At 49.8% G+C, this 142,965-nt stretch overlaps 4 protein-coding genes across 4 annotated transcripts; all 4 read right to left on the reverse strand.

Annotated features, from left to right (window-relative positions):
* Positions 1–5,879: 5,879 nt before the first annotated feature.
* On the reverse strand, positions 5,880–8,960 carry SUPT4H1 (SPT4 homolog, DSIF elongation factor subunit). The gene is made up of 5 exons (XM_082493122.1): positions 8,882–8,960; positions 8,614–8,720; positions 8,034–8,089; positions 7,791–7,844; positions 5,880–6,291 (listed from the first exon to the last, which is right to left on the reverse strand). The coding sequence occupies exons 1-5, from the start codon at positions 8,948–8,950 to the stop codon at positions 6,224–6,226; spliced, it is 354 nt and encodes a 117-aa protein (XP_082349248.1). The 5' UTR covers positions 8,951–8,960; the 3' UTR covers positions 5,880–6,223.
* Positions 8,961–12,602: 3,642 nt separating this feature from the next.
* Positions 12,603–71,694, reverse strand: RNF43 (ring finger protein 43; the record flags this gene model as incomplete). Its single annotated transcript, XM_082493230.1, has 9 exons — positions 12,603–12,646; positions 18,753–20,282; positions 20,752–20,854; positions 21,430–21,585; positions 22,197–22,298; positions 22,822–22,953; positions 24,288–24,362; positions 29,293–29,415; positions 71,458–71,694. 9 exons carry the CDS (start codon positions 71,692–71,694, stop codon positions 12,603–12,605), a joined length of 2,502 nt encoding a protein of 833 aa, XP_082349356.1.
* Positions 71,695–77,446: 5,752 nt separating this feature from the next.
* On the reverse strand, positions 77,447–103,635 carry HSF5 (heat shock transcription factor 5; the record flags this gene model as incomplete). The annotated part of the gene is made up of 6 exons (XM_082492902.1): positions 77,447–77,617; positions 86,496–86,807; positions 91,736–91,833; positions 99,902–100,078; positions 100,172–100,261; positions 103,062–103,635. 6 exons carry the CDS (start codon positions 103,633–103,635, stop codon positions 77,447–77,449), a joined length of 1,422 nt encoding a protein of 473 aa, XP_082349028.1.
* A 6,924-nt stretch (positions 103,636–110,559) lies between these two features.
* Positions 110,560–140,207, reverse strand: MTMR4 (myotubularin related protein 4). Its single transcript, XM_082493072.1, has 18 exons — positions 140,148–140,207; positions 137,702–137,791; positions 135,075–135,191; positions 134,315–134,397; positions 133,930–134,096; positions 132,419–132,515; positions 125,822–125,935; positions 119,585–119,781; positions 119,185–119,313; positions 118,764–118,875; positions 118,126–118,321; positions 117,498–117,683; positions 116,536–116,706; positions 116,259–116,413; positions 114,076–115,321; positions 113,606–113,716; positions 113,246–113,334; positions 110,560–112,834 (listed from the first exon to the last, which is right to left on the reverse strand). Exons 1-18 carry the CDS (start codon positions 140,196–140,198, stop codon positions 112,657–112,659), a joined length of 3,489 nt encoding a protein of 1,162 aa, XP_082349198.1. The 5' UTR covers positions 140,199–140,207; the 3' UTR covers positions 110,560–112,656.
* Between the last annotated feature and the right edge of the window lie 2,758 nt (positions 140,208–142,965).

Here is a 142,965-nt window from a genome sequence, read left to right on the forward strand (position 1 = left end):
CGGCGCCGGGCGGGATGCTGGGGTGGGCTCCCGGTGTGCACCCTGCCTGACCCCGCTGCCCGCACCCTGCCTGTTCCCCTGGGAAGCGCTGCTGCCGGCGGGGCCGGGGTTGGAGCGAGGCCGTTAAAAGTGAGTCAACTAGAAACTGCCGGGTGAAACAGGCGGCGAGCGGGAGGCAAATGAGAGCGCGAAGGGAAACCTCAAAAAGCCGAAGTGACGCGCCAGGGCGGGCGCAGGGGGGACACACGGGTTAACGCGGGCGCCGCGCTTTGCCCATATATAGACAAATCGTGGCCCGTCTGCGCCAATGACGGGCGCGGGACCGTTGGGCTGGCGCCGGCGGGGCACAAAGTGCGCCGTCATTTTCCATGTCACCTGCTGCAACCGGTCTCGCAGGTGGGGGAAGGGGAGGCTACGGGTCAGGGGGCCCCCGGCGCCCCCAGAGAGGCCCCCCCCATGGCATCCTGCGCTGCGCTGCACTGCGGCAGCACAGATGTGCGGCTCCTGTTTTCCCCCTTTCCTGCCTTAATCCAAGGGTTGTGTGACTTCCCGGGGTGCTCGGCACCAGGGTGGGCCCATTTGGGATGGAGGATGCTCCGGGATGGGGCCCAGCAGTGATCCAGGGAAGGAGGCTGTGGACCCCGCAGTGGAGGACAGGCTCAGGAGATGCGGGACTGAGCTCTGTGGTGACAGTCCCTCCTTCACCAGTGGTCTCTGCCCCGCCAGGACAAGGCATGGGAAGAGTTGAGCCCCTCCAAGGTCCAGAGAGCCCAAGGATGGGGGACAGGCACCCAGGGCTGCCAGGAAGCATCTCCCCAAACCTGGCAGTGATGGCACCTTTCCAGAGCGGGCCGGGCCAGGCAATGATGCTGGGGAAGCAGTGTCAGAGCCCCCAGCCTGGCTGAGGGGGCAGATTCTGAGGCCACCAGGGCGTGCTGGCACCTGGCCCTGCACCACACGCCTGGGCTCTTTGGGGACCCGCCAGAGGAGGTGTGATGTCCTCATCCGGTGCATGCCCCAGGGCTCTGCCTGGGTGCTCAGCAGCTCTGCCGTGACTGCCCGTGCGGGAGGACCACTCCCATGGAGGGGAAAAAGCCCCTTCCAGCCCAGCACGTGCTTTGGGCAGAGCCTGGGTGATGCACATCTGTCCAGGAGGAGGAAGTGCCACCTGGGATGCAGCAGGAGGTCCAGGAGAGCTGGGGGTGGGGTAGATACTGTCAGGTTCCCAAATCCATCCTGTGACTTCAGCTGTGGTCTCACTTTGCCATTTGTCCTATGGAAAGGTGCCCTCAGCACCCCCAGAGCCCTCCGCCATTGGGGTGAAACCCCACTCTGCCCCACCAACCTTTGGTATCTCCCCTTCCCGTGATGCAGAGCTGCAGGAGCAGACCGGGGAGGTGAGACATCTCAGCCCAGAGGATGGGACCCTCCACCAGCTTCTTGTGTGCTCCCCCCCCCAGCCACTAAAACCCCAACACTGTAGGCAGACCAGTAAGTTTAGAGGGGTCCACCATGAAACGGCTGATGGCCTCTTTGCAGACAGCATCTGGCGTGCAAGGGGTGGCAATACCTTCTTTTGCAGGCCCTTCTTCAGGAGCCGGTAGCCCACCAGCCCTGCCCTCCTACACAAAGCACAGCCTCCCCCTTCCACTGCAATTCCCGAGGGGCAAATACCCGGGGGACCCATAATATGTCAGAGCTCCCACTTTTTCCTGCAGATCCCCTCAGCAGGGAACGCGTTCCGGTTCCTTGCCCACCCACCTCCATCACCAGCGCACCAAGCACCCCTTGGGATGGCGCACGTGGCAGCCGTGACTCCTTTCTGCCACGCTCTGAAAGCTTCCGCAGCTGCCTGCGCCTCCGAAACCTGCACCCATCCCCTCCGCAGCCCGTCCAAGCAGCTGCTGCTGAAAGCTGGCCATGGGCCACCTCCTCTCCCCGCCACATCAGACGCGCTTGGGCACCTCGGTGGCTTCTGCCCACAGGCCCTGACGCAGAGGTGATGGGCAGGGTGGGCTGCCCGTTAACGGCGTGCACAGGGGGCTTTGCCATCCTCGCCCCAGCGGTGCCTCACCCCCGCCCAGGGCAGGCAGCACGGGAACCAGGAGGACAACGCAGGTCTGCCCCTGCACCTCCACCTTGCCGAGGTCTCCTCGGCCAGTTGCCAAGGAAAACTATTTTAATCTGGGGTTTGTTTTTATCCACTCCCCGACCCCCGCACCAGCACCTACCACCAAGGGTCCCCGAGCCCCCGCTGCAGACCCCGCACCGGCCCCGCCAGGCACGGCCGAGGGGCAGCTGGGGATGTCCAGGTCCACACGTTGGAAGGCAGCGAGTGAAAGCGGATTTGGGGCGAAGCAGGCCTGATGCCGCTGCGGCTGGCACCTCTGCCTGCTGCCCTTCGCACCAGCACAGAGGTGACAATGGGGAAAGATGCCACAGCCGTGCACAGAGCATCCATGGGAGGATGCTCCATCTCTGGGGGGGACACACAACTCACCCCGCCTCACCCATGGCCCCCCTTGGCCGGAGCCCGACACACTCTAACGCCCGTCTCCCTTCAGCTGAAGCCCAGATTGCCCACGCTACAAGACAAAGGCCAACGTGAACCGCTTTCCTCCCCGGGCGGTGGGGAGCGGTGTGCCTGGGCAGGGTCCCCGTCCCCGGGGGTGGCACGCGTTGGGGCCCCCGCGCAGGTGGGGACAGCTCGGCCGGGCATTTCCCAGCGCCGCCGGCAGCTGCTTCACGTAAAGACACCGTGTGCTCTGCGGTTTTGGAAAGTCACTTTTCTCGCCCGGAGGGAGAGCTGAGGTATCGGTTCTCAAAACCCGCACGAAGAAATCCACTGGCTCGTGGTTCCTGCCCCGTTCCCCCCCCACCCCCCGCTGCCCCGGCGCTGCCAGGCTGCTTCGGGTGCCAAACCTGCAGGATTTTCAGGCCTGGCTGAAATATTTTAGCGTCATTTGGTGCAGGGGGAGGAGCCATATTAAATTGACTCAGATCTACAGCTCCCTGCCCGGTTGACGCTTTCTCTCCCGATTACAGCCCGGGCCGCCGCCGCACATTTTTCCTCCAATTTTTTCAACGTGAGAGCTCCCTGACCTACTTTTCTCAGCAAATAAAGCTCCGCATCCGTTTGCTTTTTGCCGCTACAAAACCCGGGCAGCTGCGGGGCCGGAGCCTAACCGAAACGCTCATTTCGGGTGCTTTGCAGAGGTCCGACGCTCGGCTCCGGCAGCCTGGGAGCGATGAATCACCGGGGCGGCGTGGGCTGGGAGATGCGGTGTGTGTGTGTGGGGGCGAGCTCGCTCGCAGGGAAGCGGCTCGCCGAGCCAGCCCGATGAGAGGCACCACGTTCTTGGAAGAGCTGCGAGCTGCGGCAGGCAGAGGAGGCTCAGCTCGCTCTGAAAGACCCCCGGCGTTCAGCCCCTCGGCCTCGCCGGTCTGCCTCTGTTGCGCTTGCACCGCAGCTGCCGCCGGTCTTAACTCTGTATAATCAAGAGGGGCTGCACTTCTTAGCATGGGGTGAGGTCCCTGGGGGGGGTTACAAGTCCCCTCGCTTTCCCCGAGAGGCACAGTGACAACGCACACCGCTCCCCAGGGACAATTTCCTAAGCAAAGCCCCCAGTGCTGGGCAGCGACTGTGTCACCGCAGGACTGCAGCGTCCCGGGGGGGTGACGGGAACCACCGTGCCTGCTGACCCGCACCCAGAGCCCACCCTGCCCTGGGCCCCGCGCAGAGCCCTCTTGTCACCTCCTCTGCGCCGTGGGGCCAGGGGACAAGGTGGCCTGGGACTGGGGAAGGGGTCCTGACGCGCCTCCAGCTTCAGAGCAGCTCTATCGTGGCCATCCCCATCCCTGGAGCCAGAGAAGGGGGGCACAGCCTGGGAAACTGGTAGGGAGCGAAAGGCACTGTGAAATGCAGCGGAAAATGGAGATGTGCCTCAGGTCTCTCTTGCTCAGGTCCCTCTCCAGCAGCTTCACCCCAGCTTGTCACCAGGCTCAGCCCCGCTCCACAAAGCCGTGCTGCCACCCCGCGGCACTCAGAGGGTGAGGCTGCGAGGGCTGGGCATGGCCAGGGTGGTTGTCCTCCATCATCCCCACCATCCTTCCAACCTGGCTGGAGCTAAAACCTCGCTCCCCAGACCCGTCTCCCTCCAGCTGGAGGAAGAGCTGCCCGGCGCCTCCTCCCTGATCCCTTTCAACCTGAACCTCATCAGCTCTTCTCAACCTCACACCACTGCCCAGCCTGCAGCTTTCCGGGACTGTTCCCCAGGGGACAAAGGCACCCCAGGGCGATCCCAGCTCACCCCCGTGCCTCTCGCAGCACAGCCAGGATGAAACCGCCCTCCAGGGCCAGAAGGTCCATGACCGAGATGTCCAAACCTGAGCGCACCCTGCAGAGTCACGTCCCCAGCTGCCGGGACAGTCACACCTCTTGCCTACAGACCTGACCTACCGGGCATTGCCAAGGTACATCTCCTGCCCGGTCTCTGCAACCAAGCGAGCCTGGAGGATAATTATCAGGTAACTCAAGTGCTTTGGATGTGCACCAGGGATGTGTGAAAGCCACGGCCAACTCCTTTCTCGGCCTGAGGACATGAACCTGCTGCTCCATCTTCCTAAGAGGCTCTAACCCCCAGGCCAGGGGCCAAAGCACTCTCAGCTCTTCCCACAAAAGCTGATCTGCACCTGGAGGCATCTGCTGAAGCCCAGAGCCCACCACCAACTTGACATGGTCTGGTCCGCACCCAGCAAATCCTCTGGACTTCAGCATCATGTCTGCATGTCCCCAAGAGAACCGTGGTTGAAAACACCTTTCTCTGCAGTGTTTTGTCTCGACTAACACCGCAGTCCCCATGCAGCCCCCCTGTGCTCACAGCAATCTTCTCCAGCCACACATCTGCTCCCAAACCCCACGGGAAGCTGTGCTCTGGCTGACCCGCAGTGCCTGGGACTCTTTCAGGGCCAGGTCTACAAAGCAGAGCAGGACAGAGAGCAGGTTCCCTCCACGCTCCTGACAGTGTCACTCCCCTACAGCGATGCATTCCCTTCGCCGCAGCCACGTTCGCCCCAGATCAAATGCAGTTTTTAGGCTGTATTGGTTTTCCACCATTTGCCTAAAGAAATCAAAAATTGGGCTTTCCAGCTGCAGGGTTATCTCAGAAAAAAAAAAATAATGCTTATTTCACAGGGCTACTGATCTAGGACTCTGCCCTTGGGCAAGGCATCTTTGTGATTGGTGGCTGCTGCTGAACTAGAACAAAAGAAATTAAGCAGCAGCCATCAGGTAAGGAGACCAAATCTCTCAGGAGCCCATGCAACGCAGACACTACCCAAGCTGACACTCACGACGTGCACAGTGACAGCCAGACCCTTACACGCACGAAGGTGGATGAGTGTTCCCACCCCTGCTTGCCCATCCCTCCCCTCCGCAAGGCCCAGTGCTGCCTCCCAGCCACACCAGCGACGGGCTCGTCTCGCTCTGCACGCTCCAGAGGCCAGCAACAGCCAGCTGAAGGTCCTTCAAGCCTGCTTCCATGTCCCTCGTACAGGACTCTGCAGGCCCAGACCGTGACCTCCAGGTTAATTACCTCCCCATGAAATACTTAACATCATCTTACCCGTTCCATCCAGCCATGAGCTGCAAGGCACAAATTGCTAGTCTGCTTGTTCCCTACAACAAAGGACACCCCAATTCAGCCAGGGCAGGATCCCCTTTCGAGACAGGAACGTGGTTCATGGCGTAAGAATTGATGACAATCGTAGGCTCCAAACAGTTTGGCAGGCAGGGGGCTGAGCGTGAAACCCCTCACCACACCATCCGCTCCCCGCAGCGGGTGAAACTGCTGACCGAGCGTACGAGTTGGACTCAACTCTGACCAAGGAGCACATTTTATTGAAATATTTACACAGCTATCCCTTATCCCAGCTCTCCTCTTCTCTGCATCAACTGTAAAAAAGCTTGTGCAGCACCATTAAGCACCAATCTCCCAGACCTACTCCCGCCCTCACCCTTGTCAAGGCTCAAAAAGGTTTCCCCGGTCTGTGTGGGCAGACCGTGGTACGGCAGAGTCCAGAGGAGCCGAGCCAGCAGGCTCCCTCCACGTCCAGGCTCGCTGTCCCACATGCTAAAGCTAAAAGGTTTTGGAGCAGCGTCCCGCGTGCCCGCTGCCTTTCCCAACGCGGCCCCGGGGAATCCTCCAGGCAGCACAAGAGCCCCTTAGGTTTTTATAGCTGTGTCTCGGGACTTGTAAGCCACGCCACGGCTCTTCAGCTCTCGGACAATGCCTGCAGAAAGGAGACAAACACATTTCAGTATTCTGTAGGGGTGGGGAGCCCTGAAAAAATCTGGTTGCTCTGTCACGTAGCCTTCATTGCAGAGATCACAAACTGGACAATCATCTTCATTTCTTCTGACAGAACCGTTAAGAGTGCTCCCTCTTCCAGTTCAAACGCCTGGAGAGAGCTCCCAAACATCAACTCTTGTTTTGCTTCAGGAAAGACACAGGTAGAGATGTTATTTACATTATTTTCCTACCTGAAAACGCTTGAGTATTATGACTGTACTGAACAGGTCAAGCTCTTAAGGCTAATTCTTAAAACTTTCGGTCACTTCTGTGACCTGCCTGCATGTCCCACCTTCTCAGTAACCCCTTAAGAACAGGGATAGTAAAAGAGCACCATGGGGTTCTGCACAGCTCTCACCAGCACCAGGCACCAAGGGACAGCCAGGTGACAACTAGCGGGGCCTAGGAGCGCATCCTGCGGGTTACCACGCTCCCTAACCCTCGCACTCCTCCCCGTGATGAGAGGATGGGCTGAGCGAGGCTGAAGACAGCATCTCCCACCTGCACTCCCTGTGTCTCCTGCCCTGTGCTCCCTGCCAGCACCTGCATCCAGCTCACACCATCATCTGCTGCACTCCGGTTATTTTGGATGTGCCCAAAGCTGTGCTGGCAGCCCTCATCTTCAAGCCTCATGATGTTCCAGCTCCTTCCCAATGCAGATGGCGGAGCTCCGGTCAGAAATAAGGTGCCTGGGATTCCAGACACAAGCAGAGCTTTCACTCCAGGGATATGTGATTGCAGTGCTCCTGGGAAGGGGCACAGGGCTGGAGTCTGCTCTGGTGCTATGACAGGGCAGGGGCTCTCGGCTAGACGGATGATGCGGTTCCTGCATTACAGAGATAAAGCCAACCCTTTTCACCCTCCACTCCATTTATAAAGGCACAAAACCCACTTTAACGTAAGCCCTCAGTGCAGCACAATGATGGAAAGAGGTATCTGCTCACCAAGATTGCCTTAACAGCACCCTGTCCTGCAAAACTCTTTTCTATGGACAAACCTTCATGTTTCCCTGCAGCTGAATGGTTGGTTTGAAACACACGCAGTTTCTGGAGTCACCCTTTAAGCACAATTTATCCCGCTGATGGCCTGCCTGGTATGACAGGTTTTAGTCAGCAGCAGCTTCAATATCAACTTCTGGCCAGCAGAGCCCTGAATGACTGCAGGTAGAAAACCTGTCTGCCAAACCCCCAAACCACCCTCCTATTCAGCACCTCCTTCTTGCAGTCACCTTGCTAAATCCCTCCTGTTTGGTATGGTGTGTGCTCTGTTCACAACACACAGTGTTCACTGAGCCCCCAAATCCTGATTGATCACACAGGTACAGCGCAATGCTGTACCAGTTTGTCACCTTGGAAAGATAGCTACAGCCCCAACACCCAGAATAATCCCTCGGCTGCCATCCACACAGGAATCTCCCCTCACATAAGTTGGCAGCATTACCTTGGGGCAGGCGGCCAGTCACAGACACTGCGTAGACACCCGGCTTGAAGTTACCTGGGGGAAAGAAAACACCTAATTACCCTGCACGGGTGGGCGAGCATCCCTGCCCCCCTCTGCAGATGCCCCCATTGGGAGCAGAAACCCCCTTGGCAGCCCGAACAGCAACTCCTGCTGCCCCAGAGAAGGGTTTGCTGGAGAAAAGCGATCTCCAGCTCCCAAACTGGCTGGGAAAAACCCACTCACTGATTCGCTGCCACTTGGAGACCCAGCTGTCCTCAGGGCTCATCATGGCAATGATCCTGTGGTGGAAAGAAAAGGGTTGTCACAAAACCTCTAGGTTTCGAAACCAGGTGGGGCTTGTACAGTTGATGAATGGGGGACAGGTGAGATGGCCCCAGGAGAGGGAGCTTGTCCCCAGGTCAGCAGACCTCGATAGCACCAAACTGCTCTCAAACAAGGACAACAGGAGTCTTGAAATAAGAGAATGATAAATTTCTGCTTTCATATGTAAAGTTAGGAGGAAAGAATGACTGATTCATCATTCACTGTGGTTTCTTCTTTGTTATTAATTTGGTATATACGACCAGGCTTACTCCTCCAAATGCGTGCCAGGTTTGCGGAGCTACCACCCAGCACGCATCTCTGCACACACTCAAAATAAACAAGTATCTCGACTCTGTACGTGCAGACCGGGTGAAGAACCCCGATGTGGGACCACAACCCTGGGGGAGGGATGGCGGCCTGGGGACGTTTCCCGGCCAGCTGCCACCAGGGCCCGCCCAGGCACCCCGGGGACGGGCGGCCAGGCCCGGGCCCCACTCACCCGTCGAAGGAGGAGCTGGTGCAGTCATAAACCATCTCCCGGTTGCCCTTCATCTGCAGGTAGGCATCGCAGTTGTCGCAGCCATCGTACTCGAACTGATCGATGGTCTGAGGGGGGAGGGGTCGGACAGAGGAGTCAGCGCAGCGACGGAGGAGGAGGAAGACCGGGCCGGGCCGGGCCTGCGGGGAACCGGGGAGGGAACCCCGGGGAGGCCCCGAGGGAGGCCCTAGGAAGGGAGAAGAAGCTCGGGGAGCAGTACGACTCGTACCTTGACGAGGGAACAAAGCAAACAAGCGCGGAGGTGCCGCAGATCCTTAGGGACGGTCTCCAGCGCCATCTTGGGGCGGCCGCGCAGGCGCAGTAGACCGGGGGGGGGGGGGGGGCGGGGCGGGCCTTGGCAATGATGGCGGCGGTTCGGCCTTCTCAGGGCCCACTCTGTGGCCGGGGGAGGGCGGCAGAGAGCCGAGGAGGACCGGCCCAAAGGCTCCAGTCACGGCTACAACCGGCCCCGGCCCCGGACACCGGCTCCGGCCCGGGCCCCGGGCCGGAGCCGGTGTCCGGGGCCGGGGCCGGGGCCTAGGCCCGGTACTAAAATCTAAACGATTTATTTCCATGGGATTTAAAGGGAGGGAAGAGCCCCGATAGGGGCTGGGTACGACGAACAAGAACAAAAAACAAACAAACAAGCAAACAAGCAAACAAACAAACAAACAAAAAAAAGCAGGCAAGCAGACCGGGGTTAGGTGGATAAATATATTAGTAAATAAATATATTTCTGAGCACATCAGCAATATTCACACATCTTTGTTTCTATCGGACATAAATACACAGTTTTTGCATATATATAAAATGTATTCTTCCTCTTTTTTTTTTTTTTGTTGTTTTTTATGTTTAAGGGGGAGGGAGGTGTCATAATTTATTTCGAAGCCCCGAGAGCCAGGACAGACTTGGCAAAAACAAAACAAAAAACCGACGACAACAAAAAAACCAAACCTATATTCACATTTCAAAAGGATCTGAACATTATAAAAAGGGAGAGCAGAAGCTCTGTGCCAGAAGAAGAGGTCCAGCCAGCCCGGCCCAGGTCCCCATCCCGGTTTGGTCCTGGGAAGACGACGTTCCCTGGGGAAAGGCTTCGGTTTCGGAGACAGGGAGTTCGGGATGCTCTGGCTTCCATCAGTTTTCAGCTGGACTTTGGACGCAACGAAGGAAAATGAGCTCCGCTTCACTGCAGTGATGCTGAAGAAACGTGGTGACGGGTACCGAGCGCTCAAAAGCATCGCCCAGAAGCGAGAGGTGCAGGAACTCAGAGGAGCCGTTCCCCATTTTCTCAGATATTGCTTCTTCCCTTCCAGGCAGCCAAGGATGGTAGTCCATCTACTGAAGAGGATCTTACAAACCACCTTCCCGGAGAGTTCCTCCCTCTCCTCCCACCTGAGAACCCACCGAGACAGACCCGCACACTCTCATTCAGCTCAGCAAGCCCCGGGGAGGGAGCCCAGCATCTAGGATGGCCATTTTTGAGATGAAAAGGAGCAGCAGCATGACATCAGGAAAGGAAAACACTCTAAAGCAGGCATTGCCCTGCGCAGCCTGATAATACTGCAGTAGGGAGTGGAAAGGGTGCGTTAGTGCTGACTGCTTTCTCCAAGAAGCTTGGGGCTTGCCACAGATTCAGAGCCCTCCTGGTTTTCTAAGGATAAGGAAGGAAAGCGAGGAGGACTTTTAGACTGCAAACGAGACGCTCGTTCCTTTGAGGCAGTGAAATGCATCCTTGGAGGCTCTCAGCCTTCTTGACTCCTAAAGAAAGAAGTGGGAGCATCCTGGACTTCATGACCCTCTCCTCTCTAAAGTCACCTGAGCCCTCCAGGATGGTCAAGGACACAGGGAGCTGGTTGAGACCAGCCACGGACCACATGCACAAGAAGTTGAACAGGAGGACTCTAGACCCAGTCCTGGTTTTTTTTTTTCCTCTAGTTTAAGACTGACTTCCCTGCAAGGGGGGGAAACGTCTGAGCTTGTGTCTTCTGCTTGCTCTGTAGGACAAGCAAGAAGAGACTGGAAAGGTTAAAATATAATTCTGCTGGGTTCTTAGATGAAAGAAATTCAGCTTTTCTCTAGACTGAAAGGTCCTGCAGTGGCTCGGTCACAGGAGACAAGAAATGAACGCTACTAGCAAGGGAATAACATTTTGCTTTAAAACAGTGCTATTGGCTGACTTGTAATACCATCACTTGAATGTCAGTGACTGATTAGCAGCTGGGACAAAGATGCGTTTTTCAAAGACGAAGGGCAGCAAACCCTGTAAAAAGCCCATAAAACCCCCATAAAACCTCCCCAACAAAGGAAGCCAGAGGCAGGATTATCCTGAACTGGGACTACATAACCAGTGCGCTGTCTTGAGCTGGAGCTGCTGCTTCAAAGGAAGACACAGAAAGCTTATTGAGCACTGAGCAGATGGGGGAGGTCTGTCCCTACAGTGGGTTTCAAATTGTCAGGAGTTACCTTCAGCTCCAGTGTTGCAGCCTCACCAATGCTTCGTTGGCATTAACTCTGGAAATGCTTGGTGCCACCTAAACATGCACTTCACATGGGAATCTGGCTAATTCTTTGGCCTGAATGATCATTTAGGGCAATGAACTCGACAGTCTAATCCCTGCTCTATGAAAACTGTTTGGGTGCTATATGTTTTGAATTTGGCAGGTTTTATTTTACTTTAATGTCCCCAAATTATGAGATGTAGGAAATAAGAACTAAGTGATGTTCAAAAAAAAAAAAAAAAACAAAACAAAAAACAACCCACAAATGGGAGGGGAAAAAATAAACCGAGAGCCTAGGAATTTCTTAAGTTTTCTCTCTCCATCATCAAAATGTTAGAAAAGGCAGAAGGGTATTTTGAAAAATTCCTTCACAGGATCATTTCGGGAGTCTCAGAAACACAAAGATAAGGCTGGGCGATGGGTGGGGGCTCTGCCCTGCATTTATTAGGGATGCTTTTTCTGGGAATTTTTGTTGTGTCTTGGGGCAGTGAGAGAGGAAGGAGAGAAGCAGGAGCCATGTGAACTCAAGGGTTTTCCATGACTCTTGTGACGGGGGCATCTCAGGTCTGAAATAGGCTCACAAATGAGTTGCTCTTAACAGCGCTGGCCATCACACCTATGGGTAGGTGGAGGAGTTAGAGGATGAGTGAGAGACTTGTGCACATTGCCAGATGGATTCTTTGCAATGGAAAGAGTCTGACCCAGCTCCTTCCCAGAAATGTTGACATTGTCCCCGTGTCTTCACCTCTCCTGCTGCTGGCAAAACGCCACCCATGGCTGAGATGGCATCAGCTGAGGGACAATGAAGTGATCAAAAGTGGTGAGAGCTGTTGGTTTCCAATGAAGTCAGAAGCAGCACCTTGCAGGGCAGACCTGTGAGTGGTGAGATGGAGAATAGCTTGTTCCTGTGTCTGAAATAAGAGCGGAAAAGTTAAAATGAAGAAGTCTGGCTTTTGACCTAAGCGAGGAAATGAAGTCAGGAGCTACCAGGCCACAGAAAGTCATTTCTGCAGCTTTTGGTCTTGAAGGCTTGTTTATTTTTGAAGCGTTTAGCAAAACCTTCTGTGGCATGAACATGCCAAAATAGCAGCTTGCACTCACTCCGCGAGCTCTCCAGCTGGTGACTCCCAAGACCGGTCTCCGAGCGAGCCAGCCCACGCAGACAGATGCCACAGGATGAAGATGGGCTGCCTGTGCCTTCAAAGGAGAAGGGGACCTGGAGAACACAGCTCTGTGTTTGCGTGACCATCGCAATGTGGGAACATGTGAGGAGACCACAAGTGTCACGTTGCTTATTTGCAGTCTGCATCTTGGCGTGGGCTGTGCAGGTCAGGGCTGGTTATTCGCCGTTGCCTGTGCAGGGAGCAAGACCTGAGCTCCTCTATGGCTGGTACAGTGAACATCTTTGTCCACTCCAGCTCTCCAGTAAGCAAACAGGCCAGTGTTTTATTAAACTGAGTGTTCATGGACATCCTGGACCTCCTCTTCAGACCCTGCATTCAAAGAAAAGGAAAAAGAAAGGTGTCAGCTACAACTAGCTGAACATTCCCCGACTCTGCAGCTGCTGGGGCCTTGACCCTGCGATACAGAGAACAGATGCTACAGTGAAAGCCACTAAGTTGCTCCCAATATTTTAGAGGGACTTTTCTGGCCACCTCCCCAATCAGTTTATTCCTCTAAGTTAAAGCACAATAAAATGTAAAGATAAGACGTCAAGCCACCCTTTAAATATTTCAGAAGATACAGGCTAAGGGTATGGTGCACCCTACTAGATGTTTGCTTTTGAGGCTTTTTGATGTTTGCTCTTTGAGGAAAATCTCTACAGCCTTTTTAAAAATTATTAGCAACAGAAAATAACACCGATTCATATTCACACAGGGCCACAGCAGCACCTTCCAGGGACAGGGGACGACATCATCAGAAACTCCAGACAACAGAAGTGGACTGCAAGTGGTGTGCGTGCGCAAGAAAGGGATGGCACATGCATTTCACTGCATTCAAGAAGTTGCACAAATTGCTTCTGAGTCCCAAACAAGCCAAACCCAACTGAGTGGTGGTTGGCCGCAAACACCAACCCCTCATGCCCACCAAGGACTGCAGCTCGTGCTCTTCTCCAGTCCCTTCCACCTGGTGAATTATTGGCAGGCAAGTGCTGAGTAGTTTTACTTTGAAACATTCAACATAAGGGCTGCCAAGATACACTGCACCCGGAGTTGCTGCTTCAGATAGTCCCTTTCTCTCCAAGTGACTGTGTGTTGAAGCACAAACCACAGTCCCTTTCCCACACGTCTCCCAAGCTCTCACGCAGGGTCAGCGTAGCCCAGTAAAGGCATAAATGCATTATTTTTCACATTTCCCTTTTTCTTAAATGTTCCCGAGATCAAAAGGAAACAAATGCCCATGCAGATATTGGCAGAGAGCAATTCAAAACAGTCACAGCAAATTCTTGTTTGTTATACATCACCAGCTGTAGGAACAGGACCTCTGAAAATTAAATATTTGGGAAGAAAATAAACAAATGAGATTCTGCTTTGAAAATGCAGCAAATTGATGTGGGAAAACTAATGCACAGACACAGTGTTACACGTATACATGTGTGTGCAGGCATGGCTAAAGCGCCAGCAGAGTTTGAGCGTATCTGGCATTTGTGATTTGTGTCATGGGCACGCTGAATAACCCATTGCCGACTGCTTCTCATGTAGACCAACTTCTGTGCAGCACAAAAGATACAGCTTCCATCACTCTGTGATCAGTCAGACGCCCCAAGTCTCAAATAGCATTACTAAAATCTTCTGAAAACTCAGCCTATGTGGGTGCCCCCCATTACACAAACAGAAAGGAAGGTTAAAAAAGGGTCTCGAATTGGGAGAGGCAACAGAGCCTCAGCTGCGGAACCGGCCATTGAGACCCACACAGAGCAATGACCTGAAGGAGCACACCTTGGTGATACAACAGAGATCTTGTTCTTTGGGTATTAGGTTTTAATGGTGGTCTTTTTCTGCCCTCTAATCCCTTTCCCGGCTCTCTAGTAAAGATCAAAGACACGACATGAAAGGGCATGGCTAGGAGGATGAGCAGGAGATGGAGGAGAGGGGGAGGATGGTGGCAGCGTGCTGCAGGAGGGGAGATTTCCCAGAGAAAGAGCAATGATGAGATTTCAGCTGCCTGTGCTGGGAGTAATATGGCTGTTCTGGAACGAGCACTATGCGTGCTGGGGTGGTTTAGGAAGCCATCTAGCTGTAATTCACTGCTAGTTGTCTGACTTCTCTTAAGAGGATCCATTCAGCATTGCTTGAGGATTGATTTGTCGGTGAAACAACTCCCAGGTTGAGTCTCCCAGGCAAGAGAGGCCGGGATGTATCTTTATGCAAACCCCACCAAGAAAAGCTGGTGGAGGTGCGCAAGGAAGCGGCGTAAACTCCCGAGATCACGCAAAGCATCTCTGAGATCATCTGACCACATCACCCTGGCGATGGCTGAGGGCAGCGCTACTCTCTGCGATGCCAGTGCACGGCAGTGCCTGCCCAAGCGGAGCGTCTCCGGGGGCTGTGGACCAAGGCTCAGCCTCCCCTCGCAGCTGGGCGAGGTAAGCACACACCTGGAGGGTGCTGCATCCCGCGGGAGCACCGTCAGCTTCTGGAATCCCTGGTTTAGGGACTTCCTGAGCCAGGGAGGATATTTGCATCTCTGCATTCGAGAGCTCTTGATCTAGGCTCTCGAACGCATTTTACTTCTGGCACCTACATCCTCTGGGCAAGGAGCACCACTTTGATTACACACCGTGTGTTACCTTATTGGGTGTTCCAAAGCTTCTGGGTCCCGTTTGATGCCACCACCTATTTTGTTATAAGCACCAGTGAGTGTCTCTTATCTGCCTTCTTCCCTGCTCTCCGGATTTCATATCCTGTCTTTCATATCCTCGGCTAATGATCTTTTTCCCACATGAAAGCCTCTATATTCTTTGTGTTGTCTCAGAGAAACCTCATCGCTGTGATTGTACTCGATACCTTTCTGCACTTCTCTCAAGTCTGCTGTATCTGTTTTTGAGAAGCAGCGATCAGTGATGGATCCTAGCTGTGAAAGCACCACCAGCTTACGCAGACGCATAACGGCACTTTCTGCTTGTCCCACGTTTGTTCCCAGCCAGCTCCTAATAATAATTTGACTTTTACTTAGAAGCAGTTCTGCTTATGTGTGGCATTTTGTGCTACTTGCACGGGATTTCATCCACCACCCTATTGCCTGGTAACGCAGCGATGGGAGATCCTTCTGTAATGCTTTGTCACCAGTTTTAAAGCTGACAGTCCTGAAGGATTTTGTCTTTTATAAACTTTGCTATCTCCTCTCCTTGTCCAGGATATTTATGAGCTTGCTGAAAGGTGCAGACAGTTGGAGAACTCCACGTTCCTCCTTCTTCGAGTAACCTTCCTCCATTAAGACTGAACTGCACTTTGTCTCCTATTTTTTAGCAAGTTATTTACCTATGAGAGCACCTTCCCTTCTATGCTTTGAGAGCTTCATTCCCCTAATAGATCTGTGAGGCGTTATCTCTCTCTACAAAAGCTGTGTTGCCTCCTCCCCTGGTTTTCACATATGCCTACAAGTCAGACCCTGTATTTGAATTTTTAACAATTTGCTTGGCAGGAAAGTCAGGCTCATCGTTCTGTGGCTTCAGCTATTTCAAGCTGATATCGCCCTCAGCTTTTCCTTCTGGCTCTGGGCATGGGTAACAGATTGCAGTCCACATTCGTGATTTAGCAGTTTTGTGCTTGAGCCCCTGCACGATGCCCGGGTGAGTGACCTGTAGCCCTGGCAATTTGTTGCTATCCGCTTTACTGCTGTGCCTCAGAAACACTAAAACTGATTTATGAGGGATCCTCTATTCCATGCCCTGAATGGAGATGTACCAGGCTGGGAACCTCCTCAAGCACTTCCACGCTGATCACTAATGCAATAAATTCAGTTTGCTCTTCTGCTATGCAGTTACAGCCCTTGAACATCCCTCTTAGACCTGTGTTACTCCCTGGACCTGCAGAGCCTCTGGCAGCCTTCTCCCTTCTGATGGAGTTGAAAATGTTTGCATTAATACTCTCTCTTTTTCACAAGCTGTTCATAGAAATCTTCCCTGGCCTGCCTCACCGTGGCTCTGCACTTAGCTTTGCATCCAACTCTTTTCTGATGTCTTTGTCTTGCCACACCTTCGCTTTGGAAGAACAGCTTCTTGCTTCTAATTGCCCTCTCTGGTGCTTGGCCAGCCCTTTTCTGGGGCTGTAAATGATCCCTGTGCCCAAAAGCATCTTATTCTTTTGACTGCTTCTTTTGGTATTATTTGAAGAAGATTCTCATGTATATGTAGGCTCCTCTTTTGCAGCCTGTGCTAATGCAGTGTATTATAACCCTAATTCCATACTCCTCCTACTTAGGCGCAATTGGGGATTTGTGTGTTACTTGTCATGGGACTTTACACTCCCCTTTAACGCAGTGTCCCTGCCCTGCCACCAGAAGAGACACACTCTTCTCCTCTCTGTAATTTCACCTGGGAATTACAGGGTCCCACTGTTTGTGTTGTTTTTTTTAAAACTGGATTTCTGAAAAGTTTGTCAAAACTTTAATTTAAAGCTGGGCTTTTTAATTCATCCACTTATATTTTTAGCCTTGCAACATTTATCTAGAGGCATATATGCATTTCTCCTTGGTGTCCTGCTTACATGGGACTGTCTGTTGAGATTGTTCTTTGCTCTGTTTACTTGTTCTCTATTGATCTATGTCCAGTCCCTTTCTCAGATAAAGAACTGATGTGATTATAACTCAGAAGTTGTCTTATGTCAACCAACGTGTTTTCAGCTTGATGGCTTTTCAGCATAAGCCCTGCATGAGCTCTTGCTCTCTTCCACTGTCCTCAGTTCCTAATAAAGTTAAATCCTTCCTTTCTATGTATTTTCTCAATCTTACACGGAGATTCTGACTCTCTGGCTGGTCCTCAAAGCATCCACAGAAGCTACTGCGATCAAACAGACATAGAGTCCCACTGTTTTCAAACACACTGGCCCTCCTAGCTCCTGGTAAAGGCAGGTAAGAGCGAACAAGGGCTGCATGGGCTCAGCAAAGCATGCTGGCACCGGCTCTGGGCGGGTGGCAGGGACGTCTCCAAAGAGACAGAGGCATCACAGCAGGGGCCTTTGCAATGCCCTGGGCGCTGCAGCACCCAGCGCCCCGTCATAGGTGCACAGACTCCTGCTCTGGTGACCTGGGGAATCCTCCCAGTTTCATTTTGAGCAATTCCTGAGCAGCCTGCCCTCACGCCAGGAGGGCTCTCTCCACGTGGAGGTCCCCTGCTGTGATCCTGGGAGGGCTGTGTCCTGGCCGTATCACTGACCACCGCCTCCAACTCGGGGGACATCAGCACCCAGAGCTACCTGCAAACCAGAGACATCTCTGCACTGCTGCCTCATCTCTCGAAACGGCAGCATCCCTCCGGGCCCTTTGAAGAACCTCCCGTATCACCTATCTGCAGTGTCAGGCACTTCTGCGCCTGGGAAAAAAAAAAAAAAAAATATATATATATATGTTCCTGGGAGTCTGGGAGCCCGGAGCGCCGCAGGCAGCCAGCACCGTGCCCCATCCAGCCTCTCCCCCTTCCCTGCTGCCTCCTCGGCAGGCGCTCCAGCACCGGGAGCCTGGGTGTGGTGTAGGGCTGGATAGACGAGCATGGGGAGGAAGTTATTATCTCCGTGGCACAATGGGCACGGTGAGTCACGAGTTTAAAGCCAGCGTTTTAACAGAAATTAGGCAGCTAGATCTGTATTTGGTACCTAAATCAAAACGATTTGCCCGAGGAGCTGCAATGAGTCAGTGGCGGGGCGAGGAAGGGAGCCAGGCTCTGCTCGGAGCCAGCGCTGACTCGCAGGTTGCTGTACCCAGAGGAGCCCGAGAGAGCGAGACCTGGGAGCTAAACTCACTGAGGTTCTTTCAAACAGCCTCGTCTCAAAACGCATTTTTCCCCTCTCTCTACAGCAGCCAGGCAAAGGGCCAAACTTTAATTACAACTGATTTCCAAAAGACACTAAAAGGCAACTCCCACGCAACAGAGGCAGGTGAGAAATGAGGGATGTGCAAATCCATAAACTCATTTAGTCTGTTCTCCTACTACCACCGTCCACGCACACTTCCTTCCTTATTGATTCCGGTTAGCTGGCGTTGGCTAAAACAACGAGAGCCCAATAAGCCTCAATGATAACGCCTCTGCCAGTAAGACATCCAGACTGATGTAAGGACACTGAGAAACATGGTCCCACCCCTTCCTTTGGGAGATATTCCGGCTGCTAAAGATCTTTAGTTAAAAATAGCCACCTTATTTCTCATTTGTATTATTTTAGGAAGAGACTGCAGGGTTTAGTGCTCTCATTAACCGGCTTGCTAATTGTTCGGGCCGTCACCTCCAGACAGGTGAGCTCTGAAACGCTTCTGTTGTCAGTGGTCCCGTAGGAAAGCCCATCGTGAAGGTACCCAGGTCTACTGGCAGCCAGAGTACCCTCAGCAAACCACCCTCACACCCTCGTTCGCCTGCTCGCTGCAAGAAGAGGCCAACACCCGACTTACCCCGACTACCCTGCTGAGACGGGCAGTGAAAGTGAAGACTCAGACTGTGTCTGGGGGTGCCCGTCCCCGAGAAATCAGCAGGAACTGTGCGGTTTCCCTCCCGTCCTGACAACCCCTCCTCCTGCTTTTTCAGCTCTGAGCCGGACTGCGGCACTAAACACTTCCAGAGCGGCCGAGAGCCCGAGCCGCAGGGCGGGGGAGCGCTTGGGATCAGGGGCTGGACTTCGGGCGAGCAGCGGTAGCCAGCGGGGTGGCCGTGAGGAACGTGAACGTCGCAGGCTTTGGGCAGGGCTGAGTCCTGGGGCAGGAGAGCGGGGTCGGGCTCTAGGGGACACTTTCTTTTCCTTCGGTGATGACGGCTCTGTAAGCTGTGTCTCGGGGGCAGCGGGGCAGGGGATGTGCCAGCGGCTCCCGACTGTCTGTTGGCATCTACACTGAAGTCCAACCTGTTTGGAGAAGCAGAGGGGGCATGAGGGGCGTCCCGGCCTTGCTGGGGACAGGCTGGCTGTCCTGCCGGAGCTGCCTCCTGTGACACAGCGCTGCTTTCCGGAGGCTGCTGACAGTGATGGCTTTTCTCAGTCCTCCTTTGTGTCCGAGCACCATGGAAGCCAACCTTGGCCCCAGAGTACCGGGATTTGCGCTGCCCAGGCCCCTGCCCGGCCCGCCCGGGTGGACACTCCGCGTCTCGTCTGTAGTGATGGTGCTGGTGGTGGTGGTAGTGGACGTGGCTGAGCACCTGGGGCTTGGCCGGAGCAGCACCCCCAGGCACCATCAGGTCCAAGGACCTGGGCCGCGTCTCCCTCAGCGCCCGCGGCTGCTCCTGGCCATTGTCCGTGGCGGGTCCCTCCGAGCTGCAGTACACGAAGGGGTCGTAGTCACTGCTGAGGGAGCTGCGGAAAGTGGAGCAGCTGCCGTGGATGCCCTGCAGACTGACATCCGTGCAGTTCAACATGGAGTCACTGGAGGAACCGTGGCAGGGCCCCGAGCTGGAGTCGCTGCCCGGCCCGTCCGCCAGGTACCCGCTGTGCTCCGTGAGATAGCTCTCCCCGGAGCCGCTGCTGTTGTGCTGGTGCCCGTGGCTGCCCCCCCGGCGCAGGGTGGGGGCGCGGTGCTGCTTCTGCGCCAGGGCTGCCTTGAGCCCCAGGCAGGGGGGCTGGGGCTGGAGAGAACAAGTCCTGTGGGGTGGCAGCGTCTGTCCGCACGCCGAGGGGTTGGGATGCTGCTGGCCCAGCAAGCCCGGGGCCAGGGGGGACGGGTGGCCACAGGCCAGCAGGGAGGCGGCTGGCCTGTAGGGCATGTAGTGGATGGTGCCAAAATCCAGCTGGGAGAGCTCTGGAGAGTGGAAGAAGGGGTTGCCGTGGGCTGGCTCCGGGGGAAAGCTCCTGAGGTTCCTCTGAGGATACGCGTGTGGGAGGTGGTAAAGGGCATGTCCCGGGTGCTGGCGGAAAAGGTGGAGACGCCGTCCGGGCTCCATGTCCCGTGGGGCCAGCCTGGAGCCAGCGGCTGTGGCCTGGTCCACCGAGTCTCTGGCTGTGGAGAAAGAAGGCAGCATCCAGCATAGGTGCCACAGCCCAGCTGCAGTTCCTCCAGCATCAGTGAGCCTCTACTGCATCCCCACCGCGGTCCCACATCCCACCCATGCCCTGCAACTCCTCACTGCCACCACCAAACCATCCTGGTGGTCCTGCACACTCAGCACCCTCCCTGCTGCCCCGACCCTCGGATCCCACCTCCCTTCCCCGCAGGTCCCAGCACTGGAAGGCCCTCCTCTCTGTGCAGGTCCCACCCCAGCCCAGCGCCTCGCTGTACACCGTGGGGGCTCACATGCACAGGGACCCCTCTCCATGCACACACCGCCCTGTACACCCACATGCACAGAGACACATGCTCCCACTGATGCACCGACTGTATGCATCACCCAAGGGTACGTGGACCTCCTGGGCACAACCCCTCCACCCAACCCCATCCCTGGCCGGGAAATGCTGTGTCTGAGCCCTACCAAGAATATTGAACATGCAAAGTGGACACGTGTGGTGTTGCTGCAGCCAGGGGTCAACACACTCCCGGTGAAACTCATGGGAGCACGAGATGATCCGCAGTTCCTAGAGAGAGGTGGAGAGAAGAGGAGGAGTGTGAGCAAGGAGAACCATGTCCCAAGACTTGGATGGCTCCTTCTCAATGGACACGAGCCTTGTAGGATGGAAAGTTGTCTAACGCAAGCGGTCTGCAGCTCAGCTTTGCCTGGAGGAGGCTGTGCAGCAGCCTGGCAGCTCTGGGTCTGCTTGCTGCGTCCAGCTCTGGGGCGTGAAGGTCCAGAGAGAGGTGCTCGCCCTTGGGAATAGGGGGGTTTCAGGCTGAGTGCTTTGGAGAAGCAAACCCCGCTTTTGTCCTGTTGTTTCAACACGGACGTATTACGGACATTTTACCCTACAGCGACAGCTGGAGACCCGTCTTCAGGGAATCTGAATCTGCAGGAAAGTGACTTCAGCAGGAGCAGGGCTTTTTTAGCCAAGGGGCAAGCGGACCTCCATCGATGCCAGTCCTTTCCCAGCCCTCCGGAGTTGCTGAATGAAACATCCCAAGGGCCTCCCGCCCCTGCCAGACTGCTCAGCTCCCACCGGATGGTGGCTGGGAAGCTCCGAGCTGTGGCTAACCAGCAGCCATGCCCGCAGCCTACCTGGCCCTCGCTGAACTCCTCCAGGCAAATCGCACAGACCGGGGCTGAGCTGCAGCTGCTGGCCGAGTCCCACCGCGACGCCTGCCGGCTCCTTCCCTGGTACTTGCGCGTGGCCAGCTGCCCGATGGCCTGCATGGTCTGCTGCTGCAAGGAGTCCTGCCGGGGAGAAAGGAGGTTTTAAGGAGAGGCTCAGCCTTACGTTGCCATACTGCCCGTTGCCCTTTCGTTTTCAAAATGGGATTATCAGGAATCTGGGGGTGCTACTCATTTCCAGATGTGACTTTTTGTCTAACCTGACTTAGCTTTGCCGCCAGCGGGAGACAGCTGGCACTGGCCGTTCAAAGTCACTCAGCTGTGCTGAACTTTTGAGCCCCAAAGGCTTGTCTTTCTATAGGACAAATGGGGTATTCTCAAATATGGAAACACATCTGACTCTGGAAAGATGATTATTTAATTTGTTAGTTTCTGTTAAAATCTTCTACTCTCTTGTGGGGCAGCTCTGCAGCTTTGGGTGCTGGGACAAGCTCTGCCATGTGCTGGGACTGCAGGCTGCAGTGCTGGTGGGGTGGCAGGAGGAGAGCAAGGCCACCGCACGAGGGATACTGCCAGCCCATCGCAGGATCACTCCGCTCATCCCTGCGCTGCTCCCGCCTCATGTGGCCACATCTTCAGTTGACAGAGGCACATTTCGCCTCCCAAACCGTGTCTGTTCCTGCCCTTCATGCGCTTCTGTTTGCTCAGAGACATCTGCTCTGTGAGGTTCCTACCTGAGTCCTGTTCAGCTGGCACTTTGTGCGGACAACAAAAATCAAAATGATGACGACCACAGTGCTGACCACCGTGAGAAGAATCCAGACGTCGTAGTCCGGCTGTTGGATGAAACAGGAAAGAAATTACTCTTGTGTGGCAGGGGTGGGAACTAGAGGCTAGGCAGGGGGATCCCCATCTCTTCCTGACCATCAGCCTGTGAACACGTGATCCTTGGCCAAGCTCTACCTCCTTGCTCTTTACAGGTAAAAGACAAAGTGTTGAGTCTTTTCTCCACATGCCAGCAGGAATGGAATTTCTCTGCCTTGCAGCACCTCAGCTCCCTAGAGGCCATGGTCCAAGGTAGCAGAAGATGAGGAAATCAAGGCTTGGTCTCACCTGAAGAGACAGGGAAACCACTTGCTTCCCTCGCGATGTTTATGCAAAAGAAGCTACATAAGCTGAAAGCCCTTTTGAGCCTTTATTTGCAGCACGTCATCTGAATGCTGCAGACAGGCAGCCCCTGCAAAGGAGGGGTCTTGTCCCTGGGGAGGAAAGCTCAGCATCTTTGGGACAGTCCTATTCCACGGCACAGCAGCTTGGGAGGGAGGATACAGAAGGCAGTGAGAATGGTGTCTGTCTCACCCAAGCTGGTGGCTCCTTGACCTCTATCTTCACGTGGGCCTCTCTGTTCTTGTTCACGACGCCCATGAGAAGCTCAGCATCGTGGCCCCTGATCAGAACCACAGGCTGACTCAGACCTCTGGGCTTTCTCAGCTGTAAAGAAACAAACATGGTGTGAGATGGTCCAGAACAGCCTGAAACAAGGACGATCCCACCCTCCCAGGCACGTCTGGTTCCTCTTGATCCTTCTTGCGCACACTTTAGAGACTGACTGCTCCCCAAAATTTGCACTATCCCTGTACGATGACATCAGATGGAAGCTCCTCCTCTTTTAGCAACCCTTCAGCATGGCTTTCTTCATTTCCTCTGACGGTGCCTCCTCATGCACAACTGGGCACTGCTCAGTGTCTCCTGTACTCCCCTTCCAATCCCCTGTGCAAAAGTTTTTGGTCTCTCCTCTTCCACGTGGTAACTGCCAACGACACTGCCGAGCACTGCCTTCGCTACAGAACTGCTTCCTCTTCTCTTCCCGTGAGACCCATCAGTGTTCCCCCTCCTCCCTCTGTGATCTGCAGGACATTCAGTTTGTTTCTGATCATACCGGTGGTTTTTCCGCCACGGTCCTGGCACGGGCCGGCTCAGCAACTGTCCGAGTCCACCCACTCCTGCAGCCTGACCTGAATGAGGGATGGCCATCTGACCCACTAACCCCTTCCCATACCCTTACTGAGCAACCTCAGTGGCACCTCATGGGCTCGCACTTGCTGCTGCATTTCTCCGGCATCAGAAATTAAGCTGTAAGCACATGAAAGAACCACGAGGGATGGATCCAGCGAGCAGGAGTCAGCTCGGAGTTTGATAAGCTCAAGCACCAGCTCCCCAAGCTGTCCCCTTATCTAATGCCGGATGCTTTTCATTATCCCTTGATTATTTTGATAGGAAACCTACTCCTTTCCAGAGATGACAGCAGCGTTGGTGGAAGGGACCTCTGGAGGGCTCTAATCCAACGTTAAACTTGCAGAAGGAGTATCACCAACAGCACAGCAGGGTGGCTGTGACTTTGGCTTGAAAACTCGAGAAATTCTATGATTCTATAACCCATCTTTCCCCTAAGGTAGGGCAGGGCTGTCTGTACTAGATGGGACCAGGTAATCTGTGCTTTCCCAAGCGGAATCATCCAGCTCCTGGCGGAAAAGCTTGATTGAATCGACCAGACCATGTCCTTTAAGAGCAGCGAGGTGCTGTTCTCAAGGTGCTGGCCTGCTTCTGCTGGGGGGAGATTGGGACGTGCCATGGAGTGAGCAGAAGAGAAGAGCGCTGGCTGTGCTCATCGTGAGCTGGGTAAGAGCTCAGGTTCAAAGCCAGCCAGCAGTATCCTCCTGGGACCTCCCGCTGCGTGTCGGTGGCCAGTGAGTTCTGACGCGGGCACATTTTGGGGTGGGAGAGGGGCACTGTGGTTTAGCTGATAATATCAACGGGGTTTGTACCTGATCAGCAGCGCTTTCATCATCGGTAATGTCAAAAAGGATCGCGCGGGCTCCACGCTCCCCCGCCAGCTTTGCCTGTCCAAAAGAACAGAAGCTTCAGTGGACATTTTGTATTGTACATCTGTATTAACATCTGCATTAACATTTACCATTTGGGTATGTGTCTGCCTCCCTGGCTCTTCACAGGAGAAAGAAGCACCCGCTGCTTAGATTGAGAAAACAGCGTACACCTTGGTTTCTGTACTCGTGTTGAGCTGCAGTGCCTCTCTTCCTAGAGCTCTGCGGTTCACCAACGGTTTCTCCCTACAGTTGTGCGGCCAAGTTAGTTGGTGGGCTTGCAGTCACAGCAGCCCACAAACCCAAACACCAAATTCCCCAGCTGCCTGTGCCGTGTGCCCCTGTGCTTCAGAGCTGGATTTGCTCTGCACCATTAACGCAACGCTCCTGTTCCAGGACAGCAGAAACCTCTGCAGATCCCCACTTCTCACCACGGCTGCACCAGCCGTGGGCTGTCTATGGGCCTGGCTCCCACACACATTGCTCTCTCTGGTCCCCGTCTCCCATGTCATTATAGAATCATAGAATGGTTTAGGTTGGAAAGGACCTTGAAGATCATCGAGTTCCACCACCCCTGCCATAGGCAGGGACACCTCCCACCAGACCAGGTTGCCCAAGGCCACGTCCAGCCTGGCCTTGAACACCTCCAGGGATGAGGCCTCAACAACCTCTCTGGGCAACCTGGGCCAGTGCCTCACCAACCTCACAGTGAAAAACTTCTTCCTAATGTTCAATCTGAACCTGCCCTCTTCCAGTTTGAAGCATTCCCCCTCGTCCTATCACTCCATGCCCGAGTAAAAAGTCCCTCTCCAGCTCTCCTGTAGGCCCCCTTTAGGGACTGGAAGACCACAATAAGGTCTCCCCAGAGCCTTCTCTTCTCCAGGCTGAACTCTTTCAGCCTCTCCTCATAGGAGAGGTGCTCCAGCCCTCGGATCATCCTCGTGGCTCTCCTCTGGACACGCTCCAGCAGGTCCATGTCCTTCTTATGCTGGGGACTCCAGAGCTGGATGCAGTACTCCCAGTGGGAGTACTGTCCCACCTGTTCTCCCTGATGTCCATCAGGGAGAAGCTCAGGCGATGCCTGGGCTGCGGGTCCGGTCTAGGATTGGGAGCGGGATGGCTTTTCACAGCCCACCGGTTGCTGCGGTCCGTGGAGGACAGCTTTGAGACCCACCCAGATGAGTGTACATGCCAGGCCGGTGAGGTCAAAGCGGCCTACTACCTGCAGGACCTTGCGGGGTCACCCACGTCCTCCCACCGAGCCCTTCGAGCCCTCCAGGCAGGCAGAGGCAGCCTCTTGTGAAAGGCAGCCGGGGGAACGTGAACAAAGTGCAGGGCTGGGCCGCTGTTACTCATGCGGAGCCCTTTGATCTGCGCGTCCCCGAGCGCCTGTGCAAACAGGGAGCTGCCGGAGCTGCGGCAGCAGTTTACCCGCTGCCTCGCCAAACCCCAGCTCGGGGGCCAGAGGTCAGTGCCGCCGCTTCCCAGCTGCAGTATCAAAGGCAGAGCGCCGGCCGAGCGAAGGGAAGGGGCATTCCCGGCGCAGCCCGCAGCGCAGCGGCGGAGCAGGTTCAGCTCCATCCCTCGCTCGCTGGCGCAGGTCACCCCCACGCGCCTCGTCGGGGAGAAGCCGGGTGCCAGAGGTGGGTGCCGGGGTCCGGGGACAGGGATGAGGATGTGAATGGAGGTGCAGATGGAGGCCACGGAGGCAGGGCCGAAGGCTCTGAGCTGCTGATAGGATTTGACGCTCTGGGGTTGGGTATACCAGATGGGGAAGCTGGAAAAGCTCGGGGCAGGGATCAGAGACTGGGGTCCTGCCTGGGATGGAAGGAGCCCCAGCGTTTGCCAGCACCGAAGAAGAAACAGGACTTTCAGGTAGTGACTTCCACCCGTTGGAGCCAGTCAAGCTTTGACGAACAATGAACAGCTCCACAAAGATTTTATCCCACTAAAGACACCTACGATGGGGAAATGAACAACTGAGACCGGACAAGAGACTCTTCCCCACGTCTTTCTGGCTCCTGTTGCAAAGGACACAACTTCTGTTCGAGCTATTCACAACCTGCTTGCTGTAATCATTTTCGGAGCGCTTGCTGTCTTTGCATCGGATCTCTTCAGCCACGTGGCACAGCTGACCCCCCCCCTCTGAGGACTGAAGTGATTCTGGTGCAAATATGTATTTAAAGACTGATTCAGGAGGTTTCAGCAGTCTGTCAACCAGACTTGCAATCAATGGTTCACTCAGAAAAAAAAAAAACAAAAAACAAAAAACACCCAAAAATTTACAGATAATGCACCAGAAAGAAAAATAAATCACTTTGAATTGATTCCAGAGGTATTTTCCACGCCTTCCTCTCCCCTTGCCGACCAAACACCTTCCCTGCTGATTTTAGCTTTGGATGCTGAAGCAGGGCTAGAATTTAAGAGAGGAGAAGCAGAGAAGCGGCTCAGGTGGCTGCTGGAGTTATCCTCCCGCTGGGCTGGACGGGGTTGCCTGTGCGCGCTGCTTGGCTGGGTGACAGCTAAAGCAGAGGTTGTGATAACGCTTTGCACATGGCTTTTTTTTTTTTTTTTTGATCATCGTTGATACAGAGCTGCAATTCAATATGCAAAGCTCTACCGCAAGAAGCACATGCCAGGAAAACAAGGCTCCTGCTCCAGCGAGCACCAGCCACATCCCACAGCTCCATCCCCGCTCTGGAGGAGAAGCGTTGTCCAGGGATTTTGAGGAAGGGTTCTGTACGGTGTTGGAGGGAAGGAACTTGGCAGAGCCTTCAGGATGGAGAAGCAGCCAGACAGCAATGGCAGGGGGATGGAGGAACCAAGGTACAAGGCAGGGCCCGGGAATGTGGTCAGCTTAAGGAGCATCTGCCTGTATTTCATGGTTAAACTAGTCCTGTCTGGGGGGAGAAGAGCTGTGAGCCTCCCTGGGTGAGATCTTGGAGCAGGACCACCTGCAGGCAGGATGACAACCGACGTCATGTTCAGCTGGAACTCAAAATCCAGAGTTGGATCCGGCTCTGGTAACAAAGCAGTGATGACTAAAGGCCAGTGAACTCTCACTCTGTCAAGTCATGAGCGCAGCAATGAACTGAGGGGTTTATTTCCTTGGGGCGGGGGGGGTTAGTGGTCCTGGAGAAGAGGAGTGAGGATGACCGCAGTGCAGCATGTCTTGTCCTCCCTGTGCAGACCTTCCTCAGCCGTTCCCTGGACCCAGTAACACACTGGTACTTCCAGCGCTGTGATCAGAGACTCAAAGACCAAGGAAAAAACTAACAAAACAGTTTTTAAACCTTTTAGGTTCTTAAATGGAAGACAAGTCTTTGAAGCTGCTCCTTCCTCCCGTTCAAGATCCTCCACAGTAGCTGCGCTGCCCAAACCCGCCGTTGCTGCCCCTCCCCCCCCCCCCCAGCATCCTCCCCTGGCAGATGCGGCAGCCTGGGACCACTGTAACACCATGGCCACGTCGGGATGGACACGGGAGAGCTGGAGCACCCAGCTGTGCCCCTGAGGCACCCGCAGAGCCCGTGCTCTCACATCTGGCACAAGCTGCACTGCGAGCCCCTGGGTTCGCTCTTTATCCCACCACCCTCGGGCGTCCCTAACACCCACGGGTGGGACCAGGCCATTTTCCAGATGTGGGGCAACCGATAGCACATCGATAACCAGCACACCGGTTCGTGCCAACAGCTGGCATCAGCTCCAGGGCAGCGGCAAACCAAACTCCGGCTTCCACCCTGGTCCAGAAAGGGACAGGCATTGCTGCCTGCCCATGCAGCCGGGGTGAGGGGGGGAGGGTGGGGGGGGGGGAAGCAGAAGCAGCCCCGAGGTGGCAAATCCATCGCAGCATCACATCCCTTCCCTTGCTTTTGTTGCCACAGCCTCTGCGAAAAAAAAAAAAAAAAACCAAACCCCGACCTACTGTGCAGGAACAACTGCTTGGACCAAGTTTTGCCTGCCCTCTTCAGCCAAGCTGCAGGGAGGACAGAAAAGGTCCCTGTCCCCATCACCAGCATGTCACTGCCAGCAGAAAGCAGACAACAGGGGCGGCATCACCTGAATGCAATCCAGAGAAAGCCAAGAAGAGCTAAACGGGTTGGTTTTTGGTTTTTTTTAAATGTTTGTAAAGCACTTGTGGGAAATAACACAACATTTTGTACAGAGACAATAAGAGGACGCGGTGAACCACTGGGAAAAAAGCTAATGTTAGCCTTATCCATGCAACTTTATCAGAGACACAACGTTTTTAAGGCTTAAAATGACCCTCGTTCCTACCTGACTTCCTTATTACCAGAGAATTGTACCAGCGACCTCAGCTTTTGACACAGTAACGGCTGTTTCACTACGGTACCTCTTTCACAGGAGACCTCTGAGATCTCCCATCCCTTTGTAGGGCGGATGGTGGCCGGCGCCGTTAGAGTCACGTCCCACCATTAGTTCATCTGGTTTGCTTTTGTCTGAATCGCTCAGTGCTGATCCTTCACGTGCTTCATCCACTGAAGCATCACAGTATTATTTTTAAAGACAGAACCGCAGAAGACGTTTTCTGTGTCCACGTTTTCCCGCAGGGTGGAGGACATAGAGAAACACAAATCCTCAACAGGCCAGGAAGCACGGGGAGGCTGCAGAACAGGAGGGGCACGAGGCTGCCGGGCAGTAAAGCGTACGGGATGCCGGGGAAAGGTCCGAGCTGTCCCACAGCAGCCAGGTTAGGGAAAACTCCACAGCTTTTACAGAGCCAGGCAGCCGAAAACCAAAGGAGGGATGGGCATTGGGGTTGGCTGGCACAGCGTCTCTCCCAAAGAACCCCTTCTCCCAAAGACCCTGCTCTGTCCTTGTCCTTTTCTCCACGTTCCAACAGCTCTTTCCTACCCTGCTGCCTCACTCTCTCCTGCACCATGGCTTTCGCTTCCCAGTCTGGTGCCACCGGGGGCATTTTTGCACCTACCTTGTTAGCCAGAGACAGGCAGGGGTTGGGATCCCGATCCGGCTGTTCAAGCTTGACAATGGTGATGAATCCCGATTCGGTGTGTTCATCCTCGCTGGTGTTGCACAGGGACAGCGGGTGGGACTGCAGGACAAAAGCAAAGGGAAACTCAGATCTTGGGGCTCAGCACTGCAAAGGGTGGCTCGAGCCCACCGCAAACCATGCCGTAAGGACCTGCCCAGGGGGTGTAGGACACCCCTGCAGTGGGCATCACCACCGCTGCTACATCCCACGGCCCCATCCGAGGGCCAGTGAGGCTTTGAACACCGCAAGAAGCAGATCACCAGCAAAGTTTTGGTCCACCAGGAAAATGTCCCAGAGAAAGGCGGACTTTCTACCTTTCTGGGGGCTTCACAACAGTCTGACTTTGTCCCAGTCACAGATATGCAAAGCCAGAGCAGCCTGTGAGACCACAGCCCCTGACTTCTGGGACAGAGCATCCCAGCAGCACAGGTCCTGGTGCTGCGAGGACTGCCGGCATCCTCGGGGCGCGGGATTCTGCCAGCGTGCTCCCCGCCAGTGCTCGGGGCACGGCGAAGGGACCGCAACAAAAAGCAAACTTCTGGTGCCCTTCAAGATTCGGCGCTTCTTGTTTCTCAGCCACCAAACTCAACAACTTCATGATAAATTTGCAGAAGAGAAGCCAAAGGAAGGAGTGAAAAAACTGAAAGCAGGTAGGGAAGTACCAGGAACAAGAAGGGAAGAGGAAAAGATCCCAGTAACCACATCCCCTGGAAAAACATTCATCAGCTTGAGCCAAACTGCTGGCAGCAGGGAGCTGAGAGGGGACGGGGTGGAGGCACCGCGTCTGGGTAGAGACCTCTGCAGAGCATCCTCCAGAAGGGGACACAAGCTGTGGGGCTCACTCCTTGCCAGTGGCACTGGGTTTGGGGTTTGGGGGTGAAGCCCCGCGGAGGTGAGCCTGTCCTGCTGGCGTGGCAGAGGCTGCACCTCATTCCTCTGCGTTCACCATCACGGTGACGTCCACTGCTCTCATCATCAAGCGTGTCATTGCCTCCGATTTTCCAGTCTAAAGGTGGAGGGATGATGGCCTCGTGCTGGATGGCGGGAGGTCGAAGGAAAGCGCAATTTGGCTTTTGGCTCCCTCTTAGGAGTCCCACCAGCTTGCAGGAGCCCTCCCAGCTCTTCCTAATAAAGCCGACCGGCTTCCTCCTCTGTGACTGAAACGTGGTGTATGAAGCACACGGATTATGGTACAGAAAAGCCTGGAATTAGTATGGGTGTTGGACAGCTTTTACTGCATCAGTGTGTGGCAGGGTGGGAAACAAGCAAGCAGGCTCAACGGTATAAACCAGGAGGCTCAGGGCAGGTTTTGTGCCCGCGGTCCATCCAGAAGCATGCCCAGAAGGTTTGCTTGCCCTGCAGGTAATCCTGCGACAGCATCCCAGCGCCACACCAAAAAAAAAAAAAAAAAAAGAGGCAGATTTAAAAAACAGGGGGAGGAATTGCCCAGAGCAGCCCAGGGACACCCATCACCCTCTTGGCCGTGCCCGCGCTGTCCCAGGGGCTGCAGCGGAGCGTTGTCCCATCCTCCGGCTGCTGCGTACCCCAGCGCGGAGCCGGGACACCCCCTCGGCACGGGGCTGGCGGGAGCTGGGGCACGGGGCAGGCTGGGAAGCAGCCAGACGATGTTTCCCCCTCCATTGCAGAAATCCAGCCGTGGGGGAGAGGGAGAAGGGGGCTCACTTCAGCTAACGCCAGGTATGCCGATATCGTCTTTTAATGTCCAAGCGGGTTGCAGGAACAGGTCTTTCAAGGAAGCGCGACTCACCCCAGGCTGGTTTTAGTCACATCCTTCAGGAGGAGATGCACCATGCCCATTTCTCGCTGCCGACAATAAAGGCGCGTAGGGGTTTCGCTCAGACGTGGCCATCTGTATGGATGGCCAAAGGAGACACGCAAGCACCTTCGCTCACTTGGAGCTGCAAAACATCCCCCGTTGGCCCTCCTGGGCACAGGGAGAGGAGAGCTCTGCCTGTCAGAGCCTCTGCGGCCGGAGAGGTCGGGGTGGACGGCGCTAAAATTGGCCGGGGCTGCGTGCGCGGTGCTGGTCCAGGTGCAGGTTGGAGCATCCCGCCCTGCATCTCCCCACCGGTCCTGAGCCCACCGGCCCCGGGGGCCAAGAAGTGCCGGTCTTCACCCCAACCGGTTCCGGTAAAGCCCCCGGGGCTGCAGCAGGAGCTGCCACTGCTTGGTGGGGCTCTTGGCCATACCCGGCCTCTCCCGGGGTTCTTGGCTGTGGTCCCCCCGCATCCCATGGGGATACCCCTCAGAGAAGTGCCAGGCTGACCAGGGGGAAGGGGGGGAGGTGGGAAAGGGGGGTTTGTGCAGCTCCCGCTGCGATATGAGCCGGCACTGACTCCCGACGCACCCGCGTCCCGGCACCATGAAAATCAGGAGGCACTGCAAAATCACCGCGGTACGGCGTGCAGCGCTAAGTCTCGGGCTACCGAACAAGAATAGGTCTTACCAAGCCACGAAAGTGAGTTAAAATGGTGAGGATTAAAAAAAAAAAAACAAACAAAACCCACCCCAAAACAACAAACCAACAACACGAACCCACAACCACAGATGTGCAAATTGCCCAGATTCCGCAGTAGGTAACACCCACAATCACAAGGGCATAAAGAAATCAAATCCCAGATTCTCACCTAACCACCAGGAGCTCGGAGACGGAGGAGTAAGCGATGTATGAGCTACGACATAACCTGCCACACTCTAAAATCCTGCGCAGGGCAGCTCGGCTCTGAGGAACTGCTGCGTGCCTTTGACTGGCAGTCCCTCACCCATCTTTCTCCCGGGGTCTACCTCGCTAATCCATAGTGATATCAGAAGAAAACTGTCAAAACGCTAAATAATTTAGACTTCGGACTTAAAGACGCCAGACAGTGCGCAGTCGCACCAAGCCAAGCACCATAAACTCTAGAAACTGAGGTTTCCGGGGAAGCAATCCAATCTGTTACGACTTGGGAGCGCTCAGGGCAGGCTCCCAAATAACCCAGCGCTTCCCGCGAGCAACGGCAGGCGCTGCCCCCACCAAGACCAACACGGCACCGAGGTGCCCGGGATCCCGCTGGCGTTACCAAGCAATGCCATTACTTTTATACTCTGTTTGCTTGACTGGGAGTTCTCCGGCTTCTGGTTAATAATATCGTTTTAATAATCGCAGAAAAACACAATACAGGAAATGCAAAGAGCGCGTCTCGTGGTACATCTAATAATTCAGAGATAACCCTCCTGCCGACGGTACCGAGCTTCACCGGCTTGCTCCCGGCGGAGCCCACGCCGCCGGCGCTGGGGAAGAAGTCGCACCTCCCGGCGCTGCTTGGAGCTGTGTCCGACGCTGGGTGGGAATGGCCTGGGGTGCTGCGACGTGTCTGGGGCGAGGGACAGTCCTGCGCGCGGAGCACGGAACAGCCGCTCTGTGACGAGGACTGCTGGGCCTGATCACAGCATTAATGACAAACATTGGGAATAATGTGCTTTGAAGCCCCTCTGCTGGGAGGACAGGCTGGGAGAGTTGGGGGGGTTAAGCCTGGAGAAGAGAAGGCTCCGGGGAGACCTTAGAGCCCCTTCCAGTGCCTAAAGGGGCTCCAGGAGAGCTGGGGAGGGACTTTGGATCAGGGACGGGAGCCATAGGACAAGGAAGAAAAGTTTTACACTGAAATAGGGGAGATTTAGATGAGATATTGGGAAGAAATTCTCCCCTGTGAGGGCGGTGAGCCCCTGGCGCAGGGTGCCCCGAGAAGCTGTGGCTGTCCCATCCCTGGAGGTGCTCAAGGCCAGATTGGACGGGGCTGGGAGCAACCTGGGCTGCGGGGAGGTGTCCCTGCCCAGGGCAGGGGGGTGGAACTGGGTGGTCTTTAAGGTCCCTTCCAACCCAAACTGTTCTGTGATTCTAAGAATAAGAGCAACGAGCTAAGCATCTGCAGCTCCAAATGAGTGTGGGGAGCATCTATACACTGCTGGCAGCTGTTCTGGAGGGGGACCCAGTTGGTGAAGCTGGAGAAGACCTGCTGATGAGTGCACCAAAACCTTCCCTTTGGTTTCCTATTAAGACTGAGCACTGTGGCCTTTTCCTCTTTCCCTCCGGGACACCCAGCCTCCCTGGCCAACCAAGGGTCCTTCGCCTCGGCCATTCCTGCCGGGGCACAGTGCACCCACAAAGGGCAGGGCAGGCAGCCCAGGCAGCGCCGGGAGAGCCGCAGCCACCCAGAGTCCCAGCCAGCCGAGACCCGTCCTCATGTGGGCAGCTACCCATGCCGCTGAGGCAGACTAGCAGACCCCTCGTTATCCTGGGATGGGTCCCTCATCAGGCATTAATCACCTCTGGAGGCTGAGAGTCCAGGCGCCTTCCTCAGCGCTCCGTCCAAGATGACCAGGGGACAACTCGGGAGGATTCTTCTTCGTGCAAGGGATGCACGCGTCATCCAGCCAAGCGCCACGCTCCGCTCCTCTCTGCTCCAGACCACCTCTTCCCTCTCTTCCTACCATCTTCTCCTCCCGTGTGGTGCTACACAGGCAACTCCTCAAGCAGCAGCACAGCAGCAAGACCTGGCTCCTACTTGTCGACATCCCACAACGTGAGCGATCATGGCTGCACATCGTGCTCACAGGATGAGTGGACTCGAAAAATAATCTAAGGATGATGCAGAAACCCAAACATTATGAGATTCCTCAATGCGGAGGACTCGGTCCCCAGGAGGTGGCCTTGGCTGCAGAGTCAGGATCCCTCACTCCCTCCGAAAGCAGATCCGTGCATGCGTGGCTGCGGATGGGCTCACTGACGGCAGGAGCGAGGGGTTTCTGCAGGCAGAGCATCCCCCGCTCTGCTGGGCTGGGCACCTCGGTAGCACCGACCGCCCCCACCAAGAAGCCGTTTCTTCTTACAGAGAGCCTCTCTGATGGAGTAAAGAAAGGCCAGGCAAAATCCAGTCACCGCGGAGAGGAGACATGTTCATATCCAAAATTAAGGAGGTCTCGTGCGCGTTGCCCAAATCCCACCCGGGTCCTGACCCAGCACTCCCCGCTCCCGGGGCTCCGGACGGCAGAAGGACCTCGACGGGCGTTACGCTGCATCCCGCGGTGCTGCTCCAGCTGGGGCGTCCTTGTTCGAAGCCACGTCCGCGCTCTGCCAGACCCTTCTCCCGGGACGAGCCCTGCCTACCTCTGTGCTGTGGGATCCTAGAGGAGGGGTTGGGGTCAGGTAGTTCCCCGACAGCGTTTGGACCCGGTCTTGGGCAATTCAGCCCCACCAGCTCTGCCCAGACCTTGTCCCCCCGGCGCCTGTAAGACACTGTCACCCAGAGCTGTGAACCCCCCGGCTTTGTCACTCCGTCTCTCCCTGTCACCACATCCCTCCTGTCACCCCTTCAAGAGGATCCAGAGCTCCTCCGCATCCCTATGTGCTCACACACACACAACTTTTTTCCCTCTTTCCTTACCCTATGGCATCTCCTTCTTTTTTGACCTTTTCCAATCACACCGCCTCTCCTAAAATACTGACTTTCTCTTTTCCAAGCTATCCTTGCCATCTTTCCCATTTTATTCCCGCTAGACCCACTATCTTCACACCAGCCTGTCCCTCCCGCCCCGCCAGCACCCCTCAGGGGCTGTACGGAGCAGCCAGAAACGCGGGGGACGGGGAAAGGCCCCGGGGAAAGCCCCGCACAGAGAGATGCTCCCTTCTCACTCGGGGGCTTCATTTATAAAACAGTCAGGGGGGAAAACAAAAAACGACCCTGAGAGGTTATCTAAACCCACTTTGCCGCCCGAAGGCAGGATCGGCCAGACCCAAAACATTCCTCAGAGACACTCGCTCAACCTGTTTTTGAGACCTCCAAAAAGGGAGACTCCTCACCCACTCCAGTGCTGCCTTCTCCTCCACACCGGAAAAGTATTTTCTAACGCCTCATCTGAATCGGTGTTGCTGCGGTCTAAGCCTGATAATTCTCCCTGAATCAACCACAGAAAAGAGATTATTCCTTTTTTTCTTTTTTTTTTTTTCCCAAGAACCATTTAAACATTTCTGTTCACACACAAAAAAAAAAAGTCTTGAGGGACCAGGGCGCAAAAAGGACTTGGAGAAGCAAAGCTCCCGACAGCCTCGGTTTTCGCTGTAAGGGAACTCAGAGTCCTTCACACCCTTCCTTCATGGGGGACGAGGCGAAAGGATTGATTTGAAGTGGCAGTAAAAATTTTATAACCAACCGGTAAGGTTGGCACGGAAAAGAGTGGAAGGGAACAGGACAAGAGAGCGTTCACCAAAGGGCTCTAGAAAAACCACAGACTGAACTGGGAAACTCTTAACGCCAACATACAACTCAGCACTAAATTGGCCAACGCTTATAAATACTTAAAGGGTGGGTGCCAGGAGGATGGGGACAGGCTCTTTTCGGCAGTGCCCAGTGACAGGACAAGAGGGAATGGGCACAAAGTTGAGTATAGGAAGTTCCACCTAAACATGAGGAGGAACTTCTTTACCTTGAGGGTGGCAGAGCACTGGCACAGGCTGCCCGGGGGGGTGGGGGAGTCTCCATCTCTGGAGACATTCCAAACCCGCCTGGACGCGTTCCTGTGCATCCTGCTCTAAGGTGGCCCTGCTCTGGCGGGGGGGTTGGACTGGATGATCTCCAGAGGTCCCTTCCAACCTTATGATTCTATGATTCTATGACCACAATGCCAGAAGAATGGCAGGTAGCAAACACCAAGCTGAATTTGAAGAAGTTGAGAGGGATGCAGAGAATGGCAGGTGGAGTGGATAATCCTGACCTCCCTGCCAAAAAAAAAAAAAAAAAAAAAGGTAAAAAAACCCAGCAAAATGAGGAGAAGGGAAGATTTAACAGCGCTTTGGAAAAGGAGAGTGACGCTTCACAGACCCACGGGGTTCCTCGAAGCGGTATCTCCTCTTCTGTTCTCCTACGAGGTCGAGGCTATGGAAGATGACAGAGTATCGCGCGGTTCTACCCAGGGTCCTCTCCAGGACTAAGAGGAGAAAAAAGCAGGTCAGCCTTTACCATGGAGTGAACTTACCAGGACAGGCCCAGAAGCAAACTATGTTGTCCAAATATTCACAAAGGACTTGGAAAATGAAAGGAATGGTGAAGTGGCCGAGTTTTCCAGTAATACATAAATATTCAAGTTGGTAAATATTAAAAGTGGCTGCAAAGGGATGTCGTGATTCTGCGTGGCGGACTGATAAAAGATGTTAAAAAGTGCAAATATGAAAAAACCTATCCAGCTATTTTGCACAGCTCTGGGTTAGCTGTTAATGAACAGGAAAGACCTTGGAGTCATTGCGGGGAGTTTTATGGAAACGGTTGTTGAATCACCCAAAGAGGTGAAAAGGCAAACAGACTGTTAGGCATTACTGTAAAAAAATAAATTAAAAAAAAAAAAAAAAAAGAAAAAGAAAATCTACTAGATAAAGCTGCAGTGTGTCAACATCTTGAATATTACAAGAAGTCCTGTTCACTCCATCTTAAGCAGAGGGCACTATTTCTGTACAAGAAGAGATTAAGTGAACGGGAGTTCTTCAGCTTAGTGCGGATGGGATATGTTAGAGCCACATAAAATCATTAAAAATACGGAGAATTCATGCAAGATAAGATCACAAAGAGCTGATAAATGCAAGGATGAGGAGACTCACCGTCTCCGAGCACAGCCTGCCGGCAGCCGGGGAGCTGCGGAGGAGCATCCCTTGGTATTTGCCCTTTCCCTGCCCATTTTGGGGCTGCAGAGGGGACCTGCGGACATGGGGCTTTTGCCATAAATATTTGGGTTAGAAATCGAACATCAGACTAAAGCTGAGATTCGCGGTCAGTGCCAGAGAGCCAGGAGAGGTTCTCCCACCCCGGGGGAACCTGGAACCCCACGCAAGACTTTGAGGGAAGACTGCAGCCTGCAGGGCCAGGAGAAGGCCGCGATGACCGTGCCCAGGCCAGCAAGGCCTCCCACCGCCCCAGCTCAGGCCAGGACCGTTTTCGCATGGGCCACTGGTGTTGCGGTCCGTGGCGGATGGAAATGCCGCGCTGGAAAAGCTCCCGCGCGGGTGAGCTGCACGACAAAACGGAAAGGAGCCTGGCAGCGGCGAGGAGATGGGCAAGGAGCCGAAGGCCCAGTGAACGGCGGCCTTTTGAGGGTACGGAGCATCTCGGGCATCGCCGCGCCACGTCTGCTTGTCGTTCGGAGATGCTCGGTCCCCACTGACCTGCCTGCTTCACCCAGTTGTGCCGTGTCACTGTCACACAGCGTGAGCTCGTGAGAGCAAATTATGGACATTTCTATATTTGTGGATATCAACATGTAGCTCAACACACCCTCTTTCCCGGCTGGAAGTCTGTCAGTGAGGCTCCGAGCTAAATAAATTATATTCCTTCGTGGGTTCATATTCCTTCATAGGCTTCAAAAGCACAAGTGGAAGCGTTCTACTGCCCTCCTCCCCGACTTTGCTGCTAACACTGACCTTGCTGTGAGAATTAGTGGGCAGGATCCTCTGCTGGGGTCTGTCGGGAGATGGAGCCGGGGAACCTGCGACAGGATTGCCGCAGGAAGGCGCAGGGCAGACGTACCAGCTCTGAAAGCCAGATGAGCCCCTGCACGGTGCATCTCCCAGAAGTGTTGGAGCACAGACGCTGTCACACCCGCTGGCACCAGGGAAACCTCCGGGGACCTCTGCGCGGCCGCGGCGGAACAGGGCACGTGCACTCCCCTGGCCTGGGGGACGTGCTGGGACGTGCTGGGACACCCCAGTCACCAGATCCTCCTCCCCGGCTCTCCCCCAGCGCTCACGCTGCATGAACATCTTTATTCCTGTATAACAGAGGCTCTTCCCAGTTTATCTTAACCCTTCAGCTCTATCAGCTCAACAGAAGCCCCTCTTACACCGAGGTCACTCCACTGTGTAGCTGTCACTCTACTGACGGACAGAGCAGCAGGAACGAGGGGACGCTACCAGCGGCGCAGGAGATGCTGCCAGGAGGCAGCACGCAGCTACAGCGGAGCTGAGAAGTGCTGTGGGACGCTGCTGGAAGGACATCGGAGAAGGAGGAGGGATGAGGCAGGGAGATGAAGTGGATGTTAACCGTGGCTGGTTGGAAAAGGAAGAGAACGGCAGAGTGTTTCAAGGGGCCCGAGGAAAAATTGCAGTTTCCGTGACTCCTGGGCATGAAGCTTAGCCATGAGGATATGGGGCTTTTTAATTTACCTGCATAAAGTTTCAAGAGCTGTTATAACAGCAAACACACCTTACCCACATGTGAGTCACAGACAAACACGTTCACTGATAACAAACGCATTATTCTTAGAGAGACTCAGGTCCTACCTCAACGCGCGAATAGCTCAGACAACCATCCGAGTCCCCTGAAGGAGTGGCAAGAGGTGGGAGAGGAGACAAAGGCTCTACAGGCTGAACTCCTGTGGTTGTTCCCGTACACGTGCTCGTGAGCTTCGCTATCTTTGGCCCGTGACAAGGGTCAGCAGTGCCCGAGGGTTTGATACAACAAATCAGTCCCTAATCAATAACTCCATCTCCTTTCCATTACAAAGCTGGTGAGCAACAAAGAGGAGTGCTGAACCCCAAGAGGGGACGTTTATTTGCTTATCACATGCGCAGGATAGATGGTTTAGGTGAGTCACTAAGTCTGGATCTTTTCCGTCAAATTGCACAAGCACGGCCACGGTGGTGGAGAAAACTCTCCCTACACACCTCACTGTCCTACTCACGGCTCTGCTGAAGTTTGATCTCCTATGGACAGAGAGATGCAACACAGGGCAAGTGTCACTTCCAGCACAGCCATCGTGATGATAGCATGGGCGGACAAGGAAATTTTGGGCAAAGTTTCATCCCAATGCCTGGTTTCATCTCTCTCTCTAGTCCACACATCCATTTTGGAATATCAAAGGCAAAGGGAGGTTCTCTGGTCAGCCCTGACTCACGCCGCTAAATGAAAGTAAAGGCAAGCTGGCCCAAGTCACGGGAGAACAGCTCACGCTCCTGCTGCCTCCAAGCACACCACGAGCAGTCTGGATTCAAACCCCGATGAACAGCATTCAACCCGTGGTGACCTGCTCACCTCATATACCCCCAGTCTGGGGGACAACGCCACTGGCAACCTCCATACTTCAAGGCCCTCTTACACAATGACCTTCTGCACTGCGCTGGCAGCGGTTTGGAGGTTAAAACTATTCCACAAAGCTCACGCAAGTCTTTCTTCTCAGCAACAGCTCAAAGCACCGGCAAAACTCAAGCTGTGCAGACAGCGCAGCAGCCCGGTGGCATCCTTACAGAATCATCGAATGGTTTAGGTTGAAAGGGACCTTAAAGATCATCTAGTTCCAACCCCTCCAACCATCCTTCCTACCACTCAAAGCACAAAGCTGTACTGTCACCTGGGACCGGCTGAGGGGTGGTACACACATATGAGGTCTTCCGCAACTGGTATGTCCAGCACCTTTACAGGAAGCAGCTCGGACCCTAAAAGCAACTCTGGGGCCCATTTAGGCCAGACACAAAGACTCACCCAAACCCACATCACTTTACCGCAGAGACTGGAGTATCGTTTCCTCAACCAGCGAGTCTCTACAGTGGGTTTCAAAGTTAAAGCCTTGAAAGTGGATGCCAGAAAGAGCATTCTTGCTCTTCTAAGAAAGGAGATAACAGATCTCAGACTGACAAGGAAATTCTCCTTGGGGCAGATTATGCCATAATTTCTTCTGGAGCATCACACACCTTCAGGAGGGCTGAACTGCTCCTGGAAGGAGACCATAGGGCTCTCCCGAGGTTGATGGGGACTGGGGAGTCCTCTAGGACTCTTCTGAAGACGAAGCTCAGCAGCACTGTTGCCTCCACCATTGCTTGGAGATTGCAGGGCCCTGCCGTGGACCTGAACCCCCAGGTTGACCACCACTGAATGACCATTGTGGCCATTTCTGGAGAAACCAGCCACGGCCCAGGGTACCTGGTCACGAGTGAGACACGGGCCTTTGTCACCGTCGCACGTGAACCTGTGCTCACCAGGGAAAGGCTGTGGGCAGGACATGGCCACGGGGTGGAGGAGTCACCCCTGCCGAGCCCTCCCGGCTGGCGCTGCGCCCCGGAGGGGGGGAACACTGCCCGATCCCCTCCCCCTTGAATATCCCTGGGCTCCGCCGCCTCAGCCAGGTGCAGAACAAAAGGAAACTAATGATTTAGTTATTGCTTCAGCGCCGAAGGTTTGAAGGTCAGCCATTCAGCGCGGCGCTCATTGTATGACCGAGCACCGGCGGCACTGCCTGCCCTGCCTGCAGACCTGCAGCTACGGTCGGCTCAGCAGGGGCCGGTACGGTACGGCTGGCTTCTGAGCGGGGAGATGAAAGGCTTTTTTCTAATGTAATAACTGACGGCCTCTTCAGTGCCGTTTGAACTGTTTACAGACCGAGTTAACGATTACAGGCAATGTGTACTTTGGCTGCTGCCCAAAATTCTTACCCGCCCGTCAGATATTATCAAAGAGCCCTTCACTGCTGGGCTGGAGTCCTTCCAAAGCGCAGCGCCGAAATGCCGGCGTAGAGGAGGGGCCTTCGGCGCTCGATCATGAAACCCAAGCGAGAAAGTCCCAGATCTGCTCTGGCGAGGTGTCGCGGGGACCGGCCGCCGAGTCACGTAGAGAGAGGGGAACACCCGAGAGGTTCCTAAAGCCCCTCGTGCCCCACGGGTCCATGCGGGGTGGGCTCTTCCCTGCAGGACGTCACCAAGGGCTTTGCCTGTGATGGCTTCCAGGCTCGATTAGAGGACAGCACAAAGCCCAGGAGCTCCGGCTGCCCAGGTTTCCCTCCCTGCACGAGGTCGCGGCCATCCATACCTCGTTCTTTACACGTAGCCTGGGTGGCTGTGTTAACGCCGGTGGTTACACAGCTTCAAGCTACTCCTGCCAAGAGCGTTTTCAACACCCTCATGCCTAAGAGTGCGGACAAGAACAAACCAGGTGGTGGGAGATTAGATAAAATCACTTCCATTGTTATTTGTAGCTGGAAAAATGCAGGTGTAGGTATAAGGTCTGGCTCGATTTGGGTTAGAAAACAAGCCCCGGCTCTCTGGGGCAAACTGCACCGAGTCTGGAAATCCCGTTGAAACGAAGGGATGAAATCAAGAACTGGCAAGCCGCTCTAATTACAGCTGAGTAACACAGAGCCACATTCAAGCAGCCGCTGAGGCTGCAGAGCGAACTGCTTCCCGGGCAGGAAATTCCGCGGCTGCGGAGGACGGCTCCGTCCTACCCACCGCCCCGCGCCGCGGAGACCTGCGGAGGGTCAGCGGGGGCAGAAGCTCATCTCTGCGCCATGCACTTGCTCCTGGAAGTTTCTCTGAGAGGCAACTTCCTAAATACAACTAGAAAAAAAAAAAAAAAAAATAAAAACTCCGTTTCTGGTAAAAACATGCCTCATGGACCATCAGTCCCCCTCAGCACTGAACTTCAGGTTGTAAAATACTGTTCACTAGACCATCAGCAGACTGTGCCACCATGGCTTCAAGGTAGCCACAGACCATTGTTAACAAACCTCCGCTTCGGTCCAGCCCGGGGTTTAACACTCCCAGTTGCACCAGCAGCACAAACTGATTTGTCCCATTCCTACCAGGGGGCTGCAGCAGCGCTGGTACGCCATCACCCCAAAGCTCTTTGTAGAAAAGGCCAGATAATAAAAGGATAAAAATTTATGTTAAAATTTTGCTCCTGTCTTCCCAAAACGAGGCATTTTGTCCTGCATTCAAAAAAAAAAAAAAAAAAAATGCAAAAGCCTCTCTTTCGCTGACCGACAGAGATGGAGTTTCCATGGGATGCTTTCCAGAGAAGGGCTGACACCTTCACGTGGTGCCAACTGTGTGCTTGAAATATGATGTATGTCAGCAGGTCCCAGGCATAAGGGCAAAGATTGAATAGCTAAAGGAATAAATTAATTGCCTTTTAATCACATACCATACTGGTTTCCCATTGTTTTATTGCTCAGGTGTAGGGTTTTTTTTTTAAAAAGGGCTGAGAGAGCAGCTGGTGAAGGACACAAGTATCTCTATTGTTGGATGTCATTGTACTGCCAGGAGACAGAAATGTAGATGCAAATATATTTGCTGTGATTTGGTTCAATAAAACTTGCTCGCACAGTGCAGTACACTACAAAAAATTGGTTCCTCCTACGCTTACTTGCTAAGACATGAGTTCAGGCCCTCTGGGATCCGCAATTCCCTGGCTGCTATCGATGACATCACTGACATCTAAGGAGCTGCAGGAATGTCGAGAATGCAGCTCCGGGCTCCTGGGGATGCTGAGCTCATCGGCTGCTACAGGAGGCAGGAAAGATGGGGTGTCTGGGTGGCAGTCCTGGCTCTTTCACAGCCTCCCCCTTCCAACCTACACGCACGTGCTCTGCTTAAGGCCACACAACAGGTGGTGACACATGGCTGCAGCAGTTTAAACAGCAAAGTTGGAATTGTTTGAAAATGTATTTCACCAACGCCTTCAGATCATAGAATCATAGAATGGTTTGGGTTGGAAGGGACCTTGAAGCTCACCCAGTCCCACCCCCCTGCCCTGGGCAGGGACACCTCCCCCCAGCCCAGGTTGCTCCAAGCCCCGTCCAACCCGGCCTTGAACACCTCCAGGGATGGGGCAGCCACGGCTTCTCTGGGCAACCTGCGCTTGGGCTCACCACCCTCACTGGGAAGAATTTCTTCCTCATCTCTCATCTAAATCTACCTTCTTCCAGTTTGAAGCCATTCCCCCTCGCCCTACCAAATGCTGAGCAGAAACGAGCATTTCAGAATGGGGTCAGACCCCACATTGATGTCACCCTGTGACCCCGTCCCTCACAAGCCAGCAGAGACCACTCAAAGAGTGCTCTTCCACTTTTCACACCTTCCCAGCATTACTGGGGCTACTGATCTGGAGGACATACTCAGCGCAGGGCGGGTAACGGCCTGAAGGATTTCACAAACACGCCTCGTTCCCTTTCTGCCCATTTATACTCCCACAACATCCTCTGCAAATGAACTCCAGAAAGGATTTCAATAAAGTCAATAAGTGTATTTTTCAAGTCAATAACTGTATTTTTTTTGACTGAAGCTATTCTCACAGGAGACTTCCAAGAGCGATCTCTGCTAGATCGCAGGTGCACCGTTGACTATGAGCAGCCTTGCTGCCTCTAACCAAGGCTGCCTCCCGGGGAGGCCAGCCACGGAAGGTACCACAGCCGTCCAGAGAGCTGGGCTGGCACGCTGAAAGGAGCTTGAAGCAGGTTAGCATAAACCTCTTCCCCTTCGTTTCAGCCTGTAGGGAGCCTCTGAAGACTCCAACATTCATCACCAAAGGGTACGTCCCCGTGTGAAGGTTCTTAGGGACGAGGATGCACAGCTCTTGGCCCAATCCTCAAAAGGCTGAGGCCAAAAAGGTGAAGAAGTTTCCGTTTTCAGCCACCTCTGCTGCAGTGTTCAGAGCAGCACGGAGCTGGGAATACGCAGGACCAAGGACAAATGGGACAGAAAGTGAAAAAACTTCCCTGCTCGACAGAATGTGACCCAGTGGAAGATTACCTACCCACTGTCTTTACTCCAGGCCACCCAATAATTTGACCAAAAGTTACTTTACAACTGTACAGACTGACTGAGCTCCAACAGCTTTTTTTCACTCTGCAAAACGGGAAGGGAGCCATCCACAGACCATTTGTTTGAGGCGGTGAGAGTAGATTAGTTGCGACATCACCTCCACTGGAGGATCCAACTCTCATCAACCCGCATCTCCTCAAGAGGGGACAGAGATCCGGAAGGAGGACGAGTGCCAGGATAATGAGGACATCTGGAGTCACAGTAGTTAGGACTAAAAGAAGTTCAGAGAGGAGAAACGCCCTCCTGCTTCCAGGAGGGAAGGCTGTCTCCCATCTCTGGTCATTGCAGATTAGGAGACACCATGGACGGAGCTGCCAGCCTGACACCTGCCAATTCTGCCTTTTTTTTTTTCTACCTTTTTCTTAACGACGACACTGCTCCCTGCCAGAGAAAGACCACTGGAAAAGAGAGTCTGGCACTGTCTAGAGCTTCCGATACGGCTGCTCAGCGATAAAACTACGCTACGTTGTGTAAAATCAGCCATCTGCACCTTGACTTGACTCATGCAGACCCCCGTTCCTAGGCTTGAGTGCTTTTTCTCCTGGTTCTGAAGGGTGGAGGCGGTGGTTGCAATCACGGATTCTCCCTCTCTATCTGCTGCTTTTCATCTTGCCGTGCCGCCCCTCGCCGAGGCGGGACGCCTGATCAAGGGTCTGTCACACAGCCGTGCTGGAAGCACAGAGCACAGATTTTTTAATGTTGTATCTCATCCCGCCGTGCCATAAGACTCCATACTTCTGCCCCGATGGCCTGTGAAAACGGCAGATGCCCACCTCCCAGGGAAGGAGAGAGCTTGTCCTCACAGCTCCCGTCGCCATGCCTGGTCCACCCAACGTGAATCCGCGGCTCTCTTTGCAGAAGGCAAACTCTCCATACAGCTGGCATTGATGTCACCGCGGGGAAACTGCTGCAGTGTCTGTTCACGACTGTCTGCAGACTCGGGAAGGGACAATCCTTCCTTATGGCCCAGTTGATTTCTCCCCCGGTACAATTCAGTTGATTTTCCCACCAATACTGCCAAACGTTACCCGGAACGACGCGCGTTTACACCGCCCAACACGCCGAGCCCTTGGTTTCCTCGTGCAATCTGCATCACTGATGCTGTGTAAGGACAAAAAACCATCGTAGCCAAAACCTTAGAGCCCGCAGAGCGTTGCTTGGATGGTTTCTGTTACATTAGGAATCAGTGCAGCACTTGAGAACACAGGGATAAATCATTAACAAGTCATTATTGTTCACAGGTATTTTTGGCAGGAAACCACCGAGGTCACCGTGGACAAACTGCTGTGGGGTAGTGGGGGTGGCACTTTTGCTGAAGAAGCATTCAAAACCTCCTCTAATCCCAAAAACCAGTCTGGAAGCGACCTTCCTTGCTGAATCTAATCAACGTGAAGAGCGCCATAGCCCCTCCTTCCCGCTCTTCTTGGCCTGAGCTTTCTCCCCGCGTCTGTGATCAAGTCCTTATGTCTGCAAAGCGCCCGCCATTCTTCTGGCACACACCAAATGACAGCGCTGTTAATCACCAGCACCCCTCACAGCGTGGGCAGCCTGACAGCCCAAACAGTATTGCTCATTTACCAATCCGCTAATCTCACAGCTCGCATCAATCACTTCTGCTACCGGGGGTTGGGGAATTCCCAAACGCCGCTGCTTCTCCCGGAGATCCTTCCAAGGATGGCTGCTTCTCATTCTTCGGAAACCTGCAGAGACGCCACTTCTGTACAACCGTATCAATCATTCTTTCCGTCCCCGGCAAAAATCCTCATCTTAGCGGGCAATACAATGCTCCCGCTCCTGCAGGGGCACGGGTGCCGGCGGGGAGGGGGGGGGGGGTCAACCCATATGGGGTGCGCTCCCGTGGCCATCGCTGCCGGCAGACCGCTGAGCGACCATCGAGAGCCCTCTCCACGGTTAATATTCTGGAGGCTGATCCCTCCTCCCAACTTCCAGCGCTGTCAGACACTCCAGCTCCATGAAACGCTATTTATTCTCGTTGTCATTCGGTTTCCTGCTTCGGTGGCCAGCTGGCCACTGACCCCCTTGCTATTTAGCTGCTGTAAATCAAGTGCCAAAGGACACTTTCAGAGCATCGTGATGTGGCAATCCGGCCGATTATGTGGATACGGTCGTTTTAAAATTAAGTAAGGAAACAATTCCGACACAACCAGCTCAAAGGCTGTGGTGTGCTGTTCAGGGCGTGCTGCTGGCTAGGAGGTACAACATCAAGATGGGGCTGCCTTTAAAGCCCTAAAAATCTCCTACAAAACGCCACGGAGTCAGCCCAGCTGCTCAGACGGTTGCGTGCCCAGCCAGTTCTGGATGGCTCGGCGGTGATTTTTTCGCTAAGGAAAAGTACTTTCAACTTTGACATTTAAAAACCGCCTTTCGTAAGCACAAAAATATTCCTTTCCAAACTCACCAGCTTCTGGACGCGTTCATGGAAGCCAAGAAAACCAGTCAGGTAACCGAGTCCAGCTCCTGAGCCCACGCTTCCATCTTTCCCTAAAAAACACAGACTCCACCACCACAGCAGCAGGCAGGAGGTTTGTACGGCGAAGGGAAGCGAGAGCTGCTTTACAAAAGCCCAAAGTATGGTCAGATCACTCAAAACAATCATTCTGCCCAACCTGAGGCTCCCAGCCCCCCCCTCCTCCACGTGTCCTGAGGGTGGAGGCTGTGCCAGGCCCGTCCTTCTGATGATGTTCCTCAGCCACCTGCCCACCACCCTGCCCCGACTTCATCCTGGGACCACAGTTGGGCTGTCCGAACCTCAGCTTCTTCTGAGCTTTCAGCCATTTTTGCTTTAAGAGGCCGAAAACATACATGTAATCGCAGCCTGAAAGGGCAAAGAAACGACCGGTTACGGGCTCCGCGGTGGGACTATGAGACCCGGGCTACAAACGAGGCTGTAAGATGCACAGAAATAGTGGAAATAGGATTTGGAGGAACGTAATTATCACTAAAGAGGAGAGTGCAGGGCACCTCTCTGCTAAAAACAGCAAGATCTCTATCTCCCACTATAAACCATTAGTAACAGCGATGGCAGACGGGTCACTGCTCCAGGAGATGATGGTGACGGCTGTGTTTCAGAGCCGGTGGAGCCTGCAGGCTGACCGCACGTGTTCCACACTCCCGAGGACCGGAATGGCGTCTGTCCTCCCCAGCTGCAAGGCCAACTGTGCGCCACGAGCACTCCAGGACCTCCACTGGCAGGGACAGACGAAAGTCTGTTGGTCACCCACGTCTACGTGCTGCAGCACTGAGAAGCGTGCACTGCAAAACCCACAGTGTGTGTTTTCTTCAAGGAGAAAATCTCCTTCTTTCCCTAGGTTGTCCCACAGCCCTTGAACTTGATGTTGACGAGGCCTCCCCAGGCTCTCATGACATCCCACTTCTGCACCTCTGCCCAGAAGAGAAGATTCGTGACAGGGCTGCTGTCAAGCAGGGTTCGACTAGACCGGTTTTTCCCTGGAATGACGACCAACAGCGTTCAAAGAAAATCCTTTTGAGTTTGACATGGTCCTATTGACTCTGAGGTACAGCCCGAGCTACAATCAACGTTTCAAGGATCTTCATGTGATGGAGCACCCAACAGAGACATTCAAGTCCGCTCACAGCAGCTGCAGGAGTAACAGTCTTGTGAGCCCACCGGAGCACGTACCAGGGACCCCTCAACCCTTTCTTTCTAGGGGCTGTTCCTTTCCTGGCATTTTGTCCGACTACTCCCACTCCTGGAGCTGCTCCCAAGACCTCCACCGACTCCGGAGTGCCCCCAAAATTCATCTGCCCCGTCCCTGCGCCACAGGCTGCCGTCCCCTGCTTCCACGACTTCCAGGCTCCGTTCCCCTGGTCCTTCAAAACCCCTTTCATACCCCGGGACCAGGGGATGAACATCAAGTTGATTCTAAAACAATTTCTTTTGTTGATAGAAAATTCTTTGCAGGGCGTGAACAGCAGGAGAAAGAAAGGACTCTTCTGAACTGCGAGCTGGCTGGAAACCCCCGGAGGGCAAGAATCCGATCCCTCGTCTTTGAGGAGCGCGGGCCTGTCTGTACAGGCTGCAGGAGCCGCCGGCCCAGGAGAGCTTTGTGTGTGCAACGCCGACAACAACACACGCCAGCCCTCTCCTCGCCAGCGCAACGCGCCAGGTTCATGAGCCGCCCGCAGCTTCGGCACCGTGCACGTAAAATGGCTTCGTTCCTCCCGGTTGCACCCCTGGGACAGACCTCGTCCTCCTCACCCCCTTAATCCCCACCCGCCGAGGCCAACCTCCTCCTCAGCATCTCCCAAGCCACCTGCCCCGCGCAGCCTCATCCACCCCAAAATAAATCCTTCTCTCCCGCTGCTCAAAACCTGCCCGGGCATCCTCCTGGAGCGGCTCGGGAGGAAGAAATCCTCCATCCACTGACCACAAGACCCAGTCAGGGACACCCACCCGCCTGTTAAACACCCCACCGAACCACTCGGCCGCCGGCAGCCCGCGCTGGATGCAGCGATCCTGCAGACGCCACCGAATAATCCACGACTGTCTAAATCAACGCTTATAAAAGGAAATCCTGAGGATCATAAAAGCGCCACCGTTTTGCAAACTGGGCAGAATGCGTTCCTTCGGAGCAAGGAATTGGTTAAGCAGCGCGGCGCTGGAGAAGCCAAGCTTCACGGGTTTCATGTTTTTCAGCCCTATGAAGAAACATCATTCCCGTGTTTTTCACAGCGGCCGCTGCGATCCGCAGAGTCGGGCTGCCAGCCCTGCTCTGGGTCAGCCCCATCTTCTTCCAAACTCCTCCAAAGTGGGACTGTACATTTCAGTAAAATAACAAATACGGACAAAACCACCCATCAACAATGCAGAAATCTGTAAGAATGGGTTTGAAACTCCCCCTGACGCTCTCCACACCGTGAGTAACGGTAACGCCGCTAGGGCCCACCAGCCCCTCCTGCCGCAGCCGGGCCGCCCCGAGCACTCCGACTCGGGTCAGACCCATTCCAGCACCACTTGTGTCCCACACCCAGGAAAACCCACTGATGTGTTGGTTACCCCTAAACATGGTTTCCTTCTCCCTCTACTCCCACCACACTGCTTCACTATCAGGTTTTGCAGTCTCTCATGCAGTGCTACTAGCTAACAGAATAATATATATAATATATATAGGAATAATGGCTGCCTCCCAGCCGTTCTGCTGCTCGCAAAAGCCCGAAGTATGGTCAGATCACTCAAAACAGTCTTTCTGCCCAACCTGAGGCTGCCAGCCCCCCTCTCCATATGTCCTGAGGGTGGAGCCCCATCCTTCTGATGATGTTTCTCAGCAACCTGCCCACCACCCTGCCCCTTCTTCATCATGGAATCATAGAATCATAGAATGGTTTAGGTTGGAAAGGACCTTGAAGATCATCGAGTTCCACCACCCCTGCCATAGGCAGGGACACCTCCCACCAGACCAGGTTGCCCAAGGCCACGTCCAGCCTGGCCTTAAACACCTCCAGGGATGGGGCCTCAACAACCTCTCTGGGCAACCTGGGCCAGTGCCTCACCACCCTCACAGTGAAAAACTTCTTCCTAATGTTCAATCTGAACCCGCCCTCTTCCAGTTTAAAGCCATTCCCCCTCGTCCTATCGCTACATGCCCCAGTAAAAAGTCCCTCTCCAGCTCTCCTGTAGGCCCCCTTCAGGCACTGGAAGGCCACAATAAGATCTCCCCGGAGCCTTCTCTTCTCCAGGCTGAACTCTTTCAGCCTCTCCTCATAGGAGAGATGCCCCAGCCCTCGGATCATCCTCGTGGCTCTCCTCTGGACACGCTCCAGCAGGTCCATGTCCTTCTTATGATGGGGCCTCCAGAGCTGGATGCAGTACTCCCGGTGGGGTCACCCCAGAGCAGAGCAGAGGGACAGAATCCCCTACCTCGCCCTGCTGGCCACACTTCTTCTGATGCAGCCCAGGATACGGTCGGCCTTCTGGGCTGTGATCACACATTGCTGGCTCATGTTGAGCTTCTCATCAATCAGCGCCCCCAGGGCCTTCTCCTCAGGGCTGCTCTCCAGCCATTCCCCACCGAGCCTCTATTTGTGCTTGGGATTGCCCCAACCCAGATTAAGACCTTGAACTTGGCCTTGTTGAACTTCATCCTGGGACCGCAGCTGGGCTCTCCGAGCCCCAGCTCGTCCTGAGCTTTGAGCCATTTTTGCTTTAAGAGGCTGAAAACATACATGTAATCGCAGCCTGAAAGGTTCAGTACAGCCTCCGAGCAAGGAGAAAGCGACGCCGATGGACCTCGGGCAGGGGGAAGGAGGTGACACTCCCCATTTCTGGATCTCGACACCACAACCCAACGGGTGCGGGACGGCTGCAGCTCCCTGGGCCCCCTCATGTCGCCTCGGGATTTCAGGCAGTAATGTGGTCCTCATCAAAGCTGGGCAAGAGCTGCCGCAGCCGCTCTCTTGGCTATTTCTGGGTTGGGGCGCTGCTCGTCCCAGTGCCCCCCAACCCACCGAGGCACCACACGCAGCCCCGGGGGGGGAATTTTCCCCCTGGGCCAGTTCCAGCCTTCTCTGCCATTCCCATCCTTGCTGCAAGGAACACTCTCTGCTCCTTCCAGCTCCCCCGCCACCACCCCTGCAAAGGACGCCCTATAAATTAGCGCCACTTCAAGCTACCCCGGCTCCTGATGGAAAGCCGAGGCGGGGAGGAGACCGCCTTGGCTCTCCCCCTCTCCCCATCCCACCACGGCTGAGGAAACTCTCCCACGTGTTTCTCGCCCTCCCGGCATCACGATGGAGGCCGGCTGGGACCTCCATGGGCATCGCGCACCACAGCCTTCCCTGCGGGCTTGTCCTCGCAGCCCGTGCGCCGCGGCCGGGCTGGCGGGAGGCGCAGGGGACCGGGCAGGCAAAACGGGAGGGCTGCGGTCAGGGACGGTCGGCTCAGGGCAGGCGAGCTAAAGTCTGGTTGGGAATGTGACGGGAGCCGAGAAGAAAGCGTAGGGTGTGGAAAAATAGGGGAGGAGAAAGATTGTTTTGGAGGAGAATAGGTCCAGAGCTCTGGGCAGTTTCATTAGAGGAATATTAAGTAAATGAGTCAGAGCTTGCGGTGCCTGAGGCTCGGGAAAGCTGCTGCTGGTGTGAAGGGATGGCAGGGGAAAATGAGGTTCGTGGCACGCTGTCTGCATATGAAATTCAACCATAACAAAACAAGAGGAAACATGTTGCCTGCCTAATACTTTTATTAACATTCGCAGAGATTAAGCACTGCAGACGTTCGATCGGTGCCTTCGTCGGTACCCGATTCAAGCTCTGCCCCTCCTCGCTCTGGGCCAGCGACTTCAGCCAGCGTTCCCCAAAGCACCCAGAAGGCAACGCAGGGCGCTCAGCGCTCCGCTCTCCGGCAGCGCCCACCACATCGCACTGCTCTTTTACAGTCCGAAAGTCATTTTCCAGGTCAGGCTTTACGCATTCGTAGCTGGAATCTGGCTATAAAAATTTGTCTCTCAATTCCTGCGCCTAAAAACATGGGATATTGCACTGATATCCACCATGCAAGAATGCTATGTGTATTGATAAATGTTTATCTTATATGTGTGTGTATATATGTACACGTGTGTGTATTTATATAGATACATATGCAGATATATACATCTGTGTGTGTATATATATCTGAATATCTATTTAACTTGCAAACACCAAATCCAAGCCTGAAGATGGGTAAAACGAAATGCCCGCTTTTAAATGAGAATATGAATTTCATAAGCACCCGGGAAATTCAAGGTAAGGAAGCTAATCTGGAGGATGCTGTAACAATAGCGATACAGGAATAATACAGTAGACTGCACTAATATATATTTAACCGTATGAAAGAGTTCCAAAGATCTGTAGGTTGAAATTCTATGCCTGTACGGGGAAAAAAAAAAAAAAAAAAGTATTAAAGCTACCAACCGACCACCTATCCGTGGTGATGCCAGCGACCAGGGAGGTCACAGCAGTGGCAAAGCGCAGTAGTAATGGGTGACTTCGACCACAACCAAACGTTGTATTGAGGTCTGAGCGAGAGACGGCTTTAGGTATCTTTATCGACTTCTTTATGGAGCAATTTGGAGAAACCTCCAAAGTGGATGCAATCCTGCATAGTACACAGGGTCTTTGGTCGAAGGCAGATTATTTCTGTAATAGCGACCATTATATATTCAAATTCCCCTATTCGTAGGAAAGGCAAATAAAAATAAAGAAATAAATGAATAAAACTCCTCAAACCGTAAAAAAAAAAAAATAATTAAGAATAAGGAAAGTAGTTAGGAAGACATTTTAGAAGGCAAACGAGCAGGTAAAATGTTTCCGGGCGATACAGAAATCGTGTAGAGATCTCCTGCTAGAGGCTCGGAGTAAACCTACGCCATCAAGCAAAGGACCCCGAAAGCCCAACAGTGAACAATAAAGAAAAGGAGAATACCAGAAGGAAAAAACAACCTTTGAAAAGTGGAACTTGCCTCCAAACGATGACAGCAGAAAAGACTGTAATCCTGGCAAGTTAAGGCGACCGGTCAAAAGAGAAAAACATGCTAGGGGCTTACATACAAACAATAAAGCCTTTTTCAACACATCAGAAGCAGGAAGCATATTAGTGAGTTTCTGTGGCTAACAAATAACACGGGGAATGAAAGATGCACTCAAAAAATATTTGCAAAAAAGCTAAATGAATTGTTTGCATCGTGGTTCACTACAGAGGAAGTCAGGAAGTTCCCATGCAGAGCGTTTCAGCGCGGTCATAAATTACTTGGGAAAGGGTAAATTAATGAGGTGACAAAATTTGCAGATGAACCAATATTTTTTTGGAATTAGCCAATCTCAGGCTGACTGCGAAGGCTTGCATGAAGGACCTCAGGGTACCCGGTGTACGGTTTAACGAGTGTCAGGACGTCAACAGCTCCCCCCTCTTCCCATGCTCCTGGCCACGCGTTCCCCACTGCTCACCCCGTCCCCGACTTCTCCATGAGCTCACTCGGCTTATGAAAACATCCGAAAACAAACCTAGCAAATAAACTTGAACATTTTCTGCAGTTTTAATGAGTTGGACAGGTTTGGGAAAGGGTCTCATGAGCACCGGAGCCACAGCAAGGGAAGGATGAGTTATGACATGGAAAGGAGGGGTGGGGGAGAGCAGTAATTAGGGAAAAAAAAAGAGAGAGGAGCAAGTTTTCTTCCTCTCAGCAGCAAGGAGCCCTCAGCTGGGATCAGCTGTAAACGGAACTGCAGCTTGAACGGCTATGGGGTAAAATGCAGGTGAAATTCAGTATCAGCGAGTGCAAAGCCTGGGAAACAAGCGTTCGAATTGTAAAGACAAAATGACAGGCTTTAAAATAGCTAATCAAACTCGGAGAAGATCCCGGAATCATCCTAGAACATTTTCTGAAAATATCACACTATTTGTGTGCACTGTATATATCTTTATATATATATATATATATATATATATGCACACTATGCACAAAAGCAAATGAAGTTCGGAATGTACAGGAAGAGAGGACCATGACATACCATCTGTGGTACACTCACAGCCGAACAGTCCGTTCGGTACTGGTCACCCTATCTCAAAATGGAAAAATATCAAAAAGGACACTGGTAGCAAAAGTAGCCAGGTAGCAACAAGGTGTGGAACGGCTTGTGTGTAAGAAGAGCCTAGGATGCTCCACCCAGAAGAGGACAGAGTCCTGCAAAATTGTGAACACTGTAAAAAAAATACAAATATAGACTAATTATTCACTATTCTTTATAATGCAAGGATGAAGGGGGCACCTCAAACCACTGCCAAGTAAAAGGTTTAAAGTAAAAAAAAAAAAATATATATATATATATTCTTTTCACAGGCCCAGAGTTGCACTCCCCGATGAAAGATGAAGCGGAGGTGTCAAAGATCCAGAAAGCCACGTGGGCAAGATCCATCCCGGCCAACAGTCCGAGTGTCCCGTTTGTCATTTCCACCCCGGGTGCCCCCAGGACCCCCGACTGCTGGGACTGGGAGGACATACCCACCCTGATCTTCTTCTCCTGACTTGAAGCACGTAACACGTGCACCTACGTATGTAGCCCACGTACGGCTGAGCTAGCTGCCTCACCTCCCTTCAGAGACAAACCCCAAAACCACTGTGCCCTTAGAACGTGTGGTTCGTTCGACGCCTATGCTGTATTACATCAGTTGACCGCAAGAAGTCCCAGTCTTTTCCAGTGACTTTCCCATAAAGGGGGTAAAACTCATCTGCGCAGAAGACAACCTCTTGGACGGACCAAGTCTAACAGCACGGACTGGATTCCCTGGAGAAATAAGCAGCACTGTAGATCTTGTTTTTCACTTCTAGGGAAAGACACCTTTGACTTCGTGTTCTCCGATAAATGTAAGAAAACTTCTTTTGAAACCAGCAAAGTGAGTCACTCTTCTACACAAAAATCCTGACCTTAAGGAGATGATGGCAAAAGGAGCAATTTGTGAACGTAGGTACTCATGCTGCTCAGTGTGCTGATGGAAGAGGTTCAACGTAATCTAATACGGTAATAAACAACATCGAATAACCTACACAGAACTAAACTCTTGACTCAGGCTTTCATACTTCCTTTAAATCTGGCTCCCAGCTTTGATGTCAAATAATTAAACCGATCGCGCAGTTTAGCAGGGCTGGGGTTATCACTGGTATCTCTGTGGGAGGCCCTAGAAGAGGTGCAGCACGGTCGCTCTCCCGCTGTCCTCAGACTGCTTTAGGTCATCCTTGTTCACCTCCCCTTCTCAGCACGTCTGCGAGGTCGCTGGACACCTCGGAAGAGCGAAGACGCAATACAATCATCTGTATTTGCTTGGCTCCACACAGTGTGATGCCTATATAAACATTGACCGAACGCTGCCCGAGTAAGACTGAAACAGTATTACCAAGCAATAAGAAGAAAGAGAAAAGTCATTATCAAGTTGACTTTTGTTCAGTTATCCGAATTTACAACCTCGTTTTTTCATTTGATCCTGAACCTCCCGTCGATAACGGGCAAAAGTACATCACATGCCTATGTGGCTACAAGGCAGACATCTCTTCACTTCTCAACGAGATTGCATCGCGGTTATCTAGGTAATTTTTTTTTATCAGGCAAGATCACGACAGTGAGCTCTGAGGATGCAGAATATTGCTGAATGCTTCCTCAGCTCATTTGAAGAAAGTGTCTCACATCTGGCTTCAAGAGACAAAACCGTTTCCTCATTTATTTAATGTAGAACTTCATTTATTGCGTTTTACTCATAAATCCCTTTATGCTTTGAATCTTACATATACTTAAACCTATTTCTTTTTCTACGTTGCTCTGCAGCAAGTCAGAACAGTGGCAAACACTGAGTTTATAACACCTGGATCGAATTTTCGGGGGGCTAAATGATTTCAGTGAAAGACCTTTGAAAACCTGAAAGAAACTCAATTCCCACCTCAGTGTCTGACGATGTCAAATTTCCAGGCATCTGGTAAGCATCTCTTTTTACACAGGTTGTGTCTTCGGGGAGTGAGTTCAGAGAAATTAGGGCTTTTTTTTTTTTTTTCCCCCATTTGGTGCTCTGAGGAGCTTTTAATGAATTACCTGAGATGATGGCATGATTGAGTGAGGGCTCTGTGCACCGGTGTATGCGCTACACCGAGATCTTGTAGTAGGTGAATACAAGAGCACAGGAAATCGGTCACTAGAGAAGGCAATTACTGAAATGAAGGGGAAATACACTGAGAGATGCTTATCTTGTTAAAACATGGTGGAAAACAAAGCAAAACAAAACAGTGAAACTAAGAGAAACCCAAAGATATCAGCTTACAGGTGCAGCCTCAGTGGGAATGACACATATATTTTCCCTGTAAATATATCTGAAAGACAGTTGGACTCCTGAAGTTACTCTAAACTCTGGCAAAACACAACCGAATATCAAAATTTAAAGATGAAAGAGAAATTACTTTGAAACTCAAAGTTCTCCCCCTCCGCCAGTGCTCATGGATGTCTTCTGTGCAGAAATCAGCGCTGGACTCGACCAATTCAAAAAGCTATCTTTTTTCCTAATAGATGACATTTTTATTTTAAAAAACGTGTGATTTCTATATTGCAAGTCTTCGTCATTGTAGCAGTTGCAGACAAAATGACACAGATTCCTTTGAAACTGGCTGAACACATCAGTTGGGCTTTGCATCAACTGAGCACAACAAAAAGAATAACTTCTACAAAAACATTTGATAAACACTACATTTCCGATAGTTCTTCACACCCGTATGTTTCATTTCTCAGCTGAGGACAGAAAAGGAAATTTGGTAAGGACGCACTTTCCTAATGAACAATTTGGGCATGCGTAACAGCCAGCCCTCAGATGTTTATCTGGAGAAGACTCCACACTTAAGTATCCGCAGGTGAGGCATTAGGTGAAGAATAAATCAGAACGGCATTCAATATGCACATACATTCTTCACCCTGCTCTAATCTCGTAAGTTTAATCATTTCAACGGAACTGAAATTATATAATTTAAGAACTACCTATTTAACTGGAAGAGCCAATCAATGGAGAAACTTAGGTTTCTCCTTTCTGGCAATCTTGCTGTAGGTAACACAAAGTCCTGCACCGTCATAAATAACGTCAAAACCAAGGCTTGCCACCAGCTCTGATGTCTTGGCCACATGGGAACAACGGACATTTTAGTACATCCACATCTAGGCACAGACACCAGTATAATACAAGGGAAGAGCTCAGAAAACACTCAAAGGATGAGGGACTTGTACCCTTGAAAGCACCAACTCTGAAAACAACCAAAGGTCGATGAAAGGACAGTATCATGACGAAATAACAAATGAACAGATGCTGCCAGTCTGATACCATGGTCAAAAGGTCAAATGTGATCCGCTGAGTACAACTTAGACTGAGGAGGTTGAAGATCACAGGAATCACCATACTGGATCAAAGGAGATCCTTAACATATGCCCAAACTATGGACTGGTTTGCACGGCCAAGAGGCAGCCAAACTCTCACTAACCTCTCCAGATAATGTGATGTCTCCACCAGGACAAAAACAAGCTACAATCCAACACAAAATCTTCCTAAATCTCCTTCAAATCTGTGATAACATAAACACACACCCCAAAAAACCCAAAAGGTCTTAAGTGTCAGTGGCTTTCACCTGGGTTCTACAGGGCTTTTCAAGTCCTACATAAACTTTAGAGAAGCACAGGAATATTCACAAAGCATCTACAGTTTCTTCAGCCCACCTACGTAAACCCATGTTCACAGAGATGCTTAACTAGAGTTTATAAACTGTTAAAAATCTCTCAAAGTTCTTAACACTGTCAACAGAATTAAATAAGCTATTAAAAAAAAAACCAAAAACATAAGGAAGTTTGCCTTCATGGAAACATCAGGCGTCTCAATACCGGCATTCATCTTGTTTACTCAAAGCAGCACGTCCACCCATAAATACTGCCACTTTCATTTCACCTTTTTTTCCCTCACTTCATCAGTCATGGCACAAGGGCCAGATTACTGCCGTGGAAGAAGGAAAAAAAGTTTAGCATCATTAAGCAGTGTTCTTTGAAGATGCACGTTGTGGATACGCGTGTGCTCAGAACAGTAGGCATGGATATACTCTTCACTGTGGGCCTACAACTCATCCCAACCACAAGACTTCCATGGAAGTAGAGAGAGCAGTTAATGTGGATTTGTTCTATACATCTCAAATCAGCCCAATTACTACCACGTTATCTTCTTTTCTTCTTCAAATGACAATCCGCATACATATTCAGAAGGTAACTCCAAGCAGGAATTCCCTCTCCCTCTCTCCCCACAAGTGAGCGGGGAGGGGTGTCTCAAGCGTTTTAGAGCAGTCGGCAAACCACAATCTGCCTAATTTGGCATCATTCCTGGAAGCATCTGCAATGGTACAGAGTTTAATGGAACTCCACATGCCAGCTCTGCAGACGTCAAGATGGAGACATCCTCTGGAGAGGCTATCGTACAACTTGACCTTTGATGGAATTTACTGATGGCCAGAGGCACGAACACTTAGGCAGCATCACAACATCTCCTGATACAATATGTTATGCAATTACCAGTATCACTGCACCTCTTTATCTCCCAGTTCACGACACAGATGAACAGAGGCCACCTGACGGGTTTGGTTCTGTGCAGACAGGAAGGAGGTGGTCTGCTTGACATCAAATGTCTGAGGAGACATACCACTTTGTCCATGAAGGTCTGGGGTTCGCTTGGGGGAAAAGAAGGGCTATTTTCTGGCTCCAGTGAAACTTAGATATGACCTCAGGAAAGCATATAAGAAACCTTATCTGGGAAGGGGGAATAAAGACCCTGAATGTTAGATCGTTAGCGGTGGGTCTTTCTCGCCCTCTGGCAGAACTTCTTGCCATCAGGATAGTCACATTTAAGAACATGGTTAGAATAATGAACAAGCTGCCACAGGCTCGTGTTATCACGCTGTCTGGACGGTGAGCCCCTGCTTGAGGTCACCACTCTTTTACCAAAGCTCCATAGAGAATTTTAGGACCGGGGGGTCAAAGAAAATTGTAAATCCCTCAGACGGACAGAAATAGTTGCTCAGGTATCTGCGCTGATGTAATCTGTACGTTAGTGCTCGTTAGTCCCACTGAGCAATCCAGAATCACTGAAACACAGGTCTATGGAGGGACGAAAGGTCTAAGATAAGAGAAGCTTCTTCTAATAGCTATGATCTATTATCAAAATCCTGAGGTAGGAGTTCAGAGGAGGGACTGGAGCAAACGTCTTGACTTCTGTGCGAGGCAGTCTAGGAGGATGGGCAAGCTTCTCTGGTAACTCCGGCTTTAGCGCTTCCTCAGCCTGTCCCAGCTGTACCGTAGTCTGCAGGATCACCACTAGTCTGTCTTGCCTTATCTTGCAGTAGGCTTTTGGGGGAAGAAGGGTTAGACAGGTATCAATGAGTCCTTCAGACTACAGAATCAAGGATGTGTTTACCAGGAATCCAAGAAACACACCGGCCCATAGGCAACGGAGCCAGTACTTGTTGGCACCTGAGGACCAGAAGTCCATTTTGCAAACCCCCCCTAGCTTCTGCAAACTGTCCCTTCGGATGTCATCCCACATTTCTACAAATGCCTGTCAGCTAAAACGGCTTTCTACCACTGACAGATTCAGCGTTCCCCATGCTGGGTCCCCACCAGGCCCACTGGATTCCCTGGCTCCACGGCTTCTGACAGAAAGGACGGGAGCTCAGAGTATCTTGTCTGACGTTACCTGAACGTGAAGACCTTAAAATGCAAACGGTATGGCTGGCAAGGGCACGAAACTGTTTTTGACTTAACACATCAACGGGTCTTCTTGGTGACCAAATACCTGATGTTTGCAGGTTACCACGATTCCCTCCCTAGACAAGGAGAGAGGTATATACGCCAACAGACCTGTAAAAAAATGTATGTTCTCTAATATGTAGAGAGGCTCTTATGTCAACCACACCAATATCTGACCGTTATTGAGATACAGGTGTTACAAAGAGAAGCTAACTCCCAAGAGAGTGTGCTCTACCCAAACACTCTGGTAGGTATCAAAGATGAAGGCTCTGTTGCCTACAATACACATGACGCGTTGGGAACGTGAGGAGGGACGAATACATGCAGTGCTATTAAGCAGTCTCCTGCCACATCGCTATCTTGTGACAGAGGTCCTTGAAAAGGTCAGGAAGCTGTAAAATCCAACGGTATACATCTCGTTCTTGCTCTCTAGCACTAGAGTGGGCACTGCGGCGTTGGCCCCAGCTGGGCTCCCAGTCTGTGCCCAAAAATAGAAGAAGAGGGGAGGACACAAACGGCAGAAAGAGGTGGAAGGAGTTAGACCCCTTGGTTATATCCTGAGATCTGGTGCACAAGAGCGGGATGTTGCAAAGTGCACTCGAAGTTTAGACATACAGGACTGGTAGTAGTTTTGTCACAGGTTCTGGAATTCAGCATTGGCTAACGCTGTTGGAGAGGAACGATATTCCTGACGAATGCACCCGATATTGGCGTCTTTCTGCCAGTACCAAAGACAGGATTCCTAAAGAACACGAGTTCTTCTGTGTGTTAAAGACACGGCGCATCCTACCAGTCTGTACCCTTGAAGGAAGCCTTCCATGAAGACAGTTACCTCTTTAGGAAGCCTGGACCTCTAAAGGCCCACTGGATGTACCAAGTCAGGAGTCACGAGGGAAACATCCAGTGTTGCCTACAGAACAATTCTTGCTATTCCTGAAAACTGCTTAGAGTTGGGACAATGTCATATTAGGAGAAATATACTCAATTGAGCACTTAATCAAATTACAGATGGAGAACACGCAAAAAGTAAATAAAATTCAGTAAAATAATTCAAGAAATATTACTTAGCCACCCTGCTAGAAGTTGGTTGCACAAACTCTGAACTTTGCGAAAACTGGAATATCCAAGCTGGGGTAGCATAATTCAGAAGGATAACGGTTGTCCATTCCGCACTGAAAAGCGCAGAACACTCAAAAAAAAAATAAAATTAAGAGGGTGTTAGGGATTTTTTAAACAAGATCCTAAGAAATCTTGAAGTCATCTTGGTACACCTGCCAGACAGGGAGATAGGCTCCAAAGGGGCACGAATGTGGGATGACCATCACGAAGAGGCCAAATGTAGCTCTGAAACTACAAAAGATGAGAATTAGTAGTGAAGGTTTTCAACCAAGAATTTCCACATCTCGTCCTATGTTCATGAGACACAACCAGCCTGGCCCTACCACGCAGGGGACCATCTGCCTCTGTTGCCACTAGGGTTGAAGTTACTGCGCTGTTTCTCAAGGAACACCAGGTTTCCTCCTCCATGGCTTTTGCATCTCAGGCTGGAAGTGCGCAGGGCATGGCTGGACAGGAAGATGGACAAGTAGAGTCAGAATGCACAGAGTCAAGTTAGCCATTCTGAGGAGCAGGCGTTGCTCAGAAAGAGAAGAATCTATAGCAAGATTTGGGTTGATATTTCATTAGATGAGTACTATTGCACTGAAGAACAGACAAAGGCAGGGAGCAGCCATGACTAAACTATAATGGTTATTATCCCATTGATAGAGCACAGGTGACGGGATCATGCAGATTGAGGGTGACGAGGGATAAAAATGGTACATCCAGGAAGATATGAAGGCCAAAGTGTCAACAGCGTCAAACGCTGGTTAACAGCACCGGTTGACAGCTACGTGTTGAGGAGATTTGCGATAACGGATCCCAAGGAACTGTACAGTGCCTTCTAAGTGAATGAATAGCTGAGCTCAAAGTCAGTAATGGATGGTGAAGGATGTACTTAGCACAGTTTTTCCACAGAGACTTGCCCAAACAGAGCCGAGGTGGACTGGAAGGGCTGGTGCTGAAGGTGGAGGGCCTAACGGCTGAAAAGGTGTTCTGTAGAAGGTGAGAATACAAGAATAGCAGTGTGGATTCGGACCAAAGGTCCATCTAGCCCATGAACTTTGCTTTGACAGTTGCCAACACTGGATTTCTGAAGGAGAAGGAAGAACGGGGACAAGCGTGTAGGGCTTCTCCCCAGGACGCTCTCCAAGCCTCCAACAATCTGCATTTTATAGACTTCCTGAGGCAAAACTGGGACTGGTTATATAATAGTCATCAATGAAGTCTTCTTCTGTTCATTAGTTCCAGTGTGTTTTGAACCCCTGTAAACTTTTAGCATCCATAGCACTTCCTGCAGTAAGGAATTGTACCGTGTACGAAGAACCAGGCTCCTGGTAGCTTCATGCGATGCCCCATTATTTTCATATTGAAAGAGACTAACAGTCAATCCCTACTCATGATTCTGAAGATCTTTTTCATATCACCCTTTGGCTGCCTCTTTTCCAGCCAGAAGTGTGTTAGTCCAGTTAGTTGTTCCTTCTATGAAACACATCTTATACTTCTTCTTATCCTCATGTTCTTCTCCAAACCTCTTCCAATACTGCTACATCTTTTCTAGAGGTCTGGGGAACAGAATTTCACACAGCATTCAACATGTGGCTGTATCCTGGATTTCTACAGGCGCTTAAGTATCATTAAGCACCAAGTGCTAAGCTGACACTTGTATGCAACAGTCTATTATATTCACAAGATACTGTTTCTAAGTGGTAACGGACAATTCAGACCCCATCACCTTAATGTAAAGAAATTACTGATTTCCCACATGCATCTCTTTACAGTATTTAGTCTCACAAGGTTCTTCTGCAGTCCTTCATAGCTGATCCTTGTCTTCATTACTTCAAATTAGTTAAGGTATTGGAAAGCTCTAAAACATCACCAAGCACTCAGTTTCCATGTGCTTAATCAACACACGGGACAGCACTGCTACCGGCACACGCACCTGCAGAACTACAACCATCGGCTTCTTCCACTGTGAAAATCTGCCAGTTATCCCTACCGTCTACTTCTTATCTTCCAATCACTATTTATCCAAGAGCCTCCTTCTTATTCCATGTCTTAGTTTCCCTAAAAGCCTTTGCTGAGGGAAGGCTCTGCAGGGACCTGTCCCACAGGCATTCCCCAGTCCTTGTTTTACGGAGAAAGCAACCACAAAAGACGGAGCAGCAATGGAGCATGAAGACATGGGCTGGCACTAACTCAGGCCACAACGAGGTGCAACTGTCAGAAATGGCATACGATGATTTCTCAACCAAGAAGCAAAAATTATTTTGACATAGGGATTGTAGGAGCTGCACGTTCTACAAGTCCATGGGGCTCGTCCATCACTCCAATCAGATGCCTGCATCTCTCATGGAGATAGGTAGTTTGTACAAAGCTTCTGGTACAGTCATCTTCCTCTTGAGAGACGGAATGGAGGTCGGAGGTACTCCGAAGGAGATCATGGAAAGACCACATGATCACAGAGAAGAACAGAGGAGAGCAAAGTGTTGGAGGCAAAGGATGCCAGGCAACAGCCTAAACCATTCTGTGCACCAGTAGTGATTAAAAAGACCACATACAGAAAAATAACAAGAATAAACACTGTTCTGAGCAAAAAGGAAGATGCAAATGATAAAAGATAAAAAAGAAAGAAACTTCAGAGAGTAGATGAGTACAAAAAATAGCTGAGTAGAACTCTACGACCTGAGGCGTCTTACACTTACATGAGACCAGATGAAATAGAGGGTAATGGGGAAGACAGAGACAATTTTGTGGCCCTAGGGAAATGTTTGGACAGAAGCCTCTGGCGGTGACATTCAGGGACACGCGCGCACCCTCAGCACGGCTGCAAATGAGGACTACCATTCAAATACGACATTTATGGAACAAAGGAATAACTGAGGTACAGCACAAGTGGAAGAGGGGGGAACTCTTTCTTAATCTCTTCAGGGTCTTTGTGAGGTTCCACTTATTCTGGCATAAAACTGCCTTAGGAAATAAAAGTTACTGAGATAAATTTGCAAGTAACATGATTCAAGGCTGAAGCGGTAACAGATAAACACGTACGTCAGCTCTCTTACTACTTCAAAACATGGTCAACACAGGGGTTCTGAAGTTGTATTTCTGCACTGGATGGTGGTCTACAGAGATTAACGTGCTTAAGCGTTAACCTCTGATTCAAACTGACCTCCACAGGAAGTCACAGGACTCGTAGCAACACACTCTTTCTTATTTGACTTTCATATCCTTAGAGATGTTCCCCATAGTTAAACAACCTGGAAGCAACATTTTTGTGCAGGATCTGGCACAAAATTCAACTAATGAAAGAACCAATGCTCTCCGTTCCCTACCTAGATCTCCTCAAGTTGTCTCTTCTGCTCTACCATGTGGCGATCGCCCCAAACCCTGTTTCAGACAGCGTCTTCACTGCCCCTGCCCTGCTCTATTACTGGGCTTTTTGGCTTTTGTTAGGGAAACCGCTTCAAGTCTATAATCGGACTGAAGTGCTATTCATTTTTCGTACGTGGGTCCAATTCAATCCCAATGTCTTTCCCTCCGCGTTTCTGCAGTGTACGTATCGTATCCCTTCCGCAGCGACGCGCCGGCAGTCTCGAGCAAAGCCACCCAGCTGAACAAAGACCCCACGGAACAAGAGCTGAAGCGCTTCAGAAGTAGGAAGTCTAAACTCTATTCTTTCACCTAATTTTGATGTAGAATTCACACACCTTTTGTCCAAACAATAGCAAATTCAATCCCCAAACTGCTTTACTTACGTTCAAAATTAACATGTCCTAACTGGACTTGGAAGAAAACTTATAATTTGTTTTATAGAGTTTATGGCCAGAGGAGTTAATTCAGCTGCTTAGTGGGAATTTCTGTACGTGACAATCCATCACATCTCTGCCACTACCCCGATACTACGCGCAGCAATAGGCGTTAGATTAACCCATTTGATCACTGGAGACCAAGTTACTGAGATGGAGAACAAAAGAGAGATCAAAGGGCCACTAATGCCCTTAAGTAGCCCCTTTAGGGTCAGGGAAGTGCCAAGGTGAGACTCCATCCGTTGATCTAGGCAGATGATTCATGTCTCAAGCTGCAGAGGAAGAGGATACACACCCAAAATTTCAGATAATTTGAACAGGGTGGCTGCAGGGGGGAAGAGAGTCTTCCACTTAAACCTGGCGATCTGTTCCATCTTGCGCATGGGAGCAACCATACAGCCTAAGCACATTCAAAACAATATTCTACTGCCTTTGACCACTGACCTGTATGTTTTAGCGCCTTCTTTCGAGGTAAAAGCTAATCCCTGACGCTCCTCAAAAAAAAAAAAAAAAAAAAAAAAAGGTGAAAAGGTCCCAAGACAACTCTTGGCCAACTCCCGCCTGACCCGTGCTGGCAGCAAGCCCGAAGCTGCGAAGCATGAGATGTGATTACGATTCCTTAATGCAGACCGAAAGTTTTATGGGCAAATGGAAGGCAGAACGACGCTTCCCGTTCTTTACAGGCGGTGAAGTAAGGGGATGTTAAAATAACATAAATAAAAAATCACAGAACTCAAAAGACTGAAGAGACCACCGTGACCACCCGTGCCACTTACGCCTACGTTATACCCTGTCCTCCTGTTGATATCTCAAGACCTAGAATGGAGGGAAGCCCAAAAATGTGATAAAATATGAACGTGCGTTGCTCGAGTGCGCTCTGCACCCCTGTGCTGAGGTTCGGCTTACAACCCTGCTTCGTTTATAAACCAAAATTTCATAGATTGGACTCTTGGCATCCCCCCCCAACACAGGTTTTTATGATACTGAAGACAGAGAGACCTGAAGATCAAACTTACACTGCACATTTGCCATTGCGCTTATTTGTTACCTTTTTTTTTTTTTTTTCTCTTAGGTTAAAACTTGCTTGTTTTCAGACTAAGACTTTTGGGGAAAGTCCACCGGAAACTTTTAGGCACGTTGGAGAGCTCTACGCACAGAAAAATACGGAGATATAATACATAAAAATGCACGTCGATTTTTGTCCAGAATGAAGTCTAATACAACAGAGCTCTCTTTGATCGTACAAAGTCTGTGACTTTTGTATTACTTTGACAATTCCGAAAGTTTCCATTTCAAAATAATGACTTCGCACGCCTGCCATAACCTGTAGGAAACGCCGACCAAACCTTTAGTTTTACGGAGGCACGGAGCAAAAAGCAATTTCTCTAAGGGTTCAGAAACCGTTTCCCCCCCTACACCCCCCAAAATCCAGCCTGGCTACAGCCAACAGGAACGCCTGAGGCCCGTTTCCCTTCTCCTGAAATCTCCCCCCTCTGCCAGCTTATCTTTGGGAAATGTCCACTTGCTCCTTGGATGTACTCCAGGACGGGCGTGCGTGGCCAGAAGTCCTCTGTTGACTGTGGCTCGCTCCAGCCCTGTTGATTTAGCCTTCTGACCACGTATCTTTGCTCTGCTGCGGTTGGGTTTGTTTCTCCTGTTTACGCCTGCCCCATGTAATTACCGGGGCCTCCAGATCCGCGACCTCTTTAGTACTGAAAATCCTCGCGTCTACGCGTCTACGCCTACACGTGTCATAAATAATTCTCCCGGGACACCGACCAGCACCAGATGGTGCACTGGGGAGCTGGAATATTTAGGTTTAAAGTCCTTCAAGCTCCTTCTTAAATGGAGAACAGTTTCTCGCCACGCGTTTTCTGGATCAGGAAAGGAGAAGACACACCATGCAAAGCTCCAGCTCAGCCTCTGCATACGCTCAAGAGAGGGGTGGACCTCCAGAAACAGCCTCTAAGCTCAGCGCTTTCTAGAGCCAACTCTGGCTGAGAGACCCTCCTCCGCGTCCGGATTTTCATGGCTCATCTTTCCGATAGCCTTAAACGCTACTCTAACACCGCACTAACCTACACCGCGGGTTACACTACACACTCTGCCCATCCTACACTAATGCTCTACGTCCCGTTTTTAAAAGATCTGTTTGGCCCCAATGGTCTCTTGAGCACTGCCGATGCATTCGAATTGGGTTACTACGGCCTTTTTGATCGGATGCTTGGTATGCTTCCCAAGAGTGCTTTTATATTCCTGAGTAGCATCTATGTCGCATCTAAAGATACTTTTTTTAAGCTGCGAGAGCCATTTGGCTCACCGTTTCTCTTTAGAGCAAGTTCCCCTTCTAAAGGTCAGTGGCAGAGTTCCACTTTTTGGTACTCAGGCAACGAATTTTATTACGCTGCCGTCAATACAAGTGGCTCAATTATTGCCAGCTTTTGAGCCAGTTCTGGCACATTACTTAACACTAAGTCAAGAATATCTTTCTGTGTACTCTCGTACTAGCTGTTCCAAGAGGCAGAAATTGCTTCTTTGAACTTACTCTTATTGTGCTATCTGACCGGTTTATTCACAGGTAATTTAAGTCTCCATTATCATTTGGTTAGACTTTCCCACTTCTTTGATCTCTGTCAACATTATGCACTCAACATCCTCTTGTTGATCCAGGAGCTAGTAGTATAGAAGACTACTAATATATTTACTTTCTTAGGGGTTGGGAGCGTAACCCTCTATAAGCAGTTAAGTAGGTGATTATAATTCTCCAATGGCGCTCTGCATTGCAACATTGGAAACCCTCTCCATCTCCAGGATGATCATGTTGGGTTCCCCGTGGCAATTTCAAGGGTTAATGGTCATTGCTGTCACAAACACGCACCACGCTCCTTTTCTGAATATATCTGTGTTTGATTTTCAGCTTCTGACTTGAACGCGCCACCTAAAAAAAGGATGATTCGGGATCCGCCTCTAATTCTCACTCGTTCCACCCGAAATAGGAGATTGACGTTTTTTTAATAATTTATTTCTTTGGGGGAGAGGAAAGAGGATAATCCTTGCTTTTGGGGTTCTGAGCCTTTAGGCTCCGTTGTTCTCCGTTCTCCAGGTTTTCTCCTGCAGTCGTAAGTGAGAACAACGTGCTCAGTGGGTAAGTGAAAGTTGACTTTCTCCTACAATCACCTAACTATGCAACTACTGAGATTATCCGGGAATGAAACGAAGTATTGTGAGACTTGCGATAAAATAATGCACACGGGGAAAACCGATTACATACTTCTGCCTGCTAAATAAGACGACTGTTCCACTGTTCTACATATCAACATGGGTTTTCTACATGGAGGCATGTAAAGCGATTGCCGATTGATGACTGCTTTGCCGTCTCTACAGTAAATACAGGAGTTCGAGTTTATCTGTTTCTTTTTAAATATCATTGCTTGGGACTTTTCTCAAACTTTTAACATTATTTCCAAAATAGTCACCCCAGGACTAGAGACTGTAACAGCCCCAGCCACACCACACGTACTGATGGCGTCATCCTTTCCCTTGGATACGAGATCAGGGTTAAATACACTCAAATAAAAAGATAGTAATGCTCAGTTTTAACTACGTATGCTTGTAGATATGTTTTGGTAAAAAAAAAAAAAAAAAAATTAAGTGCTGAACTGTTTCTCAAATAAAAAGTTTTTTTATTCCACAAGTAGATTTGCATGTGAATTCTGCTGTAATTCAGTTTGGAAAAATCTTAAATTTCCTTCTCTCAAGTCTCTACAGTGGCTCTCTCCTTTCCTTTCCCAAACATTCCTTATTTCCCTATCTATCTTCAAACCAACACCATCAACCCTCTCCAGTAGCAAGTGGAGACTGAGGCACGGGCAAGAAGGAAACCAAGATTTATTCCTCAAAGGTCACCAAAAATATCAAAAGCGGAGGCTGTGAAAACTGCATTAGCGATCATATTAGGAGTTGACCTGCAAACACCTACGGGCACTGCAGTTCGGAGGGCGCGTTGAACCCTTAGCTGCTGACGGATCGCCCGTTATCAGGAAGATCCAAATACGTTCTCTCCAACCGACTTGTCTAAAAGATTTGGTTCTGCCATCTTTAATACAGGGCCATTTTCTGCCTTCCCTGAGACATCCAGGCTACAGCAGTAAGCTCAACAGAGATCTAGACTTCCACCCATTTGGAAACTGCAAACTAGTTGACAACACTACTTCTCCCCTGTTAAGCAACAGTCAGAGCGTGTGCTATCCGAACAAGCTCGAGCTCTGCACGAGCTTGAAGATGATGTCTGTAAGAAGTCTAAGGTGTTGGTTTTTTTGACCTACAAAGTCTTAAGTGGCTCTGCCCGCTTGAGAAATTCCTCTCCCTTTGCATCATACTGCACGGCGCGGAGTGCCAGCGGTAACGCTGCCCGCGTTATACTGAAAGGGACGCGGACGGCAGGCAGGTCCTGCGCAGCTGCCCGGCACCGACCCGCTCCCCCACCACCGGTCAGGGACCCGCAAAACTGAACATCCAGAGACTTCCCAGAAGAACCGGTCGCAGGGGAAAGGGGTGCGAGGAGGAATTCGACACTGGGGTTATTTTATTATAGGTAAAGAAGATGTTTTTAAAGTTAGCTTCTAAGAACGTAACACACCGTGGTCAAAGTCCATTTCTGTAGATGATCCAAGAGAACACGGCAGGGAGAAACGCAACCGAGAAAACGGTCCGGTAGAAGTACAGTTGGTGAGGCTCCATCACTTACGTGCAGGATTTGCTATATTACATTATGAATGCATTTCTAAAAATATATTGACCGGAACACTATGAAGATAATTATAAGTTAAAGAGAACTTTACTTGAACACAGGGCTACCTCGGCACCACTTCTCCTTAAGGAATCTCACTATACCCCCGAGCCCAGAGGGCACTGCTTTGGAAAGAGGACTGGGCCATCCACTCTTCTCTTCCGAGCGAAGCTCCGCGGTTCGCGTTCTCCTGCGAGGGGCGGGAGGGCATCTCACAGGGTCTGACACAACCAAGCAGACCCATCCCCAAACGGTGTGAAAACTAAGACTTCTTAACTCATTAACTGTACAGATAATCCCGTTGCGTGCCTAAACGACATATAAAGGACCAATTGTGCAGGTACATGTGCACAGGCTGAAGTTTATTTAAAGAAGAGTTCCAATGACATCAAAGTTAAGCACGTGACCTCATGTTTTTGCAAGATTGGGATGTTGATAACCACAGGTAAAACGAGATGTCCCAATACGGCCTAATTCAGGCGTTATTTAATATCTGACTATACAGATGCGAACTAAAAATAGTTCCTCCCATTAATTTCTTCCTTATTTTGTGCCTTAAGAGCTGCAGCTCCGTTCCCCATTTCGCCCTTCCAGAGGCAGGATCCCGCCGCAGGATCAGGACCCGAACACACTGAAATGGCATTTTGTATTGCGAGTTTTGGTATGTAGCGGCAGAATTAGAAACTACACCGTAAGACACACACGAGAGGTCACAGGTACACCTGACTGAGCTTTCCCAGAGCACGGCGCCTGGCACCGGGCAAACATCCCGCTGCGGGAGGCACAGCCTCACCCCCCCACCCCCCCAACCCCAACATTGCCACCCGAAACCAGACCCGGATGATTTGCCGCAGGGGAGCCAGTGGGACAGGCGATAGGAACGCTCACCTGCGCGCACGCGGTGGCGGAATCGAGGCCTAAAGACGTATACAGTGCGGGTCAGCATCCGCGTACGCGAACTCAACAGATTAGAGGAGCGTTTCCCCGACCCTCTGCACTTTGAGGATGATTTTGAAAGGCTGAAGTCCATTTGTAAATCTGACGCTATTCCCGGCTGAGTATTCCAAACGCCTCGTCCGTGCTGCCGCCGCGGCGGCGGGCGATACAAAAATCCCGCTTGGTATGACTGCATTTGGTTAAAAACCGTCCCCACATCCCGCAACAGAGGTTATCATCTTCTCATTTCGAAAAGGTCCACGCTCTCTACTTTGTGCTCAGTTGCAACACCACTGTAGTTTTTGTAAGGAATAAATATTGACTTTCCTGGACATTGCCTCACGACAGAACAGGACCTTGAGTACATTTGCCTAAGATATTTTTTTAGCCCGGGAATATAATTTTCTAGCATAGCTTTCGTTCCGAGTAGTTCAAAAGGCGTGGAAAAACGGGCTTTGCGAATGTCGCAAAATGCCCATTTTCATTTTCAGACAGGTGACCGTGTTCCAAAGCTGGCTAAACCGTATTACTTTTCTTATAAGACTGTATGAAATTTATTACTTTAATTTAAATTTCCAAGCTGCAAATTTAATTAAGATTACAACATACCACGTTTGGGAAGTCAAGACTGGAAAAAAGCCCTGCAACAATTAAGATTTAATATTAACGCAGGCTATTTTGTCTCTTTTTTTGTTTTGTTTTGTGTTCAAGAATAAAGCACACGACTGCCAAGCAAATTACCAACAGAAACGAGAGAGAACACGCCAGGTCTCAAGAAACTGAGCTCAAAACTTCGCATACGCAGGAGAGAGCGGTCTGTTCACCGAGGAGCTCAGCTCTGCCCCTCAGCAGCATCTGCACCTCACGGCGAGATGTTAGGATGCCCTCTCCTTTAGTAAAGGTCAGAAACCAGCACTAATTTCACTTCTAAAAATACACGGCGGTGACACCACAGGACCCACGGTATGGGTAAAATTCAGCTTTCAGGTACAGGCGATACACACGCCAACAACCAGCAGGGCCGGGCGTTCCGGTGGGCGAAGTCTGGCTGTGTATTTTAGCTGCAACAGAACCCCAGCGATCAGCAGCAGCGTGCAGAAAACCTTCTCGATTTCACGCAAAAAAAAAAAAAAAAAAACACCAAACCAAACCCCAAACTCATGTTTTCTGTCAGACGTTTAGTGCCCCAACACGCGACTCAACCCGCTCGGCTTTATAATGCCAACTCAGATCGACCGACCACCTCCAAAATTCATCATCAGCACGAGCAGGGCTACAGATCGCCACCGCGTGAAGAATCAACCATTTGCGCCACCCCTTCTGCCCCAAAAGGGTGCGCGGGGCTGGGGAGCAGGGACACAAAGGGACAAACCACACGGGTGGACAGCTCACGTGCCAACCGCCTCGCTGCCGCGGTCCTAAACCCGCAGTCGGGAAATAAAGCCAAACGCACAGCACGGGGAGAAAAGGGGGGAAAGCGTCGGAGCAGGAGGTCGGGTAGACGGAGCGGGACAAAGCAAAGCCGCTCTTACCTGCAGCAGTTTTCCTTCGGCTGGCGTCACCTCAGCGACGTTCGCGAACTCCCCTTCCAGTATGATGGGCTCCACTTTCAGGGGGATGACCCGAATGATGGCTTTCTGCGCCGCCGACCTCTCCGACTCGACCGCCGCCGCCAGCGCCAGCTCTGTGTGGCCCAGTCCTGCCTGCAGGGTCGCCATGAGCAGCCAAGGCCAGAGGACAGCCAGCTGCAGCTGGGGGCCAGCACTCATGCTACCAGCTGCAGCAGCGGGCTCCGGCCACACATACCGCTCCGGAACGCGTCCTCACCCCGCGGCGGGCTCCAGCCGTCGGCAAAGCTCGTGGGGGTTTCCGAGCGCGCGGTCCCAGCGACGGGGAAGGCGGGAGGGAGAGAGGAGAGAGGGGTTCGGTCGCCGCCAGCGCTGCTCACCGGGCAACTCCTCCGGTTCTCGCCATCGGCGTTTCGCTTCCTTGGTGCCACGTGCTCAAGGGCCGCCGGGAGCTCAAAGGCATATTTTAAACAAACAAACGCGCAAAAAAAAAAAAAAAAAAAAAAAAAGATATCCTAAATGACGAGTCCCTCCTCCAGCAGATAAATCCGGAAAGATCGGCGAAACAGGTTGCGAGCAAGAGAGCAGTTCAGATATACAGGAACACCGGGGAGCGCTCGGAACTCGTCAGTCCCACAGAGATGAGGCCCGGGGAGATCTCCCCGCAGACGCGGTGTCCTCCTGACTCCTGCACGAGAGTTAGGGAGATCCACAGGTTCAAAACATCCATCTCAAACACCCTTGAGAGACACCTCACCTTCCTGCCAGCGTTTCCCACAACATAAGCGCAAACTTTTCACCTGGAATGTTATCTGCGATTATCGGTGTCCTCAGGAATTACGCAGGAGGCGTTTCTTGAATTTACGGTGAAAAGAAAGTTTGCTGCCGTACCGCGCTCTGGCGAATCGAGTTGATCCCTTCCATCCTTCTCGTGCCACAAGTGCTTCATTCAAGTTTGGGGATCAGCTTTACTTTTCTCCCAGCAATCCACGTTCAGAGTCTGACTCCGGGTGCAGTCCTGCAGGTTAATTAATAAAGCGCGGAGCTTCTCTTCATAGTTTCAAATTCCCAGGAAACAAAAAGGCCCCCAAACACTTTAAAAGCTTTAGATACCAAGCCAAACAGGTACCAGGCAAAAAGTTACAGCATATCTGGTTTCTCTCGCACTATTTCTGTGCACGCCTGAGTTCCGGTATGACCACTTCCAAGCACACATTAAGAAGATCCCGACTAAAGGCCCCACAAAATAAAATATAAAGTTCCATGGTCTGCCCAAAGGTCACATGAAACGTATCCAGGAGTCTTCATAACTGGGAGAATTCAAACAGAGGATATTTTCAATTAAAGCCCAAGTTACAGCGATCACACAGCTATGAAGAGAAAAAGCGATTTTAAAAAAAAAAAAAAAAAAAAAAAAAGAAAAGAAAAAAAGATATGCAAACCTGTTCGGCAGTGTGCGTGCTGGAGTCCGCGGGGGCCGGGACGGATGGAAACGTTGCCGTAAATCCTACGCGAAAGTTACTTCCAGTAGCTTAAGAAAACTGTGTGGGTCTGATGATGTTTGGCTTTGGTCTTTTAAAAAAAAAATAAAAAATAAAAAAAAATACAGAATTGGTATTTATAATAATAATAATAAAAAAATACTTTAAAAAAAGGGAAAGAACTCCCTCTCGCACACAGGCGGCGGGCAGGTAGGTGCGAGCGCAGCTCCGCAGCCCGAAAGAGAACCCAGCGAGATCAAAGGGAGAAAATGACCGCAGCCCGAGAGCCGCCGGGGCGGGCGCGGCTGGAAGCGGCGCGTCCGCGTGTGCACCGACCCGCCAGAGAACCCCGAACCGCCGCGGAAAAACTCCTTTAAACTCCCGGAGCCTCTCCTCCGGCTCCCGCGGAGGCGGTCACCGGCTGTGAAGGGAGGGAGCAGCGAGGGAGAGCAGACCTCCCGCAGCATGAGCGGCGAGGCGGCAGCGGAGCCCGGCGGCACTGCCGCACCGTGACCGGGGGAGGCGAACGGGGGCCGGAGCGGACGCGGGGAGGGGAGGGGGGGGGATGCCAGCGGCCGGACAGCCCCGGCAGCTTCTGAGGAAAAAGCCTTTTTTCCCCCTCCCCGCGGAAAAAAAAGGAAAAAAAAAAAAAAAAACCAAAACAGAAAAAAAAAAACAACCAAACCAACACCCCCCACCACACACACACAAGCAGAAGCCCGACTCCTCCCGGCGGAGCGCGGCGGGGCGGGCCGGGGCCGGCCGTGCCCTCCCTCCCCCGGGCCGCCCGGCGCTCTCCTACCTGCTGACACAAAGTGAGGGTGGAGCAGCCGCAGCCGCCGCCCCCCCCCCCCGCCTCCTCCCGCCGCGCCGGGACCGCGGGCTCCCCCTCCCGCCCCGCCGCCCGCCTGCAGCGCCGCCCGGCCCGGCCCGGCCCCGCCGCTGCCCCGGGGCGGAGGGGAGGGGAGGGGGCGACACGCAGCGCGGCCACCCAGCGGCACTACCGGCGGGCGGGAGGGCGACCGCGGCCCGGCCCCGGTCCGTCCGTGTCCCCCCCCCCCCCCCCCTCCTCCCCCGAGGGCTCCGGGCGCGGCAGGCGCTGCCTTCCTTTTGGCTGTGGCTAATTTGGATTCGGTAGCCCCTTTTCGAGCTGCTGCTGCGGGGAGGTTTGAGGTCAGGCTGATGTCAGAGGTCTGGAATTCAACTGTTCTTCTCCTCTGACATCACCGCGAGGTGAATAATGCTCTGGGTCAGACCTATAACCTCAAAGTAAGGTCGTAACTGGGAATGGGCGCACTGGCGTGGGACGGAGCGGTGCTTCGCCGGGAATTAACGCCGAAACAACGCAGCCTGCGCAGAAAGCGTACGGTCCCCCCCCGCCGTCCCGGGGGGTCGCTCACCGTCGTTCCCGCTGCTCACCGAAAAAGCGCGTTCGGGATAGCGAACGGGTTTTTGTTACACGTGCATCAAACTAATCCCTGGAGTCACCCCACAGAAATTAATAAATTGCGGAAACGAAGAATTGGTCCGCTTTTTTTTAAACCTGTCCGCGTGGTAATGGTTATTTGCCGATAAAAGTGTCAGCAAGAACTACTGATACATGAAGCGGTTTTTTTTTCAACTCTGATACTCGTATCATTTGTAATTTAAAACACAGAGAAAATATAAACACAACACCCATTTCAGTTGAGAAGCTTAATTTATTGCAGATCGCTACAACCATGCTGCCTAAAGCGAGGGTACAAAAGAACACCCGCGAGGTACACCAAATCCTACCCTGTTCCCACTAACAAGAATATAGTTAAAAATATCTCATTACAGAAGTTACTTATTATTATTTACTGACCGAACTACGTCCACGTTAAGGTGCTGAAAAGCTAGAAATTCAGTCTCGAGTTGCCCGAGACTTGCAAGGCCGCCTGCAATATCAGCGAGTGCCCTTTCTCCCGTGCTCTCTCACAGCACATCGGTGGGTTGGTTAAGCATAAATAGAGTTTACATGCACGTGGACTCTGAAAGTGCTGCACCGCAGGAGATCCAGCTCCATAAGCTTTTAAAACTAGCATATTAAAAAAAATTTTAATACTAAGATTTCATCATTTGTCTTCTAAATCATAGAGCATTAAGACACTAAGGCTCCCCTGACTCAAAGTATCCAACCTGTTGGTGGTGAAGAGGAGCGAGAAAGGCCAGCTAAGGAGTTCCCTTTGTATTTTAATTGAATTAAAGAGGCAGCAGCTCCAGTTTGATTAGGCTGAGCTCCTGCGATCTCCATCTCCTTGCACCTCGAAACCAGGAAGGCCAGACCGCTGCGCTCAAACCCTGATACCATTGATGGCCCAAACTACCAGGGGACATACAGACCCTCCACTATTCCCACATTACCCAGCGGTCTCCAGCCAGGTCAGCTGGGGAGCACAAATCCAACCTCAGGCGACAACGCTGCAGCAACGTTATCAAACATCGTTTCCTTTTAACTACCCAAATATTCTCAGAGAAATGCTTTCCACAGGGTTTCATTTGAGGAGGAGGATTTGAACGTAAGCAGCCGGGCCTTCACCAGTCACGTCAACTGGAACTGCGCTGCGTGGATGTCATATACAATAACAAATACCATACCCGAGGACAATCGGTATGGCAACGCTCCCACTTGCCCTGCCTAAGAGCATCCTCAGATTGCGTTTGGCTAATTTGGACTGCTGGTGAATAATCAAGGTTTCGCCCCAGTTCACCCTGAGCACACCGCTCCGTGTTCCCTCAGCACGCCCTGACCACGGCTAGAGGCTGCCCAAAGCTCTGGAGGACATCACTGAGGTGGTCCCCATAAATGCTCTCCGCTCCTTTCTTGTGCCTTTTGCTCAGGGCTGGCTCTAATTAATTATAAAAGAGGTATGAATATGCATGAAGCAGTTAAGTCTATGTTTTAAGTGCTCTTCCACATGTATTTCCTTAACACGACAAATACTTTATCCTTCAAACAGCATTTTAACATAAATATAAATACATAGCTATTAAAAACTTAAGATCTACTATCAGTACAAATGCAATCATACTTTAAGAGTTAAAAATCTATTTTGAAGACCTATTTAAAACAAAGTACTAAAACACGAAATAACTTATCATTACAGATACCATAAGAATCAAAAGAGAATTATAAAAACAGAAGAATCCCCCACTGATGTAAGAGATCGGCAGCTGCCCTGTGTAATGGATACCCACCAGAAAGCACACACTTGCTGCTGAAACAGAGCGTTGGTTTAGGAAGGAAGAGCATTTCCTGGTTAATCACTCAGAAAATTAGCTCATCTTTCCTATAGCTGCTCTCCTGAAATCCCTGACCCATTCAGACCTAGAATCTTGTGACTTTCCTACGCTTTTGTTTCATACACAATTCCCAGTAAAGGGCCACAGTACGACCGCAAGCAAAGCCAGCGAGAGCCCCGCGCACCGTCTATGCCGGGTACACTGCGGCTTCCAACAACGTTAAATAAAAAGATTCCAAAAACAGCACGAAAAACAATATGCTTCCCAGTAAGAAAGTTGTGAGAGACTTTTTAAGGCTTCCTACTAACAAAAAGCTCAGAATTTGCAGATCTAAAGAATACAAGCAGCTACGTGACTATTCGTACGAAATATTCCTGACCACTAGACGCTTTATAACTTGACAGAAAACGTAATGGAAGAGGTGTAAAAAAAATGTAGCGACTAATAACCTACAAAGTTTAAATGAAAGCCAAAAAAAAATTAAAAAAGAGGGATGTTGGTTGGGTTTTTTTTTTCCTTTTAAACACAGTTGAAACGATGCAAAGTGCCTGTTGTGTGGAAAAGCAGCGTCGCTGGAGTCTGAGGAGGGAACCCAGCTGGCAGCTGCTGCACATTTTCACATACTTGTTTCTTCCTTCGGAAAGCACCCCTTCTTGCAGGGTATATCCACCAGCAGATGGAGATCTAAGAAGAAAAGGGAATACCGAGTCAATACCAGTCCTTGTATACGTTTCGCTCGGCAGCATATTGTACTTCTCGCGGGTACTATAAAATATGGCCCAAAAGTTGAGAACTTGAGAATGCGAAGCCTCCTGTTTAAAGAATGGGGATTATTCTCATTTTGCACAACTTTAAATAGAAAACAATAACAAAACAAATTATAAAAAAAGTGCTCCCATTCTTCAAAGACATATTATTTACACGTGCGCTCACTGCCACGGATACTGACTGTTAATTGCTATAAAGCCCTGGCAGGATCTACAGAAATGCCCGTTCTGCTTGTGACACACGCCTTCGCCTAGCCATGAAAGGCCCAACTGCCCCCAAGCATGCCCCAGCTGGTGCCAAGGTCCTCAAGAAAACTCGGGGTGTCGCAGCCAGGACAAACGAGAGACTCTTTTATTGAAAATCCACGGCAAAATGGGGATACTTCCAACGTATACCAAGATCTTGCCGATCAAGAAAGTGAGCAAGGATGCTGATAAAAGTCACAACAGCACTACCACGGCACATGTCACCTGGGTGAACTTTCCTCTCTGAACAGACACGTTCACATCGTAGGAAAAGTACGCCGGCCCTCGTTCTTTTTCTGTTCTACAAGGTTCCTGCCCCATAGGCACCAGTTCTGCACTTTCTGACATTCGCCTCCTGCCAAAGCACTGTTGGGAACAAATCTTGAAAACGCAGAGGGACGGAGAAACGTGGGGACTAGTCACAACGTGACTCTGAATTATGTAAAGTGAGGAGACAGCGTCTAACATCCACTCATCCAACATAGCAGACTGCCAGGACAGGTAATTTGAAAGTTCTTCACTGAGTATATAACGTAGTAAAGGTAACGGCAACCGAGCAGGAGCAAGAAGCTGCAGCTCAAACTCCTGAAAGCAACTTCCCTTTGGGCTTCAGACAGGAGGTGCTGAAGAGTTCGGGGCCGGGCCCATCCCCACGTTAACTCTCAACACCTCTGTAGGACATCTCACTGTGACCCAGCAGGAACACTAACGAACTAAATGAAATTATTTTTGTCTGGAAGGGGGAGGAAACAGTTCAAGTGAACATACGGTAGCATGGGTGACCTTATCTGAATGAAGATTTGCCCTCACCAATTGCACCTATAAGTCTACGTACCTTGCGGTGAATGAGAGGGAACGCAGAGTGACACAACTGTAGTGGCACGGGAGTGGGTGGGAAATGTCTAGGGCACCTTGCAGCACGATAATGATGGATTCATATGAGTCAGTAGCACCTCAGTATTACGTCTGTGTTCTTGCAGCAAAAAAATAATTAGAGGAAGTTGCCAGATTATTTGAAGGACTAGATAACTCACAAAAAATGTATGGCCAGCCGTTGAGGAAGAAAGCTTTTTCCTTTATGTACCAATATCGGCTTAAATGCTTAAATCCAGAAGTAACAAATTCCACCCACTCTAGTCTGAGATCCCTGTTTCCAGAAAGAAGGGCTGCAAGCAAAAATTTCTCCAATCAGAGTCTGGTCCTTCTTATGTACTCTTCTAGAAGAGGAAGCCCAAACCGCAGGTATTAGGTCCAGCACAGCTACGTTCACTAGCTGAGTGTACCCGTGGAGTACAATGCAGAGGAGATGGGGAAGGATACGTGAAGAATTTAGAGTTCCTATCAATCATTTGTGAAGTCCAAAAGGAATCCTATTGCAGGCGCGGATGCTGCCAACATAAGCAGACAGATTTCTCCCCCAAATCCCGTTTTATAGATGAGCTCAACTAGAAAGTAGAGGAGAAAGAAGATGCAACATCAGCACCTTCAATTCTATGTCCTAAGAAAGAGCCTGGGGCTGAAAACAGCAGTCCCTGGAAGGTGAGTTATCCCTCACACCTCAATGTGACAAACACGCCAGGAACTAGAGAGCCATACCCACTGGCTCACATGAAAACAAGTGGGCAGGGAACAGAAGACACAGCCTACACTCATGCGCAATGACGTATCTTAGTGCTGAATAAAGTTCTGCACTGTGTTGCAGCCTCTGACTCCCAGGAGGACTCACAAATAGTTCTTCTTCTCCTGCTGCTACCAAAGAAAACGGGGTCCCTCTGCCAAACACTCGGGTACAAAGACAATTAGTGCATGAGGAGTAAAGATACTGTTAAAGCAAACACTGGCATTCAAAACAAAGAGGAGGGTTCTTCACCCACTGTGTAATTAACCTATGTTAATGACATTAACTTCCAAAAGCCACAACGGACGCTAAATGTTTGCATGGCTTCAAAAAGTGACTAGAAAAATTAATCGAAGAAAAGTACACTGAGGCCTTTTCTACTTAAAAGTACAAAAATGCCAAAGATACTGTTGGAGACAGGACAATGGACTAGAGAGACCCTTCATCTTGACCCTGCTTGGCAGCATGTTCTTACAACTGGTAAATTCGAATTTAGCTGAGAAAGTTGGTTAAGTATATTGTTTTTCATTAGAAGACAGGAGATAACCGATTTCAGTGATTTATGGTGCTGCAGAGATGGGATGGCAGCTGCGGAGAGAAATCCTGGGGCCCGCACTTCAGTAAGACAACGGCTACAGAATAGCTGCAAAAAGGCAAAGAAATCTGGTCCAGTTCTTCAAAGGACTTTCTCCACAAGGGAGGGTTTGATTCCTGGCTCATCTGTACAGATTATCACCTTAGTTTGGGCCCAGAGCTCCTCCCAGTCACAGGAGTGACTTTTCTTTCCATCTTCATTGCAGTGGCGTTTGGTACCACGTTATGTTGGCGCTCTCTGTGTTATCTAGAACTTGGTGTCACCACGTAACGAAGAAAAGTGAACGATGTCAGCAGCTTGCTGAAATAGATGGAACAAAAGCCTTCTCTATAGCAGGATACGTATCAAAATGCGGGCTCAGAATACTTGCAAATGAGTGCCCAAAGGAAAAGAGGAAGGCGGACAGGACTCAATCACTTTCAGAGGATAAGTTGTGAAGAAACACCTGGAGATTTTCCCGCTGCAATATTTTAGCACAGAAAGATTAAGGAAGAAGTTGTCTCTCAAGACTCACAGAAGAAAGGAGGCACTGACAGACAAATGTGTAGCCAGAGCAACGGAAGTCAGCTTACATTTAAACTTGTCTGCTTACAGCTGAAATGCAGGACACGGGCTCCGCCGCCTTTGAGGCTTGTATCCCGTGCCCAATTTATTTATTTGAGCCTGACCAGGTTTGGCTCAGGTGTGCTGTCTGTCTGTCTCTACCCTTTACATGATACCGAGCCTAAAAGCTACAACAGTGGAAACTCAGACCTGGATGACTATCATATTTCCCAGAGAGTAGACTCTATGCTAATTGTCGCTAATTAGCATTAGCGTTAACAGTGTTTCATCTCTGTGGAACAATCCCATGGAAATGCTTTCCAAAATGTTCCTGTACGTAACTTTACAACTGGCATATTAAGCAAATGTTTTGCTGTAGATATGAAAGCTGAGAAGTTTGCTAATTATCCATGGTACCAGGAAGTAATTGAACAAGAACTCTCAAGTCCGTGTTTTAAACAAAAGCCTGTCTTCTTTCAAGATGGCATCCAACCTTTTTTCTCAGCTTCCTGACAAAAAGACTTCATTCCTTACTTAAATGTTTGAAACTGATGGGCGTTATGAGCTGAATTATTAACTAGCATCATTATCTGGAATCTAGAAACTACCCTTTGAAGTGAGCAACAGCTCTTCAAACTCTACAATCACCTCTTTGATGAACAGCTGTGAGGGAAATAGCTTCTTGCGAGACTTGCAGGCTGCACCAACTTTTCCTCTCGAATGGATCCAAAGTACTCTGCGTCCTCTCGTGTCTCCCTAATCTGGGGACGTTTAGGTTTTTCCTTTAGTTACGAGATTTGAATTGTTTGGCCTCAGACGTTTTGCTGCTTGTTTTTCTCATGTATTTCAGCATACAGATCAGCAGACTGGTACAAAATTTAATTATTGATTTGAGACAAAAGGTTTGGACTCCTACACTGACTTCATCAGTTTGGTGGGTTTTTTTCCCCCTGTTACTTCAACAGTCGCCTCGTTGCTCAGTGTTTCCTTCGTAGCACTGCCGTTTCCCTCCAGCAAACATATCTATGGACTTCATCTCAATATCGTCACATCCAGGTTTCTGACACAACTCCCAAGACTTCAGGTTTTATTTACTGATCCGATTTATATCCTTTTCCACATAGGAGTAATTAGCGTAAGTATATCTATAGAAGCATGTTGGTAAGTATACCGAGAGGTTGTACAAATATAATATTTTAACTGAAGGCACAATGAAGTACTTACACTGCAGACAGTAACTAAACGATTCTAATCTCTCCTTTCTGTAATAGTTTCATAGTGGCTGCCTCTGTAATCTCTAAAAAATTGTAGAATCTCTTCTTACCAGGGGACTTGCTGTTGGGGGAACTGTGTCTTCTTTTCCTGCATCTGGGTTTCACAGATGAATCTGCCTCTTCTACAGATTCGTTCACAGGCTCAGTTCCTGAAGTGAAGCGTCTCTCTTCTGTCTCTGATGAACTGGATTCACATCCAACACTAGTATTCTCCTTTAAAAAAAAAAGAAATAAAACCAAAGATCAATCAATATTTTCTTGTCATCATTTTAGGGACTAAATTATAACAACTATTCTTCTCCACTCCAAAAGGACATCTAACGAGTGTTGAACACTGCCTGGATGGTTTACATAATGAGTGCTTTTAACTCAGAATTAAGATTGCCAAATTGAAACTCGAGCTCTTACAAAATATCGTATTAAGCAAAATATGAAATCAGAAAACTTGAATATACAAAGTTAGGGTACGTGTCCTCACAGTCCGAGCTTTGCCCTCAGTTATCAAACTTGCTATAAGAAATAAGCTAGAAGGAATCCAGGTGCGCTCATTGTTACCAACACGTGTATTAGTAATGACAGATCTAGTTCAAACAACTTGACAGAGCTGTGTGATGCAAAACTACACATGCGAGCCGCACATTTCTGGTTGGAAATCTCACCCCACCCCACCCAATTGTTAAGACGTTAAATTATAATGTGTTGCTTGCTTTTTGGAGCCCTCTGCTGCTGCTCCATATGTATTTTGCAGGCACCCATTTACTGAACTGGTATATTTCCATGATCATGTGGCAAAAATCTGTTGGTTTAAAAAAAAAAAAAAAAGCCAAACAACCCAGTTATGTTTTTATTCCACTGAGGAAATAAAGATCCAAAATGAAGCACTTGGAGTTTACCTTTAGACGGAAAAATGTCCTCACTGTCACCTGTTCTAGAATATTCATCTCTTCTGCAAATACCCTATCAATCAATATCCTAAAGATGAATGATTGTTCAAAGCCTGCAATGTTTCCCTCTATTAAGGAAAAAAAAGCTTTTGAAAACTGGTATGTGTGAGTTTACAGAAGACAAGAGGTCATCGTGCTTGGTAACGAGATATTAGGATTTCAAAAATTCACACTCTCCACTTCGAGTCTGTCGTTACTCAAATTTAAATATAGAAAAGGCAATGTGTATGCATATTAATAGAAATACATATATATTCTTTGACAAAGTTGTATAACAATACCCAAAAAGGCCTGGTGCGAATACAGTAACTGAATACTCTAGGGAGAGCTAGTTCCCCCCCAACACACCTCCTGCACTTGCTAGATACAACTGCACTATGTGTTCTTTGAAACGTGGTGTGTGTACGTATTGCACCAGTACCAAGGCCATGTGAAAACCATTTGGCTAGCAATGCCTTTTGCCTAACATCTGAACCACAACGCCTTCCTAGGCATAAAAACAAAGAGAAGGAAGGAGGACCGAAGTTCATTGCCTTCACCAGCTAGAATCCAAATTTCATGAGTGATGATCTAAACCTCTCCATTCCCGGTGACATTTACATAATAATAAATTCTAGAAAAATGAGAAAGCAGCCTTAACCAACTAGTGAGAGAAGAGAAGATTTCTCAAGTGAGCATCCTAATTTGGATACTCCACAGAACAAACCTTCTAGAAACAACTGTACAAATTTCATTATTAAAAAAAAAAAAAAAGAGGGAAAATAGATACACTATGAACTGCAGAGCAGTATCAGACAGGGGATGTAGAAATCAAACTGCATTGTTTGATAAACAAAACACAAATGCATATTGGGATAACCATTATTAAGAAGTCTAGACACTCTGACCAGCAGTTCTTCTACAAAGGACCCGGGGATGCTGCAGTGCCCAGGAAGGCTAACGGCACCTTGGGCTGCACAGGGACGAGCGTGGCCAGCAAATCTAGGGAATTTCATTGCCCCCTCACTGCTGAACCTGTACTGGCAATGCTGTGTCCAATCTTAAGCCTTACAGTTGTGTGTGTGGAAACCGAAGAGCGATGATCCTGCACAGTACCCCTTTCAGATTCCTTTCTATCGCTGTGTTTATAGGATCTTACACACCAACTCTTTAGTAATCTAATATTAAAAAGGCAATAATAAGATTTTCATCCTAATCGTGTCAGCCTAGCCCCCACAAATTTGGTTCCCAAGTTATCTCTTTTATTATTATTTTTTAAGTGAACATGCTTCTGACCATGGATTTACCACATCTGTGGACAGCCTCTTCACTCAGACCCAGTACTCCTGCAATTTCAGAGTCCAAAACATTGTTTGGCTGAGAATCAAACAAAGGTACCAAAGCTGACGGATGTGACAGTTTTGCCTTTTCACTTCAATTATTGAAAAATGTCAAATCTGCTGCATCTCATGGGTTACACGACTTACAAGACAGCGACTGGACTATACTTATACCCAGCTGGAACCACGACGAGAGGCTAAGGTACTAAAATTTACAACTCCAATGAGTGGGGTTTGCTGGATTAACTTTCCCCAAAGAAAGCAGGAGTTTCAACCTTCAGCGAGGTAACTGCCAGGGAGACTGAATAAAATAGGAGGCAAATTCCTCGTGATCAAGCGTTACAGAAATGCTGTATTTCCATTTTAAGAATAAACTATTTCTTATGAGTAGGAGTGGAATAAATTAAGGCCAAAACCTGTAAAAGTCTAGGACAGGAATTCAGTGAGGCTAAGATCCAATGCTGGATCTGAACTATTGAATGCACTAACTCTTTTCATGTAAAAAATTGCTCTTTAATTTGCCGTCTTTTAGGAAATCAGGAAAGCAGAGTAAAGCAAGTTTCTGCTAAACTCTTAGTTCTACAAGGAGGACAGTTCAAGGCTCGCTAGCTGTCACAAGAGCAAGTAAATGCTAGGAAATACTGTGAAAGAAATAGAGAAGAAAACAGCAAACATCTTTGTGGCACTGTAAAAATGGATAGTTCTCCCACAATTTCGATGCTCTCTTCATTTCAAAAAAGGATGTAGTAGAAACGGAAGAAGTTGAGAACACCTCCAGAGGTGCGGAGCAGCTGCCACGCAGAGCAAACTCCAGCAGGACGGTACGGCTCGGGGAAAAGACTAGCGAGGAGGCGGTCATAAGAGATCTGTGAAATCACAAGTGACGTGCAGTAATGGGGCAGGGATGACAGCTGAATGTCTCTTCTGAGCCAGAAACCAGAAAGCATCACATGAAGTTCTCAAGTGGAAAGCGTAAGGAGGAATGCCCTGTCGTATTAGCATGCCTTGTTCTTGCTCTTCCCTACGTATCACATTACAGCTATTATCCTGAGACAGTGGGCAAGATGGACCTTTGGTCTGACCCAGCAGAGCTGTTCTGCTGTGTTCGCATTAAGACTGGAGGAATTTGCTCCTCCTGGGCTGCTACACAGAGGAATAAAACTCTCTTCCGTGCACGGCCACTACTCTGTCATAAGCTTGCTCGGAGTGACATGGCACTGACAGCTACTGAAAGCCTCAGAAGGCTTCTAGACCCGGGGATGAGGGAGACAGTGAACTATGTAGGAGCCTGATGGGAGCACAGGAGGTGTCTCTGGAGAGTTCTGCACTCGCCATGAGTGAAACACCACTAGACAAGAGGCAGCTGGGGGTTAAGTTAACCTTGCCTCCCTTGAGTTTGGGAGGAGGAGACTAGCAAGAGAAAGAATATCTCTAACAAAAAGAGGGAATCTGTCAAACAAAAGGCCTAATAGCCCCTAAATTACTCTCCATCACACAATAAGCCCCAGTTAAGCAGTTACAGATAAACTGACCAGAACCAACATTGGGATTCTCACCAATTACACAAGTAAGGGGGCCTCAAAACCAGAACACCTCCCCCCGCCAAACAACTCCCTGGTTCACACACTTAACCCCTCAGTTCTTAACAAGGGAGTTCGGACCACAAACTCCAAAGGCTTTCAAAAATGGAAAAACATACTGCTAAAACACACACTTCAAAAATTGTCAAAACTGACGATGTGCAAAGTGCGGTCAACACTTAAGATAAGGAGTGGACGCTCGTTAAGGAGCACGGCCAACTCTGGAGGCACTAGCACAGAGCCTGCTCTTCCCCGCACAGAACTGAACAGAACAGTCCGGTCTAGGCTTGAGCTTTGCAGAGACTCGGTCAGAATATACATCTCGTTCTATAAAGATACCCAAGAGGAAGATGACTAAGAACAAAGAAGTTCGCACCAGCTATAAACTTTACAGAAGGCATCAAGGTACTGATAGCACAATGAAACAGTAGCTTCAATACATACACAAAAATGAAAGGTAGGTCTTCTGCAGCAGGAACAGATGCAGTCAATCTCTTGCTTTTGCTTTGTTTTCAAAACAGAAAAAGCAAAGCATGCATTTGCTGCCTCAACAGAGTAACATCTAGAACGCCCCTCACTGCACGAGACTAACAATTTTGTGTACAGGGAAGATCAGGCACAGGTAAACCAAAGTACAATTATCACTTCTCGGACACCACAAAAAGTACAAATGAAGATGTTTTCTACCATTCAAATGCCAATAAATTATACTTTCCACAGAAAATGGAAACTTAATAACTGTTTATCAGAAACAATCTAACCATTCGTCTAAATTTTAAACAAAAATCTTTGCCTTCAGTAGCAATTCTCAAAATATTCTTTTTTTAATTTAAGATTACAGATAGCATGTTATAACCAAAAAAAAGCTTCCACGTCATCACCATGAATACACCTGCACTATGTATTTTTCCTGTGCAAATGAGCACCCTAATTTGGCCAACACAGGCTAACACATCTCATGCTCATTAATGTGGGACACATCTTCATTCTTTTTTAAATCTTGCTTTACTGAGCAAACCCTTCACTGTCTATTAAAAGCTTAATTAAAGAAGCCTTTAGTTCTTAAGCAGGCAAGATTATTAAAAAGCTATCAGTCCAGACCCTAGCATTACTATCCAATATAGTTATCTCAAAAAAGATGCTGTTTTATCTCCCTTTACCCCTTACCTGCTCTGGACTGACTGGTTCTTCCTGAACAAACATTACGGAGGATTGAGCTGGGCAGTGATCTGGTTGCTCTCTCAGGTTTTCTTGTGCTTCCTGTGTGGTCACGAATTCTTGCACTATTCCAGCAGCGACACTTTCTACAGATGCAGTGGCATGGGTAGCACAAAGAAATTCAGAAGGCTGTGATGGAGAATATGTTACTACTTGATCTGCTCCCATCACAAATGATGTGTCTGAAGTGACAGGACTAAGAGATTCCAGTTGGCTTTCCCCAGTTGAAGAAGGTGTATTCTCAATATTAACCAGCAGTTGTTCACCTCTGTTAGACTGAGGGGTTGAACACTGGCTCTCCACAGGTTCCACTGTCACCATTTCAGCTTTGGGTGATGAACATATCTCATCGGCAACCTGAAACAGAGCTTCAAGATCTTCATCTGTCTTCTTGTTTTCATCAGTATCACCAGGCCAGTTAGAGGGCAGAAATTCAGTTGCGTAAGGTAAATGCATTGGAGGATTCTGGAAGAAACAAAATACAGTGAGCTTTTATATCAAAAAATTACAGTGACAGGATGCGTATTAGTTCTGTAAGGCTTCGGAAATGGACCTGAGCAATCAACTGAAGTGTTCGTTTATCCAAAAGCTTGAAAGACCGTCTGTTATTTGCAGTTAAAACAGCAGATTTAATTAAAGAAAAAGGGCGACTACTTTGTCTTGTTTTTCATTAACCACCTTACTCTTGGCACACTTGCTTTCTTCTATTCACTCTCTATCCTGGAGAGGAAGGAAGGTTACTTACCAGGAGCTGTGTACTCCTGCAGACGCATTGTCTGCATACCTTTTGCTTTGCAGGTAGAAGTATACCCAAGCGCTCAAACCAGAGACTTCTAGCCTTAGTAGAACCTGTCGGGGTACATTAGAACCACCCCCTTCACGCCATATACGCGATAGAAAATGATAGAGCAAATCTACCTGCCTTCAGTTCTTCTAAAACTCAAGCATTCCTGTTGTGTAGAAAACCAGCGCAAACCACAAGATTTTTAAGCAAGAGAAAAAGGTACGTATGCTGTAAATGTGCATATGGACAACACAAGTTGAGGAACTCAGTTATTTACCAACAACATTTTTCTCCTCTTCAAGTGATTGTCCATATATGCATCTACAGAAGGGGTGATTCCCAGGGATGCCCCAGTCCCAAAATGAAGGGGAGTTCAGATACCTATGAAAACAAATACTGTAGAACTGCCCTGCCTGTCACAGCCTCCCATCTGGACACTCTTGTCATGACACAGTGACCCACAAATGCACGACTCAAAGTCTGTGTAAATCTGTGTAAAAGCCCTATAGATGATCTTCAGATCAGAAACACTTCCTGGAGAACCCGCAGCGGCTGCCTTTGCCATCACAGGGCAGGTCTGGACACTACTGAAATATTTCACTGTAATGATGCCACAAGAGGACAGGACACAGTCAGCAATCCGATGGTATTTTTTTTTTCAGTCAAATTCATATAAATCAAGGAATGTTTAAAGCAGAAAGAAGACAAAGAAGAGTTTTTTAAAAGCAGCAAGTCCTACGCAAGTGAAATGATAAATCACATTTTAACGGCCAGTGTCTGTACTGCTAGTCCTTCCAGAGATGACTCAGAGTTAAAAGACACTGGAAGGGTAATTTCTTCTGCCAAATACGAGTCATACAATCATGCTGGACTGAAACTCAGGGATATTTAAAATACAATCTTATTTTGGAAGAGATCCAGTATGAAGGATTAGTCCTTAGTGCCTGATTATCCTCAGACCTTCTAGCTGAGGTAATGGTTAATAAAAAGCTACTTCCACAGATGAATAAGTTAGAGAACAGGAAGCCACAGGATCACCTACTGGGAAAGCCATCTCAGATCAAATGCCAGTGAAGGATTTGGTCTCTCAGCAGCAAGAACATCATGAGTTCCCATGAAGGAAATACCACAAAGAGCTGAGATCCCTTCCTCTGGGTGTATGAAGCCAAGTCCTGCTGCGGATTCATGTATATGTGCCAGTCTGCAGATAGCCATAAACTTTGAAGGGGGCAAGGGGGAGGAGGGGAATATAAAACCTGGAATTTGAGAAATTTAGGTTAAGTTAAGCAAAGTCTTTTCATTAAAGGCAAGCCATCTTTATATTTTTATGATACCAACTTAAACATAGTTCCTTTAATATTTTTTCAGTTATATTTTTTAAAATATTAACAAGGTGTTTCACTTTGGTTGCATTGCTTGTTTATTGTGTTAAGTAGCCAGGATTCTAAGTAAGGTCTGGGACACCAAATCAACTGTCCAGGGATGAGATCATCCCTGCCAAAACCAAACCAACCAACAAACCCACACTGCAACTTCTTCTGCCTCTTCTTATGGGGCCTCAGCTAGAAGCTGTTCTAACACCTATCATCTTCTTGGATGCATGTCTTGTACGCATTTCCAGTAGGAGAAAGTGCCCGCACAAAGATACAATTTAAATCTTTTTAGTTTATCTAGAGAAGATAGGAGAGACAAGGATGGGAAGGAGGCAGCGATGAAATAATGAAAATTGAGAAGTCAGGACTCAAAAGACTAATAGTTTGCTGGTCATTTGAGCTCAAGAGGAAACATGGTCTAATTTAGTAAAAGTGGTGAAAGGGAAGATGGGAATTTCACTTGTAAGATTAGCACAGTGTGCACAGGACGTAAAGCACAACTACACCTTTTCAGGCACTGTTAGGACTAAAACAATCTGGCTTGAATGCTTGGGCAACCATTCAGAAGTAATTCAGATTCAATTTCATTTTGAAATAACAGGGCTGATTATTATTCTCATTACAAAAAATAGCAAACTACTTAGGACTACTTTTAAGGTCGGGAAAATTTTTCTTTTTTCTCCCACGTTTCTTTCTTCCATTTCTAGTTACCTCTTGCTTCAGTTCCACAAGGAAAAAAAAAAAGGGGGAAAAAAGAAAAAAAATCACTGAAATCCAATATGTAGCCTTGGTTCACACCTATGATAAAGCAGCAAGGAAATACTGCACTAAAGGTTGAGAGTTGCCAGAACTGCTGTTGCAGAAGGCAGCAGGAGTTTTCTCTGACAAGACTCATTCCTGTCCAAGGACGCCGATTCATCACACCCATCCACAGCCTGCTTCCGGAGAATCCAAATGAAAAAGAGTATGAAGCTGTACCTGAGCTCCCAGTTTTGTAACCAATTGTGATGAAAGTGTAATGCAAATCTCAGAAACCTTGATTTCAGAAACCTGACAAGAGATTTATCCACTATGTCTGGGTATAACCCTCTACACCCCCTTGCCGTTCCATGCGGTAATTCTCCGTAGCTTTTTCTAGAGAGCAAACCGCAGGCAGACAGACATTTACCTACTGGTCTTGTCTGGCCATGCCCCAGTCAGGGTCACCTAACGGTTTCAGCGGTGTGTATGGTATAAGCCCAGCAGCTGGCCTCCAAGCCCCAGGAAACTGTACCGGTCTGAATCTCTCCTAAACATGAAGAGATGCTCTCTGCAAGACTCAGGAAGGACTGGCACAAGGTTTAGGCTTTCTTGTCCAACAGTGCCCGTTTGCCCTTCTGAGACCACAAAGCACTGTCTGGATCCAATAGAAACAGGGCTGACAACGAGCTTGCTGATCGCCAGTGTGCTGACATGGCTCACCGTCTTCTGGACTGGTCCAGCAGTTTTGTACAGACTTTGCCAGTAGTATCTGGTAGGCCACAGCGCGATCAAACAGCCTAAAATGTCCTGCAAACCACCTTCCACCAGCATTGCAGTGAACTCCTGCAGCTGGTGGAAGATACTGAGTGGAATGATTCTATTTTTCGTGAAGAACAATAAAAACGTTCGGTCGGCCCGGGTTGATTAATTTTACTGCTTTTGAGGATTTGTGCAAGTGGTTACTGATGATCAATACCCAAGCAGGGCAGGATAATCAATGTAGCTGGCTGCATTCCTCAGCAGAAGTCCGGGGAAGTATCTACCCCAGAGCACGTGAAAGGTAAACTGATTATTCCCCACAGCTCAGTGAGAACCACAGGTAACGCACTGTCTTCTGTACTGCCTGCACAGCCCCTGCCACCACGTTCCAGGAGAAATTATCGATTGATTCTGTATGATATTTGTGTTACCCTGCTGAGAGACAGCCAGTTACTGGTACAACTGATTTACGCCACTGCCTGCCTTGGGGCTGCTCACCCAGAGGATTACCCTCCAGCAACCCCTGCCCAGATGCACCAGCAGTTTTTGACTGGGAGTTCCCTGGTTAGAGTTGTATTATCAAAGCATCCACTAGTAAGTGGCCTCAATCTCTTTTGACCCCACATAGTGCCCATGGACTTGCTTCTCCAAATAACTGATTTTTACTAGACCCTTTGGACAGCATATTTATATTGTCTTTCGCAATGACTCCCTTGGAATAATTTGCTATCCCAAACATTGACTTCAGCCTTCCGAGATAAGCAGTTCATTGTGACTGCCCATCACTCTGACGGATCCTCGTGTCCTGGCTGAAAAAGAAGCTTCCAGAACTCTCATGATGAAAGTGAGAGCACAAAGATGCACTGTGTGAAAAATAAATACTTGAGCATCAATGGCGTGATTGGCCAGTGGTTATTTATATCCTCACATCAACACGTTATCCTGGCCATAACCTGGCCATCTTGGATAAGCTTATATTTTAAAAAATCATGAATAAAAGACAAAGGTTGATATTTGCAAGACTGGATGATCAAGCTTGGGTAGGTCAACCCTTTTTCAACACATATAAGCATAACTTGCTTTGCGTGTCCTCTGTGAGGGGAAAAAAAACGTATATGCATTACGTTGTGATACAAAAGGAAGCCCTTGCATTTTTACTTCAGATCTTTTGACATTTGATAAGCCAGGCCCTCCAAATAAGGTGCAGTTTTCACCAGAATTTTATAAAGCATTTGCAGTGAGTACTGTAGTTATCTTTAATAAGACATCTCTGAGGTGAGGCCGATTCCAAAAGTCATCTTAGTTTTCCCATTCATCAAATGAAACTCAGGACTGCAGAAAGCTGTCTGCGAAAAAACAGTGAAGCTGTTTCCCAGTATTTTCATGGTATTAAAGAATCTCTTTTTGTCCAAGCAAGGATATTCTTCAAAGATAACCATAGACTCGTTAACTAAAATGAATTCTGGTGAAGTCAAGCAAAAAAATTATACAGAAAGAAACACTCCACTGATGAGGACACCCACTATGCTGCTACCATGAAACTTAACTTGAATTACAAAACTACCTGTTTAATGTTCAGTGGTTCTTTGAAATAGATACTTGTAAACCGCATTACTTTCACTTTCTCAAGCAGATCAATTTTCAAACTTATATCCTTCACTGCAGAAGTCCATAAACCCGCAGTTCAATCATAGAGCCTCCTCCGCTTTCCCCTGATTGCAGTATGCTTCGCTTACCTGGAAAAAGCTGCAGTAGGTGTATGTCGAAGCTGCAGGACTAGCACAGCCAGTCAGAGGACCTGTGTGGGCAGGTGGTGAACAACACTGCAGTGCAGCTGCAAGAGTTCAAACACAGTTATCAGACTTCCAGAATTTGTGTTTGGTATGCAGGGTTTTATTGCTGGCTTTGATTAAACATTTCAATAATCACACAGTAAACTAAATTCCAGAAATGTACTATTACCTCCCAAGTGATTTTAAGACTGATTTCCTCATCTTAAAAAATATTTATTCTAATATATGTGTACATATATTTAAAATATATATTGTAAAATTGATATACACACACATAGAAACTTCATAATCACAGTCTTTTGTATCTTAATATCACCTTTTTGATTTGGCTGCTTGACTTTCTCATCACAACATAACACAGAAAGTGGATTCACATAGGAAAACTCTAGACATTCATACACACACATGCACTGAAATCAAACAATCAAACAGTGATTTTATTCTAAAAAGCAACTTTGTAGATGAGGCAGTATGCTGCAGGCATTTTTTGGTGAGACACCGAGATAATTTAAAGGTAAAGGCACTATTTGCAGGACACGTAATCTTTAAAACCTGCAGTCATCCTGAGAGAGAGAGAAATCCTTGATGAAATCAAAGTCCAATGTTCATAATAAGTAAATGTAATAAGTATAACTTGAAATGGCAAACAGACCAGATCAATTTATTTGCAATGCTTGACACTTACATGGGATTTCACGAGACAGCTCCTATGATAACCAATATTTTTTTTTAATATCTATACCTATTGCCCTTTTAATATGATGTTGCTGATTTTTTGTGCAGTCTGGAGCAACAAAAACGGGTGCTAAACACCGCAGAAAGAGCTAGCGGACATCCTTCAAAAGAAGCATGAGATATGTGTGTGACTCGTGTTGCTTCAAAAGCCAATTCTGAGCAATTTTATGATGAAATCTGGACATCTGTCAGAAGAACATTCTATGACCTGTGAACATATTAAAATTCTGGATATTGCTAAAAGCGTAAATGATATCTGGGTTTCACTTACTGGAAATGACAAAGTAGGTTTACAAACCCAAGGAAACCACCAAAGAAAACTTTTGAAGGGCTATTGTAAAAACAAGGCAAGAAAGCAATGATAAAGGGGAAATTTCTTGTAACTTGCTAGAGTGATTCTAAGGAAAAACAAACATGTATTACAAAGAACCTCTTTTCTAAGAAAAGAAAAGGAAGGACCTGAAGAGACAACGTGCTTGTGTCAGTGTAAAACACTAAGTCCAGATCATATGCTATAAAAAGCTACAAGTAAAATACAGATGACGGTGTTCTTACAGTTAGTAGAGCTTATAGCAAAAGCAACTCATTAATCAAATTAATTGTTATGTTTGTAAATCGAAGTGAGGAGAACAAAAATAACTGTATAGTAGACTAGACTGTTGACCGATTCTGAATGGTTCTGAAATACAGAATGTTGCATACAAAGAATGTTTTGCACTCACAAGAACTTTTTTTTTTTTTTTTTGCCAGCTCATAGACTATGGCAGTGACTGATCTAACAGCAAGAACAACTGCGTCTGTGGAAGTGTCACGGGAGATGTGAACGTAGTCTTAATGGTAGTCAGTCGAGAAACAAATCCGCCATATAATGGAGGCCAATTTTAGATAAGTGCCATTCATCACCCATAGTCACAAAAGGGGAGTCACCATATAGCCAAACGACTTTTTAAATAACACTGAAGAAAGCATTTACTGACGGGCAGCGTTACCAAGGGTGAAGGTGTTGATTCATTTATAATATCTTGAGTCTTCAAATTGAATCAAGATTCAACAAACATACCTGCTTCGCTCACACGCTTTTGTCCTACCCTGTTAATTGGAGAGAAGAAATTTCTAAGCTCTTTTGTCTAAGATCTAGTTAATCTAGTCATACCCAGAAGAAATTACCAGCTAAAGCACATTCTGTCACCGGCTGTTATGAAATAACTGACAGTGAACACAGGTCTCATTTGAATACTAAGATGACAGGGGTGAATGGCATCTTACAGAATAAATGAATATTTATTGAATAAATTAAGAGAAAGATACTGCCCCTTCCATCAAACAAGATGGATCAGCCTCAAAATAGATTTGGTTTCTGCCAAAAAAGAGACGTACTTCTGCCCATACGAGCTACGGATGGAAAATTTCACACAGCCTTCAGGACACAGTATGCGGAATACGAACACTGATTTATGAAAATGGAATTGCTGTCAGCAGGGCTATAATCAACCCAGCAATGGACCCCTGAGGACAAGCGGAGATCAATGAAGAGCACAGTTCACAGAACAAGGAAAGGACAGAACACTCTGCATCACAAATATTCTTGCGCAGAAGTCAAATGATCCCGTTTCAAACATACTGAAAATACCTTTGGATAGTCAAAGAGGTTGGAAAGAAACCAAGTAACAGAATCAATACTTTTAGAGGAAGTTATTTAGAAGTATGTTAACAAAAAATTTATAAGCAAATACAAGTTATACATCTGACAGCTAAATAAGAAAAACTAGAAGGAAATACAATGGAATAGAAAATTAGTTGACACTGGATGATATATGATGGGGAGGAGTCAACAAGACTTCTTTTTGTTAAAGAGAAGTCACCCTTCAATGCCCTCTTGAAAGACCTCCAGTAGGTAAACAAACATGGATAACTGTGATCTTGCTGATATGATATTTAGATTTCCAAAAAGCTTTTAACAAAGTCATCATCAGAACGTCTTATGAAAACTGAGCAACCACAGCTCGAGAGAGAAGGCTGTACATTTAAATAACCTATCTTAATGATACAATGCAGAAGACAGGAATAAATAGGCACTTTTCATAGTGCCTTTTCATAGGTGAGTGAGGTCACCAGTGGAGGTCCCCACGGACCTGAACTGGAACTCATGCTACTCATCATTTCAATAAAATACTTTAAAAATTGAATGAGTGAGCAGTGAGGTGATGCTTGTTGATAATACCAGGTTATTATGTCAGAAAAGAGCAGTCAGCCATGAAAATGTGAAAAAAAAAACAAACCACCTTATGAGTTTCCCAAAGCCACCACCCACCAGATAAAGCTCTGCACTTAGGAAAAATAAATGGATCTCATACAGAAAATGATGGGCTATTAGTTGTCAATCAATAATCAGGAACTAGATCTTGGTGTTATAGTTGATAGTTTCAGGAAGACATCAACTTGAAGCTCAGCAGCTGTCAAAAAGACCTCCAAAGTCACAAAAGAAAAAATCAGGTTGTTAGAAAATATTACAATAGGGAACGGAGAATGAAATAGGAACATTATTATTCCACTGTGTAAATCCATGATTCACACTTTGACCACTGTGTATATTTTTGGACTCTACATCTCAATAAGAAAATAACGGAACTGGAAAAGGTCCCAGGGAAGGCAATGTGGATGATGTACAGAACACTTTTCTGAAGGAACAGCTAAGTGGGCCAGGACTCTCTAATCTAGAGAAAATGCAACTGAAGGAATTACGACAGTATTTAAAATCATGAACGGTGCAGTGAGTGAGATATGGATATAGACACATTCACACAAAAACCAAATGGAGATTTAATGAATATGCAATAGGGGCAAAATAGACAAGAAAAGGTGGCTCATTGCACAAAATGCAATGAAGCTGTGAAATTAAGCCTTTGTCACAGATGTTGTATGCGCCACAAGTCTACCTTGGTTGCAAGAAACAGACACGTTCACGGAAGTGAAATCCACCGAGTGCTACTAAATACGACTTGTGTTATGGTTTATTAATTCCCTGAGCCCACAGTATTTTGGAGTATTTTGGAAAAGCATCAGTCTGTGCTTGCCCTACTCCTGCACTCCTCCTTGACCATTACTGTCAGAGGAAATGATGAGCTATAGGGACATTTGGTCTGATCAAGGCTAGTATTCTTATGTCCAAAGCAGAGAACTATTCATTAGAGAATTAATGAGGCATGCACTAAATCCTGTTTTCTCAACACTGGCAAAATTAGATGAATTGTATAAAAATAAACAAGCAAAATTTAGCTGGAGGGATGACATCACATTGACATCACATTCTTATACATAACTCCTTCCTCATGAGACAGTGTTATTTTGTGGGCTCTCAGTGTTTCAATAGAGAAGAACAAATCAATCATCATCTTTCCTGAAGACATGAAGGCTATACCTCTACCAGTAAATTAAGTGCATCCAGACCCATTCTCTGGCACAGCCTCTGTTAATACTATTAAAATCTCTTACTCTTCCAAGTCAAAACAGCCACATCCCAACAGCCTCTTGGGAATGGTGCCAAGCCCACGCCAACCACCGACCTAAGCACAGCACTTTTGGGGGAGAGTGGTAACCAGGCTAACGATCTAATGATAGAGCTGATCAAGACACCCAAGCACCTTTCCTGGCAAAGTTAAATACAGTAGTGTAGACGTAGACAGATATGCTTGAGCTCAGTCATGGTTTTAGCAAAGATATATCTCGCCAAATATATCTGGAAGTTAGGACCTAAATGGAAATAAAACCTAAGAACATGAAAAAAGCCCCATGTCACAGTTTGAGGTGTATACATTTATACTGCATGCTTTTTACAGGTTCCAATACTACATGCAAACTCAGGAAAGCTGAAAGCCCAAAAATAAATGCAAACCAAATATGATCAGCAGCAGATCTTTTCCAAGCTTGAACAGCCACCATAATTTCTCCAAAGATCTGTTGGAAATTGAAGGATTGCATGTACCATCTCTATACATTCAAGATAGCAACAGACATTAATAAGTGCTATTACCAGCTCAGCTGGCCAAAGGGGATGAGACTGACACTCTCCAGCATCGTCCATTCCACTCAAGCGCACACTACATGGGAGATATCAAGGAAGAATCTTAAGATCATCCTTTCAGTGTGACCTTATCATGTCAGGTCCAAAAGTTATGCCTAAGAGAAGCTAACTCATCAGACAACTGGGTCAACAATACTCAGAGGTGTGCAGGAAATTAGGAAATGCAGCTGTGACTGTTCCTGCCAGATCAATGAACACATCAGAATGGGCCTGAAACTATGCAAGCTCTGATCCTTCACCAGTCAAAAGACCGATGAAATTGAGGGTGATACCCAAGGTTTCTTCAAAATGGGAAAGACAACGTTGTTTGAATGGTCTTAGGCATTTAGGTGAGATTAATTGCATTACTGCCACATAGACTCCGATATCTAGCAGTTGTCAAGACTCTGCACAGTCAATGAACAAATAGGCTCATCAGAAAGAAATGAATTGTCTTCCACAGGTGTACATCTAAGAAAGTTGGAATGACTCAACCTCTGGGAGGTGCCCGTTTCTCTCTACTGGCTATATATGTAATCTAGATGGCAAGCCCAGGCATATACAACTAACTATTATACATTCAGATGAATCTTAGGCAAGATGAATCCTACTACTAGTTTTACAAGTGCATTACTAATGCATCTAGTCTGCTTTTCTCAAGGGAAAATATGGCGCTATTTATGCTGTGTTAGAACAGATGTTGTATTTTCAGCTGCTTATTTATTTTAAGAATCCCGTTTTGACCAGCGCATATGTGAATTTTAAGCTTTACATACTAAGAAAATAATTTATCTTAACTGAGGGTGTATCATTCAGAATAACATGGTTACTCCTAAGCTACCAGTCACCAGAAAGGTTATCATATGTAAATGAACCCTGCAGCCCCAGATGTATTCAGAAGGCATGATTGGACTTGAAATGTCAGCTGGCACCAATAACGAACATTTCTCACATAGTCTCCTTGACTGATTTTTCATTATTAGGATGCTCTCTGATAATAAAGCTTCGCTACATGTCTTTGATGCAATCCTACTACTATCAAAGGTTTTGCAGATAGTTGAAAGCAAACAGAACTAAATCCTTAAAATAATTATGGTCTAATGCTAGCGGGGAAAAAAGATCCAGATGAGCATCTTTTATTTTACTGCCCTTTCAATAAGAATCATAATGAAAAACCAGGGAAATCTTTTTTGTCACTGAAGTTAACAAACAAGTTTGAATACACATAAAAAGAAATCTTTTCTCAAAGTTCTACTTTGATTTAATCTAATGGGACTTCAAAAGTGAAATGAAACTAGTCAAGAATAAGATTGATTCTTTAGTCCCCTTGCTTATGAAATACATATTTTAAGATTAACTATCACTTTCCAAATAAACTAATCTTGGTTCTGTGCTCTCAAGATGAAGGAAAGCAGACTTTTTCATGTGGACCTATGAAGAAGTAACCTTTCAGCATTCTGCATGTTATAACCTACAGAAGAAAGGATAGCAGAGAGATTAAGAGACACACAGAAATGGAAGTAAAAACACTGAGACAGTCCTAAGTGACAGTGGAAATTAAGAGATTTCTAATCCTCTCTAGTGAAATGTCGAACTTATCTGCTCAGAAGTACAATGAATTCACATACCCTAAGTTTCTCTATTTTAGTTTGAATTACACCTTAATTTCTGTACCTTACAAAATTTGCTATGCTTTAATCATGCCCTTTATTCTTTAAACTTTTGTAACTCCAGTGAGAGACTAGCGTCATCCAGTTATAGAGATCTACATATTCATGTCTGAATCTACGCTAGTCTCCCTCAACTCCTCTACAGTCAGTACTGCAAAATAGGAATGGGACAAGACATGAGTAATCTCACCCCAAGACAAACTCTAAACCGAGCTGTGTGAATCGCACCCTGGAGATGTCCATTTCCTTCCCTTGACTATGGAAGAGGTCTGGGGAACTAGTTGAGATATAGACATCTAAAATTCAATATGATGAAGTTCAGCCTTACTCTGTAACTGACAGAAACGTGAAGTGGGGACCATCCCCCACTTGAAGCAGGTATTCCGGATGGGGCTTTGAGCAACCTGGTCTAGTGGAAGGTGTCCTTGCCCACGGCAGGAGGGTTGGAACGAGATGATCTTTAAGGTCCTTTCCAACCTAAAACATTCTGTGATTCTCACCCTTACTAGTTTGCAGCTGGTAATGCAGGCTCTAGCCACCGCAGTAATCTTTGTAAGTACCACAGGGCAAGGAGCATATGGCAAAAGTTGCTTGTCTCTTAAACATTTAAGAGTGTCCACAAGAAATGCCTAACTCCTCAGAATCCATCCTTGACAAAAAAACGACATTATGGAAACTAGTGAAACATTTCAGCAGAGGTCTTGGAAGACACGCACAAAAGACGTGAAGATTTCACTGTGTACTTGGAGAAAGACAGCAGCCACCACATGCAGGATTTCTAAACAGGGATATCCATCTTAGTGCAAGTTGCAGCTGCCAAGGGAGGAACAGGCAGAAGGAAAGAATAATAACTGAGCTTTAGTTTTGTCAAGAAAAGAGGCACTATGTTCTCAATTTCAGAACTTTTAGGGAAATTGGAAAGAAAAATCCACAAACACACCACCACCCTCCAAAAATAACCTATCACGTGATTTTTCCAATTCGAGGTAAGGGCAAGGAAAGGAACAATAATTTCCTTCAAAATCACTTCTGAAGAATAAAAACACTTAAGTGAATGAGACTGAAAATTTTAGCATAAACATTTTATACAAAAGAAAGAAGTCAACTTTTGTACTTTCTAGTCTTCAGTGCATAAAAAAATACAACATAAAGAAGCTAAGCAAGAAAAAAAAATAAGATATGAAAATAGTATAAGCAGAATGAAATATTCTATATGATACTTTTGACTGATCTTTGACTTTAAAAACGTAACCTGGGAAAACATGAGACCAAGGACTAGCATACTACTTTTCAACAAGTTCTCAGTGCTTTAGTATCATAATCTGAGTTTTGCTTAATTTAAAAAAAAATATAAAAGATAGCCTAACACTGACTAGTTATGGACAGATGTTTTTCTCCTTGCCCTTTAACCTCAACAGAGAGGCTAACTGGAAAATCACCAGGGGACGCTCAGAATTTGGAAGAAGGACAGGAATATCGAACAGAAAATCTTTTTGCTTTAAAGGCCTCTCTTCCTTTTAGACTTCACACTTTCTAATTCTCACTTGTGAGATACACATGACAGAGCATTGTAGAAAAATATTTAAAAGTATCACTTTTAAATATCTTTTTGAAAAGCAAGTGCAGAAATATTTTTTTTCGTACCTGTTGGATAGTAGGCTTGTGAGTACTGCATTGAAGATGTGTAGTTGCTGTATTTTGGAAGGGAAGTGGCCATGGTTTGAGAGCCTTGCTGAAGTGGCAGAAGAGAGGTGACAGGCTGGACCGTGTACGTGACCTCTGTTGAAAATCTCTGGGCTGCTGGAAAGGCAGCCCCTCGGTCTGGAAAAATTGGGGAAGCCTCATGCCCTGGAAGCAACCCAAAAGAACTCGGCCATGGTCTGGAAGGGACTGGAGTCCTTGTCGGTAAAGTGCCATAGTTCTGGGATGATGTCGATATGTGGGAGTAAGGAAAGAAACTGTCTTGATGATAAGGTTGATGAAACTGTCCTACAGTCAGCAGTCCTGCAGTGGGTACAAAATAAAGTGAAACAAGTGTTAAGGAAATGAGTTTTCACAGGCAGTGAAAGGCAATATGAGGAGCCAAGGCTCTATAACATGATTTGGGAAGAATCCCTTTGCTCCAATGTACTTAATCCAGAAACAGACTGTATTCTTACATCTGAATGCACAGTAACTGCTGCAGTGGCGTATTAGTGCAGTGCCAACACACAGCTGTAGCATTCAGCCTCCTTAAACCTGCAGTAACAAGTTATCAGTGTTTGGAAATGTGCTATAAATCAAAACGAATAGTAACTTACTAAACCAAAGTAATTTAGAAAGTAGTGTGTGTTAAATCAGACAATACATTTAAGAAAAACAAAAAAAGGGAAACATAAAGCAAGTCTTCAGGACTTTACCAAACTCCAATGCTGACAGCTCACAGACAGCTAACGGAGGGGCAATGTCAAAAATCCTCCAAGTGACTTTGAAAGTACTTTATGACAAGTCATTTAATTTGTCAAGAAAAAAAAAAAATCAAAGCCAACTTTTTCCAGTCAGCTCAACTAGTTCAGTTTAGACTAAAGTACCCCAAACTTTGCCGTTTTGTTATTTCCTAGATATTCCTTTTATTCTTCTCTTAGTTTCCTCACTTAGTTATTATTTCGTGAAACGGTATTTAGTCTTATACTGTGACAGCTCCATTTCTATTACAGGTTTTGGTGACTTTGTTGAAACACTGACAGTAACACCGAGAATGCCTATGTTCATCGAATTCCTAAAAGAATGACTGCATTTGTGGCTTTTCCGTGGTGTTGTATATAGCCATGCTAATCATAAGTTTCAGGATAGTTTACATCAATAGGGTTTATCCAGAAGCCAGGCTGTCTCAGACCTGCAGTTCCCAATTCTCACTCTAAAGGACTTTTTACAAAAATAGCCTCACATTTGCCTCTTTCACTCCTCTGGTGGGAACTAACTCAGGAAATGGTAACATACAGTTATTATTCTGCAAGTTCATATTAAATCATTAAGAATCACTAAATAAATACCACCTGGCCCTGAAAATTTAGTAAGAGATAATGTATAGGACTGTTTATTTCCTGTTCGGCATTTTTACCATATATAAAAAGAGAATGAACAGAGGTATGAAAATTCCTTTGTTTATATTTTACCCTTGGATAAGGAAATTAAGATTATCTAGTTTTAACACATAAACAAGACACCACCGGATGCCAAGTTACGAAGCACCAGTTGCTTTACAGGCATTGTTCCTGGATGTTTAACACAGAGTTACATGTTGCAAGACATTTGGAACAGACTGATGCTTTGCAAACAAAAATATCTTTTATCTATCAAATTACCTCACATTTAGAGCAAAGACATGCCCCTAAATAGGCAGTAGAGAGCACACAGTAAATTGTCAGCCTGTCAGAACTTGACAGCGTATAAAACCCAATGTTTTCCTTGTTCTTTATGTCTTTCTAGAAACTGAGACTCCTGGAGCAAAAGCTCTCTAAAACTGCACCCATAAAAACAGAGGCCAAAAAATTAAAAGGCTGTATCTTTCTTAGCGCTTACTCTGCCAACGGCCTGCATTACATCAGTCAGACCAGATTTCACTGAAGAAGTCTGTAATGAGTCATCTTAGTCTTAACAATGTTAACACCAAATCTTTAATTTAAATACTTCCTAGCCTTGGTATTGAAATAAGTTCCTTCCCTTCTCAAATGCTTCATTTTGTTTTCTTGGTATTACAGGTGTAGCTCCATACACATCATGGGAAACACCACATGAATGAGATGACATTTCCCACTCTGAAACAGTAACCAAGAACAAGCATCACGATATCCTACTCTGTTCTAAATGCGGGCTGGTGCTGGAGGCAGCAGTACCGACTGCTTCTCCCCTCCTCCCGCACCCGGCCTTAGAGCTCTGCACCTGCGTGGTGCATCCTCCTGGCCCGAGAGCCAGACATAAAAGGGCTACGCAAGTCTTCTCCTTGGATCCTTGTGCTGAACCAGCACAGCTGCTGTACCAACTGCAAGGAAGATGACAGTTAACACGCGACCAAAGGAACGGGAAGTAGGACTGCTCTTCTAGGAGCAGCCCATCGTTCGATCAGACTAAAAAGCAAAACAAGGTATTCACATCTTCCTTACACAGCGTCAGCTACTCTCCTGCTTATATGGTGGAATTTGTGGAATAATCCTCTGAGAGATCAGACTTGTCTTGGAAAACTCAGATCCTCTCAAGGAGGGTTAGAAAGAAAGGAAATATGTTCTGAGGCTTTCCAACAATATTATTTTCTATTTAGTTCTCACCTGCTCATTCAATCCTCTTTAAAAACTATCTACCTTGTAAGTCCTTTTCAGGAGACAACTGAATCTTACTACCAGGTCTTTTCTCCTTTGCACAAAACTGACAGGATGAAGTTGTCACTTCATGTGACCCATCATTTCACGTAGATTTAATGAGAGCTTATTGAGCATCCCTGCTGACGGGCAAGGAGCGGTAACATTAATCTGGGAGAGCTGTGCCAGCTCCGCAGAGATCAGGCGAGGGTGTTCTTAGTGTAATACATGACAGGGACTGCATCATAGTCTACGGGCAGATGGAAACACATGTGAACCACATTACCCATGCTTACCGGCAGCAGATCTACCTGCACGAAGAACAACCGTTTTCCTACACCAGGTGAACTGAGCAGCCACCAGCAAGGACAGGTAACCCTCCTCCCTCAGAGGAGTGCTGATTTTCAGACCTCAAGCCACCCAGGGCTTCTCAAACCCACCGCGGCCCCATATGGCCCGCCCCGCCTCACCAGGCCTGTTGGCCTCGCCGAGCGTCGAGGGCGGCAGCAGCGGGTCCCCGTGCAGCGACGTGCCGAGCAGCCGCTGGAAGCGGTTGGGCGGGCGGCTGGTCACCTCCAGGCCAGCGGCCAGCTTCGCCTTGTTGGCGCTTGTCAGGCGCTTCAGGTGGACAAGGAGGTCGGGGCGATCGCGGCGAAAGTGGGGGCTGTGGAAGTGGTGCAGGGGCCTGGCAAAGCCATCGCTATTGCCAGCCACCGGGCCCAGCCCAGGTCTGGGCCCCGCCGTGCTGCTCGCCGGCCCCATGACCACCTTGCGGAAGCCATAGAGGTTCAGCTGTCGGATGAAGCTGGTGAAATTCTTGGTCTTGAAGAGGTCGGTGGCCAGCGCCCCGTTGCCGGCCAGCCCCATGGCTTGGCCCGGCCCTGCGCCCAGCAGCTCGCGCTCGAAGAGCGGCTGGTCGATGAGCAGCCCCTCGCCGCGGGCATCCCAGCGGATGGAGCAGAACTGCGGGCTGTTCACCAGCCGCCACAGCTTGGCCGGGAAGTTGTTGGGGTTTATAGCAGCGGGCAGCTGCAGCGCCTCCATGGCAGCGGTGGGGCAAAGGACGCACTGGCCGCTCGCGCTCCAACGGCCGCCGCGCGAGGGCACTCGCCCCGCCCCCTCGCTTCCCCCCCCCCCCCCCCCCCCCCTCCCCACCGCGCGCCGGGGCCGGCCCGCGCGCACCGTCCGCCACGTGCCTGCCTCACGACGGTCTGCCCGCCGCCACCCGGCTCGGCCCCGCCGCCGCGCCGACACCCCGGCCCCGCCAGTCCCCTCAGCCCTCCGGGGCCCCTGGGCACTGCCGTCCCCTCAGCCCCGCCATTCCCCTCACCTCCCCCCCAGTCCCCTCAGCCCCGCCATCCCCTTCAGACCCCTGAGTCCCCTCGTCCCCCCCGCCCCCCAGTCCTCTCAACCCCGCCATCCCCCTCAGACCTCTCACTCCCCAGCTGCCCGAGTCCCCTGAGCCCCGCCTGTCCCCTCAGCCCTCCTACAGCCCCCTCAGTCCCTCGAGTCCCCTCAGCCCTGCCATCCCCTCAGCCCCCCCAGTCCCCTCGGCATTGCCGTCCCCTCAGCTCCACTATTCCTCTCAGCTTTCTGAGTTCCCTCAGCCCCCACAGTGCAGCCATCCCTTCAGCCCTGCCATCCCCCTTGGCACCCTCAGCCCCCCAGTCCTCTCAGCTCCCCCAGTCCCCTCAGCTCTGCCATTCCCCTCGGCATCAACATCCCCATCAGTGCCACCATCCCCTCAGCCTCCCAAGTCCCCTCAGCCCCCCCAGTCCCCTCGGCACCAACATCTCCTCAGCTCCCCCCATCCTCTCTGCTCCCCCAGTCCCCGAGCCCCTTCAGCCCCGCCATCTCCTTCAGACCCCTGAGTCCACTCAGCCCCGCTGTCCCCCTCAGCCCCCCCAGTCCCCTTGGCACCGACATCCCCTCAGCCCCCCCATCCTCTCCGCTCCCCCAGTCCCCTCAGCACCCAAGCGCCTTCAGCCCCACCATCTCCTTCAGACCCCTGAGTCCACTCAGCCCCGCTGTCCCCCTCAGCCCTACCATCCCCCTCAGTCCCTCCAGTGCCACCATCCCCTCAGCCCCCCCCAGTCCCCTTGGCACCAACGTCCCCTCAGCCCCCCCATCCTCTCCGCTCCCCCAGTCCCCTCAGCACCCAAGCGCCTTCAGCCCCACCATCCCCTTCAGACCCCTGAGTCCACTCAGGCCCGCTGTCCCCCTCAGCCCCCCAGTCCCCTCAGCCCTGCCATCCTCCTCAGTCACTCCAGTGCCATCATCCCCTCCGCTCCCCCAGTCCCCTCAGCACCCAAGCGCCTTCAGCCCCACCATCCCCTTCAGACCCCTGAGTCCACTCAGCCCTTCCATCCCTTCCACACCACTGTCTCCTCTCCCCCCCCCTCAGCCTCACCGTCCCCTTGGCAGCTCCCCAGTCCCCTCAGCCCCGCCGTCCCCTCAGCGACCCCCAGTCCCCCTCAGCCCTGGTGCCACCGGCAGCTCACGTTGATCCTGTCAGGGAGCGGGCGGTGGAGAGTGGGGGTGAAACCGGCTGCTCGGAACAGCCCCGCCACCAGCCGGGACGCGGGGAAAGAGGCCAGAAAGGCGATGAGGTGGGGGAGCATGTCCCCATGAGGGCCCGGCCGCACACCGGCAGCAGGCGGAAGGCCGCTCTGGGGGCTCCCGGTGGGCCAAGAGCAGGGCTGAAGGGCCGGAGGCTCACAACAGGGATTGTTAAATCCCACAGAGTAATAATCTCGAGAAGAGGGTGGTGAGCGAGGCCATTGTGGCTGATGATCCTCACTTCTTCAGGAGGCGAGCGCGGTGCTGCAGCGCAGGTGGGCCCACCAGTAACCAGGGCCTGGGGAGGATGCGGCGATGGGGCGACGCCACCGTGGTCAGTGGCGGCTGTGCCCACGTCCTGCTCAGTGCCAGCTGTGCCTATGTGATGGTCAGTGGTGGCTGTGCCCACGCAGTGCTGGGTGCGGAGGGACGATGGCCGCTCGGGAAAGAAACAATGGAGTTGGAGCACATGTTGGAAAGCATCAGCTTAAAGTTCACAGGCAGTTGGCAAAAGGGAAAAGAAAGTGAGTTTAGACAGGGTTGGAAGAGGAACACAGAACAAATCAGGGATTGTAAGTGTCGTGTTTGCCCTAAAAACACCCAAATGCATGCACTTCCAGAACAGATTGGGTAGAGTTAAAAAGGGATGGAGAAAATCAGCATCAAGGATATGAACTAGCTTCAGCAGAAGGAAACACTGAAAAAGAAATCTTCAGACTTTTTTTTTTTATATATATAAAAAGGTAGGTAGTAAAATTGTAGGTAGTATGAAGGAGGTGAGCGTGACTAATGGAGGACATCAGATAGAAGAAATCAAATCAGGTACTTAATCAGAGGGAAACGGGGGAACTAATTGCAGTGGGACGTTTTGGGAACTAAAATATTACTTGGTTGGGGGAAATTAGCTATATTCACAAAGAATACAGCCCTTAAAGGCTCTTAATATAGCACCTTTGTCACTGCTAGTCCTCGAAGTGTGCTCTGGTGAAAGCTCTGGGTTCATACCTGAGATACCCTAGTACATGCCTGTCCTTCCAAACTCTTCTCAGGGTTCTGCTGTTAGAGGCAGACTACAGGGGCTTCTTTTTTCTAGCCTAGCATAACTATTCTTACTGTTTTAGAACACAAACCTGCTATGAACCAAAAGGGGAAGAGCAGCAAGGAGCTGGGAAAGGAAGAGCATGGTAATCTCTCTGTCTCTCTCTTTCTCTGCTTGCATCCTATCCAGGGGCCACCAGCAGTGACAGAAGAAGAAAATGACATTTTTCTGTCTTGTCTGCACTTGGAGCAAGAAAGCAGCAAGAAGAGAGAGCACCTGCATGTTTCCTGCCCTTAAATACGTTATCTTAGAGTTGTCATAAGATTTCTTAGCAAGGAGGTGCTTCTTTAACTGAAATCCTCCTCATTGCTTTGGTTTACAGCACAGCCCCAAACCACCGAGGCAAGTGAAAGTGCAGAAAGTTTCAGAAAGGGGACAATTGAATAAACCGATGGGAAACTGTTCCTATTTGTAAACTGACAGCAAGATCACTCTGCTCTTCCGCATAGCTGAAGTGAGGAAAAAGATGTTAGACTGACTAGCTTAAATATTTTGGGTGGGGTTGCTAACAGAGTTCCCCACTTCAAATCAAAGCAGACAGGTAAAACAGGAAACAGGACGAGGAAAAACAGTGATAAGGAGAGATTAGAAGATATTATTTTTGCCTCTTTTTTCAGCAGACTGGCTGATTATTTCTCAGTCTCTGTCTGTCTTTGGCAGATTGAGCACATTTATCATTATTCTGAGTCAGCGGGAAGGAGCAGAAATTTTGTCAGTGTTGTCACCAAAGCTAAAATCCTGCACCAAAGGAGGATGTTGCTTTACCCAAGGAATTAATGGCCTACAGTTCTAGTGAACTTGTGCCACCGTGTTCCCAAGAGGCTTTGCATTTTTGTTTCCTCAGTAATAATTTATTCTCTTCAGAATTATGTAATGGTTGCTCAGTGTAAACAGCCAAAACTCAAGAAAAGCATACTGAATGCAAACCTGAAAAATTAAGAAAAAAGCCCACTTCACAAAAAAACATTTTCCCGGCATTCCTGAGATTACCTTTTGCATTGCTTCAATGAAGCGCTTTAAGGCTTCCCCCCTCTCCCTCTGTGCAGCGGGAGTGCAACAAGACTGCGACTACCTGACAGTGGGACAGGTGAGGTTTTTATTACATCACCCATAACCAGGGGCAGAGCCAGCACAACGCAGGCCACAACCGCGATGCTAAAAAGCCCCTGAAACTAAAGCCCAAACCCACAGGTCCCTCCTAAGCGTTTCCTGCAGTACTTTGAAGCTGAGCCCGTAGCTGCAAAACAGATGACTTTTTAAAGACAGAATGATGTTTTTCATCAGCATCCGGAGTGCGGCACGCTCCCAGCAAAGCCACAGCTCACGCCTTTCAGCACCTCGCTGGTCACGCCAGGTCAGATGAGACACGCTCTTGCGGCGGGTGCTGCAGGAGGTACAGCACCGAGGGAACGGCTTTGTAGCTCCCCAGCAGCGAGGACACTTGGCTGGCCAAGCCAGCCTGGGGACGAGAGGTAACGGTCCCTCGAGCTCTCCTGGTAGATCACCCTCCAAACTGTTCATCCCTTAGACTTAATGCAGGGGCTGCCCAGAACAATGCATTCCAGGGAACGCTGGAAGTTTCCTCTCAGAATGCATCAATAATAATGAAATGCTTTTTAGCAAGAAATGGTGTAGCTCAGTCAAAAGCTGTTGAACTGCACAGGATTTACATCCTTTTCAGCCAGCCTTGCTGCCGCTTCGTCCCAACCTCTTTTCATGCTTTTATCACCCCCTCCAGCCTACACTCACCCTTCCAGCCCCACACTGACCTGCAGAATTCACTCTTTCTTCCCCAAACTACGATGCTGTGACTCTGAAGCGAGGTCAGGAGCGCAATCCTCCTGGATTCTCTCCTCCCTGTGGCCTGGGTTTCCTTCACGCATAGCTGTGGGTCCGGTAGCACCGCTGCTGCCTCCACAATTCACTCACTGATCGGGAACTGCAGGTCCACGCAGGAATTCTGGCTTTGTTGACTCTATTAAGTTGTTCCTCTTCGAATGCTCACCTGTTACAAGTCGGTGATGCTGCATGCCTCACTCCTTTCAATACCACTGAAATCAACTATTTTAGCAGATTGTTTACTTACCCCGCACTCAAAAGGAAGATGTTCTGCACAGTGTATATCCTGAATCTGTTAAGCCACACGTTAGTCTTTATTTCTGACACAGCTGTGCCAAATGCTTTCCTTCAGCAAGTGTTTTTGCAGCCATTAAAAAAAAAAAAAAGTAAAAATTTTGTCTTTCTGCAAATCTAAATGAAATCTGCATATTTTTTTTCTGACTACGAGTGAAGATACGTTGTTCTTTGCCCCTATATCAAATTTTCTAGTTTGATTTTGAACAACACGACGACTTTATTAGAAGGTATCGGGGAGCACTTTACAGTCACTAAAGCGCAGTGGCAGTTGCAACGATGAATACTTTGTCCCAGGACACACAACGCTTGCAGAGCCCCGGCCGAGGGGTACCCTCAGGCTGCTGTCACCGTGCCCGAGCACTCCACTGGCGTGGGCCAGTCCAGCCAGGTCACACAGCACCCAGCTTGTCAACCCAGAGGCGGACACGGGCTCAGAACTGCCTGGGCGTTTGGCGAGAACTGCGTACAAACACATCAGGAACAACTACGCTTGTGTGGGAGAGTAAAGTGGCACGGCCGGCCTAAAGTTTGTGAGATTGAAGTTGTCTGCTGCTTTGGGCGACTTTTTAAATTAGGATTTTATGCAAAAGATGCTGCATGCATCCTGTATATCTAAGGCAAATTTGGCACATTAACTTTCGAGATACAGAGATACCCAAGGTACCATGAACAAACGGCAGCGCCCAAAGTTCACTTTCACAGAAGCCTAACACTTTGGGAGAGAAACATACTATTTCCCTCTTACACCGAAAACGGAATGGACGGACACACCCCAAGCGCCCCCTCAGAAAGCCCGTACCCTCCTCGCCCGCCTCTCGCCCTCACCCTTTCCCTGCTCAGCACCGCAGGGTTCACAAGGCACATCACCTCCCTCCCTCCCTCTCCTTTCATAACCGCGGCTTGACATGTCTCTTCACATCCCCGGCAGTTCTGGCATTATCTATCAACGGCTTCGCAGCTGAATAATACCAACCAACCATGGCAGGCTTGACCTGGCTTCTCACTACACCTAAATCTGTGTTTATTTTGTTCAGTGGCGGATGAGATATTATGGTACATCATAAGCAGTTCCGGTTGTTAATTTGCTAAGAATTCAGGGCAGTTAGCGCACTGATAGGGGAAGGCTTTGATCTCACTGTTTGTGCTCGGTTTAGGCACATTTCAGCGCACGTATAGATTACCTCAGGCTGAGCATCTTGGCAAATTACGGCTTTATAGTCTTTAAGTGATAATGCTTTGTTCTGTGCTCAATAGTGCCCTTTGCTGGCGCGGCCAGCCTGACACTACAAGTCACGAGTGTCTCAGCAAAACGCCTACATTCAGCTTTGAGTGCAGCGGGGGAATGCTGCCGAAACACGGTCTCAGCTGGTGATGGGAAGCCAACGGGTCACACACTCCCATCAGCTCACCTTCCACCACCTGCCAAGACGACCAGAGCCTGGAAGTTAATCAGTAGACACTCCTTTCTTGTGAAAACATCATTCGTGATTAATATTCAGCAACATTGCCTCCAACGATGACCACCTTCTGCGTGACTGTTTCAGGCGCAATGGTTAATTTTTAAATGTGATTTATCTTGCTCCTAACATTTCTAATACAACAAAGTATTTAGGTACTACCCGTCTGACATGAAAGCTGACCTCAACTATGGGAGTAGTTTACCAAGGATTGGCTCAATTTTAAGATCCCTGGATGCTTTAAATTGAGGACAGGCTTTCTAGAAGATTCTCTCCAGCTCCACCACAAACGGTGACTTACCCGCATCGCCCACGGCACATCAAGCTGACCGAGCACAACAGTCCCCATCCGTCGTCCTGCACAGGGGAGCACAATCACACAACCTACCAGGTGAAAAGCGGTAGAAACACGTTGGTGAAGAGCCAGTGAATCCTGCCCAACAGTTCTTCTTTGGAAAAGAAAAATTCCTCTCCGTGTCCTTGTGGGAGAGGCTGGAAGGGGCTGGAGCCCCGGGCAGCTGCAGGTTTGTTTGGAAGAGAGCAGAGCGCCTCGGAGGTGTGTCTTACCCTTGATTCTCATTTGTGAGAAGGGATATTAAATTCCTAACATACCTTAAGCAATGGAGAAAGGCAGCAAGTCACAGCAGCCTGGGCAATGTTGTGCAAGAAGAATTCACCACAAGTGAAAGAATGGGTCCCAACACAGCAGCACTAATATAGAGATTTTATTTCGACTGTATTGAGTTGTACAGCACATTTTGTTTGTCACAATGCTATCGAACTGATTTTAGAGTTTTTGGCCAGCACATTGTGACGCTGAAACTCACAAGAGCTAAAAGCAGTTTGGACTAGTGGCCTGAACGGAAGGGCCAGGAGTACCTAGTTTCTGGCTTCCTTATTGCTTGCAGTCATTCCAACATGTGCAAAACAGGAGCAGATCCAGTTTCTTCTGCCAGCCCAACGGTCACTCTTCCATGTCTGGCAACGACTGCAAGGTACAAGGCAGGGGAGAATCTGAAGCAAGGTGCCTTCTCTTCCCAAAGCCGTATTGGTTGTTCCCAGTATGGAAAAGAAGCAGAGTCCAAGTAAGTACAGGGTCTTCCGATGACACTAGCTTTGCTTGCGCTATTGGGATTTACAAAACCAGAGGCTGACATATCAAAGTGCAGGAAAGGGTCACTGTTCCATTCCCTTCGACGGAGATGACAAACCATTAGCAAAAAATCTGGGAGATCACAACAGTATAGAGTACTTTGCCTTGTCAGTAGACCAAATATCCTCACAGGTCCTCCTCCTCGCCCACCCACCCCCCACGTACGAACTCTCAGCTCATGAGGCGCAGAATATCTCAGACATTTTCATTTAGCTGGAAAGAAAACCTGCATTTCTGCAAAGAAATGCCCCACTTTCAAACTATTCTTCCTCATTAATATCTGCAGATTTCATAGAAAGGAGGCAGGATGGATCTTCCCCGAGGGATCTAGGGATTAAAAGCCCACCTGAAACCCACTTTCTTTCTAAGCCTTTCTTTCTTTCTTTCTAAATCCAGTTCCTTCTCCTCAGAATGAGTTGGGATTCCTCTTCTCTACTTTAAAGAAGTAGAGAGGCAATTACAAGTTGGCAACTCTGAACTTTGACCACTGTACGGGAGACAAAAAAAGAAGTCAAATTTGAGAGGCATTTTAGGTGGCACTGGGGCAAGTCAGAGAGATTGTTTCCACCACTGAACAGGTCACGTTTATCGCTGTAGCTTGGGTATACATCCTAAAGTGAAAAGCACAGACCATAGTGTCTATGTCAGCCAGTGTCCTTCCCCACCCCCGTTTTGGTATCGATGCTTCATTCTCCCTTCTTCGGGTTACATTAAGTGCACAGAAATATATAGCAGCATTTGGACTGAAACCCTCACATACACCAGACAGCACATTCCAGGAGGTAAAACAACACATTATGGCCTATACCCTCAAGGTATCAAGTTTTCAGGATAAAGAGCAGTAGGAAGTGGAGAGCTGAGGGCAGAAAGGGGGAGGAGGAGCAACACAGGAACACGAGTTCTGTTTCCATGCCAGGAGAGGATCAGGGTGCCATTCCTGTGTTAGCACCAGGCTGTGACACTACCGCAGACAAAGCAAACGGGCAGAGCAGAAGTGAAAAAGCCGATCTCCCGTCTCCCCGCAGTGATGGGGGGCAGGGGCAAAGTCAAGTGCGTTCACCAATCCTAGCGGAGCGTGAAAACGGGCAAAATCTGCTCGGCCCGTTTTCAGCCAGAATGAATTTCTCTTCAACGCTTAAGAGAAAAATCGATTAGTGATGGCTAATGAGTCTTGTTCACCAAGCTGATCGCAAGTCACACTCATGGAAAGAGAATCTACAGAACTGCTCCAGGCTGAGGCCCTCCCAAAGCACGCGGTACCACCTGGAGTCTGCCCTCTTCCCTCTCATACAGCGGCCTGCCTTCGAAGGGGGAGTTGGTTCTAAACATGCCTTTCTATTGCTTTGGGGGTACTTTGCACAGGCAACATCTGTGAAAACATTGCTTTCCAGCCCACAAAAGAAAGAGGTTGCAATCCCCTCTTTAGCCCTAGGTCGTCAGACTACAATGTACGGGCCCACCGGTACCAGAGTGGGGACACACACCATTCTCTAATCTGAGCTCCTCTGCTCCAGACTGACAGTAAGACTGCTGAAGACAGCGCATTCAAGCTTGGTGTTCAAGTGTTGCACCAACGGCCTTCACAGTTACAGTGGAGGCAGAGTCACCCTTCAAACCCACGAGAGAAAAGGCTGGGCTTAGACAGGTCCCTTGTCTGGCGTTCAGCTGGAAGCTGTGGCGATGGGTTTCTTCAGATGTTGGCTCATGAGCTCCCTGGCACGAGACACTTGGATGTGGTCATAACAGGAGTTACAAACGAGGACAGGGTCGTACAACTGCTGATCAGGGATGGGCAACTTCAGGTGGCAGCAACCAGCGCAAAACACGTTCCCACAATTCCTGTCAAGGAGCAAGAAAACCAGTGAGAAGAGAGCTGGGAACTCCACAGCAAAACTTCAGCCAGCGCAAAGGACCCAGCTCAGGGGTGAAGCTCCAGCCTTACTTACGACTTGTCAACTTGTTTCTTAAAGTCTACAGTGGAGTCTCCAGTGCCAGCTAACTGCCTACCACTACGAAGGGACTAATAGGCATTACTACCAAGGAGAAAGCGCAAAGGCCTTGGAAAAATAGAAACAAGAACAATGTGGAATGGGAATCCGCAGGGAATTTACGAGGCCTGGCAAATAAAGAAAAGACCTAAAACTTTCCCCTGGGAGCTGGAAGGAACAGACATCGCAGCCAGGCATTTTGTGAGGTTTGCGAGAAACAGGCTGAGAAGAAGAGTGGAACTACAGCGATAATATTGTTTACCTGCAGTGATGCCTCCGTTTGGCCAGCCAGAATTCACAATCGCAGTTAAAACAATGGGAGGCCATGTGGTCCGGAACCCACCGCGTGACCTAGGGCAGACACCAGTCCTCATCAGCTTTAAGTTCGTAACACCACAACGACCGGGTCTCAGGACCCCAGCACAGGTTGAGATGTGGCTTTGGACCACAGGAGGCTCAGAACGAGCCCACCCCACAGATCCCCTTCTACTGGACACAGCAGCAGCAGAGGATGTGTTAAAGGACAGTTTCCAGCCCACTCTCTGCTGCCGTAACCATCAAAGTCAGCTGCAAAGAAACATCCCCTCCTGCTGCATTACAGCTGCCGTAACAGGGCACGTACCTCAGTCTCCTTCTTATCAACGGGCTCCCAGCTCGCTTCCGACAAACAGTCTTCACTATGATCAGAACAGAAATCCTCAGTGTCGCTGCCATCCGATTCCTTCAAACATGTCTGCAAAAACAAGACGAAGTCACAGATCCCCTCGGCAGTATCAATCGCAGGGTCAAGGGCATTTCCCTGCTCTGGCCACACTCGGTGCTTGTGAGGGGCACATGGGTGGCTCCACAGCTCCCCATGCAAGGAGGTAAAGCACTCAAGACCGTGAAGGAGCCATTGCTCAGCCCTCAAGAAGCAGGGACATCTGGGTGGCATGAGGACACAGCACATGGACAGGAGGGGAACAGCGCTGAGGAAACACAGGAACGATCTTAACCGCCCACTCCAAAGGTAAGAGAGCGAGAGGTGTGATGGGAGGGGGGCGCAGGGACCACTGCACTGCCGGAGTCGGCGCGTTAAAGGCGGTTACTTACAAAGTCATCCTCGTAGTCCATCGGCGGCTCGGCCGGAGGGGCGCAGAAGTGGCGGATGTCCAGGCGCAGCTGCAGCTCTCGCACCTGCCTGCGCAGCTGCTCCACCTCCTGCTTGTAGCTGGCCTCGATCTGCCGCAGCCTGTGCTGGATCACGTCCGTGGGGAAGGGGAGCCCGTCATCGTCCAGGTAGAGAGGAGGCACAGGAGATGGACATTTTGGCGGCACGTGCTTGGGACCAGACACTTGTTTCAGGTGGCAGGGTAGCCACGAACGGCTGGGCTTCCCTACGGGGCCTGCAAAATGCGTGCCGACGTGGCCAGAGCAGACCGAGGGTTTCACACCTTCTCTTGCAGACCACTGGCCGCTGAGGCACAGGCCCGGCGCCCGCAGCGGTTTGCCGCTCAACCTCTTGCTGCAGCAGCCATAGGAGAGGAGGTGTCTGGGCACAGGTTCCCCATTGGGGAGCGATGTCACCATTCCTTGAAAACTGTCCCAGTTGGACCCCAGGAAGGAGAACTCGCTGCTTTGGCTCTGGGAAATGGGCTTGCGCCATTGCTCCAGCGGGATTCTCCCCAGCCGACCAGGTTCCTCACAGGGCATACTCCTTCCAGCATCGTCTTTGCCGTTGTCTTCATCTGGGCAGGGGATGCCCGGGGCAGGGCCTGGGATGTCCTGGCAAGGGGCGCTTGGTGCCAGGGATTCTGGGCTGGGAATGTCTTGGCAGGTGGTGTTCCTCTTGGGGCAGCCTCCTCCATTGGACACCATGCCAGCGGCCTTCAAAGGTTCCTGGGGACCAGTTTCTAACTGCTTTCCAGAACTGGTGGAAATCCTGTCAACATTTTCCTGTCCAGAAGGATTTGGAGCTGGACACGTGCCATCCAGTTCCTCCGTGTGTGTTCCGTTTCCCTTCTCTGCCTCCAGAGAGGCACTGCCCGCTGGCACAGAAGCCCAGCTGCTCAGTTGCTTGCTATGCTCTTCGTGCTCAGCACGGCCGCTACAAGCGCCGTCGGCTTGCAAGGGAGCGTTCTCCTCTTGCTCCTCCACCTGCCGTGTCTCTCCCGCAGCCACCGCGCTGCCTTCGCCCAAGTGCAGCTCGGCTCCCTCAGCGGTGGCGTGCCGGGCTTCCAGGCCCACCCGGACATCCTGACAGTGGTTGTTCAGGTTGGGATCGCTAGAGGTGCGGGTCAGCGGGCTGCTGGAGTCGCAGGCTGAGAGCAGGTCATCCATAGATCTTGTCTTTGGTAATCTGAACCCAAAAGCAAACAAATCGCAAAACAAACTCCCAAAACTTTCTTCAAATCCCAGTTGAAACTGAAATGAGGGAAGGGAAATGTTCTTAATTGCAGATTATGGGGTGGGTGGGGAGGGGTGGCGCAGCAGCGTGAGCTGCAATGCACAGCACTGTAGCGTGGCCTGCGCAGACTGCCCTTCTAGGAATAGTGTGGTGAGCCGGACTAGGGAAGCGATCATCCCCCTGTACTCGGCACTGGTGAGGCCCCACCTCGAGTACTGTATTCAGTTTTGGGTCACTCACTACAAGGAGGACATTGAGGTGTTGGAGCGTGTCCAGAGAAGGGCTACCAAGCTGGTGAGGGGTCTGGAGGACACGTCTGATGAGGAACGACTGAGGGAACTGGGGTTGTTCAGCCTGGAGAAGAGGAGGCTGAGGCGAGACCTTATCGCTCTCTACAACTACCTGAAAGGAGGTTGAAGAGAGGTGGGGGCTGACCTCTTCTCCCTGGTGACAAGTGATAGGACGAGAGGAAATGGGTTCAAGTTATGTCAAGGGAGGTTTAGATTGGATATTAGTAAACATTTTTTCACTGAAAGGGTTACGAAACATTGGAAGAGGCTGCCCAGGGAGGGGGTGGATTCGCCATCCCTAGAGGTGGTTAAAAAAAAAAGGGTAGATGTGGTACTGAGGGACACGGTTTAGAAGTGGTTGTGTCAGGGTAGGTTAATGGTTGGACTTGATGATCTTAAAGGTCCCTTCCAACCTCAGCGATTCTATGATTCTAGGTGCAGCAGGGAGCTGTACACATTCTTCTCCAAGTGGCTGCCACAATGCTACAGAGCTCTTGTTCTCCACAGGAAAGGTGAGAACAGAGGAACTACAATGAGCAAGGAGGGAAGAAAGGCCTGTAGGTAGGAGGCAACCTGGGACAGGGGATCTAGGCTCTTACCTGTCCAAACATCTGCCACTGAACTCCTGGCTCTGAGATCCAGGGGGCAGGTAAATGTCCATATCATCCTGTCCCAGAGGATGCGGCGAGGAAGCAGGGAGATACACTGCTGTCCAGACGTGCAGCGCTCGCACATGGCACACTGGATGCAGCACCTGCAACAACCAGTTACGATCAGAGATGAACACAAAGGGAAACCCTTCCAACCTCTCCCCACACAGGCCCTGGTGCCCAGCAGGCGGAGAGCCCGGAGAGCTGGGCCAGGAGCTCTACTGACCTGCTCAGACCCTGGCATATAGAGAAGATTGTGGAAGTTCTTATTGCCAGCCCGCAGGAGGGACCACACGGAGCAGGTACGCTTGTAGATGTTGTGCATCTCTCGCTCGCAGGGGCTGTTCCCGAGGAAGGTGCCATACAGGCAGGAATACGTGTGCTGCACCAGCTTCACCTGCACCGTCAGAGGGGCAACAATTGTCAGGGCCATTGGGAAATGGGGTCTTGTGTCTACAGGGGAAACGTCTTCTGCTCCTCTGGGATGGCTCACACACTTCCTACCCAACCTGTGACCCTACTGCTGCCCTGTCTGCCACACGGGGCGGGACAGAGAGGGGACAGCTACAGGAATCACAGCGATAGCAACAGTCAGCTGATACCACACCCATCCTTCTATAACCCTAACCTGTATTATTTGATGAGACAGAGATTAAAACCTATTGTTTCCCTAATTTTTTTTTTTTAATGTTTCCAATTGATATTGCTCTGAGATACGGAAATCAGGTTTTTAATCAAAACAGTACTGCTGATGGTATCTGAATTCGCTGGGCTAGAAAGGGACCGAGAGAAGAAGCGATTCAAAGAAACCAGAGAACATAAACGCTTCATCACTGTGCAATCTGGTAGGTACTGCGAGCCTGCAGTACCCGCTGGGAGGAGGAGGAAACTGCAGGCAGCCAAACAGAGGCCGGCAAAAGCATCACACACACAGAACCAGTCAAAACACCGCAACTGAAGGGCAGGGCTGGACCCACACAGCGAATGTATGTCAGGAATGCCAGCGGAGAGCCCAAGCTCTACCCAGACACTTCCCCATTTTTAAAGAATTCAGTTTTTGTTTTCTTTCAACTACAACACTGTTGTAGTTGAAATAACTGTAAAACAGTGTAAAATATCACAGCCTTCCTTCTGCCTCTGCTCACATCTGGCAAAGGACAAAGAGACGTTTGCGTGCATATTTCTTACCAAAAAAGCTTCGTTAAATTCAAAGAGGCAAGGAAATTGCTTCAGAAGCTGATGAACAGCATCCAGCCACTGGAGGAAAACTGGGCACTGCTCGTTCTGATCTTCCACCTTCTCCTGATGACCACAGCGATCGCCAAACTTGTGACCGAAATCCAGCCAATCTGATTCAACGAGCACCTGGAAACCCTGTGAACAGAAGAAGAAAACCTAACTGCAGACACTTTGCTGCAGGCACGTAGCAGGACAAGGCAAGCCATGTCTGCCAGCAGCGCCAGGCAAACTTGGGGCTCCTGAAGGGCAGGGAAGGAGGCTGCACCGGTGCTCGGTTTGGGAGCAGAGCCACCTGAACGTCAGAGGCTTCCAAACACAAATAGCAGTTATTTCTAGACAAAAACAGCTTGGAGAATACGCACAGTTAAGAATAAGGAAGCAGCTGAACCTTGAACAGAAGAGGTTATTTACCACAGTACTTCACCAAAAACAGGCAGGAAGAGAACGCGGAAAAACCCAACACCCACAACAGCAGCTCTGAAACGCCACAAATGCACTTCTGCTCCTTTCTCCAGAGACTCCGAGCCAAAAGCTGCCTTTTAACAGACACGAACTAACAGCACAGCACAACTCATACCTCCATGGTCCTGTAGTAAGGGTCCAGAAGAATCTTTGCCAGCGCCACAATCTGCGGAGTCCTGTCCCAGCCGTCTGAGCAGTGAACCAGCACTGGGCGCCCTTCTCTGTCAACCGCGCTGGAGACCAGCACTGCTGCCTTCAGCATGACAGAAAGGTGCTGCAGCCACTTGGTGCTCTCCAGGGCTGAAAGCCAGCTAGAAGGTGCGTAAAAAGAAAAAAAAAAGGTTGCTTAGCTCTCCAGTGAGAGGAAAAAAAATAAAAGAAGAAAAGATATATTGTAACCTAAGCCTTTTTGGAGTCCTCAATGGAAATAAGTCTTTTCTAAAACATATTCAAGAGGAGCCAGCCAGCCTGGGAATAAGTGCAAAGAATGCAACCCCTAATTTCAATTTTTCCCAGATCCGGCTACATTTTAGAAACCCTCAGAGAACGCACGGAGCCAAGTGACACTGAGGCAGTGCTGCAGTCCCTTCGGGATTACCAGGGATCAATACAAGCAGCATGCAAGCACTTTCCTATCCCTCCATTTTCTGAGGTAGAAACCTGGGATAGAGAAAAAGGAAGAGGGAGGAAAAAAAACCAACCCAGGACATCAACAGATACAGCGTCAAACTCATCTAGAGAACAGTCACTTACTTGCTGGGGTCTGGCACTTGACTGCAGACAGCACGCAGGTACTGGAAACTGTTGCGGATGGAGTGGATGTTGGCCATGCCCATGAACACGACTTCACAGTTGGGGTAATACTCTGAACACAACAGAGACGGAAATGCTCAGAGAGAGCTGCTGCCACTGCAGCAACTGCCTCTACGCACTTTGTTTAGCTGTCCGCTCACCGCACCATTTCTGGTCTCCAGGTAGGCAGTTTTCCTACAAAAGCTTTGCGGATCAGCAGCAGTATATCTGGAATAACGGACTTTCCACGAGAGAGAAGGGGAACGTGCTCCCAGAGACTGAGTGCCAAAATGCTGACCCGCCCCCCAACTGCGCTCTAGGACCCACTCGACAAAGCAGGTCCAAGAGGAAGATGTCCCGGGATGCTCTTAGCCCTCTGTACCTTCACATTCGCAGCCGCCTCCCTTCGCTCTGTTAGCCACAGCCGCAGTGTAGGACCTGGCGTCAAGAATCAGCAGCTTCTGAGGAGTTCCTGCGTTCTCCACGCCTGAGCACGCAGTCAGGGACGAGTCTGCAGAGACAGACACGGACTGAGCTCCCGGCACCTCCCTCTCTCCCACGAGAGGTCTCCAGTGCCACCCAACACCGGCCGCGTACGAGCCCAGAGAGCCGTCCCACAGACCACAGTCAAGGCATGACATGGCCCAGACGATCCATCTGGAGACCGGGTTTAAACCTTGCATTGTAACAGCCCTTTTAGCAGCAACAGCAGCATTTAGGTGTAGGAAGCGCTGAGTAATTCACACGTTTAGGAGAGAGCGGAAGGGAACGAGCTGTCTCACCAAAGTCGGCATCGCAGGCCTCGCTGCCGTCGCTGCTCCCGTTGTGCGGCACGCCACCAGACACCTTCACTCCGGGGTTCAAGGCACAGGCTTTGGCAATAGACGTCACAAGATACTCGTCGTCAGCGTTTCGCCAGCCCCACCAGCTGATCTCAGGCTGGCTGCAGCGCGCAATCACCGCCCCGTTGCGCACGTGTCTGCAAAGGAAGCGAGAGCCCGATGAAGCCCCCGGGAGAAGCAAGGAACCACCCCAGCAACCTTCACCTACAGCCAGCAGCCGTGCAACCCTCCTCGCCACTTCATCTACTGCGTTTCCTCTTGCGTTCCAGCGGTGAAACAGGGCAGGGTGTTTCAAATGACCATTATTCATAACACCAGCGGTGACAGCAGTGACCGCGACCGCATGGCAGTGGTGAGGAAGAGCAGATGGCTGCGAGTAGCGCAGGAGGGGCTAATGGGGCTGGAACAGTCGGCGAAACGAGACTGCAGTGGGGCAGCGCACAGGAGGGGCTGTCGGGAGCCGCCAGTGCTGGTGGATGGTGGTGGCTCCGGGGTCAGCTGCAGCTCCTGGGGCATCACCTTCAGGATCCAGGGCTCTGCCCAGGGCTCGACTACCCCCGAAACCAACAGGGGGGTTCTGAGCAAGGGGGAAGCTGCCAGTTGTTCTAGCCATTACCCTAACCTATTTGTATTCACAATAATATGTTTCTAGATAATAATATACCTTTACGTAAAGTACTCTATGTATATAGGTATGTAAATGTTTATAGATTAAACCAGAGAGGAGAACTTCAAATAATTATGGTTGTACTTTGGGAAAGTAATAGTTACTTATTTTAATACTGTTCTGTTCTCCCATTCTTTCTTTTTTTTTTTTTTTTTTCTCCCCTCCTTTAAAGTATGTACCAGTTGTTAAACCATTTCATTTATCACTTGTCAGGTAGAAAGATTAGCTCACTCAGCATCACACTGGTGAGTTTCTGGGTGGAGGCCTGAGCTGGTGTTTATTCACAACCCCTAAAATGTGAACCCTACCCTGGCTGTTGCTCACTGACGTCTGGCAGAAGGCACGAAGTAGGACGAAGTGTTCATTTTTCACATGAACACACCAGTCCAAGTCACTCACAAATGGCCTGCAAAGGGAGCGGACCATCAGGGGACAAAGTTGCTGCTGATACAGAATTATCCGGGAGAGTCTATGGTCTATGGCTGTCTGGAAAAAGTTGCAAAGGATCTCGTGATACTGGGTGATACAAATAAGAGTATGAAATTTAGTATTAATAAATGAAAAGTATTTACTGATGATCAAAACACAACTCCAGCCATTGACATGAAGCAGTTTGGTACAAATCAGCTGCCAAATCTCAAAGACTTTGAAGTCATTGTGGAGCTGTCAAAAAACCTCAGCTCCATGCTCGAGAGGAGCAAAAAGGTTAAGAATGCGCTAGCAGGTATTCGGAAAAGAGTAAGACAGAAAATATTACGGCATCACATCTTACGCATCTTCAAAATGACCAAAGTTTCTCACTAATCCATCTCAAAAAGGACAACGTAGTACTCAGACCTCCAGAGAAGCGTGGTGAAGACAACCAGAGGTGTAGATGAGCTTTGCTATAGGGACAACTTAAGTAGGAACCAACTCCCCACCACAGCAGAAGAACAAGAATGGATGAGAAGCATACAAGATCATGAATGATATAAAAAAAGTGAGTTTGGAAGATTAGTCTTATTTTTCCCCAACGCAAACGAGCACTGGAATGGTCATGCCATGAGTTTAAGAAAAACAGGAAGTATTTTTCGGGCAGCAAATATAACAGAGAGCGGACTCACTGCCACAGTGTGATGTGGAAGTATAAACTGGTTCCAAAATACATTAAATTCACAGAAGGTACACCTACCAAGTGACCGCAAAGCAAAATCACGTAAAGTTCTGCATACCCATTGTAGAAAATCTAAGATACCGCTGCTCCAGGTGCGCCAGGGCAGAACTCCCATGTACCTGTCCCACTTGTTACACTTCCCCGCGACGCTGCTCCTGCTGCCTGGCCCCTCTCGGAGACAGGATAGCAAACTGGACAGCCCCAACCTCGGTTCTCCTCAAGAGCAGCGTTTGCCCCTCCCTGTCCCACCACCCCTCATCCAGCGCCTCTCTGAAGATGAGTTGGAGCGAGAACAAAGATGTAGATAAAGCTCCTGGCAAACCACATCCAAGTGTATTTTTTTTTTTTAAAGTATTTGTAGGTCTACACCTCTGAAAAAGTTGCATTGGTGGCAAAGTAGGGGATGGAAGGCTCCAGATCCCAGAGCACACTAGCACAAGCCTCGACCCACTACCCAAGAGCTGTTTAGCTGCCAGCGAGGGCTATTGGCAGCGCTCTGAAGGTCTCTCTCTCTCTCCTGCTGCCACCCTGTGAGGGGCTCTGCTGTCCCACAGAGGCTGACAGTGCCTGTTCGTGTTATTTGCTGTAAGGCAGCACACCAAGAAAACGCCTCGAGGCTTTGAACTCCCTCTCACAGCATCTCACCAGCAGCTACCGCAGTTTGCAGGAACGGTTTTGCTTCTCAAAGAGAAGGTCCCCTTATTCTCCTGAGGCAACTTCTCAATAAACGCAGAAAATGTATTATCATTAATGACATCTCATAGATAATAACGATGAAGACTCTAAACCAAAGACTTCCAGAGAAATAATATTCCTGTTCGGTTAAGTCAAAATACTGCGGGGTGCTTCTTTGGGTGCTCTCTGCTGCTGTTTTGTTTTGCGAGGTGACTTACCGAGCAGTCACTCCCAGGAGATCTGTTCCTGTCTTCAGGATCACTCAAGGATGGTTAATACAGAGAGCAGCAAAGGCTTTGTTTATACTAGTAAATGAAACAGAGCCAAGGTGTGGACTTAAGCACCAGCCTGTGATCATCCAAGCTTGTTTGTTAGCACACCCACAGCTTTTGGCCTGTGCCAACCAGCTCTTTCCCAGACAGTGCCTGGGCACGTTTTTGGGAAACGCAGGTGCAGTACCCGGGACTGCTCCCAACAGGCTGTTTGGATGCGATGGCACTGGTTTGGGGTGCAGAGGGTAGAAAAAGAGTTTGGCGGCATAGGCCACTTGAAGTCAGAGGTAGCCTGCTTAACGCAACACGACAAAGGTTCCCACAGAGTCAGATTAAACTCCGAGAACTTCTTGGCAGCACAAACCTCTCAGCACTGCAACAAACGCTGGGCAGGGGATGGCCTCGAGGTAGCCAGTTTCAAGAGACATAATGACATGCCAATAAACACAAGGAAATATGATCAACATGGATGACCGTGAAGTCATCAGCAAGCAGAAAGCGTAGCAGGTGCCAGCGGACTAACCAAAACCACAACTGAGCTTGCAATGAGCTTCCCAGGTCAGGGGAGCAGCTGTAGCTCGACTCTGCATTCCCTTGCTAATCTCCCCAGCACGAGCATGTGAAGCATTTCAGGTCTTTTCTTACTGGGGATTTCTGTGAAGGTTTTCCTCAAAGGAGAAAAAAAACCCAACTCCTTTCTTGAAACTGGAATGGCAGACGGTGCCATCATGTTTTAACGTACAGGGACAAAATTCTTCTTTAAGGATCCTCAGTTCCGTTTTAATGACTCCAGACCCTTTCAGAATCCAAAGCTGAAGCATGAGGTGCCTTTGTAGTTTAGCAGTTGAGCTTTTACTCCCAGAGTCTTTCAGAGCGCAAGGCCAGAGCACCAATACTCTCGGTACACGGCTGCCCCGAGAAGCCGTGGCTGCCCCGTCCCTGGAGGTGGTCAAGGCCAGGTTGGACGGGGCTGGGAGCAACCTGGGCTGGTGGGAGGTGTCCCTGCCCAGGGCAGGGGGGTGGCACTGGATGAGCTTTAAGGTCCCTTCCCACCAAAACCATTCTGTGATTCTATGCCATTTAACAGATAACAATCATCCAGAAAGCATCAACTAATCTCTCTCAAGTCCCCTCTCTGTTATTTTCTGGCCATAAGAGGGCTCATCCGCAATGCAAAGTCAAGCAGCTTAGCTTAAAACACAAGAGCTGAGACGGGGGTTTACAGATCTGTCACCTAAAAGTTCCCAACTGAGATGCACATACGCAAGCGCTTTCATTTCCCGAGCCTCTAGGTTAAGCTCCTGGCTCACTCTGGCATGATCTGAAAGCCCGAGATGGAGCGCTCTGCCATGGGGCTGGAGCAATGTCCACCGTTTGCTCGCTGCTTCCCTGACAGCCACTGCAGCACCAATGCGGGCAAAGGTGATGCTGAGCATCTGCAAGGAGCTCTCTCGCTAACGTAGTCCCAAGGTCTTCTGAAGGTGGCTGTGCAGACAGAGAGTAATAACCGGGAGCGGCTGGCATACAATGCCCGTCTGCATCTGTAGTCAGCTAAATAATTAATTGCATCCTTTGCGTTGTTTTATAAGTGAATTGTGCCTGGAGGCTCCTGCATCTCTCCTGCACATCTCCACTGAGGACTCGGAGATGAAGACCTGAATTTCTGCTTTGCTTAACAGCTAAATTATACTTTTTTTTAAAGAAAACTGATGATGTGGTACCTTTGGTGTCATGTTTTACAGATCTGACTGTGACCCCATGAATTCAGCCTTGTTCTCCAACAGCTCTGAAGTCTACCAGACAGTCCTGCGGTATCAGAGTCCCTGGGACACCGGTACCCCAGACCCACTTGTCCACTCTCTCCTGAGCTATGAGTGAGGAGCAGGAGCTGAGTGTGAGGCTTTTCATTTCTTCCCCTTCCACACAGCGCAAGGCACTCCAGAAGCAGCCATGGCCCTCACGTCCTGGCCAAAAGACTTCAATCTTGAGGGCAAAAGCTAAAGAGTGCATGAAAATGAAAGATACATTTGGGCAAGCACTTGTCCCATCTTGTAACATCGCTTGTCAGCATCTTCTAATCTGATCCCAGGCTGCAAAGGCTTGCAGCTCAGCTTGTAAATTACTGGGTACCATTACAGTGATATTACAAAGCAAGGAACAAAATAATTTGTTAGAGTCGCTAAAAGACAGGGCTTTGCCCTCGGGTGGGGAGGCACACTGGGACAGTCCCCAGCGCCAGGCCATTTTTAGCAAAAGTAATCACAAATACAATTAACTTCTTAGCTGACTTGGCTACAAAGAGGGAAAGGCTCCATACGATAAGCAGCGCTCGCTATTACTCTGCTGTAGGATTTAGTTCTTCTAGAAGTAACGCAGTGTGTTTTGCCGACGTCTAACAGCAAACCACGTAACATGAAAATGTAGAGTCAAGGTACGTGTAAACTCACTGGGTTTGGTTCCTGGCTTTTGTCCTTCCCAGGGCTGTCCTTCATTGTGCAGCTCTGATATTTTCAAAGTTTTTTATATTTGGATTCAGTAATTGCTAACACAGAGTCTAAGGCTAGAAACCATAACGTACACTTTACAACCTGGGCACCGGCTGGGTGCAGCTACCCCACCAGCCTCCCGTTTTTCAAACATCTCAGTCTCCCAGAAAACCTGTTTATCGAGAAACCACCCCCCTACCCTGGCAAGCCCTGCTTTATTCGCTGTCCAGCCTCCCACATCCCCCCGTATAGATTCTTTTCGGAAGGCTGACCAGGGAATATTTACCTGCTACTGAATCAACAGAGTTCAGCCACATGCAGACATTTCATTCTGTTACCTAAATGCTGTCAAACTCTCAGAACTGGGTCAAACCAGAGGTGGTTTGCACTGGGGTATTAAAAGGTACGCCCAGGCCTGAACACCCAGCTGAGAGCAGGGCCACGCAGCTGGCTCATTTGGGCTGAGATTTCTCTTCCAAGCAGCAGCTAGGCAAGTACCAAACTACGAAAAAGTTTGGAAACTCAAAGAGAACCTTAATTCGACACATTGTTCTTGCTGCATCTCCCACAGGAGGAAAAAGTCCCCCACATCCTCAGTTCTAACCGCAAGCAGGGAAGAAGCAACAGCTACTGGAATGTTGTTTCTCCTTTCTGGAGAAGACCCTGCATTACAACTGCGTGCCTAGAGAGGTCAATGTGCGTGCCTGGAGGAGGAGGAGTCCTGAGAGCGGCATGTTTGCAGGTGGGAGGCAAAAGAAACGGGCAGTGTGAGGACCAGGACGCGGCTCTCGCTGTCGTGCCTTTCTCCACGGCCCCGCACGCCTGCTCCGCTAACCTGGCTCCACTGCGCCCTGCGCGAGAGTAAGAGCAAAAGGACAGCTGATGTGGGTTTGGGGGACAGCACTGGTTTGGTTTTGTGTTTACCTGTACACCACCACAGGGATCCTCTTCCACGACCTAAATGAAGCCACGTTCTCTAGCTCCTTATCGGTGATCCAGACAGGGACCAGCAGCTTCTGGGGATAACTGGAACAAAGCCTGGAGAAAAGAAAGCACGAAGACAAGATGAGGAGTCAGCAATCAAAAATCTGCCCCAGAGAAGGCGTGCAGAGAGAAGGCAGGAGCAGCTCACGTTTCCCCAAACTCAGCATGCAGGACTTGCACTCTTCCTCTTTCTATCTGTTTCGGTACAGTCTCAACATGGGAAGAGTGACCCAAAAAACGCTGTCAGGAATGAGCTGAGAGAAGACAACCTCCTTTCACCTCAGGCCTCGCCTCCAGGCTCATGCTAAGTACCCCAGTACTTCCCAAGAGTGCCTTTGGAACATCCTCTGGATTTAAGAATTCGTGAGGGTTTAGGGAAACGGGCATTAATATATGTGGGGTTTTGGGTTTTCCTGCAGCACTTGCAAACCCAGAAACACACACAGCTTCTGGCACATGAGGATCTGCCACTCTCTGCCTTGCAGCAAACAGGTCACCGCTGGTAAACTTTACACATTTCTCTGCACGGGAAGACATAACTCTGCCCAGAAAGATGCCAATGGTGATTTGGTGTATGCTATGACGTGAGGGAGATCTAAAAGAATATCTTGTTTGGTGGGGTGCCAGAAATCACATTCCTAATTGCACATCTGAACACACAGGCAGCAGTGAGAGGAATGCGACGGGCAAGTCCCTACCAATCCGGTCCCCTGGGGAAGGAACTCGCGGCCCGCACAGCTCATAGCAGGCGGAACCCGACTCCTCAACGGCCAGAGCTGCAGCACCAAAGGAGACCAACATCACTATAAACCTGAAGTGTAAAGCAGTTGGGCTGAAATGGAAATTCAGTTGGTGGGGAGTGGGGGAGATGGGAAGAACCAACAAGACTCTGAATGCTTAAGTCCCCCCAAAAAATTGCTAAAAACCCAACTGCAAGTCCATTAACAGCAGGGCAAGAGGGGAACCAAAGGCAAGAGGGGGAGAGCCAAACAGCGTGCTGGGGAGAAGGGGAGAGAGCAATAGGAGTAAAATGAAGCACAGGTAAAAACCCAGGAGCGCAGGGGCGTCCTGGTTACTGCAGCTACTGCCCTGCCCCTGCCGCTCGCAGGCTGCGGGGACAAAGCCCTGCCTGGACAAAGCCCTGCCGCTGGACCAGCTGAGCTCCAGCAGCCCAGGCGGACAAAGCCCCACACAACAAGGAACATCAAAGGGCAGCTCTAGCTCCGGGCTATAACCCGCATCATTTAGAAGGAATGTTTCAGGGCAGATGGGAAGCAAACTGAGGGGGGTGAAACTATCCAGCCAGAAAGCTCCAGAGGGTGGCCTGGTGTTCCCTGGAGCCCAGGACATCCCCGCTGATGGCACCAGGCAGGATACAGCGCCTAGTGTTGTTTAGTTTGTGATGCTAGTGAGGAACCGCCTGCCACGTTAGAAGATGGCACTTCACACAGTGTCTAGACAGCTTCTCAGAAAGCCCCAGGCACAACGCAAGGCTGGTCTCCGGCATAAAAACAACAGGGCGAGGAAGAGGAATCCAGGAAGCAAAATTAAAGCTGTCAGGTAAGAAGCTGAAGACCAGCATGTCTGTGGTAGGATGTCTAAGCTTGGACATCTCTGAAATGCCTCAGATTCCATGTGTAAAGTTGGTGAGGAAATCAGAGAAGCATTGAAGTGTGACTGCAAATAAAGGTATGTGGAAGAGGGTTAGCACCTGTTAAAAGATCTGGAGGAACTTTTGGAATAGCTGAGTCTATACAAGAAGAACTGGCTTCATCAAAACAAAAACTGAATTGGATACCTGGCATTTCAGATGAAACATTACAGGAGATGTCTTGAACTAAAAATTGGGGAGAGTCAGTAGAGGAGAGATTCAGGAGCATATCTTCTAAGAGTTAAGTCACTAAAACTCTGTAGCCTTAGGAAAACAATACGACAGAATTCAATAAAATTCAGGTAGGAAACAGGACAGCCTCAAAAAGTTAAGCCAGATTTAAGCAGGGCGCATAAAAACAGGCAGTGAGGTCAAGACAAACAGACCTGTGCTTCTAGGCTAGAATTCCGAAAAATAAAGTAGAACTGAAAAGACAGAATAAATGAGTATGTTGGCTTAACAGCACCTTATAAACTCGATCCAAGGAAGATTATCAATAGTACCCTAAATTTCAGAGTACAAGCTCTGTTCACTAGCTCCCGTCTTCCTACAAAGTGTGGTATCTTCCAGGAAAACGCGAAGGTAAAAGTGCGAGGCTACGAGTTACCAGCACCCACAAGCAATGCAGAACGTGCGTGGACTCAAATCCCAAGCCTGAAGAGAAACAGGAGAGCACTGAGGCCACACTACCAACCACTGGAGCGACAGTAATGCCATCCACGAGAGGCTGGAAGAGATTCAGAAAGGCTGCGAGGGCAAAATCACCACGGGAGACTTGTGTCACTTCCACCTAAAATGTAGAAGCGCCACGATAACGCATGAGACAAAGGTGACTTTTTTAGACGCGATCAGCTGCTTCTTGGTGCTACCAGCCAAATAACACAAAAGTACAGAACTCTTCCTTTGGTGCTAAGCTGCTCCGAAACAGAGTAACTGCAAAATCCCTTTGCTACAGTATTCATCGCACAGTAGGGTTCAACAGTATTTTTAGAGGGGACAAAGCCTCCCAACGCCAGTACCAACCAGTTTCAGAACGGAGGGGGAGCTTGCAGATGATGTGATGGTTACTTAAACATGCCATTCAACGGGAATATTAAACGCATCAAAAAGATCAGAAAGAGCTGGCAGAGTTAAACACTGAAAAGAAGGATTTCAGAAATAAAAGGACATCCTTCAAAAGAGGGGACATGTTTCCAAAGGACGCGAGAGGAGCCAAACGTGCACCTGAATTAAGAAAATGGTAAAAAGGAGACATGTCATGCAGTTTGAGAAATGATCTGTAAAGATTATAACTCTGAAGACCTTTTTCAAACATCTGGGAGGTATCAGCCTGCTACCGAGGCTGAAGGTCTGGATAGGATCAGCAAGATCACAGGAGAAAAATCAAAACTATTCGCCTCGGTCTTCAGCAGAGGAACCCACAGAGAAGTTGCCAGCCCTAACCCTGTGTTACAAGGGACAAGGCGCAAGAAGGGACGAACGTGGAAACTTCTGCAGGGGAAGTTTTAGAACAACCTGCTAGGAACAAGGAGTAACTCATCACAGGGACTAGATAATGCTCGCCATTTCTACAGCAACCCAGATGCGTGCCAGGTGAATGATTAACAGAGATGCGTAAGCTATTGCTTACATTGGCTTGGGTGCTGGAGGAATGAAAGGTGGCAAACCCGCTATCAGCTTTGTAAAAAGGTCTCTGGGGCGAACGTGGGAAACCACTGGAGTGTGACTTCTGTACAAAGCACCAGACTGTCACAGTTGGTGTGAGGGTAAATACCGTGCACTTGGGAAGAGTCAATACGGCTTTCGCGGAGGGAGGTGGCACCTCACGTACGTAGAGTTTGCTGGAAACATCGCTGAACGAGCAGACACAGCTCCCGCGGCTGACAGTCGATTTGGATTTTCAGAAGGGTTTTTATGAAATTTTGATGCGTGTGTTTTTTAACAGGCGGCTCAATGAAGACTTGAAGGAGGCTCCTCCTCAAGTAACTCTTGAAAAAATAACAGTATAGAATTTCAACAGTCATTTTTCACAATGAAGGGAGTCCTAAGGGGACCCACGCTTGTCCCTGCGCGGTGCAATAGGCTCACGTGCCACGTGGAAGAGAGATCAACAGCGAAACAACGCAGGTCACGGAGGAGTGGCCTGAAACACCCCCAGGACCACACTGACCCAGAACACAGGATGAGGCATTTTTGAAACCGTGAGGTTTGATCCTGGAAAAAGGTGGCTGTAACACCACAAACGCGTCCATCGGCACGAGCCACGCGGACGGACAAGGACCCACAAACCTCTTCTTATCACAGAGTCCAGCGAGAGAGATCTTCCTTTGCAGAACGCAAAGCCACATGCTTTATCACTAACGGTCCTTGCAGACTTATTGCCTACGCATTCATATGGCAAATACAAGCAAGAATACTAATTATCACTTTTCCAATAAAAGCAAAGGATAGTATTAAAATTTCTAGGGAACTGTAAAAAAACCAAGACAAAACATGAATGAAGAGCAACCACAGAAATAAGTCAGAAACATCAGCTGTCTACACCAGTGACACAGAACTCCCGACAGCTTTTTCCAAGTCAAAAATAACTAAAACCACAGTGGCAAAAAGATCAAAGGTGGAGATGAGCATCAACAACTGATAAAAAGGTGACTGTTTTTTCCTTTTTGAAGGAACTACACGTGCACGGAACCCAGCAGCACGGAGGCCGATATGAAACAACAACTCTCTCGGGCAGCATGAGGGCACCAGATGGGAACGCCAGGACGCGGCCGTTTCTCTGGGGATACAGATCACCGAAGCTGCGAGAGCCACGGAGAGATCATGGAATAATTTTATTATCACTGGATGCTGAAATAGTAGACTTTTATCAAGACCGAAGGAGTGGTTATTATATGCTTGTATTGCTCTAATTTTATGATGGCTGTCGCCAGGAAGAAGATAATAATTTCCAGATAAGGACATCTCGGAACAGACTTGAAAGACAATGAACAAAGCCATTACCTTGGAGTATCCTGTCTCTAACAACACAGTTTTGCCAATGCTGGGAAATAAAAGATAAAAGGACTATAAACGGTTAAAAAGTAACCCGATTCCTGTGAATAGAGGCAGGTGGCAATGATCAAAAGCCAAGGCAGGATTTAAAGACACACTCCCCCAAGCAGCAAGAGAGAACTGGTTTCTGAGTTGCACAAGCAAATTACACCACCCTTAAGATCTCCGGACGTCTGCAGGAAGCTGAGACCTGCCAGGATCCCCAGGTAGGAACTCAGCAGATGGAGGAAAGCAAAACCAGGCCTGCATCCAGCTCGCTGAGGTTTCTTTCAAGTTCTTTCTTCCCTGGTTTGGTTGGAAATAAAACATCTGTCTTTAGAGAAGTTGGCTAATTGCTGTGTATTACAGGCCAGGAAGCGAACCACAGATGGTCAATCGAAGTTGAACTTTCTGAAATAGTCAGAGGGAACCACATCCCAAAATCCAGCAGCAGGAGAAAGCCTGACTGCTCTCAAAGACACACAGAGACTCCCGAGGGCAGAGACCTACAGGTTGCGCATTCCAAAACTGAGAAGTTCAAGAAAACAGTTTTTATTCAACATCCTTGGACAAACTGAGTAAATGCCATCAAAGTCACATTAACAGTCCAAAAGCAACGATGCGGTCAGTATGGCCAAGTAAAAACTGTAAATCAATCCCCAAATCTAGTGCTTGCTGCCTGGATTCCCGAGGAAGAGAGAAGAGAACAGGCAGAAAACTGCTAAACTCCAGCAGGATTTCCCCAGGCCAGTGTGCCCGAGGCTTCTCATGGTGTCTGCAAGAAACCGGTGACCTGGAACTGTTCGATATATAGGTGATGGGGACGCCTTTACTGGCTGAGGCATAGAGAAAAGACTGAGGGATACAGGTCGTTTGAAGGAAAGGATTATAGGGAATGCAGAAATGAATACGTCTGTCAAAGCTTAATAAAATCCTGTTGGCTTAATGCCACCTGCTGCAAAGAATGCAGCAGCACTTCTCCGAGAGCTCCTGTGCCGTTCTCCAGGAGTAGAAGACAAGGTGGAATCACGGATGTGCTAGTGGGAAAGACCTTCTAGAGATCTCCACTCCGACCCCCCACTCACAGGGGAGCACCTCCAACACTAGGTCATCCAAGACTTGCACTATGATGATGGAGAACCCTCACCTCTCTGGGGATCTGTCCCAGCACAGCACCACCCTCCTGGGGAATGATTTTTTTCCCCTCCCATGTCCAGTCTGAACCTCCCAAGCTGCAACTCGTGGCCATTGCCTCTTGTTCAGTCATCTGCCACTGGCAGAACAGAAGAGTTTCGCTCCATCAGCTTGGTACCTGCCCTTCCAGCAGCTGTAGCTGCAAACCGATCATCCTTTTCCTCTTCCGCACCAGAGCGAAGAAGCCTCGCTCACTGCCCAGACTTCCGAGCATCCTGACAGCCCTCCACCAGCTCGCTCCCAGTTTCTCAGCAGAGCTGAATAGCTGCCCGACTTTATGAAAACTTTCTACTTTTCATTTTAAACAGCGTGAGCATTTTTAGAGAGAACGACTGACCGGAAAGGTAACCCCAGTTCCTCCAAGACTCCAGAACGTCTTCAAGGATGAATTATGGCCGCCTCATTATAAACTACCTGAGTCAGCATTTACAGTTGCTGCTAGCTCTGATGTTTGGGCTGTATTCCTTCTTCAATTCCACGATGTGAAAAGCAGAAAGAAAGGGGATCTGGCTCATATACTGATCTGCCTGAGGGTTATCAAGGCCAGGAAGGGGGGGATTAGCTGGAGTCTGACTCATCCAGTGCTCTGCACGGGGATCGCAAAGGGAAGAAGGTAAGGAAAGAGGAGAGTGGGGAGAGCCTGGTGGTGACACACTCACTTGTAATTGTTGTTGATGTCAGAGACGCGCCAGACGTTCTGCAAGTCAAAGCCCATCCTCACCAGCTCCATCTCAAATCGGTATCTCACATGGTCTCCTGGAAGAGCAGAGCACAGGGTATTTACTGACAGCTAAGCAGAACTGACAAAACCTGAACGCGTTAGTGGCAGCTCCACCGCAACCATCATAGGCTGAAGAGAAACTGCAGGAGAGCTGGGTGGCAGGGACCTGGCTTCGGAAGCCAAAAAGACTTGTCCCTCCGCTTATTTTGTCAAGTCAGACCGCTGTCTCAGGGCACAGAGAAGCATGGAAACAGCCTGCTCGCATCAACGTGGGAGTGTGCGTGTGGGTGCGTGTGTTGTTTTAATCCACTTTTGTCCTTCTGACAGAGATGGCTTCCAAAGTGGATGTCAGGAGCTGCAGGGCAGAGGAGTACTGAGCCCCCACCCCAGGCAGTTCCTTCTTCCAGACTGTGTTCGCAGAGGCTGACTCAGGATTTGCTCTCTTATGTTTTAGGCTCGCCTTACAACTCCTGGATGTCTTTGTTGCTTGAGTATCAAATGTTGTTAATAAACAAATACTACAAAGCTCTTTGCCTCATTCATATCCTGCAGCAACAATTTCCACAGATAACTTTGTTTATACTACAGAACAATACTTCCTCTAAAGGAGAGACAGCAAATCTCTCATCATTGCTGGTGTTTGGGACAGGGTAAGAACATGTAGGTTACCTTTTCTCTATCAGTTTCTTTTCAGTACCTGTTTCAGCTATACTGTTCGACCCCAGTCCTCCATCCCAACCTGTGTATGGACAGGCCACTGCTTCTCTCCTCTAACAACAGCACATTTTTGAGTCTAAAAACAGGTTTTTCACTCATTTTAATCCCCTTTTATTCATGCTGAAGCTGTTTCAAGACAAAGCAACCACAAGTGAACTTTGTGTTCCCAGAGAAGGGAAAATCCCAGTCCACACGAGGGCACCATCACAGCTCTGGTTTTCTCCTTCTGGATTCAAAGATTTTTATTTGTGCCTGTGTAAGCCTGAGCCAGACATCTCCCCAGACCTGATCACCACAATGTCATGGCTTTTCTAGGTGTTGGAGAAGAGATGCAGATGGACTCATATTAATTATGCCACCTCAAAGTTGATAACGTTTACCATTCAGGGACAAGACTGTTTGAGCTCTCTGTTATCATGATGAGAACACTAAAGTATGTTTCCTTCATTCACCAGGAGAAAGGGAAATGCTGCTTATGTGTCGCTGGCTCAGAATGCTCCTTCTTGTGCTTATTACTATTATTCCTTTTACTATGCTTGTTATCCAGCCACATCTGGGATCAGCTGGATCTCTAGGTCACGTACAGGATGTCCTGCAGCAAGACGAACTCAGGCTATGGTCACAGCAGAGCTTAAGACATCGCCAGAGATCAGTTTATGAACAACAGTTTTAACTGCATTGCAGTGCTCCTGGACAGAGAGCAGGAAGGGGACCTCAGGGCCAGGAGCTCACCTGGACGGCAGAGATGCGCGTGTTGATCCTCCTCATCAACACAGACTCCTAAGCACCACGCGTGGTAGGCAAACGCAAAGAGGTCCTCAGGCTTCGCAGGACGGGCAATGGCTCGAGTCAGCCTCTTCAGCCACTCCTGGCACTGCTTAAAGGTGGAAAAATGGCACCTGCAAACCCAAATGCAAATCATCCTCGTGTTCATACAGCCAAGACGCGCAGATAGGGAGCTCTGCTCCACTTAACCAGGAAAAGGAACAAAGCCCCACGTCCCAGTAACCCTGGCCGTGAACAGCTCAATTCCAACGGCAGCACAGAGGGAGACACCAGAGATCATCACAGCAACTGGCCCGCAGCGGCATCTACAATATAGCAACAAAACGGATACCTGATCACTTTGGAGTCCTTGCAGACGATGTGAAGTTGGAACATATCCCGACACTCCACGCTTTCCATCATCCTCAAAGGCACCTGCAAGGGACAGATGTAGGGCATGACAAGACGTACCACATCCCATAGCAGACACAGCAGCCCTGCCCGCAGGCCCATCACGCGCAGTCACGGCTCTATCAACAATCGTGAGCTTCTGCTTCACACTACAAACCCACTCCGAGGTTTATGAAACTTCATGACTCAGCACAGAACCTCCTTCAGCAATTACTATTCTGATTCCTATTCTGTCCCTGGGTAGTCTCCCACCTGGGGCCAGTTACTGACTAAATCGCATCCAGACAAGCGCAGGTAACTGAGCCAAACAAAAGCTGCAATAAAAGATGGCAAGCGAAGACAGCGAGAGAAAGGCGCAGGCTCCCACTGTCAGACTGTCAGTTCCTGGTTTCCAGGCAGAAGTCTCATTAACACTGGCCTGCAAGAGACCTTAACAGTCTTAAAACTGCCAAATTTAATGCTTGAATTTTAAGAGAATAGCAAAGGAAAGACCTAATTATCATGCAAAGGAAAACTCCATCCACACCCCAAAAGGCAGCAGCAAAACAGCAACAGCACCACCAGCAGTAACTACAGACAGCACCAGGCTTGGCATCCTTGAAGAGGCACAGCTCCCACACCACAGAAATGGCTTACGCGCCCCCCCCAAATACCGCGCGAGGTTAGGTTCAGGCAGCAGGAACAGGCAGCTCCAGACTTACATTGATCACAGAATCCTTGAATTTGATATGAAGCCGGTAGTTGGAGATGGCGATCACAGCATCGTTTGCATGGCCAAGATACTCCACTCCCTCACCCTGCAACACAGTGAATGGGACCTGGAAGGGAGACATCACTGATTCAGGACACACGCAGAGTACTTTGTGCACCACAAATGCCAAGAGCCACCCTTCCCACTGCCTCCGCAACACATCTCCCGCAGGACATCATGCACAGCAACGTGCTCTTCGCGCACTTGAGTGGGCAGTGACACCAAACAGCACTGGTACCCACTGCCCAGCCCCACATGATGGATCTTCTTCCACGGATGCCTCAGGAGCCCCTGGGCACCTCCTGATGGGCAATTACTTGCGGAGGAGAGGTGTGACCTCAAACACGGTGTACACCAGCTGTGGGCATCTGTCCACGAGGGTGCTGCACGGGGGCAGAGGGCTCCCTGCTTTGTAGAGAGAGTGAACGCAGCCCTGGTGCAAGCGGTGCGATGAAGGACACAACCTCAGGCACCGCTCAGACACGAGTTGGGGAGTGCTGCACAGCTCCAGGCAGAGCCCGATAACGATCGCAGCCCTCTGCCCCAAGAGAGGGTGTCGCATACGTGATCCTGCTGCGGCATTTGAATGAAGGGGGCTCTTAGCTGCACTAGGAGACTCACCGGTACCAATCCAGGTAAGTAAACGGATCAAAGTTTTGCCCAATTTCTGCCAACAAGGCTCTGAGGGAATCTCTATGTATTGTTATTTGTACAACTAAGGAAACTTCTTAAAGTTATCTGCATTAGATTTTTTTTTTTTTTTAAAATCTAGATAATCAGGTACCTTTCTGGTTTTCCCTATCCGCCCGGACATGCCGTAGCTCTTTTTAAAACAGAGGATCCTGGCAGCTGGCCAAGTGTGACTTTTCTTGGTTTAAAAAAAAAAAAAAAAAAAAGGCAGAAGAGCCTAAAATTCACCCGTGTGAATAAGGCCCCTTTTTCCTTAGCTAAGTAGGCTCCTCATTGTTCCCTGAATGCCACCTACACCAGGTGATGTTGGTAACCAATTATGCAAAAAACTGTCACGAAGATTTATTATTTCCAGCCAGAGCCCTTCACTTGCCAGACAGGGCATCTGATGAAACCGATTCGTTACACTGTAATTAGTACAAGTCATGCCGCCTTGTCTTTATCACTAAGTTGTTTCTATGGCTTGTGTATACACCACCTAAAAACTGAATTTCCTGGATTTCAGACTTCATGTGCAAGTGACAATGGTACTAACGACTTCTCCCTTCTTAAGTTACTCCTACAAAAATAAAACCTTAGACTGGCAGCTGTCTGAAAACCCTTTAAAAATGTGAATTATTTGACATTAAGAGAATATACTTTATTTCTGCAGTTTATTTATGCATGCTTGACAGAGCTGTTTTTAGTTGGCATGTGTTCCTTCTGCTTACGTGGCTCTTTCACACAGCAACAGAAGGGAGACAGATTAGAAATGGGATGGTAAAACCGCAAGAACTGACAGAGGGAAATCCTGGAATAAACTGACAGGTGCCTGAATACAGCTTCTTATCAAGCCCATGGCGTCCTTTTAGACTTTGCTTTGCATTAAGAGAAGAACAATTTACTGAACGCAAATTACCCTTTGGGAGGGGTGAACTTTGCGGTCCTCCACGCAGAAGACTAAAGCAGATTCTGCTCTTCTCCAGGTGGTATCAGCTCAAGAGTCGTCTCAGCGGCTTCACCTCCCAAAGGCCGCAGACCTGCAGCCTTGACCCCGTGCACCTCCTCAACCCGTCTCTGCTCCTTCAACTCAATCCTCCCATTGCCACGTTTCACTCCCTGCTTTTATCAGCAGCGTTTACCGAGACGTCGCCAATCAGAGCGAACTCAAATACTGCAGCAGCAGTGAGAACACACAACGCGAGCTTGGCTCCAGCCATAGGAAGATGGTGAGCACTGGGACAAGGTGGCAGTGGACTACGTTAAAGGAAGCAACGAACACCCAGAGGCTTTGGCTCCCACCGTTGAGAATACCGCCCCTGCTGCACAGCAGCAACAGCACCCGTGTCTCTTTCAAGGGCCTTTTGCAGCAGGAGGCTGGCACCATATGGAGGTTTCTCTTTCCAACAGCTCTGCAGCCGGAAAATGCCAGGAGCAACGTGTATTGGGGCCAGATCGGCTACTGCGATTCACGCTATGGCTACACAGAGCACAGCCCAGCCCTGATATTCGACCTGTCCCAGGCAGCATCTACCTGCTGCAGAGAGCTCCGCAGGCAGCGTGACAAATTCTCACTGTCGGCACAGGAAGAGGACAGGGAATACCCAGGACGGCTCTGTATTGCATCATGCTCCAGCCGTATTTCCCAGCGGCAGATGCGATGCCGTACAAATTGCAGCATCTTGGCAGGGCCGGGAAGGCAGGGCCGGGGCGTACAGAACGGCCGTCAGCAGCCTCCACGCACGCGGAAGGACTCGCCAGTCCGAATGTGACCTACAGCACAGCACCGGCAAGCCTGCGGCCTCCAGAACACCTTCCGGGCTGGAGAGCTGCTCTCAGGTTTCACACTACCAGAGTCGAGCCTGCCGCATCCCGACGCAGACGGTTTTGGTTTTCTTACTTCCTTACCTGCAATGACTCTTCCTCCTTTACAAGCTCTTTCGGGGGGAACAAGTCCTTGGCCTGGATATACTCCAAACTGGGAGGGCCTTCCTCACCCTGCATTGCAAACAAAACACACATTCAGACAGTGTTTTTTTACTAAAAGGCAAAAATTGAGGCTGCTGGATGCTCTCAGCACCCCAATACCGTGGAGATCCCCTGGACCTGTGCATGGGAACGCCTCTGGACCGTACTCTCTGCATTGCGGGACCCCCACAGTTCCTCCTGCTGTTGCAGAACACCCACCGCTCAGTGGCAGACTGAAGCAGGTCTCCGAGTCCTATCCCTTCCAGCTGCGTGGTATTTGGAAAGCCAAGCAGATACACCTTGACCACGCATAGGATCTCAAACCAGTGTGACGGCAATTTGTCCTTCACAAGACCCATTACCTTCACTATGGCACCACAGCAGAAACACCGTAACACAAAGGGTTTCCATCTACAGTTCAGCTTCGACCTACTCTTCCTCCTCTTATATTCACAAGGACTGCCTTCTTTTGGGAAAGTTCATTTGCACTCTTAGCCCAAAGAAATCTGAGAAGAGCCCAAAGCTTTCCGAGGACAATATGCAAGTATGAAACATAACCCTATAACAACTGCATCTAAGCGCACCCAACATGTGCTACTGACTGGTGACAGCACCCAAGCAGGGCATTCATCCTCAGAGCAGCTGAACGCGTCTGACCTGCTCAGACGGACACCCTGGGAAGCCCATGGAGGCCTCAGAGAAGCGGTCTGAGAGGAGACACGGAGACTGGATATGCCATGCTTGGATAAGCGGAGAGAGCGTCTCAGTTTGGGACCTGTGAATCTTCAGTCACTCATGAAAATCTCGGTCCTCGTTTTCACCAACCCTCAGCCCAGACTGCCAAACCACCGTCTCGCTGCATGAATGAGCAGCATCCAGACTCTCTGCTGGGGACACTCGCCTGCTGGGAGCCCAGGACGGTGTTAATTCTACGGGTATTTGGTGTGGGAATGTATTCCTCAGGATGCCTCTTACTCTGTTCTGTATGCATTAAATAATATTTTAAAATGAAATATCTTTCTGGTTAAGCCACTGAAGCCAGAACCCTGAGTTTCAACCTGAAGAAACGGGAACCCAACCCTTTCACCTCAGTTATACAGTTATATTTAAAATGATGCTGAATCCCCATATGTTGCTGACAGCCGCTCGAGCTTCGGCACCCCCGGGTACCCGGAGCGCTCCCCGGACCTCAGACGAGGGTGGGCAGCCCCCGCGAGCCCATCCCCTCCCCGGGCGCAGAGGTACCTGTACACGCACTGCCCGGAGCGAGCAAAGAACTCGGCATCAGCCCCAGCCGGGGGCAACGGCGCTGCCCCTCCTCACCCGCTCACCAGGTCCCTGCGTGAGGCTGTGAGGGACACGCGGCACAGCACCTGCTCCGGCAGCCACCGCTTACTGGAGACCACGGGGGACTCAGGGGCTTCTCCTGCCAGCGGCTCGCTCCGATGCCAAGGCGCTAGCCCAGGAGAACACAAAGGACAGGTGTGTGCCGGTGCAGCAGGCAGGGAGCAGAGACTCCCTCCTCTCCCATCACCACTTCGCAGCTTGCAAAGAAATCCCAGTGAGCAGCAGGAACTGGAACAGGGCAGCCCGAGCTCTCCACTGGCCTGGGTGCCCTTGAGCTCCTCCTCGCCTGCAGCACGGGACGGGCGGGAGGCTGAGCATCTCCTCCTGCCACGGCCCCATCCCCGGGTATCAGCAAAGTGGGGGGGCTCAGGACCCCGCTCTCTTCGCAAGCCAGCCATCTCCTGAAGCCTGCAGAGCCCATTTGGCTACCGGTCCTTCTGGGGGGGGGGGGGGGGGGGGGTGTGTCTGCAGGAAGGGGCATCAGATCTGCCTCTGAGCAAGGAACTCCTTCCCCAAAAGGTATAAAAGATGCAGAGCTCAGAACCCCCTCCCATCACACCACCATCCTGGCAGCATCAGCCCAGAAGGGGGTCTTGCACTCCCCTGCCTTGCCCGCCGCAGCCATGGTGGGAGCGCAGGGCTCTCCTGGGGCTGCCTGCTCTCACACGGTAATTTTCCAGCTCCAGGCAAGGACCGGCTGGAGCCTGCGTGGCACGGCACGCTCGCCAGGGCCTTCCGGCCGACTCAACCCGCTGTGCCCTTGGGCCCGGGCAGGGCAGCAGCACAGCACCGCCGGGGGCCACGGCATCCTCCAGTGGCACGTGGGAGGGAGGGAGGGAGGGAGGGAGAGAGAAGAAGGGGATCCCCCTTTGCAGGGAGGCTGCACGCCAGGCCGGGCAGACCCAGGGCAGGAGGATCCGCACACAGCCCTGGCCTCAAGGACAGGCCTGATCTGGGGCAGCCGACTCAGCACGGGAGCTGGAGAGAGCAGCTGGCTTATACGGAGAAGAGAAGGGGAAGAAAAACAAGCAGCACTTACAAAGCAGTTGAGCATGGAGCAGGAGACGCGGCCTGGCAGACTCATGTTCATTTCCCGAGGCGGCAGCAGGGCCGGGCAGGCGCAAGCAGCATCTCCTTCCTCCGGTCCTCTGCTGCTGCTGCCGGCAGCGGCTCCAAAACCCTCGCGCTGGGATTGCGGCAGCCTCCCCGCTCCGCCGCCAAGGGCAGGAGCATCCCTGCCGCCGGCGGCCCCAGCAGGTGCCCGCCACCGCGGCCACCACCACCACCACTGCCGGCTGCCGCTGACAATGGAGGGAGGGCGGGCGGAGGACAGCCAGACTCCACCTACCTCCCAAGGCCGCCGAGCACAGCTCTGCCATCTAAGTGTCTCCCTGACAGGCGAGACAGAAAATGGAGAGACCGATGGAGGGATCACCCCTCCCCATAGGCAGAGCCGGCACTCTGCCCATGGGCGGACGCCAGCGGCTCATCCCCTTCCTCGCCGAGTCGCGGAGCCGCACTCCGAGTCGCCGGCACCTGCCTTGTGCTGCACTGATGGCGCGTGCGGGAGCGCCGGGAACAATAGCGGCGAGGAGGCTCCGCACCCCGGCACCGAGCCCTCCGCCCCGGCCGATGCTCCCCGATGCCCAGCCGGGAGCCTCCTGCTGCCAAGCTTTGCCGGCGGTCCTCCGGCTGCCCACGGTCCTCTCTGCCTGGTCAGGGAGGGGAGGACAAAGGGGCTGCCCTGCTGCTTTCTCGCTGCTGAATACTCCCGAGCCTTTGAGTCCTCCTTCCCAGGGGCTCCGCGCGTGCAGGGAGTAGCTGGGTGTCTCCAGCTCCCACCGGCACCCATGAGCTGGAGCGCAGTCCCCATCCCCTCACCGACCGCCCGATGGTTTGCTCCCGCGGGAAGTTTCACCAACTGGGGTTTAGCACTGCTTGCAGACAACGGGGAAACGCCTCGAGTGTGGGAAACACTGCGGGGTTGAACACCCGGTTCCCTGCCCCACTCCCCCAGGAGCTGATTTTTTTTTACTACCTGTCGTTGGTCATAGCCCACGAGCAAACAGCAAGGTGCCCCGGTCACAGCCTGGCCCAGAAGCCACAGGACAGGAGCCTCCTGGGCAACGCCATCTCCATTTCCATCACCAGCTGCCGCTCTGCCTCTCCACCTCCCACCACTGAGCCAGAGGAAGAATCTCTTTCTTAAAATGCAAAATTAAATCCCAGCCCTTCATCAACCCTCCAAGGCCAAGGCCCAACTATTTCACTCATGTCATACCAGCTTTATTGCTCCTGGACCATCAAAGCAGAGCACAGCCTGCAGCCATTAAGCTCCTCTTAGATGTGGTTGCCCCAAAGCCACCACAGACAGCTCTGCCTAGCAAAACCAACAGCCTCTCAAAAGGTTTTTCTCAAGTCAGATAAAAGATTTGGGCATTTCTCCGCAAAAATCGTTAAGGGTTAGATTATTCTGAGCTGTTTCGATCAAAAGATAGCTTTGCAGCACCCAGACCTGCTGCCCGCTCTCACGGCAGGGCAGCAGTGCCCAGGCGAAAAGCTGTTCAGTGAACTCCTTTGCCGAGAAACCAAACCCACAGACAACCCCACGGTCACACGGGCTTCAGGATAAAAGCCCTGGAAGAAAATGCGACCACGCCTGGAGATGAGCCATGAAATCCCATCACCACCTCGGCTCCGTCCCGCTCCGTCATTTATGTAGTGCACGGTGGGTGAACGTCAGGCTTTGCCCAGCCTCGGGGGCACCCGACTCCAGCGGGCACCCACGAACCGAAAGGCATTTGCATTACCTACAAAGTCAACCCAAGGAGAACAGTGGGTTACAGACCAGGTTACGGATTTGTCTTGGCCAAAGTGGAGCAGCAGGAGAGGTGCCCCGCTGCCTGCAGGTTCTCCTCTGGGGTGAATGCCAGAGGTCTGCTGAGATACCGAAGCAGCAAAATGTCGAAGGAACCTTTTATACTGGAAAGAAAGTGTAGCTATAAAAACTCTAAGACCAATTTTGGGGTTTTCCCTGACATTTCTCAGGGCCAAAGCAACAAAACACATCTGTCGATAACAGCTGAAGCACAGAAGTCTCTTCAGACGAGTCATAGCATACATCGCTATTTAATGTATGGAGTGCATAGAACACACGACCAGCGTCTATAACATACAAAAACATAGACAAGGCAAGTGAGAGCTCTGCCCTGACCCACGGCGAGATTTTTAGGACCAGCGCTCGGTTCAGGGCCTGGCACGGGGGACTGTTGCAGCTCGAGTTGCAGAAGGACCTTTGTAACCCTAAGCTGCAGCTGCGCAGAGTTAAAAGGTTGCTCATCAGATCATTACTTTGAATTTCCAACCTAAGCTGACCTGAACATCCACAAATAGCTCTTCTCCCGCTTTCACTGAAACATTTTTGCACTTTTAGCTCTAGAAAAAAAAAAAAGCTTACACGTGGCTTTGAAACTTCTGCCCGAGAGCTGAGTCTGGTGCAGAGCAGAAGTAGACCTTGCCCTGAAGTTCAGCAGCATTTCAGAGGCTCGCGGGGTTTCAGGAGGAACCCGATTCAAACTCCACCGCTTTCACCTCTTCCTCCAACAGTTCACAAAATACCCGCTCTCATTTCCATGCAGTCAACCAGACGAAGAGAGGAGCGGTGGCAGTGAGACCCCCTGGTGCCGGGCAGCCTGGGTGGCCAGGCGCAGGAACGCCGAGCGCTCGCAGCCTCCTGTAGATGGCTTAGCTACGAGGATTTCCTAAATGCCACCTCAGATGCCTCCCCGGCTGAACAGCTGGTATGCACTCCATTATCGCTAACCACCACCAGACCGAACGAGGAAGACGAGGTTATT

Source organism: Vanellus vanellus (assembly GCF_965231255.1).
Source record: "Vanellus vanellus genome assembly, chromosome: 19".
Taxonomy (NCBI): Eukaryota; Metazoa; Chordata; class Aves; order Charadriiformes; family Charadriidae; genus Vanellus; species Vanellus vanellus.

Coding starts and splice junctions, on each gene's coding strand:
- MTMR4 (XM_082493072.1), bottom strand. CDS start 140,198: ATGAACATGAGTCTGCCAGGCCGCGTCTCCTGCTCCATGCTCAACTGC. Junction 135,192..137,701: donor AGGAGGAAGAGTCATTGCAG/GTAAGGAAGTAA, acceptor TCTCCCTTCCAG/GTCCCATTCACTGTGTTGCA. Junction 115,322..116,258: donor AGTGGCAGATGTTTGGACAG/GTAAGAGCCTAG, acceptor TTTTGGGTTCAG/ATTACCAAAGACAAGATCTA.
- SUPT4H1 (XM_082493122.1), bottom strand. CDS start 8,950: ATGGCGCTGGAGACCGTCCCTAAGGATCTGCGGCACCTCCGCGCTTGT. Junction 8,721..8,881: donor TGCTTTGTTCCCTCGTCAAG/GTACGAGTCGTA, acceptor CTCCCCCCTCAG/ACCATCGATCAGTTCGAGTA. Junction 8,090..8,613: donor ACCAGCTCCTCCTTCGACGG/GTGAGTGGGGCC, acceptor TTTCCACCACAG/GATCATTGCCATGATGAGCC.